Source organism: Talpa occidentalis, unplaced genomic scaffold (genome assembly GCF_014898055.3).
Source record: "Talpa occidentalis isolate TD23 unplaced genomic scaffold, MPIMG_talOcc4v2.1 talOcc4.14, whole genome shotgun sequence".
NCBI lineage: Eukaryota > Metazoa > Chordata > Mammalia > Eulipotyphla > Talpidae > Talpa > Talpa occidentalis.
Genome location: NW_023601433.1, coordinates 36,922,310 through 37,066,488, shown reverse-complemented (window position 1 = coordinate 37,066,488; position 144,179 = coordinate 36,922,310). Strand labels below are relative to the sequence as shown.

The following is a 144,179-nucleotide window of genomic DNA, read 5'->3' as shown; positions in this document are numbered from 1 at the left end:
TCTGGGGTCCCTACAGTCAGCTCCCTTCCTTTTTTCTGAAGAACAATGTCAACCTGCTTACTTTTTGCATTTTACTTTTCGTAAAATCAAGCTAATTCTATCTAGCTCCTTTCTTTCTTTGACTCTTGCAACTGCTTTAAGACACATATACTAGTACTTTGAACAACACGGAAGGAAACACTATTGTTAATACAATATATTACTGGTGTAACAAAACAGTTAATCTTGGATATTTTCCTAACTGGAATCTCCTTTTTCAGATTCATTTCTTCCCTCCAGTGCTTATCAGGCCATTTTTCCTGGCTCACAATTTACTTTTTTTTTTTGCTTTTTAAGTACTTTTTCCTAAGTGCTCATATTGGCCCAAAAAGAAGTCTCCTCATAGATGAAAACCTGGCCTCTGATTCTGCTGCAGAAGTGGGCCTGTGTTCATACCAAAGTGTGAAAGCATGTCTGACCTTCAGTCTGAAGACACTACTGGTGTAGCAGAGGTAAATATGAGTTCCAGGAGGAATCTGTAAAAGCTATTCACCTACTTCCCTTCTTTATCTTGTTTTTAGGACTCCTGAGCCACACACACCCTCCCTTTTTTTTTTTTTTTGCTTATTTCAAATTAATACTAATTTTACTAGTTATTATCCTCTTTCTCTTCTGCAGACAGCACTGTGCTTAAATGAGTCCATGCTCCAATGTCTTTTCTCCCTCTACTTTTTAGTTAATAATTTACTGTATTGTCTTTACTGAAAATCTCCGTAACAAATAGTTTGGTTTATTAGCTCTCAGCAGCCTGCTCCTGACCTCTGAGGAAGTGTGCCTTCTTCTAAGCTACCTGATCTTTTTTTTCTGGGCAAGAGATATTTTTGAACGGGTCCACCTCTTCTTGTTAACTTTTTTTCTCAGGCTTCTTTTCACAGACTGGATTCTCTCCTATAGCAGTCTGAGCTTTCTTAGACATCTCCTCCATCATGTCTGGAGTTTAATACCGTTCTTTACATATTGAGAGAATGTGTTTCTTTAAGCATCTTCATCTTCTTCCATTAAGTAACACATGTAATCTGCAGCATTCTGGCCCATAATGAGCTCCCAACACATTTTTCCATTGAATTCCTTACTTTCTGAATCCTAACTAGGGACTCATTTGGTACTGTGAGGAACAGACAAGTCTCTGTTCACAGCTCTTTTCAGGGAACTTTATTTCCAGTAGAAGTTCTGCAAGTCCAGCATTGAAATACCAAGTAAAGGCATCTGGTTCACCATTGATGCTTTCCACATTGTATCCACGCCAAATCTATTGGGAAACCTGAGGGCTGGCAGCAGGCCACGACAACATGCTGCAGTATAAACTGACAGGCCAACCTTCACACCAAACTGGGAGTTGATGAGCATAAGCTGCACAAACTATCACATCTCCTTCTATACAGGTATAAGCAATCTGACAAATGGTATCTCTGTTGGTTACATGAACTACCATTCTGTATTTGGGTGTGTTGTGCTCATTTTTATCCCCAATTAGCAGATACCCAAGCATAGTAATTAGTTTCACATCTCACCTTCTTCTAAATTTCACTTGCTATCTCTTGAAGTAGGCCTTATTCTTGACCATGTTCACAAACCCCATCCTGTGGAAAGATAACGGTGACCACAGCTTGCAATTGACCTGCAGGCTCAGCAGCACTTCGGCTCTACTGTCTTTTTGATGTTTGTGCCTCCAATCATGTCAAAGATTATGAACATGTGATCTGGAAATACCATCTACTTTCTCTTGGTTGGTTGCTTGGAGAAAGATTTCAAAGTATATTATGTCTAAAAATAAGCTGGTACCTGTAACTAAGCAATACCAGCTTTTCGCTCTAAAGGTTCAGCTCTGTGCCTTTACGGTCACATTTACTTCAAATACTATGCCTCTGTCTAAACTACAGGGCAAGTGAGATGGTCTCACTTCAGAGAAAGTGGCATGTTTTGGCCATTTTTGATTAGCCAGTCTAGGAGCACAGAGAGGCGGACAATACTTTAAAATATCTGAAGAATGTGTACATGAACCAGATCTGGGAGAAAGCTGAGCAAGACTTCATATGCCATTCCCACCAGTCTACTAGAAAAAGGATAGGTAAACAAGTATTTTATTTTCCACTCAAGACATTTAAGGATGTTTGCATATTTTAGGGTTAACCACAGAAATGATATCTAGCACTATTTAGGTTATGTAACAGCCACTACTACTATTCAACAGCGGTTTCCTTCATTCTCCTCCCTGTGTCCTGATTTTATTGAGTAATCTACCATCTTCCATATATTCACATGCTCCATAGAAGTTGACATCATCGTAACCCCTGGGAGTATGGCCTGATTAGCCAAAAACAAATTTCTATAAACTACAGTCACCTACTTTTGTAGATAAAATTTCATTGGAACACAGCCATAACCATCTGTTTATTTATTACTCATGGTTCTTGGACTACAGTGGTAGAGTCAGAGTAAAGTTCATGAATAGTTTACGACACTGAAACATGTATTATATGTCCCCTTCACAAAAAGCATACACCCTTCAGATAAGCCAATGTCTTTTAAACTTTGGGTCAAGATCCATTAGTAGGTCATTTAACATTCTGTGACATGATTTAGTAGTAGGGTAGCTGGGACACTTGTTTTAGTTATGTATATATGTGTATATATAGGTGTCATGATGCAAAATATCTTTTTTACTCTAGGTAGTGTGGTCAAAGTTACATGGCAAAGTTACTTTGCATTTAAGTTTCAATCCAGCAATCCCTTTTTTAGAAATCTATCCCAGAAACAATGTGGAAAAAGTATGGACAGAGGTATGCACTGGACTATTCATGATATTTTAACAGCAAAAAATGTTTTAAAAACAACCCAAAATGTCACTAATAGGAAAATGGATCAAAATTTTAGTATATCCACATGAGGAAGACTATTCAGCTGTGAAAAGAAATGAGGAAACTCTCTATAAACTGCTACAGAAAGAACTCCAGGATATGTTAAATGAAAAAGGCAAAGAGAAGAAAAGTATGTAGGCTGCTCCCCAAGTAATGGTGGAAAGGCAAAGAATGAGTTATAGACATTCCTATTCTAAAAGGGAGAACATAAAGGAAGAAACACTAGTTCCAAGCAATTTTGTTTCAAGGCCTGGGGATAATCTGTGTCCTCAGCGCTGCCCTTGGTGTCCTTAAGTCATCTTTTTTCTCCAGCCTGTCATCAGCTGGTGGAATTCTGAGAAGCCAAGAACTTTCTTTGATTTGTTCTCCATGCTAACAGTGTTTCTGCTAATATAATATCCTCCAAACATGAAGAGTCTCACTATAAGTCACAAGATTCACTCTTCTCTTAGACAAGAGATTGCTTCACAAATCTCTGGGTACAATCATCCCGTGCTAGTTTCTGGTTGAGAGGATCCATGACTCACATGTTTTATCTCTTCAGCAGCAGTGGCAAAAGGTTATCCAGTTGGCCTTCTCTCCACAGTATGCTTACCTAATAGTAAAGTTCCTAATTTGAGCATCTTCTGTGATCTGAATAGGCTGAGAGATTGCAAGATTATCAAGTTTATTAAAAAAATTCCTTTTTTGCTTAACAATTCTTCCCTCGATTTATCTTTCTTCTCACTTTTCACTATATGTAGGAAGAAACCAGGCTATATCTTCAACACTTTGCTTGGAAATCTTCTCAACCAAATATCCACATTTACTGCTGACAGCTCTGTTTTCCACATAACTATAGGATTACGTTAACTATGCTTTCTGCCACAAAGACTCCCTCTCCTCCAGTTTCCAATAACATGCTCCTCATTTCCTTCTGAGCCCTCGTGAGCAGGGCTTTAGTACCCATGTTTCTACAGTTTGTTCAAACTGTTTGTTCTATCAAACTGCCAAAACTGCTCTAGCTTTGATTTATCACCTAATTCCAAAGTCATTTCAACATTTTGAAGTATTTGTTACAACAAACATTTATTTTAATGTGTGTGTTATGAATTCACCCTCCTTTCCAAAATTAAAAAATACAAGGTATATTTCAGTTCTGTGCAGTTACTATCTTTGTCCCATGTTTGATCAACGGGATCCTCTCCAAGTCAGCTTGGAGAGGAAACAACAAATATTTGTTGGTCCCATTTCCAGACCAACATTTATACTGGTTTCCTATGGCTACTTTAGCAAATGATCAGAAGTGAAATGATTTTAAACAATTTGAATTTTTTATCTTAAAGTCTTAAGAGGCCAAGGAAGAAGGTTAAAGGAGAGTGGGACAGAAGCATTCTGTACATGAGTAATTTTGTTTTCTTAGATTAGACTGACATGGGGAAATTTTATATAACACAAAATTAAATTAACCAGCAACCTCTCCCTTCTTCTCCCTGCGCCACCAAAAATGATAAATAAAACAAAGGACCCTAATTGTGTATGACCTAGTGTAGCAGCATAACCCACACAGAAAGAAATTATTCTAACTTAAAACATTGATGGCTACCTCTATTGAGTCATTTTCCAAAGACAAACTACAAAGAACCTTCAATATTTCATTATCACGTTGTTGACAGTAGTGGAGACACTATTATCCCAAGACTGTTTTAGGTATAGAGGGATAAAGCAAATTAGTAATCTTATTATTGTTCAGGCTGGATTTTCTACTTGGAATTTTGGTTCAGTAAAAACCTTATAGCTTGAATTTAAAGTAGAAATGTAATGGCAAGCTTATAAAAGATTTGTATCTCTATCCACTGGGGGGAAAATACAGAAAATATCACAACTTTGCTATCAATTCAGCAGCAATGAACAAATATTTCTTATTGAAGAAAACAGTTCTGGGATTGGAAATATATACCTGAGTCTAGAATATTTTGCCTAACCAGAAAACAAAAAGGCAAATTAGGGGCAAATCAAAAGACTCAGGAGCTAACTTGGAGAGGCTCCTGTTGATCAAAGATGGGACAAAGATAGTAACTGCACAGAACTGAAATATACCATGTATTTTTTAATTTTGGAAAGGAGGGTGAATTCATAACACACACATTAAAAAAAAAATAAAAGGGAAAATGCCAGGGACCTCTGCTAAGGACCCTAAGACTACTACCTCCAGTTGATTTGCTAACAAGACTCACAGGACTTAGCACATAGTTCCATTCAGTTATAATTTGTTACAGTAAAAAGATTCAAAACAAAATTAGCAGGCACATACTGTTAAAGTCCAGAGTAAGCCAAGTTTTCAAAGGTTTTCCCCCAGTGGCCTCATATAGGATACATTTAGTTACCTCAGAATGGAATTGTGACAATACCTATGAAACATCTACTAGGGAACTCCCTAGAAACCCAGCATTTGAGGCTTTCATATGGGCCTTGTCATGCAGGCAACTTCCTAGTTATCTACCAAAATTTTAGATTCCCAGAACTAACAGTTTAGCCACAGTGAACTAACCTTATCAGTTCTGGAATGATGAGAGAACCTTTCCCAAAATCAAGTTCTCAGATGCCATCTTCTGTACACAGGACTTTTTAAGGATAGCTGCCTCAGGCCTATGACAAATTATCAGCAACTAATGTGGGTGTCTATGAATACACTGTTTTTTCAGATTAGACTGGGCACGGAAAAATATCTTATAGACATGGAAAAATGTTAAATCTTGACCATCTCCTCGGCCAAGTTGTCATTATGTTATCAGAACCCAGGGAAGCCAGCCATCTCAGTGGTGGGAGCCAGCAGGACAGTGATCCAATCAGACTTGTGGGTGAAAGAAGATATAAGTCAGGGTTAGAGGGAGCTGAGAGAGCCCCCTAAAGGAAAGGAGACGATGACCCCAGCCCTGAGAAAAGAGGACAAGGTAGCCCCCAAAGGAGAGACGCCGCCAGCCCTGGAAGAAAAGAAGATGGTTCTAGCCTCCAAAGAAAGAAGAAAAGAAGCATCCAGCAGCCACCCTACGGGGAGGGAAGAGAAGCCGAAGGCCTCTCTCACAGACTGGGCCTCGGTCCTGCCTCTGACGTGGCCTGAGAGGAGCACCAAAGGCCCTAGGCCTGGTGTCTCAAAGAGCTGTTTGTTGTTGGTGTAACCCAACAACTCTCAAAGAGCTGTTAACCCTGGGTGTCTCTGCAGGACCAGTAGTGGCCATCACTACTCCTAGTGTTGTCCAGCCCTTCTGGTGACCAGTGGCGACCATCACTGATGCTACCTGGGTGAGACAGCCAGCCCCTTGTGCATACAGTAAGCTCTTTGTTTCCCCTGTTTGTAAATAAACCCCACGGTTGTTGTTCCTGGAGTCTAATGTCTGTTGCAATTGTGCGTGTGCAGGTGAGAACCCATACACAGTGACCTGTCCTGTTATCAGGCACTGTCATTTGTTAGCCTATAGCTTTTGGTTTTGGTTTTTGGCCTTCTGGGGCTTTTTGGTGGCTCTCTGGTCTCAGAGCCTGGGCAGGTGGGTGGCCGTTCCATCCAGTCGGCCTCTTGCCCGCATGGCCTCTTTTGTGGCCTTCTCCGCTCCTGTTTCAATAAGCCAGAGGAAAAAGAAAAATATTGGATGGTTTCACTTTTAACAGGAATATAGGGGAACCAAATAGGACATCAATGTAAAAAAATAATAATTACAGTACAAACCACAACAAAGCAAAAACAGACAATTGTAAATCAGAGACATCCTGCAGGGGAGGAGGAGGGAGAGGGGTGAGAGGGAGGGAGGGAGGGAGGAGCACAGGGGACTGTGGTGATGGTGCACAGATGCCTTGGGGAAGGAAATTCTATGGGGACTTAATCTGAGGGGGTGGGGGGAAGCAAATATTGTCTAAAAAACTGTAAAAAAATTGATAAATGTTAAAATAAAAAAAAATTTTTTAAAATTATCAAAGAACTCCATGTAGTAGTGAGACCAAACTAAAATACTGATTTCAGGCTTGGATGGCTATGCTTTCCTTAGCGTGACCACTGTGGGGCCTGCTAAGACTGAATATTTGTGTCCTTACAAAATTCTTATGCTGAAATCCTAACCCCAGTGTTATGGTATGTGGTGGTGTGTGGCCTTTGGGAGGTGATTAGGTCATGTGTGGGATTAGTACCCTTATAAGGGGATCTTGTAAGGGATAACCTCATCCCTTCCACCATGAGAGAACACAGCAAGAAGATGGTCCACAAAACCTCACCACACACTGAAAAGCGTGTCTTGATCCTGGACTTCCCAGACTCCAGAACTATGAGAAATAAATTGTTGTTGTTTATAAGCCAGCCTGTCATCAGCTAGTGGTCTATGGTATTTTGTTACAATAGTCCAAATAGACTAAGACAGGATTTCTGCCTTAGCATTTCTAAATTAGTCTAAAAAATTAGTTGAATTTTAGTTTCAGAGGCACTGCCTGAAGGCAGTCAGTTCCAACAGTGCTGTCCATAGGACCAGGATATCAGACTCTCAAGATGTGGAAGATATCGACAGATCCTATAGAAAGAGCAGTTAACTGGGGCCATCCTCTACTCTGTATGGCTCTGTCACTGTGATAGAGGCTCAGCAGCCTGCTTGTACTTGCAGCAGCTTGCAAAGGCAGAATGTGAAGTTTTCTTCAGGAAGAGGAAAAAGGCAGTACTGTAAAACAGAATTAATGTCTTTTTTCCTTTCTCTGCTCCTGAGGTACCAGGGTTTTCTTGTGATCATAAAATCAGTGTGTCCCATTTAGTAATCACACCTTTACACTAAAAAAATTCCCTGCTCTCATCCAGATCTTTTGTCTTGAAGGGATAAACACAAGACGGATAAGCATTTTCACAGAAAAATATTTGATGTAACTTAATCAGACCCTTCATGTCACAAATTGGTCAAGATTAAATCTTGAATTTTGAGACAATTTCATCTATCCCTTTCAAATCCTGATCATTTATCTACTGAAAAGTCTTGAAAAGAATGTACCATTTCTGAGACAATTGCACTTAATAATCAAACTGCCATATGAGGGTAGGTACATCAGGAGAAAAGTGGGAGAAGTAGAATTAGGTTGTCAATCCATTGCTGTAAACTGTGACTAGTCCAAAATTAAGTGCAACATCAAGGAAACATCACTGAGAAGTGAAGAGTATCATATGTGTCCGGAGTAGAGGGAAGCGGTCACTGTCTTGGTGATGTGTTTCTCTCCATCTTGGTTAGGAATGAAACAGTTTCTATATAAGGAACACAGAGCTGATGTTCAATGTCAGATGGTTCCATCAGGCAAGAGGCCCGTGCCTGGGGACACTTGCAAGCAAACCAGATGCTTTAGTCAACAGCCATGATGTCTTTACAGTCAGGGCCTCACTGATAGGTGTTCTACATCGGCAGTGGTCCCCATGTAGGCGTCCAGTTCCCTGAGCCTATACCTGCTTTTCATTTAGCCCAGTGTGCAACAGACAATGTCAGGTTTTAGTCTGAAAGTCAAGTTGAGGAAACTGTTAACTGGCTCTTGAATTCAGGAGTTAAAAAACAGTCAGGGGTTTTTCTTTTGAAGCAGTAAAGGTGAGATGCCGAAAGGCTGGGGCGGGGGTTGGGGGGTGGGGGGGTAATCCTTCTGAGTTCAAGTGTCAAGTGAGGCTTTCCTAAAGCTCTAGAAAGATCTACTTAAAAATATTTACATAAGTCTGGAAAATCATCAGTCTCTATAGATCAGATATCCAATTTTATGAAAACTCATCAGCAACTAAACACTGTTTTCAAAAACCTTAAAAATCACCAGTTATGGAGACTGACTTTTGGTAATTTAATTTTTATCCACCCCTATGGCAGCAAAGAACAAGGAAGCTGAGTCACACTAGCATTTTTCTTTGCAATGTTCTCTGATTAAGATGATCCCTGTATCACTTGTGAGGTTACAAGCATAAAACATTTTATATTGATTTCTAGCATATATCCTAGGAATAACCACCACAAAATACAAAACTATTAAAAACCGACCTATTTCTTTCCTCATTGCAGATTTTCTCAAGCTCCAAGCAGTAAATCTATGATTTACAGGTTTCACATTACAGCTCTTGGAAGATCATAGCTGGAATGGGGGTGGGGTGGAGGGGTGGTGGTGGTGGTGGTGGTGGTGGTGGTAGTGTCCTCTAAATAGCAAGAACTAGGCTAAAGGAAGGCTGATGTGATTTCCTACAAGATGCCCCTCTTATTTCTTTGCTCCAGCTCTGGGAACTGACTTAATCATTTTTCCTCCTACTTAGAGGAGAGAGTAATAGAAATGCTTTATTTTATCCCAAGCTCAGCTCTGGGAATTTTTGGGCCCTTCCTCTTCCCACCTCGAGGAGAGCAAAAACCAAAGGTATCACTTTAGCTGCACTTTTTCTCCTTCACCAAAATAACAAGGGGAACCATTAAGTCAGTCCCCTGGAATTCAACTGAACATTTTCTAATTCCATAGGGAACTTTAACCTCTCACAAAAGATAACAAATAAACTCTCCTCATATCATAGATGACTCCACAGTCACCTGAGGCACCAAAGGTTTGCCCACCCCTTCATTCTTTTTTTTTTTGTGAAAACAGTTGACTGTCATATTTTAGTCAACAAATCCCATTTCTAGCAAATCCCACTTCTCACAAGTATACCAGAGGTCTATGAAACCCAGGTTTGATGATTTGCTAGGACTCACAGGATTCAACACAGGTACAGCTGTGACTATGACTTATAGCAAAAGGTAACAAAATCTGCAAAGGGAAAAGACACATAGGCAAAGACCAGAGGAAACCAGAAACAAACTTTCAAGGGTCCTCTTCTAGTGGATTCAGAGCACTTGCTTGACTTTCCCCAGTAATGAGTGTGACAATGCTTGTGTGAAATGCTGTCAAGCAGGGAAGCTCACTATAGACTCAGTGCCCAAGGGTTTTGTTGGGGGTTGGTCATGCAGGCACCCTGTGCCTAGGGTGCACCAAAATTCAGATTCTCAGAAGGAAAACAGATGTTTAGCACAAACAGAATTACTTTAACAAAGGTCAGGCACAGTGAGCCACTCTATCAAATCTAGGAATACTGGGAACACTCCTGAAACCCAGGTTCCCAGATGTCAGCCAAGGACCAACCTTCTACACAGGCCTTTAAAAGGACAGCTTTCTGAGGCCTGATATGTTAACTTTTTTCTGCATAGCAGTGGAACCAATTCTTTTTCTTTGAAGATTGTTAAGTAAAAGAAAAGAATCAAGCATCTATCATTTCACTCCTATGAGGAATGTACCTCAGGGTAAACTAAGCTTATGGTCTTTATTGAGATTCTAATTCAAACAGTTACAAAATTACGGCAACCAGAGAAATTTCAACATTGTATATTTGGATAATATAAGGAAACGAATGGTATTTTTTTCAGGTGAGATAACATACAGTATTTATGTAAAAAAATTCTGATCTTAAGAGTTACAGAGTAAAACAGTTACAGGTTGAAATGAAATATTTGAGATTTGTTTGAAGATAATCTAGGAGTGGTATTTTGGAGTAATTTCATAGTAAACAAGATTAGCCATGAACTGAGAATTTTTGAAGCTAAATGATAGTGACTCATTATTTCTTCTATTTTTATGTATGTTTTTAATTTTAAAATATTAATTGAAATGGGACTAACTGAAAAGATTACTTTATAAAAGATATTAAGACCACTGGCATTTACTAGTGGTAATACCATTCCTCTTGCTAGTGACTAGTTTAGAAATGGGCATTTGACTTAATTCTGGTCATAAAACATGACCTGTTTTTGGGGAAGGTGGAAAGTTCTAGAATAAGTCTCATTATTCCTGAGTAAACCTAGAGGACAGTTTTCTTCTTCCTCTGGATGTTGCTGAATCTAGATATGGTGACTAAAATGGTTGTAGTCATCTAAAAATTATAAAGGGAGCTAGTCTGAGGGTAGAGTTAACCTAAGGTTGTCAGTTCAGAGAGATGAGAAGGCCAGGGGCAGCTGATGACACACACTGTTGAGACACTGACCCAAATGTGCCTGCCTTATTCTCACTTCTTCTTCCATGAGATATGATGTTTCCTTATTGTTTAAGTCAATCTGAATCACAGTTGACTGTATCTAGTGCATAGAGGAGGAGAAAGTATGAAGTTGGCAAACTTCATCTGTAGGTGTGAAACAGTAAAATATTTTAAGTTTTGCAGGGTATATAGTTTCTGTCTACTCTACCTCTGTAGCCTAAAAGCAGTCAAGATGTTAGGGGTACAAATAAGTATGGCTGTGTTCCAATCAAACTTTATGAATATTGCAATCTAAATTTAACAAAATTTATACATGTCACTGTATAGTCCCCTTTTGACTTTTCCCCAACTATTTAAAAGAAGCATCTTCAGCTTGCAGGCTGTACAATAACAGGTGGAAGGCTGGTGTTGGCACATAGGTCGCAGTGGTCTGTTAACCCTTTTTGTAAAGGAAGAATTGAACTGAAAACACTATGATGTTCAGTAATGATAGTTTTTAGAATTTTTGGAACAATGTTGAACATATATTGAAGAGTTCAATGTTGAACAGAGTACATATATAATCAACTATAATCTGCTATGATATTGTCTATCTGCAACTGGTTGTATAACACACATTTCTAAGTTTTGTTGTCAAAAGTTTTTTTTTTTTTTTTAAATAGAGGCATGTTTATTTATTTATTTGTTTGTTTGTTTGTTTGTTTATACATGCACTGGGTACAGTCAGAAGTGCGGGAGGGTGAGAGAATTCACCAGAGCCAGAGCAGGGAGCAGAACAGGCAGAAGGACCGAAGTACACTGCTGAGGGGAGCAGCGGGCGGCAGGAGAGGTCTGCGCGCCATGTGGGACCCTCCTCCTGTGGCCGGGGAGCAGCCGGGGATCGAACCAGCGCCATAGAGGCCGCGGGCAGCTTCGCAACCCAGCGCTCAACCGCTGCGCCACCGGGGAGGCCCATGTTGTCAAAAGTTTAATGAGCTTTTTTTAAAATTTTATTTGAAATATTTTTACATCATTTTGAGTGCCCAAAATTAAATTTATCTGCTTTGATTACCTGGGGTTTACTACAATAGCTCTTTATAGCCTTTGCTACCGTAGTGTTAAGTTATGCTCAGGCTTTTGAGCTGCTGGCCTCTGTGGCTACCACTTGTGGCCTTGAATGCAGGAGGCGCTTGGGAGCATGGCCTTGGAGTACACATGCCTGATGGTGGATACAGAGTATGTTGTGGGCATGCATGAGTGTGCACACCTGAGCCTAGAGGCTGAGGCTATAAGGGTGGCGTCACACAGAGATGGCTGTAGCAGAATGACTATGAGAGGAAGAGACCAGTGAGAGCCCAAAGAAAGTAAAGATTTGCCAGGGACTGGGAGGCCTACCAGCTTCCTGCCCTGACCCACCCTTCCCCTTAGCCCCCCTGCCTTGCCAGCCTATGGGCTTGCTCCACTACAACTGGTATAGAAAGATCATTAAAGCCTGAAAAAACTACTGAGGAATCCAGGACTCTCCTTTACCTGTCTGTCCCAATGGATAGAGAACCTGCCCTGCTGTTGGCACTACAGCTACCCAGAATTCTAGTGTTAATCCTGTCACTAACAATCTAGGTTGCCTTGGCTACCAAGTTAAGTACCAAGGCACTTATCTTGTGAATCTGACTTTCTTTAACAACAGCACTTATACCAGGAAAACTGTGACCTAAAAGATGGCTCCAGAGACATCTACAATTGTACTTCAGGCCCCCAAATGTAACATGGTTTCAGGATTAGACCAGGCTGAGGTAGTGTGACTGATGAATGCATTCCCTACATATGTAATATCCAGGGTCAAGAAAGCTCAGAACCACCTACCCTCTTTCTTGAAAATTGATGAGATCATCTCTATGGCATCAATGCACCTACCACACTGGGGGTGTTTCATCAATTTTGATGTTCACCTGAATTATCTGGGGATCATGTTAAATTACATATTCTGATTCCGTGCATCTGTAGTGGGGGGAATACGATGAGTATCTCACAAATTCTTATGTAATACTGATGCGGCTGGTCCTCAAAACATGCTTTGAGAAGTTCAGCAGTAGTCCACTACAGTCCTGTTTTAAAGCTATTTTGTGGGAGCCATGAGGCAAATTAAAAGGTCCAGATAGCTAGCATCACTGCAGAAGAAGTCCTGAAATAGTGTCTCATGTTTTCCTTTGCATCTTTCACACTTTCTGTGGCACTTGAGGCTACTGGTACAACCATCTGCTAAGAGTCAGAAAGTTGGGAAGCTGTTTAAAGTGCTATTTAATTCTCTAGATCTCATTTTACAAAATCTTTTGATTTCTTCTCTCCATTTCCTTTTTTTTTAAAGATTTATTTATTTATACATACAAGAACCAGGGCACAGGCCAGATGTGGGGGAGGGTGAGAAGATTTACCAGAGACAGAGCGGGGAACAGAACAGGCAGGCTGACTGAAATACACTGCTGAGGGGAGCAGCAGGCAAGACAGGAGAGGTCTGCTATGCCATGTGGGTATCTCCTGGGCTGGCTGGGATTGAACCCGCACTACAGAGGCTGCGGAGAGCTTCCCAGCACTGTGCTCAACCACCTGTGCCACCAGGGAGGCCCTCTCTCCATTACCTTTTTAAAAGTCCTTAACAATTTCTATCTAGCATTGTCTTCTGCTTGGGATTCAAGAACTGGGAATGTAGGCTGTGAAGCTACCTGCAGCCTCTGCAGTGCCGGTTCGTTCCACGGCCACTGGCGAGGGTCCCACAAAAAAAAAAAAAAAGAACTGGGAATGCAAATTAGTGATTAGTGCCTATGTTATAAACTGGCAGAATAAAATTTCAAGATAGAAGAAATAAATTACTTATTAATAATTAAGAGTCAGGATAAAATTCAAATTGGCAACTGAATTTTAGGAAAAGAGAAATGTTAGGGGCAAGAAGCAGAAGTCACTGAGGCATTACATATTTTTTTTTTAAGTACAAGTTTCAGGCTTTTATAAATGATTTAGAATAAAAAAAAAGACAATTATTTGTACTCACTCTACCTACTGCAGTCATGAATAGAATTATAATTTTAAAATGTGCTAAGTTTACAGTTACCCACTTTAGAAAGTTCATTCATACAAGATATAGAAATATAATAACAGTATTGTAAACATGAAAAATCAGAAGAAAAACGAATCAATTAAATATAATTGGACAGCAATTATACTGGTAAATGTCATTTATTTCAAGAATTATTAGGATAAAAATGTAACTTACCTCTGATAAAGCTGAAGAAAAGTGATTGCAGTTTTTATGCATCAAATGATAGGCATTGCCTTTGTATTCTTTTCCCAATTCTTCCACAATTTTTTCTACGTCATCTTCCAGGAAGTCAGTGCTCCCTAAAACAACAGCTTCTCTTAAAGAACAAAAGGAAAAAAGAGGTAAAAAAGAAGAAAGCTGTGTGAGTTGAAGGTATTTAAGAAAGCATGCTTAAAGACTTATTTCCAGTGATATTATAAGTAAATCTAGTGAAATAAAACTAAAAGGTAAATGAGATACTTTCAACTTTTCTGTACACTATTTATAAAATAATACAACCAAGTTATTTTCTTAATAAAATAATATGTTAAAAATTATATTAAGGGCCTCTCTGGTGGCGCAAGGGGTTAAGATGCAACCTATGAAGTTGTCTGCGGCATCTGCAGCATGAGTTCGATCCCCAGGCGGCCAGGGAGCAACCCATATGGCGCAGCAGACCTCTCCTGACTCACCCACTGCTCCCCTCAGCAGTGTACTTCGGTCAATCTGCCTGTATTGTTCCCCACTCTGTCTCTGGTGAATCCTCTCACTCCCTACACCTCTGGCCTATACCTCAGCTCTTGTATGCATAAATAAATAAATCTTTTTAAAAAACTGTATTAAAATGTAGCATCAGTTATTTTTTTTTACAACTATTGCATCAGCAGTTACTTCAAATGGCTGGCCAATTTCTTAGGAATAATCTTTTAAGTTATCTGCTACTGTGCTACAGTGAGGTGAACTTCGAATAACTAAGTTAAAAAAAAAAATAAAACAAACAAAAACCCAGTTAATGAAACAAACAAAAATGACCCCAATCCAGTAAAAAACAAAACAACAACCAAGAAAAATAACTCCCATTCTGGACAGGCAACCGACATTATTCAATAGAAATGTAATTTTTGTCAGACACATAATGAGGTATCCAAGAAAGTGGAAAATACTTGAATAACTCTTATCTAGTAATAGACCTAAGAACTAGATTCAATACTCTAGTGTATAAATGTTTCATATCATTGATAGGCTAAAAGAATCATGAACTCAGTAGTGATAAAAATGTGTAGCCATATACTGAATTTCAATGTTATAACCTCATTTCACTAGTTTTCAGTTTGCAAGTTAATTATTATAGGTGCATACATTTCTTTATTTTTTATGAGTATTCTTAAAATTTTTTTAATTTTTTTAAAATTTTTTACATCATTGTTTATTTTTAAACAATATTTGCTTCCCCCAGCACCCTCAGGTGTAGTTCCCATAGAGTTTCCTTCACCAATGCACCCATGCACCATCACCTCAGTCCCCTATGCTCCTCCCTCCCTCCCTCTGATCCCTCTCTCTCCTCCTCCCCTGCAGGATGTCTCTGATTTATAATTGTCTGTTTTTGCTTTGTTGTGTTTTGTACTGTTATTATTTTTTTACACTGATGTCTTATTTGGTTCCTCTATATTCCTGCTATAAGTGAAACCATCCATTATTTTTCTTTTTCCTTCTGGCTTATTTCACTGAGCATAATTCCTTCTAGTTCCATCCACGTTGCTGCGAATGGCATGAGTTTATCTTTTTTTTTGATTGCTGAATAATATTCCACTGTGTATATATACCACATCTTCTTGATCCAGTCATCTATTTTTGGGCATCTGGGTTATTTCCAGGTTTTGCCTATTGTAAATAGTGCTTCAATAAACACAGGGGTACAGGGTGTCTTTTGAATCAATGTATTTGTGTCCTTTGGGTAGATCCCATGGAGTGGAATTGCTGGGTCATACGGTAGCTCCATTTTTAGTAGACTGAGGAACCTCCAGACAGCTTTCCATAGTGATTGGACCAGTTTGCACTCCCACCAACAATGCAGGAGAGTTCCTTTTTCACCACATCCTCACCAACATTTGTTGTTGCTTCTTTTTTGATATGTGCCATTCTTACTGGTGTAAGGTGGTATCTCAATATGGTTTTGATTAATGTTCTTGAAACCAAGATTGTATATATCACTTAAAACACAAACATTAATTAAGGAATAGATTTGAGTATTAGTATTCAGATTTTCAGTGCTGTTTACTACTCATAAGGCTCCAGATACACTCATATTCATACATTTTAAGTTTATTAATACATAAATATATGTACCTTAACAACTGCTTCCTGGCTAATAACTATTTAGTTATTTCACATTTATAAATAATGTCTATTTCAACGGAAAATGAAGAGATTTTAAAATAAGTAGGTCACATAAAAGTTCACCTCCCCCAAATAGGGAAGCAATATCAGTAGATATTAATATTTTCTAAAGCAGTCTTTTAGTTATATAAATAAAAACATTTTTATTTTTTTAAAGATTTATTTATTTATGCATACAAGAACTGGGGTACAGGCTAGAGGTGTGTGTGTGTGTTTGTGGGGTAGTGAGAGGATTCACCAGAGACGGAGTGGTGAGCAGAACAGACAGAGCGACTGAAATACATTGCTGAGGGGAGCAGCGGGCAAGTCAGGAAAGGTCTGCTGTGCCATATGGGTAGCTTCCTGGCTGGGGATTGAACTCATGCTGCAGTAGCTACGGATAGCTTCATAGGCTGTGTCTTAACCCCTTTCGCCATTAGGTAGGCCCAGTAAAAACATTTTTAAAGAAGAAAGAATAACTTAGATGGATCCCAAATAAAAGTAATAGACTAGGTTATTTCAGGTACCTTATCTGGAATATCTCTATCTTTCTATTTCATTTTAAAATAAAAAGTCAGCAACTAAAATAATGTTAAAGAAATATTTTAACATTCTAAGCTTTAATCTACAGAATGAATCTAAAAATAAGTTTTGGCACTTAAGATAGTGAAATAAAAATTTTCTCTGTACTTACTTAAATTTAAATGTTTCTCCTAGTTCAGAAGCATTTCCTGGAGAAATTTCAAATATTCCAGAAAAGGGATAAGGATGGCCACCATAAGCAAATTCTGAAAGAGAAAACTAATAAATTTTAGTATTTATCACATAAAATTTAACTAGAATGCTTAGTTTTAACAAATGAGGATAATAATGATTTAATCCAAAGATTTTGCAATTTATTAGTACTTTCACAAACATCTCATTTAGCTATTGTATAGAACGGTTAACACAAAAGACCTAACTCTTATAATGAAGGACCTTCAAAGGCAACCCTGACTTATATATTTACTTTGCTTATATTGGCAAGAAGAGAATCACTAATGACTCAAAGGTGAATAAAGTTCCTCTGCCTATCTATTACGTCAGAATAAGCAGGGTCAGTTCACAGCTTTGCTACTTTCTAAATTAAAGTGATCAAATTTCCAACTTGAATTTTATGGAAAAAATTGCCTAACAGTAAGTTTACAGGGCTCCTAGAATGAGGACTCTTGATTTATCTTAAGTAAAAGGAAAACATTAGCAAATGTGAAAAACTGAATTCAATTCCCCTCATTCAAGAAAAAGATACCAAATTAACACATACAACCCACTCACAGGCAGACAGACAGACAGACACACACACACACACACTCTCTCTCTCTCTCTCTCTCTCTCTCTCTCTCTCTCTCTGTCTCTTTCTCTCTGTGTGTCTCTCTCTCTCTCCACAACAAACCTTCTCGCTAGGAGGGAACCACTTGTACTACAGTGAACACATATTCAGGCTCATCAGATACAAACGCTCATTCAGAACAAAAATGAAGAAAGGTTCAAATCAGTAAAGAACAGAAATTTCTGCTTATAATTCTGACATGAGATACTTAGATATTTAAGTGACAAATCTTAGTATAAAGAATTCCAAACAAATGTTCAAATTAATCTCATCACATAACAGCTAATAAATATAAACTTAAAAGGTCTCAGAACAAACTATGTTTATTTTACTTTTGATACAGAGCTTCAGGGAAAAAGCAATGATGTGGATAAGTGTTTAGCACTCTATTTTGAGATATGCATTTGAATTTTTTTAAATGATAGAATCTTGTAAAACATTGTAGATAATCAGGTTGGACAGGGAAAGATTACATGTGGAATTTAGCTGTCTCCATTAGAGTAAGGAAAGTTATAGACCCATTTATTCTGCTAGTCAAGAAATGTTCACTTTTCAGGAATATATTTGGCCTCAATTTTACTGAACTTGGATATGTTTTGATCTATGTTTCTAATTATCCCTAAATCATTTTATGAAGGGAAGCAATGGCTAGGCAGATAAAAGAGCAAGGGACTAGGTACACAAGAATACTTGGGTTCAAATCCCAGTTCTGTTCATTTAGAGCTGTATGACTTTCAGCAGGTTTGAACTTCAGTTCTGCATCTTAAAAATGGAGAAAATGCCACATGCCCTTATCTACCTCATGAGGGCACGGACATGTGGTTCAAAACGTGATGGCACTTTAAAAACTGATTTTGCGTGGCACTACACACACAACTATGACAAACACCATATCAAATAAGGGAACCAACCCACAGACTATGATTCCACCCAGAGCAATATTCCAACCACTGAAATTTTCAGCAGGAGCCTCCTATTTTGGGGGTGGGGATTATTTGGTATATGCATTCTTTCAAGTGAAATGCAGCTAAACAAATCTTTATAGCTAACATTTAATATCCTACACTGCATCTACAAGCAGCTACTACAGAATATAAAAAAGGGAGATTATAAACCATCATACACATTTAAGTAAACAAGCCTTTTCTTTGTATGGGCTAAAGCTGGGATGCAGTCTTTAGGGGTAACCAGGTAAACTGCAGTAACATGTTCTAAGAGGTCACAAAGACTGCCAAGGTAAAGCAAATAAAGGCATTTCTGCTAGATTGAGTTTATGATTCAGAATCACTTATCACAACCCTGGTAAAAAACTGGCAACATGATCTGTTCTACAAAGACTATTAGAGATTACAGCTTGATCATGAGTAGACTATCTTGCATCAGGAGTGGGAATTAGAAGGAAGGAAAAAGCTATTGAAAAACAGCTGACTGATTTGACTGCCATGTAATGTTAATCATAATAAAGGGTAGTAAAAAACAAAGAGGTCCAAGTTGATGACAAAGGTAATCATTCTTGAGCAAAATTCTAGATGTAATCAAAGGCAGGATTTGGTCAGAGATATTTTTTGACTTTATAACTACAGTTGCAGTCTACACAAACGAATTTAGTACCAAAATTCCCTTAGAAGCCTACAGGATTCTATTCAACACTCCAACGCTTTCCCAACCAAATTGGTTGTTTTATCAAACTACATTGCAAGGTGAGAAGTTTCTTAGGAATGTCAACAATATTAGAGTAAAACTGTGATAGTACAACAACCTCAAAAGGAAAATATTTTTTAAGACATAGTATTAGAATAAAAGATAACTAAATGAACATTCACTTGTCTATTTTCCCTTCTATTCACTTCTTCTATTTTCTGCAATAAAAGTACAGAAGTTGTGAAAAAGGGAAGAATTATAGTTTTGATTTTGCAACTCCTTTGCGAGGCAAAAATCTACAGAAAGTATACTTAAACTGTGTGTACACATACCTCTGCCATATACTTCAATTCCTGAATGGAAAACTCCAATTCCAATGGATGAGGTGTATTCATTCATCCAGTACTAAGAAAAAAAAAAAAAAAGAAAATTTCAGAATATCTGTTCATTTAAGACTCAATAATAGTATAGGAAGTTACTCCCCAAATCCTTTACTGGATATTTAGGTCTTTCCAACACATTACTTAGTACTTTTCCTTATAGCTTCCATTAACAATACTAATTTGGGGGCCTCCCCTGGTGGCGCAAGTGGTTGAGCGCAGCGGTTTGAAGCTGTTCGTTCGCAGCCTTTGCAGCACGAGTTCGATCCCGTCTGGCCGGCGAGGGTCCCACATGGCACTGCAGACCTCTCCGGTCTTGCCCGCTGCTCCCCTCAGCAGTATATTTCATCAGTCTGTCTGTTCTGTTCCCCACTGTGTCTCTGGTGGATCCTCTCATCCTCCCGTGCATCTGACCTGTACCCCGGTTCTTGTATAAATAAATAAATAAATCTTAAAAAAAAACAAAACCAAAAACCAATCAATACTCATTTGGTCTGATCTTTGGGTCCTTGAGTATGCCATGTCTCAAGTGTAATGCATTCCTGGGTCAAAACAAATGTCTCCATTTGTCAACTAGCACATTATCAAAACTTCAGAGCAAAGCCCTTAAAATATAAACCTGGTCAGAGCAGAGAAATAACTGACATAAAAGTTCTCCTGTTGGTGATTTAAAATAAGATATCACATATGATGATGGTATCATTGTCATAAAATTAATGATAAAGGGTAATAAATTATTAAAAATTGTTGACAAAATTATGTATAAAAATACATTTCATGAATCTAGTACTACATACAAGAATCATGTACTACAAAAAAAGGACAGATATCAAAAGATTCTACAATGGGAAAATCAACCTAAGAAAAAGCAAAACCTAGAACTCAGAGGAAAATAAGAGATGTTCAACATAAACATTTGTAACTTTTCCTTGTGTAAAACGACATCAAGATCAAAAGATAAATGACATACAGGGAATAAAAATGTGTAACACTTTTATACTGTATGAGGATACAAGTCACCTCTCTATCTGAATCTATCTAGTCTCTGATTTTGGACAGCCACGCTTTGAATGGCAAGTAAGGAAATTGAGAGGCATCTTTTCTATCTGAGTCAATTTGATTTCTTTTTTAAAGTTTTTTTTTTTTTTAAAGATTTATTTATCTATCTATACAAGCACTGGGTACAGTCAGAAGCATGGGAGAGTGAGAGAATTCACCAGAGCCAGAGCGGGGAGCACAACAGTCTGACTGACGAAATACACTGCTGAGGGGAGCAGCGGGCAAGACAGGAGAGGTCTGCGCGCCATGTGGGACCCTCACCAGCCGGCCGGGGATCGAACTGGCGCTGCAGAGGCTGTGGGCAGCTTCGAAGCCCAGCGCTCAACTGCTGCACCACTGGGGAGGTACTGAGTCAATTTGATTTTGGAAGGAGAGAACTGATGGCACATATAGCAAGGGATTCCTCAAAACCTTTTCCAAATCTATTTAATTTCAGAATTTGGAAAGGGAAGGTTCAGACAATGAAGGATACTGTACAAAAAGCTCCATTAAAAAAAAATTTTATAGACAAGTGAGCAATCAGAATTAGTAGCTAACAAACATGAACTAACAATCTCACTAATGAACAGAAAAAATATTAATTAAAATAATAAGCTACTTTTCCTTTTCTTATTCATCAGATTGGTAAATAAATTTAAAAAAAAGCCAGTACTTGGTGTTGATAAGGTGTGAGGAAGACAGTTTTGAAGCATAAGTCAGTGACAATTAACTATCCCACTTCTTGCAATCTACTCTATAGAAATATTTAACCATTTATAAAGACAAGTTCCAGGATATTAATTGAAGTCTATAAACTAAAAACAACCGAAATATCAGTAGGGGAATAGTTAAATAAATAAAGGTAAATCCATATTATGAGCTACTAAAAATAATGAGTAAACAATACACATGGACATTAAAAGATAGCTAAGACACTTAAAGTAAAAAGACCAAGCCATGATACATTATCTGTAGCATAATAGATATTTGTAAAAATAAATAAATTTGTCCTGTATGCTTACATGATAATATGAAAAAATAAAAACAAACCCACCATTAAATACAACAAAAGAAGGAAGACTTAAATCACATAGATCAAACTGTTAAGAGTTTGAGAGAAGGGAATAGACATGGCTGGGATGGGAGTAAAAGAATATAAAGAAATACTTTAATGTGTATCACTACTTTTATAATTAGAAAAATCTCATTTTAAAATAAAATGCTATTTTCTTTTCACTGAGCAAGTTTTAGTTATTTGAATCTTTACATTACCATAAAAGAATAGACTGCATATATACAAAACATCCTTAAGTACAACATCATTAATTTGTGTTAACAAAATACTAGTAAGAACCAGTTTACTTACAGGTTAATATTTGGAAGGCTATGTACTCAGAAAGGGGATACTCTTGAGCAACTGACAGGGACGGATTTGAGTATACATTTGTTAGGGAAACAAAAGCAAGGTACCAAATAATATCTACCTAGGACATTATGATATATTTTTGTATGGCAGTGTATTTATCTAAATCTACCCCTTAAACTGGAGCCAAAAACTATGTCTGCAGGCCAATCTGGCCATCTTCTCTCTTTGCAAATAAAGTTTTATTAGAACATAGCAATGGGCCTCCCTGGTGGTGCAGGCGGTTAAGCGCAGTGTTGTGAAGCAGTCTGCAGCCTCTGCAGTGCAGGTTTGATCCCAGCCGGCCACAGAGATATCCACATGGTGCGGCAGACCTCTCCTGTCTCACCCACTGCTCCCCACAGCACTGTATTTCAGTCTGTCTGCCTGTTCTGTTCCCTGCTCTGTCTCTGGTGAATCCTCTCACCCTCCCGCACATCTGGCCTATACCCCAGTTCTTGTATGTATAAATAAATTTTAAAAAAAAGAACATAGTAATACCTATTAACTTACAAATAATCTGTGGCTGCTTCCATGTTATAATGACAGTGTTGTTGTATCTGGACTTTTTCAGAAAAAGTTTGTGTCTTATGAAAATGTCAGTGTGTATATTTTTGCAAAAAAGAAATAGATGGAAAATAAAACAGCAACTCCCAAAGCAAATGGTTACCTATCGAAGATGGGTGAAATGGAAAAGAAGGGATATTTCCTGAAATTATCTTGTATGCACAGTTTTTTTTTTTTTTTTTTTTTTTGGTGGGACCCTCGCCAGTGGCTGGGTATCGAACCGGCGCTGCACAGGCTGCGGGCAGCCCTGCAACCCAGTGCTCAACCGCTGCGCCACCAGGGGAGGCCCTGTATCTACAGTTTTGATATTTGAGCTATGTAAATGTTTTATATATTCAAAGTTAAATTTATAAGATGAAAAAAATACAACTTAAAACTGAATTCAAACAAAATGAATGAATGCAGTTGTTTACCAAATTAAGAACATACCCACAATAAAAAATTTAAGTTAACTTCTGAATATAGTACTTTGACTATATGCCCTTATAGGATATCTTCCAAGGACAAAAAGAAGTGCAAAGAAATTCTAAACTTAGAAGATTTATTGTTCATAGTGGTACAAGTATAGTAATTCTAAAATTATTTTGTATGTACTATAGATAGAATAAATGAGTAAACATACTGGGGGTGAGGTTGGGTGGTGTGGGGTGGAAAACCAGAGCTGTTAAATGTGGGTGAAGGGAGATATAAATATGAAAGGACGAAAGCTAAGGATTTTCACGGCGGTAATATGTATGAATTTATGATTTTAAAAAGTGTATTTTACCTAAGCAATAAGCCAGGCTACTCAATCTTGGTTTCTCCACTAAAAGGAACAGACTTCTTGGAGAAAAGGTTGATTCCATGTTGGGGCAGAAAAAGTACAAGGTAAGAAGTGTGCAAAGAATGATGGAGAGATAAAAATGTGATTTAGAAGTTGGCTGAAAAGCAACTTTGGGAAAATGCAAATATCAAAAAGAATAACCACAATATGTTATAACATATAACATGTTAACTGAACATGTAACATATAACACATGTTAACATATAACTAAAAAAATCCCAAGTTCACAGTAATTTAAAAATAAGTGAAAGAAGGGAAAGCTCTTCTTTACAGAAAAAGACGAGTCAATAAAAATAGAGGCAAGGTCATCAATAACCCCCCACTGGACAAGGAGCATGGATGCTAAAACCACTGAAAGAAGGTTACAGGGAACTATGTTCACATGTCCTCAAAGTATCAATCTCTCATTTTTCTAAATTGTAAGGTGAAAAGATATCTTTACAATGGACAAATATGGTGAATATTGTCTTATCCAATAGTCTTATCCACGATTAAACTAAGTCTTATTAATAATAATTAAAATATATAGATTGTTATGTGCCCCCTGGTATGATGAAATAGAAAAACCACACATTCCTTTCCTTTGTTAGTTTTCTTATCAAATACGCTAAACAGACTTGCAACTACAAGGGAACACTTGGTAAATCTGGATTTTGGGACAGTCTAGAAGGAAAGTGGCCTTGTCTTTTAAAAAATAATGGACACGAAAGTCTTAAATCTTCTTTAAAGATTCAAAAGACATGACAACTAAATGTAATGATGGAGTTTTGGGTTCTAGATTTTAAAAAAGGAAAAGCAGACACTTAGGGGTAATATTAATAAATGGATTATTCATGAGATACTGTATCAGTTGAAAAATTTCAGTTGCATGGTTAGGTAGAGAACGTCTTCTTAGGAAATAGATGTTAAAGTACTTAAAGAAGAGTTGTAATTGTGATTTACTTTTTATGTGTATTTGAGTGCATGTGTAGGAGGATAAGAGAAAGCAAAAATGCTCAAAAACTGGTGAATTTAGGTGAAAGTAGGCAGATTATACTTTCAGCTTTTTTTTTTTTTTCCCCCTTCAAAAAAGGCTTAAACCATTTTCAAAATAAAAAGGTAGGGAAAACTAAAGAGAATGATCCGGACCTCCCCCTGGTGGTGCAGGCGGTTGAGTGCAGCACTATAAAGCTGTCCGCAGCCTGCAGTGCCGGTTCAATCCAGGCTGACCGGTGAGGGCTCCACATGGTTCCACATGGTGAGAGAGTTCCTCTCACCCTCCCGAGCATCTGGCCTGTACCCCGGTTCTTATATAAAATAAATATTTTTTTTTAAAAAGATGTATTTATTTATTTATACAAGCACTGGGTAGAGTCAGAAGCGTAGGAGGGTGAGAGGATTCACTAGAGACAGAGCGGGGAACAGAACAGGCAGACTGACGAAATACACTGCTGAGGGGAGCAGTGGGCGAGACAGGAGAGGTCTGCGCGCCATGTGGGATCCTCGCTGGCGGCCGGGGATCGAACCGGCACTGCAGAGGCTGCCGGCAGCTTCGCAGCCCAGCGCTCAACCACTGCGCCACCAGGGGAGGCCCAATAAATACATTTAAAAAAAAAAAAAAAGAGAATGATCCACTTCCTGTCTCCATGCAACAGAAGTGATGTGTTTCCAAGTTACTTACTTTTTCATCCTTTTCATAGAGAGTAGAAAATGCCACAAAGCAATCATGCTTAGTCTGCACAAAACTCTGCTAGTCTTTTTGCAGTCAGTAGTTTCCTTGGCAGCCAACTTCCAGAACTTAAATTGCTTTTTACAATTGAGGAAGTCTACTGCTTGTACTGTTTGCAACCAAATGATCTGGCTTTTGTTCTGGCTGCGAATAACTTTTTTAAAGTGACCTTTTTTTCTTATTACAGTGTGAGTTTCTCTTTTAAATACAGAATATTTTCCAGAGAGAGATATGTACATAACGGGTTGTCTGCAATAACCAAATGGGTTTTAAACTCTTAGTAAATTGAATATTTACTTCCATTTAATGTCTAATATCACTTAATTTACCTTTGAGTAATAAACAGCCTCATGAAAGTAATTTTATAATGGAATTTGTAATAGAATCCAAATGCTTTATTATAAGAGATAAGAAAGGTTTTCATGAAAAAGAAAAAATATATAACCAAAGAGTGAACTTTTGGTCAAACAGTTAAGATAGAGTTAGGATGGGAATGAACTTGTCAAGGTAGGGAACCTAAACTCAGAAATCATATTCTCTGTGCTTTTACAAATGAAACAATCTCTTAAACATGCTTAGAATTTTTCTGTTGCCTGAGTACATATTATACTACTTTGGCCTAAAATTCCCTTGCATTCAAGACTTTACTTTTTTTTTTTTAAGTATTTATTTGTTTATACAAGAACTGAGGTACAAGCCAGATGTGCGGGAGAGTGAGAGGATTCACCAGAGACAGAGCGGGGAGCAGAACAGGCAGACTGACGAAATACAGTGCTGAGCGAAGCAGTGGGCAATACAGGAGAGGTCCAACGCACCATGTGGGACCCTTGCCGGCTGGCCTGGATTGAACCGGCACTGCGGAGGCTGCAGACACTTCCCAGTGCTGCGCTCAACCGCCTGCACTACCAGGAGCCCTCAAGATTTTACATTCTAAAAACCAAAAATGTATTTTTTGACACATTTTATAGATCCATAAAATGAGAGAGAAATGTATCATCAAAAATTTGGTCATTCTGGGCCTCCCCTGGTGGCGCAGCGACTGAGTGCTGGGCTGCGAGGCTGCAGCGCCGGTTTGTTCCCTGGCCACCGGCGAGGGTCCCACCAAAAAAAAAAAAAAAAAAAAAAAAAAAAAAAAAATTTGGTCATTCCTTTGGAGTTAACTGTAATGAGATCTGGCCAAATAAAGTTTCTAAAGAATCGCTGAGACAATACAATGAAAAGTAAATATCCAGTAGCTCTGCAGGTGGTCGTGCTACCCTCACTTTCAGATGGAAAGTTGGACAATCAGATCACCACAAGTTGCTAAGGAAGCAATTTCTTAACCTGGAGATACCCTTTGAACAGTATTGAATAGCAAAAGCCTTCCCTTACTACTAACGTATTTATCTTTTTCCCTGTATGTGCCAAAGAGGAATTAATGTTGATGTGTATTTGCTATTAGCAATTAACAATGAGGACTCAGTAATTTTTTGTTTTTAATGTCTCTTCATATTTACTATCCCTAGAAAGTTTCCCAAATTTAAGAGTAAATGTCTTTGTAAGATTAAGTATCTATTTCCTGGTTAGAAATCTATGAAGATTTCTGACCTTGAGAAATACAAAGGTTTATAAAGAATTCTACAAACAACTAAGCACATACTAACAAATTATAGAACTGAGATCAATTGGAGAGATTCCTGGAAGATACAAACTGCTGAGAAGACACAAACTACCAAAACTGATTTAAGAAGAAACAGAAAATCTGAATAGATCTGTAATGAATGAGTATAAACAACAAGGAAATGCATTAGCACTTTAAAAACTACCCACAAAGAAAAGCCTAAAACCAGATGATTTTGGTGAATTTTACCAAATATTTGAATAAGAATACCAATTCGTCACAAACTGCTCCAAAAGACAGAAGTAAATACTTCCCAACTCATTCTATAAAGTCAACATTAACTTGATTCCAAAACAAGACATCAGAAGAAAACTATAACTTATTATATTTTATAAATATAGACTCAAAAATTCTCAACAAAAATATTGGCAAATTGAATCCAGCAAAATATAAAAAGAATTATACACCAGTACCAAATGGGATTTACTCTAGGAACGGAAGATAAGTTTAATATCTGAAAAAATCAACTAATGTAATATAATATAATTTCACAGAATAAAGAACAAAACCCACAGCCATCTCATTATGTATAGAAAAGCATCTGACAAAATTCAACAACCTTTCATGATAAAAACACTGAACAAGCTGGGAATAGAAGAAATTAATTGGCATCTATGAAAGACAGAAGAATTTAAAATAGGAGAATTTAATTGGCATCTATGAAAAACCCTAACATCATACTTACGAGTGAAAGGCTTAATACTTTCCTTCTAAGACCAAGATTAAGACAAGGATGTCTACTCTTGCCACATCTATGAAACACTGTACTGGAGATTCTAGGCAGGGCAGCCAGAGAAGAAAAAGGCACCCAGATGGAAAAAGAGGACGAGAAGTTGTCTCTGCTAGAAGTTGATATCTTTTATATAGAAAACCATACAAATCTATTAAAACACTACTAAAACTTCTAAGTCCAGCATAACTATAGGATACTAGATTAATAAACAAAAATCAATTTTATTTCTGTAAACAATGAACAAGACAAAAATAAAATTAAGAAAATTATTTCATTTATAGTTATATAAAAAATATTTAGGGATACATTTAACAACAGTACTACATAGCATGTATCTGAAAACTATAAAACATTATTGAAAGAAATTAGAGAAAGTCTAATAAAGGGATAGACATTCCATGTTCACAGATTAGACTTACTGTTAATACTGTAATACTTCCAAAGTGACTAGATTCACTGCAATCCTTATCAAAATCCCAGATACCTCTCTTGCAGAAACCAAAAAGGTAATGACAGAAATTCAAGAGGCCCATAATTCCCAAACTATACTGAAAACAATAGTGAAAAAGATGGAAGACTCTTGATTTCAAACTTAATATAGAGCTACAGTAATCAAGACAAAGTGTCCCTGGCGAGAAGATAAATGTAGAAATCAGTGGAAAAGAATCCAGTACATCCTTACATTTGTTGTCAATTGATCTTCAACAAGGGTACCAAGACAATTCAATGGAAGAAACATATACAGTCTTTACAAGAAATAGAACTGGGACAACTGGACATCTACATGCTAAAGAATGAAAGTGGACTGCTACCTCATATCATATATAAAATTACCTCAAAATGAATCACAGACTCATGCAAGCACTAAAACTATAAATCTCTTAGAAGAAAACATAAGTATATCGTATATATAATACATCTTAGATATTCATGGTTGTAGATTAGGCAATGGTTTCTTAGATGTGACACCAGATATAGAAGCAACAGCAACAATAAAAGCAGACAGAAGTGGACTTAACAAGCATGAAAACCATTTATCTTTGAAAGGACACATTAAGAAAATGAAAAAGCAACCTATAAGCTGGGAGAAAATACTGGCAAACCATACATTTGATAAAGCACTTATATATAGAATACATAACAAACTCTTCAAAAAAAGAACAGGGGCCTCCCTGGTGGAGCAGCAGTTGAGCGCCATGCTGCGAAGCTGTCCGCAGGCTCTGCAGACCTCTCCTGCCTCACCCACTGCCCCCCTCTGCAGTGTCTTTGCTCCGTCTGCTTGTTCTGCTCCCCGCTCAGGCTCTGGTGAATTCTCTCACCCTCTCGCACTTCTGACCTGTACCCCAGTTTTTGCATAAAATAAATAAATAAATCTTTAGGGGAAAAAAAACAAAAACCAAAATCAAGAACAAGGCTATTACCTACTTAAAAAAAAGGTCAAAGGATCTAAACAGGATTTCTCAAGAAGATATACAAATCAAAACCACCATTAGATACCACTTCATACCTATTCAGATATACTCAGAAAGACATAATAAGTGTTCACAAGGATGTGAAAAATTTGAATTCTCATATTCTGCTAATGGGAATTTAAATAATGAAACAATGAAAAAAAAGTGGTGGCAGGGTTAGAAAAGTCTGGCTGTTCTTCAAAATATGAAGCCCGGAATTAATATGACCCAACAACTTCACTACTAGGTATATAGCCACAGACAATGGTGGAATCCATGTTCATAGTAGCATTACTTACAATAGCCACAAAATTATAACAACCGAAATCTATCAGCCATGGAGTGGATAAAGCGATAGTGTAGTGTATCTGTACAATGTAATTTCTCAGTAAAAACAATTAAGTACTCACATAAGCTGCAACATGAATCAACCTTAAAATAATTATGCTAGGTGAAAAAAACACAATAATAAAAGATCATAAATAAGTATACATAAAAGATCCATAAAAGATAAAAGATCACAAAAATAAAAGATCACAAATAAGTGATTTTATATGAATTACATAGAAAAGGTAACTACACTGTTACAAAGCAGATTAGTGATAACCTATGACTGGGAAGTTTGCAGGGAATGATTACTAATGGGCATGGAGTTTATTTTGGGGTTGATTAAAAACTAATACTGATTGTGATGAGGGTTGTATAAGTCTGTGAATATACTAAAATCCATTGAAGAGTAAAACTGTTCTTAAAATGTTGATGTAAAGAATGCTCTAACTTGTATCAGTGACAGAAAAGGATCACTTTACAGTTGACAAACCTAAGCAAAAATTATTCTATGAATACCATCAGTCCTCCATGGATAAAATTTTCTTAAAATACAATACATTTTTAACATTTAGCATTACATCAAAGTTTTCTCTCTGTAAGCAAAACAAGAACCAAGAAATTCATGAAAAGTTTCCATTTCTCTGTTCTTATTTCAAGAAATGGTACAATATAAAATTTACTATGAGTAAAATAAAATATATATATTAGTAATGTGGGACTCTTGGCAAAAAAAAAATCAGGTATCCTAAAGTATTTTACAACACAAAAGATGTTCTAATTAGTGCTTGGACTCTTATCCTCAGTCAGAAACCTTTTTTTTTTTTTAAAGATTTATTTATTTATTTATACAAGCACTGGGCACAGTCAGAAGTGCGGGAGGGTGAGAGAATTCACCAGAGCCAGAGCGGGGAGCAGAGCAGGCAGAAGGACCGAAGCACACTGCTGGGGGGAGCAGCGGGCGGCAGGAGAGGTCTGCGCGCCATGTGGGACCCTCCCCAGTGGCCGGGGATCGAACCGGCGCTGCGGAGGCTGCAGGCAGCTTCGCAGCCCAGCGCTCAACCGCTGCACCAGTGGGGAGGCCCCTCAGTCAGAAACCTTTAAGTGGGTTAATTCTCAAATTATACACTGCATTCCTAATTCCAGACAGCGGTCTTCAAAAACATGTGGAAAACAAACAAGTAACACATCAGGACAGAAAAAAACAACTCTAAATAGATGTATTCTGGTTAGCCACCTCTTACATAATATCAGCAGCACATTGTTGAAGAAATGCTTAGAATTTACATTATAATGTTTTTCTTTGGTGTAATTTTTTAAAATAGATTTAGAAGAGGGTAAATCTTCCATGGAGAGTTGGTCAGAGAGAGAGAGAATGCCTCCAAATGTTTCTACTTTTGTAAGGGCTTCCTAACTCTGTTATTAGAGAATACGTCTGGAGGGCCCAAGCTTTAAAAACTGGGCCAGCTGCCTAAGGAAGACAAGAGTTTAACTCAAGGTCAGCAAGCCTTGAGTCTTTCTGCCTCAAGGTCTTGCCCAGGCTATGCAGGCAATATGAATGATGCCTATTTTAAGTATATATTTAATGAGATAAGTGAAAGCAAACAAAACAAAAAGTATGAGGACCAAGTCTTTAATTGAATGATTTCAGTTGTGAAATTCCTCTAAATGATTTGCAGTTGTTAGTTATTCATGCTGTAATTGCTACTATCTCGTAAATTAACATTTTTGAAATTAAGAGTAGTGTTTCTCAGTGTTTCTCTAAGTTGGTCTCCATTCTTAACACGTGGAAATTTATGTTTTTGTAGAACACCATAAGATACTGTTTTTTCCCCAACATAAATATGCAAAATGAAAACATAGCCAAGAATATGTATCCATGAAAAAGAAACAAACAAGCTGCTGAATTAGATATGACTGAATGTCAGCAAGATTTGTTAATTTTTGTTGGCTATGTCTTCACTTATTTTGTTGTCTAAACAGTAGCACATGCCAAAAGTTTAAAATTATATTCTTAGGCAAGAAAGATAATCCAGGATAATTTTATTCAAAAGCATAGTCCAAGTGTTAAGAGTACAGTTAGTATTCAGGAGACTGATCAAAGAACTACAGATCTGGAACAACTATAGAAACAGGAATGAAGTTATATGTAATGACTCTGGGATCAGCCTTGCAGAGAAGTTATCACACAAAGGTTATGCTATTTGAGGGAGGAATGACCCAGAACATCAGGGGCTGATGCATAAAGGCTGTCTAGTCAGTGCTGATAACTACATAATCCCTCAGGAACTACATGAGAAATCAGGTTTTGAAAGTTACTTTACAGTTTGATTCTTCTCAAACCCATCCTAACATATCCAAGGAAAACAGTAAACCAATCAGGTGCTATCATAAAATAGTCTCTCACAAACCATGAAATAACAGAGTTAACACATCTCCATGTCAACCAAGTATGTAAATTATCTATAATGAGGACATCATTTGGTCAGCTTAATCTATTTCCCATAGGGTCTAATGAGAGAGTCCATAATGTTCCACTATTTCAGTTTACATCACACAGGCATTTCTTCCATTATATCTGAATTAATTTAAAAGACTATTGTTAGATAAAAGAACAGTAACAATGGTGAAGCCTTTGAATTTTTCGATGAAGACACTGGGCTAAGCGTCAGAAACTTGGGGCCCTTTGCCTTAGTTTCTTCTAATATATTTGATAACCCAGTTTGGTACCCAATCTCTCTCAAAGGTCCGCAGCTGGAATGACATGGATCAGATTCTGGCCTCTTCATTAATTGTGTGACCTGGGGAAAGATATTTCTCATCTCTGTCATTATTTATTAAATAGGGATAATAGTATCCATCACAGAGGAATAGTATGAGAATAAATGGAAAGTTCTTGACCCACAGTAAATATTATTATTATTACCAAACACATATTTACTGATGATATAATCCTTCCCTAATATTTATGTTGTACATAATTACTGGGAAAGCTTGTGTCATGTGTAAATAATCAGATCAATTCTCTTAATTCTCAGAATTTTCAAGAACCTTTGGTGGTTAATGTCAAATTACCAAGAGCAATGCCTCACTAAATCGAGTAGTAAACAACAGCAGAATTAATATATTTCTGAGAAATACAGATTTATATTCTTGAGAAGTACAGATTTGAGGACAAGGTCTCTAGAAGTAGACATATCTAGGATGCCTATGTACTGGATGAAGGACATGAGCAGAGAGCTGGAGAACTACCTCTGATTTTGATGCTTCCTAATAAGTTCATGGCTATGGTAAGTATAGAGAAGAGGGATAAGGAATGACAATTAACCACAACCTCTATCTCCTCTGATACCAACCAGTGTCAATAAAGTTGTATAAAGCAATTGTTTTAGAGCAGCCTAAAGTATGAATAGAGTAACAGATAAAAGGAAACAATTCACAGAAAAACTGTCATCTTAAAACATGTGGTCAGGCAATAAACAGATAGGTAAAATTATTTTTGAGCCCTATCTTGTTTCAATGTCAAAAAATTGGCCTAAATATTTACATTTATTATTTTAAAGCACTGTTTACATAAGTGACTATGCTATTATATAATACATTAAATAACCAATAAGTTAAAATGTTAAGTTATTCTTCCAATAGAGAATTTTCATTAAATTTCATTTTAGTTAGTGGTTTTCCTTATCAAGTTAATAAACTTTTATGCTTCCTGTTTGAAAGTATCAAGAGGATAAATGTTATTTCCCCAGTCTGGAACTGAAAACACTAGATATAACCATTTAGGGGCTGGGCTTGACTTCCTAAAGAGATATTATTAAATGATCTGAATATGAATGGATTATGATTATTTACCCCCAAAAGTAGAACCAGTGTTCATGTGAATTAATGCAAATATTTTACTTATTTCCCATAAAAGGGTACTTAGGGAATAGAGAAGGCATTTCAATTACTTCGATTAAAAAACCAAAAGAAACTGTGAATAGGGGGTTTTGGGAGATTGTGCCATTTCATATAAAAGGGTCCCCGATATTCACAAGGCTAAACTGCCATTTAATTGGTAGTTTGGACTGAGTCCAACATAACCTTACAGCAATTACTATTTAACAGCAAATCATGTTAAAGTCTGTCTATGCTGCTTTACCAACAGGGTTGTCACAGAGAGTCAATAGTAACTCACTGAATAAATTTACTGAGATATTCTACTATCTATTTTATATGAAATCATCAACTTTCAGGGTTAAGTCTATTAACCTACTTTAATGACAACTGCATATAGATTATATTCCATTATTGCTATTTCTAAGAAAATGTCCAAACTTTTCTAAACAGCCGGGATTACATCAAAACTAAAAAGCTCTGTGCAGCAAAAGAGACATTAATCAAAACAAAGAGACACCCTACTGCTTGGGAGAAAATTTTTGTACTCCATACAACTGATAAGGGATTGATCACAAAGATATATAAAGAACTCACATGACTCAATTAAAACAAAGTAAACAATCCAGTCAAAAAATAGGCAGAAGAACTTAAAAGACACTTCTCCAAAGAGGAAATGCAAATGACCAACAGACATATGTAAAAATGTTCAACATTTCCCTCATAATCAGGGAAATGCAAATCAAAATCACAATGAGATATCACCTTACACCAGTGAGAATGGCACATATTAAAAAAAACTAGCAAGAAGAAATGTTGGCGAGGGTGTGGAGAAAAAGGAACTCTCCTATACTGCTGGTGGGAATGTAAACTAGTCCAACCACTATGGAAAGCTGTGTGGAGGTTCCTCAAACTACTAAAAATGGGGCTTCCATATGACCCAGCAATTCCACTTCTAGGAAACTACCCAAAGGACATAAAAACATTACTTCAAAAGGATACCTGCACCCCTATGTTTATTGCAGCACTATTTATAATTGGTAAGATAGGGAAACAACCCATATACCCAAAAATAGATGACTGGATCAAGAGGATGTGGTATATATACACAATGGAATCCTTTTCAGCAATCAAAAAAAAAATCAACGAATGCCATTCACAGCAACATGGAAGGAGTCAGAAAGGATTTTGCTCAGTGAAATAAGTCAGAAAGAAAAAGAAAAATATAGGATGGTTTCACTTATAGGAGGAATATGAGGGAATCAAATAAGGCATCAGGGAAAAAATATTAAGAATAAATAAAAAACACAAAATTAACACCCCACTATAAATCAGAGACATTCTTCAGAGGAGGGAGAGGAACCAAAACAGGAGGGAAGAGCACAAAGGACTATGGCAATGGTGCACAGGTGAATTGGTGGTGGGAATTCTATGGGGACTACACCTGAGAGGAGAAGGCAAACATTGTACAAAAATATGAACAATGATGTAAAATATATATAAATTATATAAAAATTTAAAAAAGTTTGCATGACAATGTTATTTACACATTATTTATAATGTTAGGCATTAAAAAAAGCCTCAATCTTAGAGATCAATCTCTTTTGATTATGTAAATTTTGTCACTAATGTTTTAATTCACAGTTTCAGGTTTTGTAAATGTTCTATGAAGTCTCTTTTTCTTTTTGAAACAGTATATATCCAAACAAAAATACCAACACTAAAATTGGGGTAGCCATACTTCTAGTTTGCTGGGATAGGCCCAATTTACATGTACCCTCTTTTTTTTCCTCAAATCCCCGTTTTGATGATAAACTTCAAGATTAGTTTAAGACTAGCCTCCTCAAGGATTATACTTGGAATCTTAAAAGCTCCTAAGCCCTGTCCTGAACTCGTGTTAGTGTGTATAACTATGCCAAAAGGACAGCCTAAGCCAAGGGGCATGTGGCACTATGTATTTCATATAAAGCCAAAGTTTCCTCCTCTATCTACTAACCAAACTAATTTGAAAACAAACTATAGTTTGCCAAAATTTCTAATTTTTAGGAGCCACAACAAGCTAGACACAGTATCACCGTAAAGTGTTATTTAAAAGAGAATACACTTTTAAGTCAAATAATAGTGAATCAAATGCCCCTTAAATTTTTAAAAACTAAACCTATTATATGTAGCCCATACTTTGGCTCTACTAGGGATGAGAAATAGATAGAGCAAGGTACTGTCAATTTTTTGGTTCTGACACCCTATCTTTATCAGGAAACCACATTCTCGACAAGTCTCTCCCATCGGATACTTATATTAGTTGGTTTTATGGCTAGTAGCAAATATTTTGGCAAAATGTTGAACCATCTTTTAATTTCTACTGTACATGACTATTCCCTTGGATTTGGCTCTAAACAGCATGAAGATTGAGAGTAAGCCTTAATTTATTCTGTATCCTGAATATTTAGTGGAATGTATTATACCCGGTAAACTACTCAAATATTTGAGGTGAAATATAGCAAGGAGGTTATAATATTTTCCCTTTGTCTTGTTCTTAAATGTGTCTGATGGAAAAGAGCATGTCCATTCTTTCAGTCATTCAACAGCTATGTATTGAACTATGTGCCAAGTACTAGCAACAGAGAAGGGGACAAATCCTAGTAAAACCCCTGTTCTGATAGAGCCTGTTTTCTTGAGGTATTCTTTTAAACTGCAGCCTGCAACCCACAAGAGAATACTGAAATCATTTCAGTGAGTTGCAACAGCATTATTTTAAATGAATGAAACATAACGGAATAGAACTTATCAGAGGATGTTACATAGAAAAGTATTTCCTGAATATTCCGTTTCAGTTATGTGTGTATAATGGATATGATGTAAAATACATTTTTTAGTTAGTCCAGGACTGCACACTGTGGAAGTTGCATCTCAGTTTAAATCTCATTTTAAATGTTTACTTACCAGCAAGAGCTATAAGTAGGGCACGTTAGACAACTCAGATTGAATGAAATACATACACGCCTCCATGTGTAGGGGATTCTGCTATACACTGGGGATACATGGATGATGAAGTCACAGTCCTGTCCATAAGGTACTCATGAAGAACGTAAGCAATCAATCACAATTTGATGTGTTAAAACAGAAAGATGTTCACATTTAATTAATTAAAAATTAACAATTCATTTTTGGATATAACTCTTACTGTTTCATTTTGGATGTAACTCTTACTGTTTCTCATAATGATACTAGTCAATACAAAATGTGTATATCTAGTGCTTTTCCCAAGGTCACTTAATGAGTGGCTTAGGTATAGAGTCCAGGTTCCTCAGCCTTAACCTACTTCTTTTTCTTTGTATAGTTATCCTAGTGTGATTTTATTTACATTTTCTTAAACAGCATCTCAGTTTAAATCTCTTTTAAATTTCTTACTGTGAACAACTTCAGATTAAGATAGGGGTCATTACTGTTAATTCATCATTTTTCCTAAAAAGTGTGAAATTACCATGATCCCTCATATAACTTAACAAGTGAAAACAGCCATCGTTTACTATTTGCTTAAAATCCTTGTAATATACACCCCTCATTTTAAGAATATCTCACTTTTTTGTGCTTAGAAGATACTGTATTTTTGCTTGAAGCTGTGCAGCAAATAGACCATAAATTGCTGAAGGTTCAGATGATGCTTAACATTTTTAAGCAACAAAATTACTTTTTAATTATGTTTACTTGTTTTTAAAAAAAATGATGCTTTTGCACACTCAATAGGTTATAGTATGAACATTACTTTCATATACAGTGGAAAACCAAAAAATGCTTGTGATTTGCTTTATCATGATATTCCCGGTATTGCAGTGATCTGGAACCCCACCCACCACCTCGCCAAGGTTTATGGTACTGGGAACAATAACTCAGATCTGAAGCAGGAAAATCTAGTTTTTCAACTGTACTTCAACCAGACAACTCTTTCTATATAATATTCAATGAGTTAGAATATACACGATAGATTATACTGAGATCTGCTGAACACAATTAATGTTAAATTATTTATCTGGTGATCAACTTATTGCTGAAAATAAACTACAAATTACAGTTACATTACAGCATACACTGCTATCCCTTATATATACTGTATATAGTTTACAGTGCTTAGTTCAGGTTAAGATATTTATTTTTATAGTTTCCACAAATAGTTGAAAAACTAGTAAATTTGCTCCATAAGTTTTTCTGGCTGAAAGGCTGAAAACAAACTGTCAACTCTAGCACACAAAAGAGTAAAAAAGGCTATACAATTAACACCCAATTTTATACATATATTATGATGGATATATACAACAGTGTGCTTTTAATGCTTTAATTTGGCATTCCTTTGTTCTCTGCAGTATTACACTCCTTTAGATAAAGGGAGGAAATTACAAAAATTAAGTGTTGCAACTGATAAAAGCATACAAATGGAGCTCATTTAGCTACTAATCATGTGTTGGGTACCATTCTATGCATTTTAGTTAAACTGACTTTCATGATCCTTTTAATAACCTTATTAGTTAGCTATGGTATTATTCTCATTTTAGAAAAGACCAGAAGCAAAGAAAAGTTAAGTAACTTTCCCAAGGTCAAACTAAAGGGTAAGATGCAAATCCACACACTCTAATTCCAGGTTATCCCACAAAGACAAAGAACCACGTCACACAATTTCTTATTATACCAGAATGCAGACAGCTTGACTAAGAAGGCGGCAGAGTACAGCTTCCTGCTATTCCTGCCTCAACCCTGATTCTTTCTCACACTTATACTCTTGTTTGGAATCAGTGTGAATAGTCTGAACTCCTATTTGCCATCTAGGAAGGACTGGCTAGGAAGGCTTATTAGCACAGCAGAGTAGCAGGCACCCAGAGGTAACCAGCTAGGTGACTGAAACACAGAAACCATTGCTGGTGTCCAGCAGTATACTTCTATATTCTCCAGCAAGAAGCAGCTATGAACAAAATGGTAAAGCAGAGAAAGGGTGACAGGTCCTAGTGAGGGAACTTCAGGTGAGTTCAACATATCATGTAAAAGTAATTAGTATGTACCAAGCTCTGGGAATAAAAAGAGTAAGACTGTCTGCCACAAGCTCACTGCAGAGTGAGGAACTTCAAAATCTACACTGCACCATTATTGTTTGATGTCTACAGATAAAACAGCAACAGGCCAGAGTGAATACCGATTGAACTGTCACAGTTCTTGCTTCTTTTTTTGTTAACCTTTTAAAAGTAACACATTAATGAAGTTGATATGTTTTAAATCTCCAGCTTGAGAATATGACACAAAATAGTTGATAAACTGAATTAACCCACTAATTCTCTTTAATTCAAATGAACAAAGACTGGAAAATCTTACAGAATATTTATAGGCTGATTTGACTGACAGCAGAGGGGGGAAATTGATGAGCAGAAGAGTGGTGAGAATTCTGAGAAAGAAGTCCTTGCATAGAACAGTATGGAACCTAATACACAATCTAAAGTTTGACTTCAGATAGACCACAGGCGATTCATTCCCATATGCATGTACCAGTAAGGAACTGGAAGTGGTAGCGAAATTCCCATTGCACGTAACAGGAAGGAACTGGACGTGGTAGTGAAAGGTAGTGAAACTTCTCTTCAATTGTTCCTTTTGCTTATAAAGCAAAATAAGAGTAAGGCACGGAAAGAGAATATGAAATACTGTGGTGTGATGAAGAGTGGGAAACTCAGTTGGTTAGATATAAGGAGGCATTGCCAGATGGCAGTTAGGGTCCTCTTGGGGTTTGAGGTGACAGTTTTCAAGTGAGATTAGTCAGTATGGCTGTTTGTTTTTCTCTAGCTATATGCAGCTGCTGAGGTATAGGCTCGATGGAGAGTTTAGTTCAACTAGGTTTGCCAGACAAGGAACACAGAGGTAATGATTATAATGGTAGAAAACAGAACCTAATTTAGATGAGGGGGTGAGTAAGGGATTATTTTAAGGAATTAAGCTGGGTGGCAGCTGTGAAATTTGTAGGCCAGGCTGATAGGCTGAAGACCCAGGCTAGAGGTGATGTTGTAGTTTGTCTGGAGGCTGAATTCCTTTTTCCTTAAGGAACCTCAGTCTCATTTTCTTAAGGCCTCCAATTTGACTGGATGACATCCATGCACACTATGGAGAACAGGTGGCTTCACTCAATGTCTACTGTTTTAAGAGTCAATCCATACCTCAAAAGTACCTTCATGGCAACATCTAGACTGGTGTTTGAAAATTAGCTACCACAGCCTAGCCATACTGACAAACAAAAACAAAAATAAAAACTAACCATCACAGAAATAACCACAGTAAAGGTTCAGGATGTAGGGGTACTTTTTTCTTTCCTGTCACTGTCCATTCATGAGTTCCAGAGAGTAAAGTGGAAGCTGGTTCAGGAAGGATGTGAAATTAGGACAAATAGAGAAATGTGGCACTTTCTAGGAATGGGAGGGCAAATATAATACAGTAGTTAAGAGTATAGAGTTTAGTGTCAGAGCTTTTGGTATAAGGCTATGTTCTATCTGCCACTTATGGAGTGATTCTGAGCAAGTTTTTCAAATAAACCTGCTTCAATATTTTAAAAAGGGAAACTAGAATCAACAATTCTGTATCAGCAAAAGACTATTATGAAAAATATTACACTACAATTCAGTAAAGTAAAATCTTCAAATAATATGAAGTCGATTAATTGCTATTATTTGGGGCCATCATAGTCACATATAAAAATACCTCCCAATTAAACTGAAACTTAAACTTATTTTCATGTATTTCTTTTGTTACTTTTCTTCCTATAATTTAAGATGATTTTGGCAGCCTTCCCTTTACATTCCAAGTGGGTGACACTTGAATAATAACATTACTTTGGAATTGAAATAATCTTGCAGAAAATTTGACAGTCAACAAATGGGAAGTAGACCATGTTAAGAAAAATCCACTGAACAAAAAAATTCACTAAAAAGTAGGATCTCTTTGGTTTTAGAAAGTATTTAATTTATAAGTTTCAGTAAATTCGACTTAGTTAACTTCATGCATCATCATAAGTGTGACCTTGAAACTGATACACATTATAGTAGTTCCAAGAATAACATGGTTTTGTTCAATGTCATTTCACCATAATGTGGATGAGAGACAATTGTCTCCCAGGGCTACTACCTGTGCGGAGTTTGCACGTTCTACCACAATCACAGAACTTTTCCTGGCACTCTGGTTTCCTCCCACACCCCAAAGGTGTGCACAATAGGTACACTGGTGTGTTTTAACTGTTTTGGTCTGCGTGAGTGTGGGTACGGTGTGCATGCACCTAGGAAGAGAATGACATTCTGTTCAGGGTTGGTTCCCACCTTCAGCCCTGAAATGCTGATAGGCTCTGGACACCCTTGACACTGAACTGGAACAAGGGGGTTGGAAAATGAATGAATACAAATAATGCTTTAATGTTATAAGTGATTTGGGTCTTTATTTAGAAGTTTGGTAAGTTTTCGTGACCAGAAACATGAGAAGGAACTTATCTCTTTTTTATCAATTAGACTATGGTAAAACTAGCTTCATTTTACATTGTTTCATTTAATGTTAGTTTCCCAAGTACCTATTGATGACTTGAAGTGAGGAATTACTGTAAAACAAAGGACTGGTAGTCACTAAGATGCCTGGACCTAAACTCCTGAGTATTTGCCAATCATAGAAAGTTTTCTTCAGTTTTTGAATATTTCAAATTTTCCATTTTAAGTATAATTAGACTACTATCCCATGTCCAGTCAAGGGATTGCTAAAAGAAAACACTAAACATTTTTGGGTTTACAAAATACTTTCTACAGATCATATGGTAGGCAGAATAAATCCCTGAGGTATCCACACACTAATCTCTGGAACCTGTGAATATGTTAATATAGGGACTTTTGCAGCTTTAATTTCAGTTAAAGACCTTAAAATAGAAAGATTATTTTGGTACTCCTTATGGGTCCCATCTAATTACATAAGCAATTAAAAGCAAAGAATCTTCTCTGGATGCAGGTAGAACAGATGCAGCAGAAGAGGTAGTCAGAGATATCTGAAGTCTGAGATGGGTTCAATGCACTACTGATGATTTGAAGATGAAGATGTTTTAAGTACCAATGAGGCCTCTAGCTGACAGCAAAGGATGGGACTTCAGCCCTATGACCACAAGCAACTAAATTTTGCTAGCAATCTAATAAGTTTGGAAACAGATTTGCCCCCAGAGCCTAGCGTGGCTAACATCTTGATTTCAGCCTTGTGAGATCTGCAACAGAGAAAGCAGCCTAGTCCACCTGGACTGCTGATGAACAGAAGTGTGAGATAATAACTATACAGTGTTTGAAACTGCTAACTTTGGGGAAATTTATTACTGCAGCAATAGAAAACAAATACAGAAATTGAATTCTTTTCTCATATATATCAAACAAACAACAAAACAAGATACTGCATATAAGAGGGCAAATTTATGATTGTCCTTTTTATCAGCTAGCCTCATGGGTACTTTTTTTTGGCCAAGTGGTAGAAGCAGGACTGCCTAGGAAGCACATTTGGTACTGAAAATTGAGACTAGATAATACTAATTACTTACTCTGTAAGAATTCAGAAAGTGGCAATGTTTTCAAAAAGATTATCTTCCAAGTAGTGACTAAGATCCAACTTCACACACAAAAAAACATTAAAAATATTTCCCCAATCTAGTCCCAGGGTTTAAAAAAAGAGTAAAAAGAGAATATTTGATATTTTTCCTATTCCACTTCTATCCTATTACAACAATCAAGGATAAAATCCAGAAATGTAAAGTTCAAGGGAAAAAGAACAGAAACATATTTGACATAAAGAAAAGGGGGATTAGATGACATTTCATGCAATTAAATACAAAATTACACCTAATACTACTGCCTAGTAAAAATACCATTCACTAGATAAGTATTTATTTACAGAACCGGTCCCTTTAGTGACAGGTCTTATTCAAGACACAGGTGATACTACGATGTTATCAAGGAACATAGTCCAGTGGGATGCACACAATTATAATATGTGCAGCTGGAGACATCCAAGCTATTAAGTTCTGGTGTAGTCTAAAGTTATACTAAGGTTTATTTAGGCAGGAGTAAGGCTTGGTGACTGTAAGCCCCACATTGTTCAAGGCTGAAGTGCATAACCAGGACACAGAAATTCACCTAACTGTGATGAATAAAGGTTAAGCTACAGTCTGAAGGAGCAGGGGGGTTATAGCTAATTAGTGCTGGATTAGGACATTCCAGACAGAAGAGCATGTATAAAGATATTGGAATAAGAACTAGAAGTAGCCGGCTCAGCTAACTAAAAAATTTCATTGTGTGAGCATAAAGTAAAAGTATGTATGTTGTGAAGGGGTGGGAAGCAGAGGGAAAATGGTAAAGACAGGCCTTTAACAGTTATATAAGGGTCATATCATAAAGGGTATTTTACTTTATCCGGTAGGTGAATTTCAAGCAGAGAACTGACACATTTATTTATGTTTCTTAAAGATAAGTTTGGAAACAGAAGGGAAAATGAAATGAATTAATACAGGAGTCTGAAAATAGAAAAAAGCTATTATATTATACAGAGAGAATGATGGACTGAACTTGAGAAGCAAGAGTGAAAATGGGGATGAGGTAATCAATGTACAGAATATTCAGACAATAAAATATGTTTTATAGGTTCTCAGCTGTCATTTCCAACTTCTTGGCAGCCTTATCCACAACTCACCATAAACAATGAAAAAGCCAGATATCCCCTACCCAGCTTCGATGGTCACATGTGAGCCAATTCTGGACAATCTCTTGGGATAAAAGGATGACTCTGGCAAAGCCTTTACTTTCTATTGAAAGAAGAGCGGTGCCTATAGAGAAAAGCCTTACCTCTATCTTCCTTCATACTTTGCTGAATGAACATACTATGTTTGTTGCTATGACAATCATTTTACAACTGTGAGGAGACAAGCCAAGAACAAAAGCCAACACTTTGAGGACAGCAGAGTAGAGAGGTGGAAAGCCTTGGTCCTTGGTGATCTGGCTGAGCTGCTGAAATAACCCAGGAACTATTTATCTCTGGACTTAAGTATCCTTCCTTCCAGTTAAGTCACTGGATGTCAATGTCTGTTACTTTCAGACAGAATCAACCAAACTAAAGCAAAGTGACAGGACCTGGTGTCTTGACAGTGAGAGGTTTGTAACAAAGAGGAGTTGCGTTTTCCTCCCAGGATCCTCGCTTGGGAAGCTGAGTAGAAGAAAGTGCTGGTTATCAAGATAAAACAAAAATTCAGGAGGTATGAGGGATGGGGCCAGTTTCAGGTGAATTAAGGGGGAAGGATCTGAGGGAATCTGAGGATGGAAGGAGAAAAGTTTGTTTCTGAATAATCTGATTTGATATATATAATCATTTAGGTGAAGAGTATATTTAGACTTTCTGGGACTTGGTCAAAAAGTTTGAATTAGATCTACAGATGTATGGGAGATCAGGTCCTGTCACACCTGTGTGACTTCACACTCTCCTGGAGTAGTCTAACAGAGATAGGAAGGTGGAAAAAATGTAATCCAGACAAAAACTTCCCTATTTGAGGAGTCCTAAAAAGGGTTTCTTTTTCTGTTCTTTTAAGACACTGAAGATGTAAACAGACTATTTAAAAATAGGAAATTGTTTATAGAATGATTTTTAAACATCATCAGAAAAATGCATATCTTTATTTAAAAAAACAGTAGCCAAGATAATCTGAAAAACACAAAATCTGGATCTGACAAATGAAGACCTTGTGTTAAACTGACTACACTAGAGATTGTGCTAGCAATTGAAACTAGTTTGAATCACCTGCTAGTAAATTAGAAACATGTGAATAACCTCATCCCAAATTCTGGAAATAATTCCAGTATATGTTTTACTGATGGCAGACTGCCCCAAAGTATACAGAAAAATATAATCAATGAGAAGGCAGGAAACAATAATTTAGCTGCGCTACGTAAAATTAAATAACCATTTGAGGATAATACTACTCTTCCATGAAAAGGAAGTTAATACAAGTGACCCTGATAAAATTATTTTCAAAAATATGGGATTTAGGGTAGAAAAGAAATGATCAGCAGCCTCCCAATTTAGTAAACAGGAAAAATACAATAAGAGCTGGAGCAGAGTCTGACAGGGACCCAGAATACAAGGCATGAAGACCCTATAAACAGTGATTATAAGTGCAAATCAAAGTTTGAGTTCCATGTACACATAATTTAGACTAGACAACTGACGTACGTGACCTGTACAAACAACAGCAATCTTCATAAAAGGTTATCTATGAGGTGTTACGAAAGATAAAAAAAGGAACTTGCCCTTGACATAAAGCAAAAATGTTTTAAGAACCAAGACTGAGAAAAATAAGTGTAACAGATACAAATTTGTACCTTACCCACCGGAACTACTGCTCCCAACCACATTTAAATGGGTCTCTCTGGTCCACAGACCCGTTCAGTCCTTCATTCAAGCCCCGAACTAACAAAAGAGCTAACGAAACTTTCAGTTTTGTTTATGTGCCCTACACTCTAGTTCTACTGGACCAGCTGATAATTCCAAAATCCAATGATGCTTCCCTACTCCTGCCATTCTGCTCATGGTGATTGTTCTTGCCTGCGCAGTTCCTACCAATCCTTCAAGTTCCTTTTGTCTTTGAGCATTCCGTGATCCTACAACCATAGCAGTCTCCTCTTTTACATCTTTTTCTTCTCTTATCAAAATCACGCTATTCTGTTTTGAATTCTTACTATTGTACCTCATCTATGATATTCTAAATTACTGAACAGACAATTCATTTATGTGGCTTCTGAAGAGTCAAAATTAAAGAACTGTAGATTGCTGAATTAGACAGAAGTCCAGCTGAAAGTCCTCAAACGAACATGAAAGGATAATTACAAATCTAATAATTCAACTATTTACAATTCTGATAAATGTTCATAGACTCCTCTTGATAGGAAAAAAGCAATACATGAGAAACATATGTGGATATTACTCAGTAAAGAATAAATCAGACTATGGTCTAGAAATCCAGATCTTAATTTTAGTTACCTAGTTTAGCTCTTAGCTACCAGGTTTAAATTATCTCTTTTCCTATCTGTTTCCTCTTTAACTACTTAACATAATACCATATAAGGAATCAGACTGTTAATATTTTTAACCTCTTTGAGAACACTTTCTTTAAAGCACTGGTTTGAATATCATCTCTAGCATTTCCTACATTTACCACAATCAGCAAAGATTTTTGAGTCACAGAATATCTAAAATGTTAAGAAGTCCATTATATGCCAACGAGAGTATTTTCAGTTTTATTAAAAAAGCAAAACTTCTCTCTTCCTCTACTTTTCACAGATAACCTTTAGGCTATAAAACTATGGCCTGGTAGCGCAGGCGGTTGAGTGCAGCGCTGGGAAGCTGTCCGCAGCCTCTGCAGTGCAGGTTCAATCCCTGCCCGCAGTGGAGATGACCTCATGGTGGCGCAGACCTCTCCTGTCTCGCCCGCTCTTCCCCTCAGAGTATTTCATCAGTCTGCCTGTTCTGATCCCCCCTCCTCCACATCTGACCTGTACCCTGGTTCTTCTATAAATAAATAAATCTTAAAAATAAATTATGGCCCTCTAGCCATTGTGTAATCCTAATTTATAAAGGGTTTTTAATAATCTAGCAGGGCATCCAGTGTTCCCCAGAGAATCCTGATGGATGGTTTGTAATGAATAAGAAACCAAATTTAGATGGGGGAGGTGGGGGAGAAGACAGAAATAGTAAAAGGGCAATAAACAGTCATGAGAAATAAAGGTATCTAACTGAATACAAAAACCTTAAATCTAGAGAATTATTTCTTCACCAGTGACACAGGTGAAAGACTTTTTACAAAGTACTGTCTTTTCTTAGGATCTCTAGTTCTGATTATTCTTCTTTGTAACTTTTTGTATACTGTTTCACTCTTCTCACACATCAATCTATCTCCTTTCCCTCCAAATTCACATCAGAAATCAACTCAGAGCAACTCATATCCCAGGCAACTCTACACCCTCCTGACATAACTCCCATATTATGGGATGGGGGCATTCCTTTCTATGCAAGATTTACGCTGTAAATTTATAAACTTTTAAACAATGCAAGGAAACATAAAGTTTAGATCTGTGAATGAGAATCAAGACTTCTCACCTTTAGTATTTCTACTCTTCTAAATCGCTAATCCAGAAAACGTCAGGAACTTCTCCATTGGTCAATTCACTTAAAAATTTTAAACATTTTAAACAAAAAACCACAAATTTTTCCGAAACAAACAAACAAACAAAAAAAATTAACCCTACATCTAACTGCAACGATAATTCTCTCTGGATATTTCAATTGCAATTACAAGGCAAGACCAATCCTTGGCCTCGATTAAGTGTGCTTGCAGTACTCCAAAGTTAATGACATAATAAACAAACCCTTCCATTCCCTCTCCTGTGGTCACGTCAGATACCTGTTGCATCACCTGCAAAGTGGTCTCCAGAACGTAGGAAAGCACTACCGTGATCTCTAAATAATTCCTGTTGGACTAATTTTCTTGATAAATTTTAACCTCATTCATTTTAACGAGGCCGCCTTGGAGGCAAAGACTATTGCCGGCTCCGTTCACCTTTGAGAGATTCTAACACAGGCAGGGCAGCTGCGACTTTCTGGACTTAAGAGGGCTTGGGAGTTCCGAAGACTTGGGCATGAAGAGATGTATGGCTGGGCAGCAGCAGAGCAGCAGGGAGGGCGCCCGGGAAGTGGGCAGCACCTGAGTGCAGGTGGTGGGCGCAGGGGTCGGATGCGCGACGGAAGCTCTGCGGGAAGGACACTGCCAGTCGGTCAAGGGGTCGGGCCCAGCGCCGGGGTCCGAGCCAAGCTGGGGGACGCGGGTGAGATTCAGCCGACCTGAGCCGAGGCTGAAGCCCCCGGGCTGACTGGGCAGCACTACCCCGCGCGTGGACGTGTGAGAGGACTGAAAAATAATATCCCCTCCCCCCACTCCCAGGAACTAAGCTGGAGGCGGAGACGCGCGGCAGGAAGCGCGTGGGGCCGGGGTCCGAGCCCGACCCGCGGGGCCTGGGCCGGGGCTCGGGCCGCCAGGGGCCGCACTCACCATGTCGTACACGTTGAGCACCACTAACTGATTAGCCCCCATCCTCCTCCCCGCGGCCACCGCCTCGTCCTCCAGCCGCTCCGTCTCCGCGGGGCCGAGGCCGCTTCTACCCCCGGGGGCGCCTTAGGGGGCCAGAGCCAGGTTCGAAGCGCTCAGCCCGGCCGCGGTGGCCAGGGCGGGAGCATCGGGGAGCCGGGCCGCTCGGGGGCGCCGCCGACAGGACACTAAGCGCGAACGCGGCCGGACCGGTGGCGAGCCCGCTCCGGCTCAGGCGCCACCCCTAGGCAGCAGACACGTGGGGGAAGGCGGGGCCTGAGCGAGGGGTGGGCCCAGACACCCCGAAGGCGGGGCCAGCCCGGCCCGCGCAGAGCCTGCGCTCTGACTTTCTCCTGCCGCACCTCGGGACCTAAAATGGCGCAGCCTACGCGCCTCTCCACGCTGAAGGAGCCGGGTCCCAGAAAGACTACAGTTCCCAGCATGCACTGCAGCGATGGTGCCGCTACTCCCAGTTTAAAGTGCACGGGCTGAGTCTCAACCACCGGGCGTGTTTTCAGCGGCGGACTACAGCTCCCAGCATGCTCGGAGGTCCCGATCCCTGCAAGACTAAGCGTCCCCAGGAGACTAAGCTCCCCAGCATGCAGTGCATTAGATCTACCCCTGATATTATGCGGGTCGCCCTTGGGCTGCTGTGAAGTCTTGTGCCTTTGACCCCGCTTCGCTGTTGCTGCTACTGTTAGTTTATGTCGTAGTGAGCCCGCTGAAGCCAAAGAAATGTGGCGAAAGATCAGAGTGACCCTGTTTTCCCAAACCTTCCTCCCTGTTTTTTTTTGGGGGGGTTGCAGGGGGCAAAGGGATGGATGGAGAAATGGGGGGGGGGCGCAGCTGTAACATGTATCTGGTTAATCCTCAATATAGAAATTTACATTTTATGAGACTGTCCTGCTGAGATGAGAAGAGAGTACAGTTTTCATAGATTAGCACAACGCTGGTGAAAGGTTTGGCGCGGTAAAGAAAGGAGAGCCAGGCTAAATTTCTCAAAGGGAGGGAAAGTTTATTGCGCCCGGGGCGGACCTCACAGACCCAAGGCGGGGGTCAGTGGAGTCGCGCACAGTTGTTAGGGGGAAGCAGGGTTTTATAGGGTGAGGAGAGGTCAGGTGGGTAGTTGGGCTCGTACAGCAGGAAAAGTTTGTAGGGCAGGTAGAGGTTCTTTGTTTGAGAAGAGACTCGAGGGGGGGAGGGGGGAGGCTCATTGTCTGAGTCCTCCAGGCAGGTATCCTCATTCCTGCCCCCCAGGTGGGCTTCCTGGTTGGCTTCTGCATTGCGGCCTCCTGCGTGGACCTTTCATACCAGCCTTTTGTTGATAGGAAAAGGGGCAACGGTTCTTTCTTTGGCTACTTCCTGCTGAAAAGGGGCGAAGATCAAGGGGGTGGCTCAGGCCTGGTTATGAAGGTCTTCTGCAGGGATGCGAGAATATGGGTGAAGGAGTTGGTTAAAGGTGGTAGTGTTATAGGACAGGGAGAGGGGCAGCCCAAAAACCCTGCAAACCTGCCTATTCTAAATGGGTTCTGCCATCCGCCGCATCAACACAAAACATAGGAGACTTTAATGGGAAGGAACTTTAATTAAACTAGGAAACAATACAGGTAAGGCAAAGAGTCTAGTTTCTAAATGAAGCACCCAAAGTTACCCATCCCCTCGTGGGTAAAAGTCCATCCATATGGGATCGGCCCAGAACAAGGCCCCAAAGCCTGCTACAAGTCTAAAGCATCTTCCAGTGGGGACCCACAGCAAAGGGTCACAAACAACCGGACAAGCCCGGAAGGAAAAGAGCAAAATCAACATCAAGATAAAAGCTGCCATTGTCACCTCCCCACGGGTCTCACCCACATCTGTGTCACCCAGTCCACGACCAAAAGACAAGCGCAGTTTCTTTACGTGTCTCTAGGCTCCATGCGCCTCCTCCAGGTCTCCTGGCTCCATCCTGCTTCCTTCCTCAGTCTCTTCTGCTTCTCCCCTTCCTGCTCAGCTCCACCCTCCCTTGGGTGGGGCAGGGAACCTCCCCCTTTCCTGGGGACCACCCTGTTACAGTAGGAGACATTTCCCGAATGCGAGCCTGTATGAATTTTAGGAGGCAAGGAGCGAAAAGAAAAAAAATAAGGTTATCATTAGTATTGGCCCCAAGAGTGGGAGGAGCCATGACACTATAGGATTTTGAAACCATGTCAGCGGAGAGTTGGACTCCCCGGTTTTACTAGTAATAACATTCTTCCCTGAGGAACAGGCAGGTACCCCCTTTATTTGCTGTTAACAAGTCCAGAGCCCGCTGGTTTTGGAGAGTGACCTGTGCCAGGGAGGTGAGCTGTCTTTTTAATGATGTTGAAGACACACAGGTTTTTTCTAAGGAGGTATTTTTTTATAAAATTTCTGGGCAGAAATCAGGCTGTGTTCCAGGGCCCCACCTTCCATACTTGCAGCTGCTATCGATGATGCCAGGCTGATTACAACCATGATTGGAAGAAAGGCTGTCCGCTTAGTCCAATGTGGTGAGAATAACTAACCTAGCTCAGACCGTCTGTACAGAGCTAACTGTGGGACCACGAGGACTTGGATACGTGGGCCTGGAGTAGCAGAATTAATACACTGAGAGAGAGAGCCATTGCACCAGAAAAAGTTTCCCTTTGCTGTTGTTCGGAGCACAGAAGTAACCGAAATGTTAGAAGTACAGGAATGAAAGCTGACAAGGGCATCAGTTTGATAGCAGGGGTAGTTATGATTGGAGTCCCATAGGGGGACTGAGAGTTGGGGAGTCTGGCAAGCAGCATCCGTTATCTTGGTGGTAGTGGTTTTGAGACTGATTGGAACTGCTGCCAGTAGAGGTCTCTGCAGGGAAGCGCAGAGGAAACAAGAGGAGGTGTTAGCCCCAAAAGAGTCATTTAGGAAGGTTATAGCGTTTTGGATTATATGAATTTAGGTTGAGGGTGGTCTTTTCTGATGTTAGCTAATTTTATAGGATTTGTTCTGAATGGAGGATGTCCTGGGAGACTTGGACTTTGTGTTGGGACATATTCCCTTGAGATGGACAGTGTTGCCACTGGGTAGGAATGATCAATGGTATGATCAATGGCAACAGTGGCCTAGGCAGCCCTCCGCTGACCTCGTGCACCTTTTCAAGAGCTGCCAGTCTACAAACACAGGAGGCATCTGACAAAGGAGAGTCAGTCTGGAGGTTTGCATTTCTTCCAGGATTTTAGGACATGTATGAATGGCAGAAGGTGGCCAGAGACAGGCAGGAGAGTGGCTGGGTTGAGAGAATTAGACTGAGTGAGACTCACCAGGGGATTTTCAATAAAGAGCACATGGAAATCCTGTAAATGGGAAGGAGTGAGAGTGGAGAGCGAGCAGGGAGACAGGAGGGCCTGAAGGCGGTGAGGGGAATGTACTTGGGTGGGTCTTTTTAGAGTAAGTTTGAGGGATTCCCGGGTGAGTAGAGCTGTCGCCGCCAGGGCTCTAAGGCAGGGTTGCCAGCTCCTAACGGTGGGATCCATCTGCTTGGAGAGATAAGGGATAGGAAGCAGGGCTTGTCCGAGAGGCTGGGAAAGGCCGCCTGCCGCAGTGCCCCGACGTTCGTCTGTGAACAGGAGCAAAGGCTTTTCTGGATCAGGAAGGGTAAGGACAGGTGCCTGAAGAAGGATATGTGTGACCCTGCGGACTCTCCGGGGGATTGGAGAGGTCCTTCAGGGAGGCTTTTGCTGCATTGTGCAGTGGCGTGGCTGGGAAAGCAAAATTAGGGATCCAATGACGGAAAAGTCCAACCAAACCTAAGAAAGAAAGGATTTGTTTTGTCGATTTAGGGGAGGGAAGGTCCCAGATGGCCTGTTTGTGGTCCACTGTCAGCTGTTTGGAGGAAGGAGTTAGTTGAAGACCCAGATAGACAACTGAGAGTTGCGCTTTGGATGGGGAGACAGTATTCTTTGGAGCACAGGAAGCTGAGGAGTTGTGCAGTGTGTTGCTGAGACAGCAGCAGAGCAGGACAGCAGAGGAGGAGGTCAGCAACACACTGGAGGAGAGTGCTGGGTGGAGTATGACATGTCGAGAGATCACTGGCTAATGCCTGACCAAACAGTTGAGAGCTGTCTCGGGAACCCTAAGGCAGGACTGTCCAGGCCAGTTGCTGGGAGGTGTGTGTCCAGGTTTTCCCAAGTAAAAGCGAATAGTAAGTAACATTGAGGATTTAGAGGGATGGTAAAAAAGGCATTTTTGAGGTTAAGCACAGAGAAGTGTGGGGTAGAAGACGGTATATGAGACAGAAGGGTGTAGGGGTTGGCACTACAGGATGGATAGGCATCACCACTTCGTTAATGAGGCGAAGGTCTTGAACTAAAGGATAAGAACCATCAGGCTTTTTAATGGAGAGAATGGGAGTATTACAGGGCGAGTGGATAGGAGTAAGGAGTCCCTTTCCCAGGAGTCGTTGGCTGATGGGTTTGAGACCCTGACGGTGAGTGAGGGAAATTGGAAACTGGGGGTGAGAGGGAAAAGAAGAGGGATCCTTAAGGCGAATGAGGACTGGGGTACGATGGGTGGCAACAATCAGGATAGAGATATTCCAGAACATGGGGTTGACAGTGGAAGGAGACAGCGGGTAGTCCTGAGAAGAATTAGGAAATGTTTGGAGTTGTGGGAGGATGAGAGCAGCGCTAGGGTGTTGGAACCATGAGAGAGTAGCCCTGAGTTTGGTCAGAAGATCGTGACCCAGGAGTGGTGTGGGGCAAGAAGGCATGACTAGGAAAGAGCGGACCGGTGGTCCCTGAGCTGAGAAGGAAGGCCGTCAACTCCCGTAACTGAGGCCTGAGAAGGATAAACTTGACCGGAATAGGAGGGGAGGACAGAGAAGGTAGACCCCGTGTCAACCAGAAAGGAGATGTACTTACCTGCTACCTTGACCGTTACCCTGGGCTCCTCAAAGGTTATCGGAGTTGATGAGTCTGGGCCTTTTCAGTCCTCAGCCGCCAAACCCAAGACCGCCGGTGGCAAGAGTTGCAGGGACTGGAAGGACTGGCCCACCACAGCCAGGTGTGGAGGGACAGTCACTTTTCCAGTGACCCTGGACGTTGCAGATGAGGCACGGTCCTGGCGGAGGGCGGGGGTGGGGCATTGTCTGGACCAGTGGCCTTTTTGGCCACATTTGAAGCAGGCTTCGGCGGTGGTCGGTTGGTTGGGGCCCATGGGGCCCATTGTCGTCCTCTGTCGGGCAGCAGGCGCTGCGGTCGTTGGAGGAGCAGGGCCTGGCGGTCTCAAGTCAGCTACTAGGGCCTGAGCTTGAAGCTCAGCCTTCTGGCGACTGCGGAGTTCCCTCTCTGCCCTGTCCCGTTCCTCCCGGTTGTTAAATACTGTAAAGGCCATGTTCAGCAGATCCCGGATAGGGGTTTGAGGACTGTCTTCAGCCTTTGGAAGTCAGGAGGGTTTTTTGAGGAAGACAGGGTAATCTTTCTGAGCTTATGAAAGTTTATAGGTTTTGGCGCTGCCGTTTGGAGACCAGCTAGGGGACAGGTCAGAGGTCAGGATGGAAGAGAAGATAACATGTAATTATGACATGTAAGGTCATAGGCTTGGATAAGATAATGAAAATTTAGGTGTAGGTAGTGGGATAGTTTGTGAAAGAGCCAAGACTTTTAAGTTGGGAGAGATCAGACAGAGAAAGGAACATGGACTCTAACTCCTCCTTCAGTCCCCACCCACTTCCCTGAGGGGAGGGAGAAGAGGATAAGCAGGACAGAGGGTGTGGCGGCTGGGAGGTGAAAAGAAAGGGGGGAGGGGCTGGATTGGGGAGCTGGAGGAGGTGAAGACTGAGAATTTAGAGGATTAGAGAATGCAGAAGAGGGGCCTGGAGAGGGCGAAGAGTGAAAGGAGTCTCGAGACTTAGAAAGTACAGCAGGTTTTCAGGAGGGAGGGAAGGGGCGGAGCGCAAGAGAAAGACAGCCTGGCCCTAAGGATCTCTGACCATTTTCCATTGCCGTGACAGAATTGTTTAGGTCTGTAAGGACCGAGAAGTCAAAAGTGCCATGTTTGGGCCAGTGGGAGCCATTGTCCAATTGATACTGAGGCCGTGCAGTGTTGTAGTGAAAGACCAGATGGTTAGGGCGTTAGACAAGACGCTTAGGGCGTTATGTGGCCTTAGTCCCAACGGACCGAGGTTTGAGAGAAGGCATCCCAGTGGAGTGGCCAGAATTTGGCTTGGAATTTGCAGACCCCATGACTAAGTCGGCTCCTTTCCCAACTAACGGGGGCACAGAGTCAGGACGCAGCGTCCCACGAACCTGAACTGGCCGTCGGGTGTGCAGGCCCCGAATCGCGGTGTCCCCCGATTCGGTCCTGGCCTTTGGAACGGAGGCAGACAAGCGAGGGGGATGTCTCCACCACTCGGTTGCGCCTAGGATTCGGGCACCTAGTCTGGAAGGGCGTCCCCAGATCCAGGGTCTAGGTGTACGGGAGTTGGCTGATGTGGGCCCACGGTTTACGGAACAGCCAACCACGGTACGGTACGGGAGTCAGGAGAGGAGCCGAATAGCCAGAGGCGAGGGCCTCCCAGGAAGGAGGGTCAGGCAGTGACTTACCCCAAGGATTAAGGCCGGTGGTGGGTGTGAGGTGTCTGCAATGGAGAGGAGAGGTCCCAGGGACGAGAAGGCGGCCCCGGCGCCAGGGGACACGGCCTTCCCGGGTTTCGGCACCAAGATGAAAGGTTCGCGTGGTAAAGAAAGGAGAGCCAGGCTAAATTTCTCAAAGGGAGGGAAAGTTTATTGCGCCCCAGGCGGACCTCACAGACCCAAGGCGGGGGTCAGTGGAGTCGCGCACGTTGTTAGGGGGAAGCAGGGTTTTATAGGGTGAGGAGAGGTCGGGTGGGTAGTTGGGCTCGTATGGCGGGAAAAGTTTGTAGGGCAGGTAGAGGTTCTTTGTTTGAGAAGAGACTCGTGGGGGGAGGGGGGAGGCTCATTGTCTGAGTCCTCCAGGCAGGTATCCTCATTCCTGCCCCCCAGGTGGGCTTCCTGGTTGGCTTCTGCATTGCGGCCTCCTGCATGGACCTTTCAGCTGGGATGCAGTAGGTTTTCGTATTCATTCAACAAATGTTTGTTACTTGCCTACCATATTCCAGGCACTGTTAGGTCTTGGAGAATACAGTAACAAACAAGAGAGAGGACAAACAGACTATGGTCATTGTTGCGCCCAACGTCAACCAGTGTAGCCCCCAAGGACACACAGACAGCTGATGCAAGAACACAAAGGAGTTGATTACAGGCTCACTACACGCACGGACCGATGCAACGGCAGAGGGCGAGAGCGCAGAGCAGAGGAAGCAGGGGTCTTTTATAGGGTCACAAGCAGGTGTGAATTCTGAAACAAGCTGGCAATTACTCATTGGCTACTACAAAGGCATTTTGGTGCACACGGTTATAGTGTCAAACTGATTGGACGGTTAAAGATGCTGTCCATTTATGGATAAGACTGCCCTCATTGGCGGCCGGGGTGGTCTGCTTTTTCGTCACCAAGAGGAGTGAGGGTTGTGACTGTTGAAACTATCTCCAGAATGCGGCTGTACAAGGACTAACATATCAAGATGGAGGATATACAAAATGGCGAAATTTCGGCTAAGCTTGGTTCCACAGTCATTTGTGTTTTACAAAGAATTAAAATGGGATGAAGTGATTGATAGTAATCTCAGGTTGACTGCAGGAGACCTGTCTGTGTAGGTATTATTGTTATAGGACAGCCCTGATACAAAACGGGTTGCTTGACTGTGGGTCCTCACCCACGCGCTTAGAAGACTTATCAATACTCTGCTGCAGGCACACATGAAAGGTTAATAAAAGGTTTATTTACAAGGAAAGGGCAAATGAGGAAATGTACAACTCAGGGAGAAAAGTGGGAGACAAAGTTTTAAATGCGTCCTACCCGATCCGCTGATTTGGAATCCCAAATGGCTCTCTGAGAGCTGGCCGCAAGCCAGGAGGCGAGCGAGAGAGCGAGCCCCCCGCCAAGGCCCATGTGTTTGGTTTTTTATACCAATCCTGGGTGCTTAACTCCACCCTCAGTTCACTGCCACCTTCCCTTTGGTGGTGACAGGATTTGTCTTTCCCAATGTCTTGGTAGCTTTGGTCTGGAGTGGGGGTGGGGTCCACAAAGCCTGCATGGAATTAGCTCAGGACATCCTTTCCCTCTAACAATTCCCCCCTTTCACTTTTGCCACCATTTCCATGGTGCTGAAGATCAAATATATGGATGCTGGGATATAGTCTCAGATGAAAATTTTCCAGGGTTCCAGCGTGAAAGAAAACCAGTCCCTCCAGATATTGTCCATTGTGGAAAGCAAAAGTCCTCCATTCTTGAAAAAAACAGTTCATCAGTCCAAGGCAAAAAAAAAAAAAAAAAAAAAAAAATCTGGAGGCATTAGCCAGAACAAGACAGCCAATGTGTCAAAATCGCAGGAAAAAGAAATCTTAAAATGGTTCGACTTATGTAAAAACAAATTCTCTCATCCCTGATCCCAAATTTTTGAACAGGATAGCAAAAGTTTGCAAACTAATGGTACTTTTAAACCATATTGCCTATTTTTGCATAAAATCACAGGGCAGAATAACTAAGCAGCAATTTTAGCTGGCTTTGTTGGAATACTCCGTATAGGATCAGAGCGAACTGTGGACATCTGGTCCATGTAGGCTTCTGGAACAAAGTTGGTTTCATCAGACTCCACCTGGGCTTTCCTCTTCTCGAGGGTACCAGGGACTTTTTGTTGGCTGGGTTATCCAGTCCTGCCAATGGAGGCAAGCTTCCACACCTTCTTTGGAAGTCTCTGGAACCCTATGAACAAAGCAAACAGGTTCTCCTCTTCTTGGTTCAGCTCTGTTTCAACTTTCTGGAAGAACTCCACTCAAAGCCACACAATGAAACTTATGTCCAATTTTTTTAGTTTAAGCAAACAAAATCCCTATGGAAGTTATGCAAAAACAGATTCTGAGATAAGTAGTAAAATATTACTGCCACTATTTTTATGCTGTGTTGGTATCAAGGGGAGAGAAAATGCACACACAAGTTAGCTTTGCTGGAAAAAAAAATTGCAACCTTGCTGCAGATCCTGGTCACCAAAACAAGAAAACTTTGTGGATTCAGAACAAAATGCAAAAAAAATCACCAGTATTATGTCAAAGAAAACTTAGTAAATATCAGGTGTATTTCCAGGTCTATTCAGTCCTTAATAAGAAAGTTTTACTGTCAACCCTTCCATCAATAGGAATTTGTTGAGACCTTTTCTCCCTATATTTCCAGAAACAATTTCTGTAGATATTAAACAATTGAAGTATACAATATTTCCAGGTGACGATCACCATTGACAATTTACATTCATATCAGGTCAAGGTGTTACCTATTTTGCTAAGTGACAATGCTTCCCTTCTAGTTTTACCCCACTAGGTGAGCCAAATAGAACAAATTCATCTAATGCCTTGCCCAGGAGGAAAGGGAGAAACTTTGTGGAGTGTCTCAGGAGCTCTACTGAGGTTCCACAAAATTTCCTTGCATCAGCCAAATGACAGGCTACCAAATTTGTACTTGAATTTAGATTTCTGGGAAGCTTTGCCATAAATATCAGAAAAAATAACAGAAACAACAATATTCAATCTCTATGAAGGCACTGGCTTACTTCAGTAGTACAATGTTGACAGGAAACCATAACCTTTGTGTTTCCTCATAACTGGAGACTCTCTTTTTTTTTTTTCTTCAATGTCTATGGGCACCATGTATACCAATTTGTCAGTCACTGGAGGCCAAGACAAGGACACAAGGAACGGACATACAGACAACATATAGACACAAAGAGCTCTTTAGTTACCATTTATCACGTGTGGGATATCTCATACAACTGCAGTTTCACTCATAGGCCAAAGTAACAAAAACAAGCAGAGAAAAGAAAAAAAAATCTCAAAGTTAAAAACAAAAAGTTAAAAGGAAATACCAAAATCAAGATTGAATGCCTTTCTGTGTAAAAAAAAAAAAAAAATACTGGCAACATATGCATGATCCTAGATGTTATTTCACGTCTCCTAAACTTTGAAAGGAAGAAGATTGGTTAGAACATGTTGCCGTGGACCAGCACAGCAGTGGAGGTGCAGCAGCATGTTAGTTTTCTCAGGGTTTCTTCAGAAAAAGTGAGTCCTTGGGTATCCTGCAACAATAACTGGAAAAGAAGTCAGTAACATTCAAGTTTTTGTCTGTTTCTTAAACATCTCAAGTCCTCAATGGGTTCACAAGACCAATGGGACTTCGTCTCTGGGTCAGTTCTTCCTGGGGCTTTCTTAACTCTGGAATGATGTACCTAGGGTTTTATGCCTGCAAGTTTCAGAGAAGTATGTGTGCTCAACAAAACATCATAGGGACCAGTCCATTTTTCTGACAGCTGGTTTTGGGCATCCCCACTCTGCCAAGTCTACAGTAAGACCTGATCTCCAGGTCTGAAGGGATGCAATGGTTGATCAGGAGGCATAGAGATCCTTGAGGTTGCAAAGTTATGAATTACTGCCAGAACCTCCAGGATGTGTTTCAGATGTTGCGTGATCCGGCAATCTTGTGCTATTTCCGGACTGGGTTTCAGAACTGAGGCCTGGAAAGGTCTTCCAAACACAATCTCAAAGGGGCTAATTGTAGCTCACTTCTAGGTGCCACTCTTATGCGGAGGAGGGCAAGGGATAGTACCTGGTCCCAATGAAGTTGTGTTTCTTGGCACAGTTTTGCCAAGGTTTTCTTCAAGGTGTGGTTCATCTTTTCTGTTTGCCCGGAAGACTGCGGTCTCCATGCAGCATGCAATTTCCAGTTTATCTGTAACGCACTGCTTACTGCATGAGTAACGTCAGAGACGAATGCTGGCCCATTATCACTCTGGATGGAGTTGGACAACCCAAAGCGAGGGATTATCTCTTTCAGCAGCTGTTTTGCAACCTCGGAAACTGTTTCCGTCTTTGTGGGAAATGCTTGCACCCATCCCGAGACGTGTCCACAAAAACCAAGAGGTATTTGAAATTGCCTTTTGTTCTAGGCATTTGTGTAAAGTCCACCTGCCAGTCCTCAAAAGGGCACTTGCCCCGATATTGAACCCCAATGGCTTTAGGGTGGGAGTCAATCTTGGGGTTATTCCTGGCACATAATTCACAATCTCGGGTGATCTGTTGTGCTATTTTGTGTAAATACAGGCCCTTCAAATATGGGCGCACTGTTTCTAAGGCATCTCTCCCATAGTGAGATCCTTCGTGAAGATGTTTTAGCACCGGGTATACCAGGGCCTCCGGGAGGAGTATCATCCCATGGGAGTTTACTCTCCAAGTGGAGCTGGAGAGCTCCCCATGCACGAGCTCTCTCCTCATCCTGCACGGTGTATTCAGGAGCATACTGAGTCAGGTCCACAAGAGGGATGAGTGCACCCTGGAGGGCAGAACTGGCAGCGGCCTTAGCCACCCGATCAGCTTCCTTGTTGCCCTTTGCCATGTCAGACCCACCCTTTTGGTGGCCAGGACAATGCATCATGGCAACAGCTGATGGTAAAGCTACTGACTTTAACAGGGCCAGGATTTCTAATGGGTGTTTGATGTCCTTGTTACTGGCAGTAAGGAGTCCCCTCTCCTTCCAAATGGCCCCATGTATGTGGAGAATCATAAAAGAGTACTTGGAGTCAGTAAATATATTGACTCTTTTACCTTTTGAGAGTTCCAATGCATGGGTCAGGCCTATTAATTTGGCTTTTTGCGCTGATGTACTTGCCGGAAGAGCCTTGGCCTCCACAGTGTTCTGGAGCGTCACCACTGTATATCCCGCACATCGACAGTCTTGGTCCATGAAGCTGCTGCCATCTGTAAATAGCTCCTACTCTGGATCTGGCAGAGGCTGGTCAGTCAGATCTGGTAGGCTGGCATACACTGTGTCTATGGTTTCTAAACAGTTATGGATTAAAGTGTCATCCTCAGGTCCATCTGCATTGCTTGGAAGCAGTGTGGCGGGGTTCAGGGAGTTAGAAACCTGCAGCTTCACATTAGGATTGTCCAACAGAGTTACTTGATATTTTCCCATTCTCCCAGCAGTCAATCAAAATCCACCCTTCTGCTCTAGCAATGTCAAGACCTGATGTGGCACACACACAGTGATGGGCTGACCCAATGTAAACTTCTCTGCCTCGTGTAAGAGGTCACAAGTGGCAGCTACAGCACACAAACATGGAGGCCATCCCTTAGTGGTGTGGTCCAATTGTTTGGACAGATAAGCAATGGGCTGCATTTCTGGCCCCAACAATTGGATTAGCACTCCTAGGCCAACCCCCTGTCTCTCATGTACATAAAGTCTGAATGGCTTCCTAAGATCTGGAAGCCCTAATGCTGGTGCTGAAATCAACTTTACTTTTATTTCATCAAAGGCGTTTTGACATTCTGGGGTCCAAGACAAAGGTTCAGAGCCCAGGCCTTTGAGAGCATCATATAAGGGTTTTGCTATTAATCCAAAGTTAGGAATCCAAATCCTGCAAAACCCAGCCATACCCAAAAATCCGCTCAACTGTAGCCGGTTGCTGGGGACTTTAAGGGCTGAAATTACCTGTTTCCTTTCTGTCATCAGGCTCCGTCTGCCTTTCTTAATTTCAAACTCCAAATACGTCACCATTTGTTTACAGATTTATACGTCACCTTATAGCCACATTCTCAGGTGGTTCAGTACCACTATGGTATTTTCCAGACAAGATTTGTAGTCTGGACTTGCAATCAATAAATCATCTACGTATTGCAACAAGATGCCCTGGTTTAATTGAACCTTCCTGAGATCCCTGGTCAGTATTTCCCCAAAAACAGTTGGGGAGTTCTTAAACCCCTGTGGAAGCACAGTCCAGCAATACTGGAGAGTGCTCTTGGACTTAGGGTCTTGCCACTCAAAGGCAAAAAGCAGTTGATCCTGGACATCTATTGGGATACAGAAAAAGGCATCCTTCAGGTCTAATACTGAAAACCACCCGAAGTCATCAGGTATGGCAGTTAATAAGGTATAGGGATTAGGCACGGTGGGATGTAAATCCTGAGCAATGTCATTAATGGCCCTTAAATCTTGGACAAAATGGTACTCGCCTGTATGGGGTTTCTTCACTGGCAGAATCGTAGTGTTGTACGGTGAGTGGCAGGGCCAAATGAGTCCAGATTGAAGGAACCTTTTCAATACTGGCTCAATTTCCCTCAAGGCCTCCTCCTTTAAGGGGTATTGCTTCCTCCTCGGGGTTCTGCTCCCCTCTATCACTTCTATCTTTATAGGCTCTGCATTTTTCGCATGTCCTGGGGTTCCATCAGTCTATACCCATTTACTTATTCTTTCAACAATTTTTGGAGGTAAAATTTCACCTTTCGGTGGAACATCTTGAGTAAGTAACATCTGGAACCGCAGAGCATGCTCTGGAGGCACCTGTAGGTGAAGCCTCTGATGTTTTGGTGAGAATATAATTCATGTGTTGAGCTTACTTAAAAGGTCAAGACCAAGTAGAGAGATTGGACACTCTTCCATGTATAGGAAGCTATGCTGGAGCTGTGTGGTGCCCAGCTGGCACTCCAAAGGTTGTAAGAAGGCTTTCTGTTGTGGCCTTCCCATAATCCCAGTGACTGCTACAGTCTCTTTGCTCATTTTAGTTAATTTTGAATTCAAAACTGAGTATGTCGCTCCAGTGTCCACCAAGAAATCAATCACCCCCACAGTGAGTGTTACCCTGGGCTCTGAGGGGTTATTGTAATGGGCTTCTTTAGATCTAGTGGAGCCCCTGGGCACCCCTATTCTGCATCTGAACTTTCTCCATGAACTATCATTTGTCTCCTTTCCTCTGCACTTGGCTCTAGATTCCTTCTACTCTGTCTATATTCCCTCCTATCTTCACCGGAGGCTCTACCCTGTGCTGTCACTTGTCTCCTGTCCTCTGTACTGGGCTCTCAATTCCTTCCGTCTGTATTCCCTGTCATCATCTGAGCCTCTACTCTGTGCTAACATTTGTCTTCTTCCCTCTCTCCTTGGTTCCTGGTTCTGTGTACTCCTTCTATCTTCCCTCCTGTAACCCCTGCGTGAATCATCATATTGTGATGTTCTCAGCCTTCTATCCTGCCTTCTGTAATTATTGCGTCTGCTGCTTCCTTGTAATCTGGGACAACTGTACTTCCAATGTCCCTCTTCCCTACAGAAAGCACACTTATTTCTTCCTAGGGGTTCACGTCTCTATCCATTACTATTTCCCTGAACCCCTGTTCTGTGCTCTCTTTGTAGGAAAAGTCGTAGGTTTCGGTCTCCTGTCCTCTCTATTATTATAAACCCTAAATGCTAAGTCCACTACCTGGGTTAGACTCATCTCTGTGACGCCATCCACCTTAGCTAACTTTTTCTTTATGTCTGGGGCACTATGGGTAATGAACGTCATAGTGATCAGACGAGCATTTTCTGGGGCATCTGGGTTTATATCCATGTGGTTAGTGTACGTTGAATAATTCCCTCAAGGAACTCTGATGGATCCTCATTAGCTCCTTGTTAAAGTTGTAATATTTTGTTAAAGTTTTTGTTTGGGGATTCCCTGCTGCAGTCCTACCAATAAACATTTTTTATACAGATCCAACATTGCCATTCCTCCATTGTTAGGGTGCCATCCAGGATCTATCTCTGGGACAACAACCTCTGGCTCTGGGGATTGTCTATCCTGTTGGTGTGTTATAGGGCAAATGAGGAAATGTACAACTAAGGCAGAAAAGTGGGAGACAAAGTTTTAAATGTGTCCTACCCGATCCACTGATTTGGAATCCCAAATGGCGCTCTGAGAGCTGGCCATGAGCCAGGAGCCGTGAAGCCAGGAGGCAAGCAAGAGAGTGAGTCCCCCCAAGGCCCACGTGTTTGGTTTTTTATACCAATCCTGGCTGCTTAACTCCACCCTCAGGTCCCTGCCACCTTCCCTTCGATGGTGACAGGATTTGTCTTTCCCAAAGTCCTGATGGCTTTGGTCTGGAGTGGGGGTGGAGTCCACAAAGCTTGTATGGGATTAGCTCAGAACATCCTTTCCCCCTAACATTATTACTTAACATAACTCTTTCAAGGAACTCACATTCTCATTGACCTTTTATTGATGCTATGGTGTCTTTCTAAAACTGTTTCGCTTGGGAATTCCCTGACTCACTCCTGCTAACAAGTACTTCTGACAGTGCTCTAACCTTTTCATATCCTCATCATTGAGGTCCCAGTTAGGGTCTACCATTGGGACAGCTTCTAGGGTTTCTATTGATAGATCCTACTGGTGGAGATAAGCCTCTTCACCAGCCTTCCCTAAAGTCACACTCTGTTCACTGGATGTTAATAATGTATTTAATATGAATTCTATGTCTGCCCAAGTAGCTGAATGGGAGGCAAAAATAGATGTAAACAAATTGGTTATCTTTTTATGATCTTGCTGGTATGGAAGGACAGGGTTTTCCCAGTTCAGGAGGTACCCAGTGGAAAGGGTTGTATGACCAATAATATCCAACAGGCTGACTTCGTTCAATTCACTCAGACCTCTCATTTGGTGAAGAGGGAACTGTCCTGCCACAGGGAAGCTCTTTTTTTTTTTCCATATTGGGTGCCCTGACTAGTATGAGAAGAAGAAACTGTTCTAGAGGCATCAATGAAGTCTGTAGACACACCATAGCTGCCCCCAAAGTGGCCCTTTCTACATGGTGTGTCCAAGGGTGCCAATAAGTGTGAGGGGAAGGTGGTTCTCCTTTTTTTTTTTTTTTTATAGAGGCATGTTTTATTTGTTTATTTATTTATTTGTTTGTTCGTTTTTTGTTTATACAAGCACTGGGTACAGTCAGAAGCGTGGGAGGGTGAGAGAATTCACCAGAGCCAGAGCAGGGAGCAGAGCAGGCAGTAGGACCGAAGTACACTGCTGAGGGGAGCAGCGGGCGGCAGGAGAGGTCTGCGCGCCATGTGGGACCCTCCTCCGGTGGCCGGGGAACAGCCAGGGATCGAACCGGCGCCGCAGAGGCAGCGGGCAGCTTCTCAACCCAGCGCTTAACTGCTGCGCCACTGGGGAGGCCCACGTTCTCCTTTCCTTTGTACCATCAAGTGGGCCTCTGGCTTTTCCAAAACTAATTTACAGAGTTCAAACAGTTCTTGTTGAATCTCAACTGAAAGGAACTATAGAAAATATACACACATATACCCAAGAAGCCCTGAGAAGAAAACATCCTAAATTAGAGGTTGTAAATAAGCCCCAAATGTGCACCTGCAGCATCTCCAAGAAAACAAAAATCAACCTTATTAGATTTGCCAAACCAAAACCTAGGCTGTAAGAAGTAGAAGGAGCAGGGGCAGGGGAGAAGAAGAAGGAAGGGAAGAAGGAGAGGAAGCAGTGCCATCCAAATTGAAAGTGAATACTTGTCTGTTCAATATTACTGTAAATCAAATTCTGTCATCTGTCTTGCAAGTGCAGTGCACTATGGTGACCGATGCAATGAAAAGACTCTTGGGCTCGTCAACCAAGGTGTCCAGTCCCACCTGGGTCACCAAATTGAAACTGTGCAAACCTGGGGAACATCACAGTTTGTGGGTCTTCATCCATGCACTTACAATTACAAGACACAACTCAGAGTGCAGCAACAAGGTTTATTTACAAGGGGGAAATTGGGAGAGAGATTTAAAAAAGGAAAGAGTTTTGAAGGCCACAAATAGCTGTCTGTCCTCTTCCAGATAGTGTGTACAGTGTCTAATAGTCCAAACCAAAAGTTGCTCATGAATGATGGAGTTGTCCCTTCTATGAGAGCCTAAAGCTGCGGGAACACCAATAAGTGTTGGGCCAGGACCCACTTATAGTGGTAGCTGGAGGTAATCACAGGTGATGCTGCTGAGGTGGTGCCACAGCAGTCAGCAACAGCAGTCCAGGGGCTGGCTGGGCAGTTCTGGACACAACAATAACAGGAAACAGCACTAGAGATGGTACAAGGCACAAGTTGGTGGTACTAGTCAGCAAGGGAGGTGGCCCGATGGTTCCAAGTGGATCTCAGTAGCAAAGGTCTTCCCAGGTAAGAGTCTTCATTAAGTCAGAGATCTGAGGCAAAAGTGTTCCCAGGAAAGAGTCGTGACAAGTATGTGTGAATATGTCTGCTACCCTGTCTTATATAGATTTCAGGGTGTGTAGGCTTCAAACCTAATTGGTGTGTTTTCAGAACTGGTGCTGTTTTCAAAACTTGGTTGGCACTAGCCTGGGTTCAAGCCTGATGTTTTTTCAAAAATGCAGGATTCAAAAAAGCCGATTCCCACTGGCATGCCAATACCTGCCCTGAGCCAAGTTGGCCATCAAATCTGGTTTGTGCTGGGTGTGGTGGTGGGCTCAGAGGGTGCAGCGGAGCAAGGCACTTTCTGCTGCATCCAGTTGCTGAAGGGGGCTCTCTGGTGGGGCTGGGTATGCACTGCTGCAGCCTGGAAGAAGATGTTTCTCGTACAGTATTACCAGAGAGCAATGGGCCAGTTTTGCATGCTTAGAACCTGGGTGTGGTGTGGAGCAAGTGTGCAGAGTCAATATATTCAGAAACATCCATCCAGAGGACTCTAGCCCAGTCTTTATGATATCTGACAAAGCATAACAGACCTGCTTTGATTGAGTGTTGAAACCTATCCTCAGCCCTGCGACTCCTGGTCTCATTCAGCCCATAGAATGAAAGGATCTTCTTTCACCCTTTGTTACTTGTGATGATAAGCTCTTTATGAACTACCACTGAGGCACCCTAGTTCTCACACTTAACTTTTAATTGCTGTGGTTTTCTCACTAATCTTCTACAGGTTGTCAAGAGAGATGTGTTGGGGAGATTCTGAGCTAAGAAAACACTTACAAGCTGTTGGTGGGGTTGTAAATTGCTGTAGCCTCTATGGAAAATCCTATCAAGTTTCCTCAAATAATTAAAAAAAATAGAATTACTACATACCATTTTCACCTCTGCGTATACCATTTTCACCTCTGGGTATATCTCCAAAAGAAATGAAATTTCGAGGAGCTATCTGCACTCCCATGTTTGTTGCAGCATTGTTCACGGCAGCCAACATATGGAAACAATCTAAGTTCTGTCAACAGATGTAGCATATGGGTAAAATGGATGAGTATTCAGCTGGGAAGAAGAAGAAGATCAAGCTATTTGCAACAGCATAGATCCAATTTGAGGACACCATGCTAAGTGAAATAAACCAGAAAGAGAAACAAATACCATAAAATCTCACTTAAATGTGAAATCTAAAAAAGATAAACTTATAAAATAGAAACTAGAATGGTGGATACAGAGGCTGGAGGTGGGGGAATTGGGATGTTACTTAAGGGTAAAAACTTGGAACAAGTAGACAAATAAGTCCTGCAGAGCTACTACACAGCATATCGATTTTAGTCAACAATACTGTATCATAAATATCAAAGGTGTTAAGAGACGAGATTTTAATTTTCCCTACCACCAAAGAGATAAATATGCTATTTGCTAGGTGTTAATGCCCCGATGGCAATTATATTATGATATATAAACATGTCAAATAAACATGTTGTATACTTTATACTTATATAACATTGCATACTTTATACTTATACAATATATATTAATATTTTTATCTATCATCTATCTCTACCTTAATTAGCAATAACCCATCAACTTTGCTGTGTTTTAGAATTCTTGCACAATTGCACCTTCCATGACACTTCTCTCCACCAGGATTTCCCCAGGTCACTACCGATGAAAACTTTAGTAACTGAAACACCACCTTGATCCAGGAACTCTTTGTGCCCCAAATACATGTCAGAATGCTGCCCTTTCTGCCTGCTGAGTACTGGGTGAGCAAATTTTGAATCACCTCTGTCTGTCTTCTCAGACTACTCATATTACCACTAGTGCTAGCCCAGGTTCTCCAAGAAATAGCCACCAACATGGAATTAAATGTGCAAGGGTTTATTTTACTAGGGCAAGTGCTTACATGAAAGGAAGTAGGAGGTTGTGGAAGATTGAGATGGTCATTAGGCCATGTAGACATGTGATATGTGATATTGGGTGGAGGTGTCCTTAGCTGTCATGCATCTAAGGTTTGGTAAAGCCTTCGTGAGCCTGGGGAATTCTATGTCTACCCAGAATTCACTCTCCTTAGGTACTCCATCCACATTCTGCCATTAGAAGGTGAGGGGGGCACTTGGCTTTGGAGCAAATGTGGCAGTAGATTGCAGAGGGTAGAAACTGATACAGTGAGACATCTACACTCTTTCACTAGGAGGCCTGCAAGAAGCATTCTATGGCTGCCACAAGCCACTACTCTTCCTGCCACCCAAACTGCCTAACCCTTTGTAACAGTGGGTGAAACATTCAATTCATAGTTTCAGGATCTCATCCTGTCTGTCCTGCATAAGGATATTGATCCAGTGACCAGCTTCCATCTCTTTTGGGTCATCAATTTCCTCTAACTACTGGATTGTTCCTATCAGTATTCATAATTTCTTGCTCACTTCACTTCTGCCTCCTGTTGCCTGCCATTTGTTTGCTTCCCATTACTGAGAAAAAAGGGACTCCTTAGAAGAGTTCTCTGTACTTGCAGTATGCACTCTGTTTCTCATTCTTTTGTTCACAATGAAAAAAGTTTTATTTTTTATGATTTATTAAATAGTATCAATTCAATATGGTGGGAAACAATAACAATAAAATAAATATCAACAGGAATTGCATCATTTTAAATTTGGTTATTATCATATTTTCTTTCTTTGTGCACTTTGTTTTACATTAGGAGAAAATTTTGCAACCTGCTTTTCTGATATTTCCTTCTTTCCCAGGTTTGAGGATTTTATGACTTTCCCACTCTGTTTAATTTTTTTATTCAGGTAAAATTGATTTACAACGATGTATATGATTCAGAGATACAGGATCACACCTCTTCCCACCCACCACCAATCACCCACAGACCTTTGGGCCCCCTCCACACCTGTTTTCCACCTTCTCTTTCCCTAGTAGCCTCATTTCTACAGCCAAACTTCTAGCGTTTCTTATGGGTTTGGTTCTTTCTCACCCATCATTTCTCTATTCCACATGTAAGTGGTACCATCCAGTACTTGTCTTTCTCCTTTTGACCTATTTTGTTTAGCATCATCCACTCCACTTCCACTTATCCATGTTGTCATTAATGGCAGAAGTTCATCTTTTTAAAAGTGACTGAGTTTTATTGTGCATATATATCACATCTTCCTAACTGACACATCTGTACTTGAATAGTTAGGTTGGTTACATAACTTGGCTATTGTCAATAGTGTATACATCCTTTCAAATTAGTGTTTCTGCATTCTTTGGCTAAATGCATAGGAAAGGAATTGCTGTATCATATGGCAGATCTATCTTTAATATTTTGATATATTTAATATAAATATTAATTTATATTTATTAACTATAATTAATGTATATTTATTAAATATAAATATAATTTAATATTATGATTTAATATTTATACTATTATATAATATAATTATAATAATATAATGTTTAATATTATAATTTAATATTAATTTATATTAAATATAAATATAATTTAGTATAAATATTAATTATTTTAATATTTAATTTAAAACTCCATACTATTTTCCATGAGGACTGGGTCAGTCTGTATTCCCATCCACAGTGTACAATGCATTCTTTTTCTCCATATTCTTTTTTTTTTTTTTTTAAGATTTATTTATTTATTTTTTATACAAGCATTGGGTACAGTCAGAAGTGCAGGAGGGTGAGAGCATTCACCAGAGCCAGAACAGGGAGCAGAGCAGGCAGAAGGACCGAAGTACACTGCTGAGGGGAGCAGCGGGCGGCAGGAGAGGTCTGCGCGCCATGCGGGACCTTCCTCCGGTGGCCGGGGAGCAGCCGGGGATCGAACCGGCGCTGCAGAGGCTGCGGGCAGCTTCGCAACCCAGCGCTCAACCGCTGCGCCACCTGGGAGGCCCGCTTTTCTCCATATTCTTGTTGATTTAATGTACCATTTCCACAGGTATGAGGTAATATCACATTGTAGTTTTTATTTCCATTTCCCTGATGATAAATTGACAATGAGAATTTTTGATAAGGCTGTTGGCCATCTGAATATCTTCTTTAGAGAATGTCTATTTAGTTCTGCCCTTTTTTGATTGGGTTATTTGTTTTCTTTTTGTCGAGCTGTTTGAGTTCCTTATAGATCTTGAATATCAGCCCCTTGTCAAATGTATTATGTGCAAATATTTTCTCTCCTTAAGTAGGGTGCCTTTCATTATAATGATAGCTGCTTTCCCTCTGCAGAAACCTTTTATTTGATGTTTATATTATCTTTTTTTCTACTTGCCATTGGAGAGTGTTCCATAAAGACATCGTTGAAGCCAATGTCATGGAATGTTTTGCCTGTTTTCTTTTATGAATTTTATGGTTTCAGGTTTACATTCAAGCCTTTAATTCATTTTGAGGTAATTTTTGTATATGGTATGAGATAGTGATCTAGCTTCATTCTCTTGCATATGGCTACTCAGTTTTCCAAATAAATTTTGTTGGAGATTTCCCTTTCTCCAACATATGCTATGTCTCCTTTGTCATAGATAATCTTTCCATATAAGTGTGAATTTATTTCTGGGGTCTCAATTCTATTTTGTTGTTCTGTGTGTCTATTTTTAATTTAAATGCCACACTGTTTTGATTACTATTGCTTTGTAGAATAGTCTGAAGTGTGAATGTGTAATGCCATCATCCTTTTTTTGGGGGGGAGTCAGAATTGCTATGGCTATTTAGGGTCTTTTGTGGTTCCATGTGAATTTCAGCAGTGCATAATTATTTTTTTTGAAGAATGTCATTGAAATTTTGGGATTGCATTGAATATGTGTATTGCTTTGGATAAAGGAGCCATTTTAATGTTAATTTTTCTTATCTATGATTAGGGAATATTTTTCCATTGTTGTGTATCTTCTACCTCTCTTAACAATGTCTTATCGTCTTATCGTTTTTCTTGTATAAGTTCTTCAAATCCTTTTAAATTCTCTCCTAGGTATTTTACTCATAATGTGATTCTAAATGTGATTGTTTTCTTGATTCCTTTCTCTCCTGGATTGTCTGCATATAGGAATGCAATGGAAATTTGTAAATTGACTTTGTTATCTCATGCTTTACTGTACTAGATTTTTATTTCAATTAGTTTTTTAGTGGAGCCTTTAGGGTTTTTAGTATATATTATTATGTCTTATGAAATAGTGATAGTTTTACTTCTTCTTTCCAAATTTGTATTCCTTTTGTATCTCTCTTGCCTAATTCCTCTAGCTAGTACTTCTAGTACTATGTTGGATAGTAGTGTGAAAGTTGATATTATTGTCTTGTATCAGACCTTACAGGGAAAGTTTTCAGTCTTTCATCAAGTACGATATTAACTGTGGGTTTGTCATATATGATTTTTATTATATTAAGTTCCTCCCATTTCCATGCTTTGAGTTTTTAATCATAAATAGATGTTGAATATTGTGAAAGAATTTCTATGCATCTATTAATATGATCATATGATTTTTATTTTTATTTTTGTTGATATAGTGAATTGCATCAAATCAATTTTTTGGTTGTTTACCATCCTTGAATTACTGAAATAAATACCACTTGTTCATGGTCCTTTTAATGCATTATTGAATTTGGCTTGCTGACATTTTGTTGAGGATTTTTGCGTCTATGTTAATCAGGGATATTTGTCTCTAGTTTTCTTTTTTGTGATGTCTTTGTCTGCTTTTGGTAGCAGTAATGTTAGCCTTCTAAGTTGTGTTTGGGAGCTTGCCTTTTAAACTTAAAAATTTGGGAAAGTTTGATGATAAGTAGTAGTTCATCTTTGAAAGTTTGGTAAAACTCACCAGTGATATCATCTCATCTTGACATTTTTTTTTTTAGACTTTTGATTACTGTGTCAATTTCCTTGCTTGTAACTGGTCTGTTCAGGATTTCTTCCTGATTAAGTCTCAGAAGCTTGTATGTTTCTATGAATTTGTGCATTTCTTCTAGGTTATTCAACTGAATGTTATACAGATTTTCATAGTACTCTCTTATGATCCTCTGTATTTCTGAGATATCTGTAGGAACTTTTTTTTCATTTATGATTTTATTTATGAGAGTTTTCTCCATTTTTATCTTTGTGAGCCTAGCTAGTGGTTTATCTAATTTGTTATTTTTTTCAAAGAACCAGCTTTTGATTTTAATGATCATTTGGACTGTCCTTTTTATTTCTGTTTCATTTATTCTGCTCTAGTTTTTAATTGTTGCTTTCCTTATAACATTTTCTGTTTGTTTATTCTTCTTTTTCTAGTTCCTTAAGTGAGAGGTGTGATTATTTTTTTTAAATATTTTATTTTATATGATTCTTATATCATTTTTCATTTTTGCACAATGTATGCATTTTCATTTTGGTTATATTCCCCATACAATTGCATCCCCCCTTATTTTGACCCTAGTGCTTCCTCTACCCCCTCTCCCCCTCCCCGTAGTATGTCTTGAAATAAGTCAGAAAGAAAAAGAAAAAATACCAGATGGTCTCACTCATAGCAGGAATTTAGAAAACCTAAATAAGGGACCAGAAAAAAGACTAAGCAACTATAAAATGAGGGGTGTGATAGTTCTTTCTTGTTTCTTAATGTGGGCTCCATTGCTATATATGTTCTGCTTAGTACAGTTTCTGCATGTCCCCTAGGTTCTGGTAGCATGTGTTTTCATTTGTTTGTTTTGAGATATTTTTTAATTTCCTCCTTGATGTTCTTATTAATCCAGTGGTCAGTAGTGTGTTGTTTTGTCTCCCCATACTAAAGGGATTTCCCTTTGTGATTGCTTTCTGGTTTGATACTTTCATGATCAGAGAAGATACCTGATATGATTTTAGTCTTCATGAATTTATTGCCACTTGTTTTGTGACCAAACATGTGGTCTACTGTGGAATAGCTCCATGTGCAGTTAAGAAGAATGTTCATTCAGCTTTTTGGTGTAGTACCCTATAAATATTAAGCCTATGTGATCTAATTTCTCATTTATGATTATTGTTTTCTTGTTTATTTTCCATCTGGTTGATCTGTCTGTTGAGGAAAGTGAAGGTGTTGATTTTTCCTAATACTATTGTGTTGTTGTCAATGTCTGTTTTCATATTTGATAAAAGTTGTCTTGTATATATATATGTACAAGTTGATGTCTTCCTGATGTATTGATCCCTTAACCATTTTATCAATCTTTGTCTCTTGTAACCTTTTTAGCTGGAAATCTATTTTATCTAAGTATGGTTGCCACTGTTTTTTATGGGGGCAGGGGTTCTGTTTACTTGTAGGATTGTTTTCCAACCATTTACTTTGATCCAGTTTATTTGGAGCACAGATAGATTTCTTGGAAAGAGAAAAAAATTGGGTTTTGTTTCCTGATCAAACCAGTTACTCTGTGCTTTTTGACTGGTGATTTTAGTCCACTTACATATAGGGTGACTATTGATACATGAGGATTTGCTACTGCCATTTTGTCTTTAATTTTCTGGTTATATTTCCTTGTTCAGATTTTTGTGGATTTTCTTCTCTTTGAATTAGATAGGAGAGCTCTTTTCAACTTTTTGGGAATGAGTGCTCTTGTGTTGGCAAACTGCCAACTTCTGCTTGTCAGGAAAGCCTTTATTGCACATATCTGAAAGAGAGTCTTTCCGGATAGAACATTAAGTATTTTGAAAACATCATTCCATTCTCTCCGTGTCTATTGGGTTTCCTCAGAAAAGTCTGATGTAAGTATGGAGTCCCTTAATAGATTACTTGCCTCTTTTCCCTAGCCACTGAATATTCTTTGTTTTGAACTCTTGGTAGTTTCACTACTATGGATCTTGGTGTAGTTCTTGTTGCGTTTAAGTAACCAGGTATTCTTTCAGTTTCAAGGACTTACATATTTAGCTCATTCCTTTTATTTCTTTGAATACACCCTGTTCCTTTCTCTCTTTCTTTCCATTCTTGCATACCCATTACCCTCTATTGTCTTTCCTAATGGAGTCAGATAATCATCGAAGTGTTTCTTCATTTTTTCCTTTTGTATTTCTCCTTCCATGTGGTCCTTTGTGCATCATTATCTTCAAGATCATTGATACAATTCTCCACTGGTCCATCCTACTTCCACAATGTTCTGCGGAATTTTAAATAATTTCCTCTGTTGTTCTTGTTACATTGTGCAACTCCCCATTTTCCTGTTTAAATCTTCAGTTGGGCCTCCCCAGTGGTGCAGCGGTTGAGTGCTGGGCTGCGAAGCTGCCTGCAGCCTCTGCAGCACCGGTTAGATACCTGGCCATAGGTTAGGGTCCCACATGGCGTGCAGACCTCTCTTGAAATCATCTACCAGATGATTTCTTTCATGTAGAATTTAAAGAAACAAAACAAAGTAACAGACAAAGCTAAACCAAAACTAAAACCCTGGAAATTTGACTACAGAACTGAGGCTATGTAGAGGGAGGGGGAAGTTTTGGAACAAAGGTGAGGGGGTCCAATGGACTATAGTGGAGGATTATGAGTGCTTTGATAATGGGTGTGGTGTGGTAACATACATCTGAAGTGCTTTGAAATTATTCTACTAAATCATACAGAATGTTGTAAACCAACATTACATATAAATATTTAAGAAAAGTTAACAAGCATAAAAATCTTTAAGAAAAAAATAAAAGTAAGAAAAAAGATTTTAAAGTGTATTTCATGTATGCCATACACATCACATTAAAATAAATTCTATTAAATTTGTCACAATGAAAAGATTATTTTTATTGTTTCTATTGCTGTTATGTAATTATTGTGGTGAAACAATACTTATTTTTAAATATCTGTCTCATGGAGCCATCAAATTATCTTATTCTAGTCGTTCTTGATAGTGATCTTGGTTTTTAGGCATATCATTTTATTATTGAAAGATGATTTTACCTCCTTTCTTTCAGTATTTATGATGACTGTTTTGCAATGTCAGAACTTCTCGGTCTTGTTCCTGATCAAGAAATTCTTTTTGTGTTGCTGTGATCATCTCTATGATCATTCCTCATGATTATGCTATGGATATTATTCTTGTTTAGCATCCTCTACTGTTAAAAAGCCAATTTCTTCAAAAAATGTCTTTCTCTCTGTCTCTGTCTCTCTCTGTTTCTCTCTGTCTCTCTCTCTCTTTCTCTCACACACACAAACACAGGTTCTACTTCTCTGGTTGAATTCTGTTAGAAATATTAGTTATTTAGAAGGCTGTGATGACATTAGATAAATCAAGAAGCTTATTTTGGGAATCCAAATCAAATTTTAAAACATGAAGCATCCGCATTTTTTCATTAAAATAAGAATTTCACATATGACTCAACCATTAGAAAAACTTCTGATATATGTTCAAGACATTATTTAAAATTGACACATTGTTTGTATACATTTATTTAAAAAACTTTCATATGAAAATTTTTGTGCAAAATAATACTTGACACATTATAATTATACATTTTCCAAAAATTTATTTTCATTTTTAGGAAAGATTTTATCAACCATATTTTTGGTAAGAATTTTATTTAAAAATTCATATAAGAGTATAAAGAGTAGCTCAAGACAAATGTAAATACATTAAGGATTAATTTTATAACATACAATATAAGTGAAAATAAAAATATTTCTACTTGGAGAAAACATAGGAACAATTTTTTGAGGGGACTTTTTTAGATATTGAATAATATGATAATATTTAGTATTCTATTTAGTATTTCTTGGTCATAAAACACTCTCAAAATAAATATATCATCACACATCTTCTGCATACATATATCCATAATAAATTTTCTTAATTATCTTTTCGTTTTCCTTGATGTGTGTCAGTTGGTTCATAAACGTATTTTTTATAAATCTTCATATAATGAAAGTAGCTCAAAACTAGAATACTGAATACTATGAGCATCAGAAGAAAGAGTATAGCACCAACCACGTAGCCACTTGGTCTAAAATAAGAAAGGAAAAACACCTCATTGTTCACTTTGGTTATTACTTTGTCAAACAATATTTGAGTCACTAAGTCATGCCACTGACAGGAGAACAGAGATCATTAAGACATTTTATCTACTCTCAAGATTCTTACCTCTTAGTTTTTGAGGCTGATCGGGTAGGAAAATAAACACTGTGGGTCAAAATAGTAAGGGAAAGAAGTATACAGTTCTAGGGGAACAAGGTATTATAAAGGCTTTTCAGTGGAGGTGAATTCTGAGCTTAGTATAGGTGGAATTAGCTAGATGTGTGTAGGGTTAGGAGGGTATCAGTTAGTTTGACCAAAAGAAAAAAAAAAAAAGCCTGAGAGTAGAGGAAGAGACTAAGGTGAGGACAAGGTTTTAGGCTAAGAGAGATGCATGGGCAAGAGCATGGAGACATGAGGACACCTTAAGTTCACTCCCAAACATTCTGGAACTAAAACTAGTTCAGTGTGACCAGAGGCCAGGAAGGAGGTGGAGTGGTTTGTGATGAGGAATTTTAGGTGGTTAGAGATGAAAAAGACAGCTTTTATCAAGCAACAGAGTACAGAGTATAGACTAGAATGTAGAGGGAGTTTCAGAAATATGGTATAGAATTATCATTTTAGAAGGATGTTATGATTGTAGTGTGGAGAATGAATGAATGGGAAGCAGAGAATGGAGGCAGAAAAAAACAGTTATGAAGTTTTTAAAAAAATGAGTATGATGAGGGTCTTAAGTTAGTAGCTAAAGAAATACAGAAATGTTTGGTAGATCTAAGATATATTCAGAAGTTAGATTAGATTGATTTTGTGATTGTTAAGATGTGAGATTTGAGAAATGTGAAGGAATCAAGGACATCTCCCATGTTTCAGAATTCAGGAATGTGAAGATGGTGTCATTAGTCACAGATAGGAAATTTCCTTTGAGGAAGAGATTGTCACAGAAGGTTTATCTGTATTTCCCAGTTACTTAGAAACAATGTAAGATTTGTCTCATTTATAGGTTATTTGCATCCATTAATCTTCCATTGGCACCAAAAATAGGATCTAGGGTGTAAAGTAACTTAATTATTTGTCTTCCATGTTTGTTTTACACTATACAAAAAACAAGAAATATCAGACCCAGGACAAAGAAGCAAAGTCACCGTGGCCCCAACTTTTGTACTGTTTTTTTTACTCTGCTCTCCAAAGAACAGTCACCAAGTCGAGAGAGAGACTTGTTTTCCTGGATGCATTAAAGCAATGGCTGGTGGTAGGGGGCTGACCTGGAGATTGGGTCCCAGCCACCAACTCTCCCCCTGTTCCCATACTAAGAGTGTCTACCTCTGTCCCTTGGGTGGAATTGAAAGACACATTTGATGGGAAGACAGAGGCAATAAGGGGAATGAATAAAAGGGGCCTGATTTGCAGTAACAGTGCTCTGGAATTTCTTCCTGCCATATCCCTGATAGAACAGACACATGCAATTTTTAGAACATCACATATAGGGCAGCATATTAAGGTTCCAGGAAAATAGCAAGTTTCTATCATGTAGGAAAAGAGATTTCATAGCTACCCCTTTATCTAAATAAAAGATTTATAAATGCCTCTGACTTGGAAATGCACATTTCATCCAAGATTTTTTTTCTTTTTAGAATTCATTTCTGTTATACTCCATACAATAATAATTTGCATAATAAGATATATTCTGGGGACTCTGAAGATTGGCTGCACAGACTCTACTTTTGGGAGACAAAGGGAGAGCTGTTTTTCCTTTTTAGCTACCATCCTTGTCTTTGAAAACTTCCTCCATTAGAGCCTGATGAGGCGTTGGTCATTACCTGGGAATCACGCCCGGGGTCTCTATCGCAAATGTAGCCGTTAGGTTACAGAAACTGCAAATTAGAAAAATAAGATTATAGATGAAATTAAGTACCATCTATTTAAAACTTCTATATAATCTTAGTTAAAATGTTATTATCTTGACAGCTGCTAGAATAGGCACATTTACATAATGGTGATAATATTTCCCTGTATGTAATTTAGGCTACCTCAAGATTCCTTATAACTTGTCAGTGGAACCTCACTGTCTTCCTAACAGCTTATATTATTGAGGTAACACTGGTTTACAACACAGTATCTAACTTAGAGGCATAGATATTGTCATTTAACAGTGGTTCCCAGGCACAGGAAATAAAGATGTTACTATTAATCAACAATAATGTGGACAAAAATAATAAATGGTTAATACTTATTGAGCATTAATACTTTGTGAAAATATTGAGAATTTACTGTGTACCAAGTGTGTAACATGCATTATCTTGGTTAATCCTCAGAGCAACCCTTCTTTTTAGATGAGGAATCTGAGGCTCAGATAGGTTAAGCTACTTGAGCAAAAGTTGGAGTAGAGAGCTGCAATTTGAATTCAGATTTTTCTGACCCCAGAGTCTGTGATGTCAGCTGACTCCTACAGCAAGCTGAGAGTTAGCGACTTGATATATGGAACTATATTATCATTTCTAAAGTTGCTGGTATCCTCATAATTTAGAATATTGCTTGGAATGATAGAGGATATAACTCAATATCAGTGACATGATTCTACCCACTTGTCATGTGGGAGAATAAAGAAGAAAGGAACTTACTTTTATTGACAGTTATGTGCCCAGCAAAGTTAGAGATTTTTTTACCCAAAATTACTTCATTTAACCATCAGAATGCTATAACATAGGTATTATTGACCCACTTCACAAATAAGACTCAAAGAGACCGAATGATTTGCTCAAGATTGTGTAGCTACTAGTGGCAAAAGTAGGATTCCAGGGCTTCCCCGGTGGTGCAGCGGTTGAGCGCTGGGTTGCGAAGCTGCCCGCGGCCTCTGTGACGTCGGTTCGATCCCCGGCTGCTCCCCGGCCACCAGAGGAGGGTCCCACATGGCGCGCAGACCTCTCCTGCTGCCTGCTGCTCCCCTCAGCAGTGTACTTCGGTCCTTCTGCCTGTTCTGCTCCCTGCTCTGGCTCTGGTGAATTCTCTCACCCTCCGACGCTTCTGACTGTACCCAGTGCATGTATAAACAAACAAACGAACAAATAAATAAATAAAAATACATGCCTCTTTAAAAAAAAAAAAAAGTAGGATTCCAACCAAAGTAGATTCCCTACCATCATACCAATTTGTGGAATTTACATGTAAACACAAGCCACAAGTGACAACACAAGGCACTGTGTTGTAAATTCTGAATGGTGGAGACACAGGAATTTTCACAGCAAAGCAGTTACAGGGATCTACTAACTTTGGAAAGTTTGCATTTCTCCTCTTTTGGTTTTATGAAAGACCTGTATTAATCCCTCTTTTCACTAAATGAAAGAAATCCAATGAGAATTTTTGCTTTTACAACAAAAAGTGAAAGTAAAAGTAGAGATCAGCATCTGTTCTGCAGCAACCCTTCGGAGGCAGCACATTCCGAGAACCGTGAGAGCAGAGACCACCCAGCTCTTTCCCTGAACCTACCTTTATATTGGTGCATATTTATCATGTTATTCTTGATTTTTACTGTGTTAGTGATATTTTAGACTTTATTATGTACTATTTGGTATGTTTTGGTAGGATATTTTTTGGTAACCATGTCTTTCCTTTATGCCATTTCCATTTAAAATTTTTATTAAGCATAGTCTGTTTTCAGATAGCAGGGGAAACTTGTATCATTGACCAAGGCTAATCGAAAACTCACATGGTAGGCCCTAATATTCCTGGAGTTTATTTTTATTTATTTTTTTGAAGATTTATTTACTTATTTATATAAGCACTGGGTACAGTCAGAAGCGTGGGAGGGTGAGAGAATTCACCCAGCCAGAGCGAGGAGCAGAGCAGGCAGAAGGACCGAAGTGCATTGCTGAAGGGAGCAGCAGGCAGCAGGAGAGGTCTGCGCGCCATGTGGGACCCTCCTCTGGTGGCCGGGGAGCAGCCGGGGATTGAACCGGCGCTGCAGAGGCCGCGGGCACCTTCGCAACCCAGCGCTCAACCGCTGCGCCACCGGGGAGGCCCCTATTCCTGGAGTTTAAATAAACAGAGAAGAAGGGTTAGAGTTTACCAGGCCTGGTTACTTCAGGCATAAGAATGTATGAGCATCTTCTTAATCCAGTCATCTATTTTTGGGCATTTGGGGACCAGGAAAAAACCTAATTATAATAAAGTAAAAATCGAAATCAACAGGCAACTATAAACCAGAGGCACACTACAAGTGGGGAGAAGGGAGTAGGATCAAAACAAGGGGGCTGGGAATTGTATGGGGACTATAACCAAGATGAAAATGCATGCATGTGCAAAAAAAATTAAATTTAAAAAATGAAAAATGATGTAAAATGTATAAAATAAAAAAAATAAATAAACATTCCTTCGAATGGGAAAAAAAAGAATGTATGAGCAAAGGTAATGACGTGTCTTGGTACACACAGAGGAAAGCAGTAGGAGGTTGTGTTTGTGTCTGCTGCATGGGGGCTTAATGGAAGGCTTAAGAATTTAGATTTTATCCTCTTTGCATCAGGGAGTCATTATTGCTTTTCAATTTACTATAACAGTAGTTTGTACTCCTATGTTCGCTGAAGCGCTGTTAACAATAGGCAAGATATGGAAACAGCCTAAAGCCCCAAAAGAGATGAATGGATTACGAAGATTTGGTACTTATATATAATGGACTTTGCAGCAATCAGAAAAGATAAATTCGTGCCATTTGCAGCAACATGGATGGAGTTGGAGGAGGTGATGCTAAGGGAAAAAAGTCAGAGGAGAAAGATAAATACTGGGTGGTGTCACTAATAAATGGAATATAAAGAAACCAAACTAACAACCAGAGAATGACAAACCGGAAAGCTAACCCTTGAAAACAGACTATGAAACTGAAGCACCCAAAGTGGAAGATTGATGGTGCACTGTGGGTGATTTGGTGGCAGGTACCCTACATTGGAGAGAATCCTACTGTTATCACAATGAAAAGAATAAAATATTATTTTTAAAATGTATTTGGAGGCTTTTAAGTATGGTGTTCTTCTCTTGTCAATTGTATTGAGTTAGTTGATAGTACAATTTTAAGTGTTTTATATCCTTATGTATTTTCTGTCTTCTCTGAGAAATGTTGACGTCTCTGTTTGTAATTACAGGTAGGTCTAGTTTTCCTTTTAGTTCTATCAGTTTTTATGTATTTTGATGCTTTGTTAAGGGGCACACACATTTAAGATTATTTTGTCATCTTTATCCCTTCCTTGTTCTGAATTCTACTTTATCTGATATTAGTACAGTCACTCTTTTAACTTCATGTTAGCATGGTATATCTTTTTTCTAACTTTTACTTTTAACCTGTCTGTGTCTTTATATTTATTTATTTATTTATTTATTTTATAGAGGCATGTTTTATTTATTTATTTGTTTGTTTGTTTTGTTTATACATGCACTGGGTACAGTCAGAAGCGCGGGAGGGTGAGAGAATTCACCAGAGCCAGAGCGGGGAGCAGAGCAGGCAGAAGGACCAAAGTACAATGCTGAGGGGAGCAGCGGGCGGCAGGAGAGGTCTGCGTGCCATGTGGGACCCTCCTCCTGGTGGCCGGGGAGCAGCCGGGGATCGAACCGGCGCCTCCGAGGCCGCAGGCAGCTTCACAACCCAGCGCTCAACCGCTGCGCCACCGGGGAGGCCCTGTGTCTTTATATTTAATATGGATTATGGTATGTATAATACTTCATTCTTGATTTTTTCATCCAATCTGACAATCTCTGTTTTTTTGATTGGGGGGTATTCAGTACATAGGTATTTAATGTAATTGCTGGTATATTTGAAGTTATATCGGCAATCTTGCTATTTGTTTTCTTTTTGTCATTCATTTCTCCCTCTTTCTGTACTTTTTGTATTATTAAAGCCTTTTTAATGATTTCATTTTATCTCCTCTATTGGTTTTTTATGGTAATGATTCTTTTTCTGATCTGATGTGCATGTAACATACATCATTAGTTTATAACATTTTACTGGCAAATATTATATCCCTTTATATATAAGACTTATGACACTATTAATTACTCTCTCCTATTCTTTGCATTATTTTATTTTTAAATATGTTGCAAACTTCATAGTAATTTATTACTATTTTGCTTTACATAGTCAATTATATTTTAGAGTAATTACAAATAAGAAAATAAAAATATTTCTTTTAAAAATCATTTCTAGAGCTCTTCCTATCTATGTATAGATCAAGTTTTTGTTTTGATATTATATTCCCCTATGTGAGGAATTTTCTTTAACATTTCTCATGATACAGACCTGCTAGCAATACAAGTCTCTTTTTGTATAGGTTTGAAAATTTTCATAATAAAAATTGTTTAAAATTCTGTACTTTTATTTGGCTGCAAATAAAAGACAATGTTATAATCTCCCCCTAACTTCCTGCTTTGGTAGCCATTGAAAATAGTCTCAGGCACCTTTCCTCAACACACCCTCCCCCATCTATATACTAACATATGCATATGTTTAAAATGCAAATTAAGGGCCTCCCCTGGTGGTGCAGTGGTTGACCACTGGGAAGCAAAGCTGCCTGCAGCCTCTGGAGCACCGGTTCCACATGGCTTGCAGACCTCTCCTGCCACCCACTGCTCCCCTCAGCAGTGTACTTCATCAGTCTGCCTGTTCTGTTCCCTGCTCTGGCTCTGGTGAATTCTCTCACCCTCCCGTGCTTCTGACAAGCACTGTACCCAGTGCTTGTATAAATAAATAAATAAATCTAAAAAAATGCAAATTAAGTTTTGATTTGGGGTCACATAAGAGCTATCTGTTCCAGTGCCAGTGGAAATACTGACTCTATTGGACTTAGTGACAAATGCTACTTTAGTTTCTAGCATGACACCATCTTGTAGTTGTGAAAGGCTTACATCTTAGGTAAGTTGAAATCCCCCTTTATGTATTTCTTGAATTTGGTCAAGTTAATTAAAAATATTACCAGTTTCTAAATGCTTATTTATATTATGACTACTTGATCTGTCAAAACCTGAGCTACATACAGTAAAGTGTCCCCATAAAATCATACTTTTGTCATATTTTTACCATGGTTCTAATAGTTTTTGTCTTATGTTTTCTGACTTTTTGTTGGGTACATAAAATCCATGAATATTATATGCTCCTTGTGGGTTCTATCTTGTTTCTTTATGAAAGATCTGTTTAGTTCAGTTTGGAGTATCTACACCTTGAATTCTAGTTTTTGTGTTGTTATTATCACTTGTATTGTCTATTTACTTTCATTTACATCCTAATATCTCTGCCAAGTCCCTTGCTAGTTCATAGATGGCTTTGTTCTTACATGGTGGAAGGGACAAGGGAGCGCTCCAGGGTGTTTTTTATGAGGGCACTAATCCTATTCATGAAAATTCTACCTTCATCTCCCAAAAGTCCTATCCCAAAATGCTATCACATTAGAGATTAGGATTTCAACATATGAATTTGGCTGCAGGATACAAACACATTCTATAGCATTGGTGCTAAACTCCAAATATATTTTGCTCTTAAGAATTATACCTTTGTCTTTTTACCCTCTTTCCTGGGAGAATTCCATTACTTGATTTTATAAATTAAAAAATCTTGCTTTAACATGGGTATATTGTGCTGTTCACTGACTAAATGGAGTTTAAAATGTTAAAGTACTTCATATTTTAATATTACTCCTTTTAAAAATAACATGTCCTTATTTTATTATTAAATAATATCTTACTAAGGATATGAATTTTATACCATTTTATGTTTATTTCACTCCTTGCTAATCAGACACATTTTCCTTGATGTCTCAATATGGTAACACTTCAGTTGCTGATTCATTTATTGAAACAAATATTTTTCATTGTTTCCTAATTGAGTTAGATAGATTTGTATTTTTAGCTAATGAATTTCTTAGTGTGGGCCTGAATTAAGAGTTTCACCCCTGGATTCTGACTCTGAAGAAAGGTAGGTTGATCTTTTCCCTCAAAATACCACTCAAAATTGCAACGAAGGACAAAAATAAATGACAAAGTAGGCCATTCCAGCTGAGGCAGGTAGCTATTTGCTAGTGAAAAACCACTGCTGGAATGATAGTTATCGTCTTTCTATGAGAACCAGTTGTAGGAGGTTTGTGTAATATTTGGCAAGCTGCTTTTACCAGGAAAAGTTAATTGGCCACCCATGTTTTTCTGATGCAGGTTGGTGATAATCAGTTGAGGATTCCTCATACAAGCAGAGTTGAAGTGTTGTTCAAGCAAACTGAAAGAATTAGCTCGTGTAATCTGTTTCTTGGCAGGTATGTCTGATATAGTTTCCCACTGCCATCAGTGTGTAGATAATGTCCACAGGACCATGGCAATAGTAATTTTGGCAGGACTAGTGACTTACGGTGGCTGAAGCAGTAGCTATACCAGGTAAGCCAGCAGGTCCCTACCACTCGGGTTATTCTGGAGGTTGCAGCAGAGTGAAGTCCCCTGTACTGACTTTCAATATAGGTTTAGTTCATTCCCAATAGGTCTTCTAAAAGTGCAAATTGTGTTTTCAGTTGGAATTTATCTTTGTGCACTTAGCAGTTTCCCTCAGAGAGAGAGGTTTTCTGCTGTGATGGAGATTGGGATGATCCCAGGAGACATAGTCATAAGTGTAGGTGAGTGGTTTAGGGTGTAGAAAACAGATAAGCTAGTGAAGGTGACTCCTGCAAGGTCAGAGCATAACCTGCTGTACACTAGTACACCTTCTCCTAGTAAGCAAATTGATAATGACTGGTCAGAAGATCTTTGGTTCTCATCTGTAAAAATTTCCTATCACAAAACTTTAAGTCTGCATTTAAGAACTTTCCAAATTTTCCAGATGATGTAATATGAGAAATACTTTTTCTTTTACTTTAATTAAGTGTCTTCACTTAGGGGATTAAGAAGGGAAGGGAAAGTAAAACATGGGATCATTTCACCATCTTCTCATAACTCCTTTGGGTAACCCCTTCTTAACTTTCTTTTTTCTTTTTTACTTTTTTAAAATTTTTATTATCTTTTCTTTTTTACATCATTGTTCTACAAACTTATGCTAGCTCTTAATACATAACTGACACTCGTCTCTTAATGGAGACCCCAAGTTCTATGACACTTCATTCTTTCAATTAATAATATTCTTCCTTCTTGAATTATGTGATGCTGCCACATTTTAACATAACTTATTTTTTGGACTTTTCAGAGTAAAATTGAAATTTTATACTATCTTACCATTATCTCTTTAAACAAATTCTCTGTGGAAATGTTCCTCCCTACCCTTGGATAAGATACTGGGCAAGAAATTTCCAGGTAATAAAATACCTAATCCAGTCTACTTATAAAGCTTTGTGACTTTCAAACACTACATACTTTCTCCTTCCCCAAGCTTGGGCCTGAATTATGCTTAAGTGGTAGCACTGAAGACTAGGTAGGTCATTTGTCATCTTTTAACCACTAAATTTCCTCTTCCAATTTTTAGGTGCTATTTCAGAACCTTCCAGAACTGAACACATATAAAAGGGGTAGATAAAAATTGTATGTGACTGAAAGCCTTTGCGAATTGGAAGTCAGACTTTTTCTCTTAAGGGGAGAAAGCTAGCATTCCAACATCTGGCACATAGAATAGGCTTTTCATACTCTTTTTTTGTAATTTGGAAATTTCACTTGATGTCCTAGGACTCAGGTGATGCTTTCTCTGTCTGGCATTTACTAATTACTCCTCAGCTCTCAACTTCCTATATTTTTCTCCATACAATCTCGCTCGCTCTCTCTCTTTTTTTTTGGGGGGGGGGTTGGGGAGGAAGATCACTTTACTCTTGATAGGGGCAGGAATGGTCCCTTTTTTGATGAACTAAATGCAGTTTCTTTTCATGGCATCCATATATGGACCCATCTGAAAGCTCACATTATTCCCCAAGATTGGCATAAGGCCATTTCTGCTCACCATATTATTCTTTAAAAAATTTAACAATATAGTGTTATTAAAACATTATAAACTTTCTGCCTTCTTTGAAACAGCTAATAGAAAGGAACCAAGTCCTATATTGATGATCAGTTTTAAAGTATGGCAGACACTAATTTTGGGGCTTCTGGTTAAACTGCAAGATGAGAAGAATCACATACATCCAGAAAAACAAACTTTTTTACTGAATTTTCCTATTGCCTTTCTACTTTCCTCTTAAAATTTTGTTTGAAAAACTTCCCCCAGAACAGATGAGTGGATCAAGAAGATGTAGCACATATTGTATCTACAAAGAAATACTAACCAGTGATGCCAAAAGATAGATTCATGCCATTTGTGGCAACATGGATGGAATTGGAAGGAATTACTCTAAGTGAAGTGAGACAGAAGGAGAAAGATAAATACTGATGGTTTCACTCATATGTGCAATATAGAGAAACCCAACAGGATCAGACAAAGACAAACTTTAAGACCAACCTTTGAAAGAGGACCATAGACCTGAGGCATTCAAAAGGGAGGGGAGGGTGAGGGAGAGATGGAAGGCAGAAAATAGGCGAGAGCAGAGCACAGTGGACTATGGTGGGGGACTGTGGGTGCTTTGGTGGTGGGAAAACTATGGTGACCACACCTGAGGGGAGACATCCTATATTGTGAAAAAATAATCAAGGATGTAAAATTAAAAAAAAAAACATTCTTTCTCATCCTTCCTTCCCTCCCTCTCCTGCTCCTCCTTCTCCTCCTTTACTCTCTCTCTCTTTCTCTCCTTATTTAGTTTCAATATATATTAATCTTTTTTTTCACTCTTCTTGAATAAACAGTGCTTGTTGTATAATGTAAAAAAAAAAATAATGAAGAACTTTCTTTTACTCAATTCTTTTTTCCCATGACCTTCAATTCCTTAACTGTTGATATCTCTTACATCTTTTTTCTTCTCTTTTTATATTTTAATTATGTGTGCTCATAGAATCATTATAGTATACCCATATTTATATTTTCAACTCTTTATCCTCAGCTAGCTATTTCCCTTCAACTCAAGGCCCAAATTATAGTTTTTAGTTATTTATAGGAGAGCTTCATTCAGAGGTTCATTGTCCCCTAAAAAGCAAAGTCAAGATTCTTATCTCAATACTTCCAGTGAAAAACTCTGACATTATCTATTTTGGTTAAAGAAAAATACCATAATTTGTAATCACTGAGCCTAGAAAACTTGGTCATAGTGATCCCTTTTAACCTTCATTTGCCACATTAGTTCATGATAATCTATTATTTCCTGACACCAATTTATCAAGACTTTCCCCTTTCTATTTATTCTTTCTACTACTAGGCCTTCTGCTGTCCTGTTGCCTTAACTTTGCTCTTTATATTTATGTGTAGTTTATTTATATTGTCATTGTATAACATTCTTTATTCTTAGGCTGATTTTCCCAGAACAGTACTTTTACCCTATACCTCCCTAGTAAACATACTAAAGAAACTCTCCAGGACATGGTGTGAACTTGACTTTAACACTCTAAATTGCCTTGAATTCATCTGCTTCCTTGTTTTCCACCTTTCTCACTCAGGGTGTCTTCCATTCTTCTTCATGATTCCATGAGTTGTACATAATGTGCTAGCGTTCAGCTCTATTCTATTATTTGTATGTTATCTTTCATCTGAAGGGTCTATCCTAGAACTCTGGTAATATAAATTCTACTAATGTACCATAGTCTTCAGGAAGTTTTTGTCAGATGCTCAAAATGGTATTGTTCCTGCCCAGTTTTGACTTAGTGTGCCCATTAAAATTACAAATGATTACTTTTGAAATCTATCTAATGTAATGTAGCCTCTCTGATGTAACCTCCTTTGGTTTGCATTTGTATCCTCACTCTTTCTTCTCCAACCAGTTTACTTATAGGTACTTTGAAGGCGGATTGTGCTTGTTATATTTGCCTCATCTCAGCAATAAAACATAATAAGTCATTCAGACTCTAATTGTTTTTTTTTTTTAAAAGATTTATTTATCTATGCATACAAGAGCTGGGGTACAGGCCAGAGATTCAGAGGGGGTGAAAGCATTCACCAGAGACAGAGTGGGGAACAGAACAGGCAGACTGACTCAAATACACTGCCGAGGGGAACAGCAGGTAAGACAGGGGAGGTCTGCTTCGCCATGTGGGTTTCTCTCTCTGGCTGGCTGGGGATCGAACTCGTGCTGCAGAGACTGCGGATTGCTTCATGGTGCAGTGCTTAACCCCTTGTGCCACCAGGGAGGCCCCAGATTCTAATTGTGATTGATGCATGTTTAACATGAACCTTATTTCCTATCCCTAAAGAATGTTTTTGAATGCTATAAAATTAAAAGGAAAATATGTGCTTTTGCATAAAATAAAATATATAGTAATAATAGTAAATAAAAATAACAGTAATTGCATATTTGGGTGACAGCAAATGAAATCAAAGAAATGCCAATTTAATTTTGAAACACCAATACTGACAGTAGTGTAATAAAATATTTATCTTCACCTGTAGTTTGGATCCAGGATCTTCACACGGAACACATACATTCCAGCATGATCCATAGGCCACACTAAATGGTTATGGTTAGACTTGTTGATAATCTCATATGGTTGATTTAAGTCTCCTGGTTTTCCAATAGCATAAGAAAAACAGTGCTTATAGTTCTGAACAGGAAACAGGAAACAAAAACGTTAAGGTCATTTTCACACTTTAATAAAAAAAAAATCATACTGTGATATATTTATCTTGGAAAATTATTTAGAGATGTAGTTGTTATTCTCATCTAACATTTTTTAGTGCTGCACAGCATTTTAGAGGCTATCTTGGGTTAAATTTTGCTTAAAAATGAAACTTTGTGAAAGTAAAAGCTATATTTATTTGCAACAATAAGTTAGTATGTTGAGAGTATATAAGCATGTTACTTCTCTAAATCAAAAAAGCACAAAAATCACAATATGAAAAAAACACACATCCAAAAATGCTTAGCTTGGGTCAGATACTATTTTGATCAGAAGGTCTGATACAATAGTCAAGGTGGTATATATTTGGGTTTTAATCTTCCCCTAGTACTTTTATTTATTCCATTACCACTGCAGTGACTCTGAGTGGGTCTCAAGATACCAACTAGGAAGGGTACTTGTTCATCCTCTATATCTTAATTCCCAGTTGAAATGAGCCTTTATTTTAAGAAGTCATTTTACTAAAGCTAAGAGAAGAAAATAAAAAGGTTGTTACAATTTGTAGATTTCTGATCCTAAAATACTACATGGCATTGCTTCTGAGTTCTTGCAGGTCTGGTATGCTTTCCTGTTCTGCTTCACCCACTCTTCACTTTTTCTGTAGATAAATTCTTGCTTTTTTTTTTTTTGGCAATATAGATGGTACTGGAGGGGAGAATGCTAAGCCAAATAAGTCAGAAGGAGGAAGACAAATACCACAAAATTTCACTTATATGTAGCATACAGAGAAATTTAAAAAAGGAGAAGACAAAACCAAAACAATAATTCTTAGAAATCTGACTGTAGAATTGAGGCTGCCAGAGGAGGAGGAGAAGAGGGGAGAGCAAAGTGGGGTAGGGGACAACAATGGACTATGGAGGACGACTATGGGTGCATAGGTGGGGGGTAATATACCCCTGAAGAGTGTAATCCTATGTCTTTAAATCATATACAACACTATAAACCAATGTTACCTCAATGCAAATATAAATAAGTTTTCTAAAACTATGTTTAAAAAAATGCATAGGTCAGTGTTGACCTGGCAGAAGGCTCCAAAAAATATGTAAAATGTAACAAGTTTTAAAAACTACAATTGAAACCCTACTACTATTGTGTTGCTGCCAATGTCTGCTTTGAGATTTGTTAACAGTTACCTCATATATTTCCATGCTCCTTGGTTTGGTGCACATATGAGTTATTGTATCTTTCTGATGTATTATTATGGCTGTCCCTGCTTTTTTTGAGGGGGGAGGGTTCCATTCACATGTAGGCTTGTTTTCCAACCATTTACTTTCATCCTATGTTTATCTTTGGAGCGTAGATAAATGTCCTCAAGAAAGCAGAACGTTTTGTTTTCTAATCCAACCAGTTGTTCTGTGCCTTTTGATTGGTGGCTCTGGCCGTTTACATTTTCGGTGAATACTGATATATGAATATTTGCTACTGCCATTTTGTATTTAGTTTTCTGGTTCCATTTTTTGTTCATTTTTTGGGTTGATTTTTCTCCCTTTTGTTTAGATAGGTGAGCTACTTTCACCATTTCATGCAGAGAGGTGTAGTTTGCAAACTCCTTCAGTTTCTGTTTTTCTGTGAAAACCTTTATTTCTCCTTCATATTTGAGAGTTTTGCAATATATAATATTTTTTAGCTAACATTTTTCTCTTTGGGTATTTTGAATACATCATTCTATTCCCTCCTTCCCTGCAGGATCTGATGGGAGTAGCTTTATAAACTATTTGCTTTCCCCCCTAATCACCTTCAATATCTTGCACTGTTGGTAGTTTTAACCACAATGGGTCTTGGTGTAGGTCTTGTTGCATTTGGATAGTCAGTTGGTTTTTTAGCTTCATAGATTGTATATTCAGTTCTTTTTCCAGGGTTGGTACATTTCCCTCTTTTATTTATTTGAATATGCTTTCAACCCCCTACCCCCTTCCCTTTCTGGAGTACTCATTATCATTATGTTGCCTTTCCTAATGGAGTCAACTAGTTCTTGATGTGTCTGTTCAGTTTTCTTCTTTCTTCTTCCAGATGTGTTCTTTGTGTATTATTATCTTCAAGGTCACTGATCCAATCCTCCATTAGTCTATTCTGCTCATTTTTCTGTTTTAGAGTCCCTATTTTTAAAACAAGTATCTGAAGCAATAACTTGGAGATTGGGTTGCTTCTACTTTTCTACTGGGTAGAGACTTTGTTTAATGTGATTTTACTTTTGTGGCCTTTGCTGGTTTCTGTAGATTAGAGATCTGATCTCGTAGCTGCTGAGTTAGGTTGTGGGGAAGATTCCTGGGGGCATCCAGTCACTGGAATGAATTTGCTATGGAAGGGCTGGCTCATGTTTGTGGCATTGCCAATATCCCTCCTCTCCTGGGTTCCAGATCTAAGACTCTGCAGTCTGTGCACTGTCAATACACTTAATGAAGTCAGTGCTAGTCCTGACCTCATTGTCCTATGCATTGTCCTTGTTCTTTGCAGTGGGGACCCAGGCTACGGGAAGTGCCCTAGCTCCTCCACTTATGTTTCCCCTCAGTATGTGCCTCCTCCATGCCATCCATCTTTTCCTTCCTGAGGCTTACTGACTGAGCTGCCGACTACAACTTGTAATGTAGCTTCCCACTCAGGATACCCACCTCTTATTCAGTGAAGCATGAATTTCTCCTTCCTGTCCCTTCTGGTACAGTCTGTGCTGGGTCTCAAGCCACAGGGCTCTGTGTGTACTGTCCACCTAGTTAACTTTTAAATGATCTGCTTGGGAGTGAACCAAGGAATCTCCTCTAGTGCCATCTTGGTCCAAATCCTAATTCACTGATTTTTTAGTAAAGGAATAATGCTCTTTATAATAAATGGATGACATATTATTAATTAGTCCCACAAATACATATTGATCATCTGTAATGGATTAGTTGCTAGGGATACAGCAATGAACAAACAAATCAAATTCCCTTTGCTCATGAAGCTTGCACTCTAGCTAGGGAGCCAGACAATAAAGAAGATAGTAACTAGACTGTATAATGTTCCACACAAGTATAAATGTTAATGACATTAAAGAAAATAAGGATGGGCGATAAGAACTGTCATTGGATAATGCTTAATTCTTGTATAGAAGCCAGGGAAGTCTTCATTTAATACTTGATAATGTTTGAAGAAAAATTCTGAAGATAGGAGAGAGCTAGTCATGAGGGACCAGCAAATTACATTGGTTTTGTTTTAATTTTAAGTGAATATGGATTTAACATAGTTGATCCTTCCCTACTTCTTGTTAAACTTGTTTGACATGACTTCCAGGAAGCATATTTCCTTGGTTTTCCTTCTGCTTTGTAGATTATTCCTTTGTCCCTCCTCATTTCCGTAATCGCTAAACATTGGGATAGACCATGTTTTAGTTCTCTTTTCATATTTATATAATGGGTTCCTAACCTCATACATGCACACACTTATGTACTTATATACACAGATACACACACGTGCACATGCACATGCACACACAAAAAGTTTTACCTTATTTTTATATGCCCCTCCACCCCCTTTAGTAATCTGATGAAACCTTAAATATTTTCTCAGAATAGTGTTTATAAAATAGGTTGCATTTAAGAGAAGCTACTTAAAAATAATTAGAGTTGTCAAAATATTAGCAATATTTGTTGCTAATTTTAATATATTTGCTTCTGTTAATGACAATGATTAACATGATATAACACCAGGCTTAATAACTACCATATTTTTTTTTTGTGACATAGGAAGCAAGATCATTAGATAAAAGAACAGAAAGTTTTCAACAGATATTTATGAAAGAGAATGGACTAGAAAAATACAGCAATGCTCACTGGGCAGTATTCTAGAGCCATTTTAACCTTGCAATTAAAGTGGAACAATTCAGTTTGGTATGTTTTTCCCTGATCACAGTCAACTGCTAAGGTGGCTAGTTGTATTTCACCAAGGTTGTGCTTTAGACATAAATATGAAGAAGTAAGTGAGGCCAAAATATGAAATAATAAGTGGGGCCAAAAAAATGGAGGGTACATATTAACAAAGTGATATATTATTGACCATGGAATTTAATCTGAATAAAGAAGGAAAAGAGAACTTGGAGGTGGGCTAAGGGTGTTGCATCAGTGGATTGACTGTTTTGTTGGAGTTGAAGTATCATTCAGAGGATTGTTCATGTCCAGCTCCTAGGAGCAAGTTGAGGGAAAGATAGGGAGTGATGGATAGAAAGTGGGATATTTGGGATTGGGGATACAAAGGATAACACACATTATACATATCTGTCTCTGCTTGACATGAATGATTCTGACATGGAAGCAAAATAAGATTCTTATTACAGAAAGTATTTTCTATATCACTTTTTATTCATAATATATAATCTGATTCTCTAAATAATGTAAATTAATTTCAATTCAAGAAAATTCTACTGAAAAAATCACAAGAACATTAGAGGATTAATAATTGGCATTAGGAAGTGATCTTTCAGTTAAACAATAATTCTTTAAGAAAACTCACTTGCAACACATTAACTTGTTCGTCAGATATTTAATAATGTTGAAAAACAAGAGAAGATGAAAGCAAAATTGTTATAACATAGGAACAACAGGAGTTCAAACAAATAATATACAGTATTTTGAAATTATAATTTGATCTGATTTATCAAAAAAACCCCAAATTTAAGTGCAAAGTGTTTTCATCAAGCTTTTGTTAATACTGAAATCCAAGTTAGTTATTTTAAGAAATAACTTGCAAGGTAATGCTTTTCTTACCTGAGGTCCCCAGGCATCTTCTAATGGGAGATCCTTGTTAAGTTCAGTCATTGATTTCCATGTCTGGGCTTCATGTAAACAACCACTCTGTCAAAATATTTTGTACACTAATATTTTCCTTTGTATTTGATATATTTTGATGCTATTGAAAATTACATATTAAAAACTCATTATTTAAATATTTGCTGGTCTACAAACAATTGACTTTTATGTATTAAACTTGTAGAGAACTTCTTAATCTCACTAATTTTAATTGTTTCACAATCATGTCACTTACATGTCATGTCATTTACACAGTCATGTCATTGACAAATATAGCAACTTACTAATTACCAAGCCTTTTACCTGTTACTCACTTTAATTATTTATTGTTTACCTTGTTCAGAGAGCTCTGGGAATATTACATAAAAGTGGTAATGCCAGGCATCCTTGTTTTATTCCTGATTTTAGAGGGAAGACTTTCAAATTTAAACCATGAAATATGATGTTTTCCATGGTTTTTGTATAGCCATTTTATGTTATTTTTTATTTTTAAAGATTTTTTTATTTATACAAGAACTGGGGTACAGTCAGAGGCGTGGGAGGGTGAGAGAATTCACCAGAGACAGAGCAGGGAGCAGAACAGGCAGACGTACCGAAGACATTGCTGAGGGGAGCAGTGGGGAGGCAGGAGAGATCTGTGTGCCATGTGGGAATCTCCCTGGCCAGCTGGGAATCGAACCCGCGGAGGCTGAGGACAGCTTCACAGCATGGCGCTCAACCCACTGTGCCACCGGGAAGCCTCTAGCTATTTTATTATACATACAAAATTTATAATTTTCTAAGACTCATTTTAAAAATAACATTATATATAGGTGATAATTTTTAAATCAAGTGACTTCATCAACTATTACAAAATCTTATGCTGTTTTTTCTCCTGTTAACATAATGTATTACCAATGGAACATTATAAAGCAATAAAAAAGACGAAATCTTGCTTGGATGTATTTTGAGGGAATCGTGTTAAGTGAAATAAGTCAAAAGGATAAAGACAAATACTTTTGATTTTACTCACTTGTGGACTACAAAAGGAAAAAAGCACTCAACAAACAAAACAAAAATCCCCTTAGACTTAGTTTTATTTTTTTAAACTTTTATTTTCTTACATGTTAATCTTTTTTTTTTTTTAAAGATTTATTTATTTATTCATACAAGCATTGGGTACAGTCAGAAGCGTGGGAGGGTGAGAGAATTCACCAGAGCCAGAGGAGAGAGCAGAATAGGCAGAGTGAGGAAGTACACTGCTGAGGGGAGCAGCAGGCAGCAGGAGAGGTCTGTGAGCCATGCGCCATGTGGGACCCTTGCCTGGTGGCCGGGGATCGAATCAGCGTTGCTGAGGCTGTGCTGCAGCTTGGCAGCCCAGCACTCAAAGGCTGCGCCAGCAGGGGAGGCCCGAATCCCCTTAGACTTTGACAACAGAATGGTGGTTACCAGAGAGGAAAGAGAGTGCAAGAGGATAGATAGAGGGGGCCAACTGTTTGGTGCTGAATGGTGACTGGACATTTGGGAGTGTATGTGAGTTATTAAATATAGTTGCTGAGGTGAGAAACTGTATACCTGAAACCTATACAGTGTTGTAAATTAACGTTACCACAATAAAAAGAATAAAATATTCAGTGATTTCTAAATGATACAGAGTTTCAAATTATGTTTTGAAATGATACCCCAAATTCTTTATTTAATAAACAAAACTTGGTTTGGGTATATTATTTCTAATATATTGCTGAGTTTGATTTACTAATATTGTTTAGGTGTTTTATATCTAATGACATGAGTGAGATAAACTCATAATGCTCTTTTAAGGTCTTATCAAGTCTTCACAGATTCACAAAATGAAGTAGCAAGTGCTCTCCTCTCCCCAATATTCTGGAAGAGGTTTTGTAAGGCTGAAGTAAAATTTTTCTTAAATGTCGGCAGACTTCATTAGGAAAGCCATTTGGAATTACAGCTTTCTATATTTTATATTGGAACACAAGAAATTTTAGTAAGTTGTTTTACAAGACATTTGCCCTGTTGTTCATTGTCAAATTTGTTGACATAAATTCACTTATAATAATCTCTATAAAATGATACTGCAGTTCTAGCTTATTTTAATTTGTCAGCTAGAATATTTTATTTGGTTACCCGCTGGTATAGTTGCTTTGAGGAAAGTAGGATAAATATTTCTCTTTTATTTGCCAGTTTTCAAGTAAGGAACCCATTCCCTATCATTCTCCAAAGATGATCTTTGAAAAAAAAAAATATAAGCTCATTGATATAAAATAGCCAATGGGTTTTTACCCATCACAAAACAAAATTCAGATGGTCTCATCTTTCACCAGTAAGAAATTCTTCATACTGACTTCTGATTAGTTTTGACATGACTCTAGCAGCCTGTGATACTTTTTTGCTATTTCATATGTCAAACTTTTCCAGGTTCATTTTGTAGTTTCCTACTCTAGACTTGGAATCAGCCTTTTACATAAGAATCCCTAGTTACTTATAGTGGGAAATGTTATTTCAAGATAAGAGTCTGGGTACTTAGGATATTTATTGCTATTGATTAGTTATGTCTCTAGGGAATTTTATGGGTGGGAAAACTTTATATATATATGCTATATCTCTTCATATTAACAATATATCTATATGCTTATATTGGATAAGTATCCAATATCTGATGAGTTTATTGAGTGCTATTCAAATTCAGAATTCATTTTTTTAAAGATTTATTTTTATTTATTTATGCATACAAGAACTGGGGAGTAGGCCAGAGGTAGGGGGCTGGTGAGAGGATTCACCGGAGACAGTAGGGAGCAGAACAGGCAGATCTACTGAAATGCACTGCTGAGGGGAGCAGTGGATGAGACAAGAGAGGTCTGCTGTACCATATGGGTTAACCCCCTGGCCAGGGATCAATTCATGTCACAGTGGCTGGCAATAGCTTCATGGCACTGAGATTTAACCCCTGTGCTAACAGGGAGGCCCTTATATTCAGAATTCTTGTCTGACTTTTGTATTTGTACCAAAACATTTGATAAGGAATGATAATCTTAGAGTATCCTCTAATTACACATTTGCTTTTTTCTTATGTTATATATTGATTCTTCATGGCTTTAACAATACAAATATTAATACAACTATCATGATTACTGGAAATAATTTTATTTTTCACCTTGCTGTACTCATCACATTCTCTACCATATTTAATAATTTTATTACATCTACATTTTCAGAAAATGCATCTATTATATACTATATTCTATTCCCTTTAGCCCTTATTGTGTTTTAAGTCATTCTGCACTGAATAGTTCTTCTTTTCTTTTTTAAAGATTTATTTATACAAGCACTGGGTGCAGTCAGAAGCGAGGGAGGGTGAGAGAATTCACCAGAGCCAGAGCAGGGAACAGAACAGGCAGACTGACGAAGTACACTGCTGAGGGGAGCAGCAGGTGTGGCAGGAGAGGTCTGTGTACCATGTGGGACCCTCGGTAGCGGCTGGGGATCCAACTGGCGCTGCAGAGGCTGTGGGCAGCTTTGCATCCCAGTACTCAAATGCCTGTGCCACCAGGGGAGGTCCTACACTGAATAGTTCTTATGTTGATATCTTTTTAGTGTTTTGGGCTGTCTGAAGATCATTACTTAGTAAGTAACTCAGGAAAGGCTCATAAGAACAATATTCTGAGTTTTTTTTTTTTTTAACATGTTGATAGAGTTTGCACCCTTATATCCACCACTAAGCATAAACAATTTTGGTGGATATAAAATCCTTGGCTCGTGCTTACTTTCCTTTATTTTTTAAACATTTTACTTCATTTAATATCTTAATGCCAGCATGAAGCATGGCAATAAAAATGTCTGGTGATAATTTTATTTCCCTTATAAACTGCTTAGTGTTTTGCTTAGATACCCACTTGGGTTGGTTGTTCTGATTTGATATTCTCCAGTAAATTGTATGCTCTTTCAATATGATATTTCAAATTTGTTTTGGAGGGTGGGAGGTATTTTGTTAAATTATTTGTACTGTATTTATTCCTTTTTTTTAAGATTTATTTATTTATTTATACAAGCACTGGGTACAGTCAGAAGCACAGGAGGGTGAGAGAATTCACCAGAGACAGAGTGGAGAGCAGAGCAGGCAGACTGAGGAAGTACACTGCTGAGGGGAGCAGCGGGCAGCAGGAGAGGTCTGCGCGCCATGTGGGGCCCTCACTCGGTGGCCGGGATCAAACCGGCACTGCAGAGGCTGCGGGCAGCTTCGCAACCCAGCGAAGGGAAGAAAAATGGGAATGGTAAAGAGGGAGAGAGAAGATGGTTTAACACAGTGGATGCCTAGATTGTGTCAGATAAACTAAGAGGCAGAAGAGTAATGGGAGAAAATGAGAGAGTTAAAGAATTGAGTGGTGAGGTTGGAAGCTGAGAACTTTGAGTTTTAATATAATTTTAATAAAGGGAGCTCTATTCATCAAGGTAGTCTGCTGGACAATAGTAATAAACCTCAACTTTCAGATGCTTTACACATTAAAAGATTAATTATTGACCAAACATATTCCAATGCATACGTGTCTGGTTAACTGGTTCTTATGGATGATTCTCCTCAAGGTAGTGAATTAGGAACACAGGATATTTCTGTTTGGTGGTTGAAATCTCCTCACAGAACCCTCCTCATTGTTGCTGTAATATACTGTCATGTGAAGGGAAGTGGGAAGCAATGTAGATGCATGTGATCCCTTCTTAAGCACTTCATCCTGGAGATGAAACATATAGCTTCTGCTCATCCTTCAGTAGTGACAATAAGCCACATGATCCTACCTAGTTGCAAATGGAGCTGGGGATTATAGTTTCTGATTAGACACCTTCTTCTCAGCAATAGCTCTACTTGATGGCTGGCAGAATTAAAAAGTCAATTGGAACATTTTTCAGGAGATGAGGAGAAATCACTACATTCTGAATATATGATAGCAACAAGTAGAAAGGGGTAGATGACAACTAGGTGACAAGAGCCTCACCTTAAGGGGAAGAGACTGATCTAGAAATGATACTGTGGATTAGGGAAATGATAAATTCCACAGCTTATTCTTAAGGAAATGGGTGAAAGAACATCTTTGCTTTGATATAAAAATAGAGAAATGACATTCTCTTAAGAATATATAGCAAAGAAGGACCTAGGGACATTTAATCCTAAGGTACATTAGAAAGATTTGAGAAGATGGCAAATATTGGAAATCTGGACAAAGGTAAAAGGAACATAGAATCCTTTAGGGAATGGGGCTATGGGAAGAATTAGACCAGAAGGACTTAACAAGAATAGAAAAAGAATAGAAAAAATGTGTGATGGGATGGATGCGTTCAGCCATATAATTGAAAGTTAATTAGTTCTTGTAGTACTGTAGAGGGGGATAGCAGTGTAACCCATGTCTCTTGGCTGCCCTCTGGGTGGGTGAGACTTTTTGGAGACTTAAGGCCTCTAATAGATGAAAAAGTCACTTTGGAAGAAGTCATGTTCAATACACAGAATCAATACTGGTAACTTCTAGAAAGGCTCCATCAAGATGGGAAGATCTCAAGGGTAGAATATCCTATATGAAGGGAGGTGAAATGTGGTGATTGGCAGTGGTAAGTCTTTTCTTCTGTGGTCTAAAAGTTAAAGGGCAGAATAAAGATAATTCATAAGGAGGTTGAGATTGATCAGTCCTTGAGGATGGAGGAAAACGATGAGCTTATGGGGACAGTGAAGTCAAGGTCAACAGGTCAAATTATACAAAGAAGTGAAGTGAGACAAAGTCTAGAGCATGTTTGTTTGATTTAGTACAAATGTAATGAATGTTCAAAAGTCAAAGGAAGACCCATAAATAATCAAACAATGAATACAGCATGGAGAGGTAGTAAAATACTCACCGATAACTGTATCACCCTACTAGAAACATTATTTCTCTGATTTCTTTGTTTTATATAACAATGACTTTTTCATAAATGAATTTCAGTATAATATCATTTAATACAGAGGTTTTTTTTTTTTTTTCCCTCACACAGTTGATTAGGTCTATTTTCCTTAGATAAATTACATACTGATTTAAAATAGAAAGGTAAGTCAAATTGCATACTAAATTATATTTAAAATAAAAGATATCATACCTTCTTCATAGTATTGCTAAAGCTATAGTCATTCCTGCCATGTATTTCCCACACAATGAAATTTACAGTAATATCTTCGACATAGCCACTGTCATTGTATCTGAAAGAACCAGCAGACATAAAAATAATATAGGGATTATATTAGATGTTGAATATAGGGATTCAGAGCTACAACTTTTAAGTCAGATGAGCTTAGGTTTAAATTGTGTCTTTTTTTTTTTAAGATTTATTTATTTATTTATTTATTTATACAAGCACTGGGTACAGTCAGAAGCGCGGGAGGGTGAGAGAATTCACCAGAGCCAGAGCGGGGAGCAGAGCAGGCAGAAGGACCGAAGTACACTGCTGAGGGGAGCAGCAGGCAGCAGGAGAGGTCTGCGCGCCATGTGGGACCCTCCTCCGGTGGCCAGGGAACAGCCGGTCGAACCGGCGCTGCAGAGGCTGCCAGCAGTCTGGCAGCCTCGCAACCCAGCGCTCAACCGTTGCGCCACCGGAGAGGCCCTTAAATTGTGTCTCTGGGGCCTCCCTGGTGGTGCAGGCAGTTGAATGCAGTGCTGTGAACCTGTTCGCACCCTCTGCAGTGCCGGTTTGATCCCTGCCGGCTGTGGAGATACCCACATGGCAAGCAGACCTCTCCTGTCTCGCCCGCTGCTCCCCTCAGCAGTGTATTTCAGTCAGTCTGCCTGTTCTGTTTCCCACTCTGTCTTTGGTGAATCCTCTCACCCTCCCACACATCTGGCCTGTACCCCGGTTCTTGTATAAATAAATAAATCTTAAAAAAAAAATTGTGTCTTTATCACTTAGCAGTTTTGTGACTTAGGGGAAGTTACTGAAACCCTTGAACCCTTAATTTTCTTGTCTGGAAAAGTAAATAGTACCTATTGTATAATTTTTCTTCAGCTCTGAAAATAAGCCTTACAGTAATGAAATAGAAAATTTCACTTCTTTAATAGTTGTAGCTGTAAGTTCTCTTCACATTGATATGAATCATATGGGTAAGCGGAGGGTAAAGGGAGGTTATCAATGACTGGCAGAAGAGAGAAAGGCAGAAAGAACGGCTAAGTCAGGATCCTTGGCTGTCATTTAATTAACATTCATGAGATGCCAATTATGTATCTGAGAATTAAAACACAGAATTACTATGATGATAACCAAGATGCAGTAGATATCCTAGAAAGAACCATCTGGAAGATATGGCTGAGTGTCAAATGATGAGTAACATCACAAGAATTGAGGTAGGGTCAAGAAGCTGAAGTAGTTATAAGCTCCCTGGAATGATAGGCATGCACAGCCCAATCTCAGAGAACACATGATGACTTCTACCAAGAGCAGACATCAGTAGTCTAATCTGGACAGGGTGCCCTCTCCCTGATCCTGCGGCTAGAGACATAAGCCACATTGAGTTTAGAGAGTTTATCTCAAACTCAATGAATTTTTTTTTACGATTGATTTATTTATGCATACAAGAGCCAGGGTGCAGGCCAGAGTTGCGGGGGGTGTGAGGATTCACCAGAGACAGACTGGAGAGCAGAACAGGTGGATCTACTGAGATACACTGCTGAGGGGAGCTGCAGGGGAGTCAGGAGAGGTCTGCTGTGCCATGTGGGTAGCTTCCTGGCTGGGGATCGAACTCATGCTGTAGTGGCTGCAGGTAGCTTCATAGTGCTGAAACTTAACTCCTTGCGCCACCAGGGAGGACTGAATTTTGTTTTTAATACAAGTAATGTTAGTTTATATTATTGTGATTTAAGGGTATAGGACCCCACTCTTCAGGTGTCACCATAGTCCACCGCCATAGTCCATTGTACTCCCTTTTCCATTTTGTTCTCAGCCTTTCCCTCTCCCACACGATCCTTCAGTTCTATAGTCTGCTTTCAAGAGTTGTTTTTTATAATTTTTTAACATTTATCTTATTTTTATTGATATATTTTACATCATTCGTCCTTTTTGTACAATGCATGCTTTCTCCTCTCAGGAGTAGTCCCCATAAAATTCCCACCACTAATTTACCCATGCGCCATCACAGTCCCTGTGTTCTTCCCTCCCCTGTTTTAATACCTCTCCCTCCCCCTCCCCTGCAGAGTGTCTCTGTTAATTTTTTTTTATTTTAATTATGTTTTTTCCTGATCCCTTTTTTGGTTCCCTTACATTCCTCCTATAAGCGAAACCATCTGATATTTTTTTTTTCTTTTTCCTTCTGCCTTGTTTACTGAGTGTAATCCCTTCCAGCGTCAACCACGTTGCTGTGAATGGCATGAGTCAATCTTTTTTGATTGCTGAATAGTAGTCCATTGTGTGTGTGTATCTATATCTATATCTATCTATCTATCTATCTATCTATCTATCTATCTATCTATCTATACATCACATCTTCTTTGGTATCAAGAGTTGGTTTTTAAGTTTGCCATATTTGTCCCTTTTTTTTTTTGGTTTCTTTATATTCCACATATTAGTGTCACCACTTGGTATTTGTCTTTCTCCTTCTGACTTATTTTGCTTAGCATAATCAAGCTCAGTGAGTTTAAAACAGTGTTTTCTCCAAATTTTTAGATAAATTTTTCCTTCTGCTACCATATGAAAACAGGGGTTTGAGACTAAAGTTAAAGTACAGTCACTGATAAAGTCATACCTCTGCGTACCACAGATTGTGAGTATAAAAAGGTTTACATGTCTTCCTTCTTCATCAGTTTGCCTGCATTTTAATGGAATTATGCTCCACACCCCTGGACAGACATTTTAGTCAAGACCTTGGACTCAGGCAAACTCAGTATTTGAAATATCTTCCTGTTTATACTCATATCTCTATATTAAAAACACTAATCCCTGACAATGTCTTTTTATTCACTGCCTAGATATCTGCTTGGTTTTTCAGTCATTTTATCTGCCTTTCCAGGTTTGCTTCAACTTATTACCATCAACCCTGATTATAAAAGCAGTTATTATCCTGTTTCCATAGGCTGGACAGAAATTTTAAGTGTCAGGGACTGGTATCTGAGAAGCTATTTTATTTCCATCTTAATCCTTTTTTTAGAAATCATAAAGAGACGAACTCAGAAGGTCAACTCTTCTGTAGGGATGACTAGCCAGGCATTGTAGTAGTGATGCTTGACTTCTTTATTAGAGCAGGTGGAGGGTCATAGAGAACCCTCAAACTCTGGCCCCTTATCATGGGAAAATGCCCACATGTGTATGAGTACACAACATTTTGTATGTAAGTTTCAGGAATTATGGTCAGGCTTTAATAATGCTCTAATTTATGGCTCTTCAGAAGGTGCAATATGTTTGATTGTATCTTCTGAAAGTGATTAGATTCTTTAATTAAGAAATAATTGCAAAGGCATGTGTTTTATTTACATAAAAAGATCTTAATTGAACTCTATAAACTAGCAGCTTTTGCAGTCACAAAAGCAATAAGCTACAGTGTCATCTAGTGGCATAAGGATAAATTTCTTATCTATATGATCTGTACTTTCTGGGCTTACAATGGTCTTTCATAGTTTTACTTATTCAATTGAGAATATGTTACAAAAATGCTTGCTTGTTTAAGCATGAACTATTTTCATTAATATAACATATAATACTATCAACCCTGAGAAATTCAGAAAAGTCACTAGCAGGCAATAAATTTTCCTATAATTTGTAACTTCTCCACTATGGCAGTTCTACTTTTCGAATTGGGAAGGAGAGACCTTTCTGTTGATCCATAAGACATGTATGTTTTCAATCCTGTGTAACCACTCTTGATGGCCTATTTTATTAACCATGTCTTTTATTTTCTACATTGTGATGTTTTACTATCTGGGGCCTTGCTGACCCTGAAGAGACCGCTGCTCCTAGGTTAATTATCTCTAACTCCTAGAGATAGTAAACAACTCTCCCAGGAGTGCCTTTCATATACAAACCAACCAGTCCAGAGCCCATACCCTAACTACCTACTTTATTAACACTCAGGCCACTATCTAACTGCCTTAATAGCCCCAGGGCCAGCCACAAAACTGTTAGGAAGAGCACCTATGCCCCAGTGTCCACTGAAATTATTCAAATTAGCCAATTCTAAGCCTGCTTTACCTGTCTTATTAATTCCTTCTTGCAAAAATCACAATAAAGGTTCTTGCCCACATTTTACCTATTCCCTCTCCCTCCTAACTAACCTTGATACTCAGTGTAGGGTAAAGAAAATATCAGGCTTTTCTGCCCTTCCGCCATCAGGATAGATGATGGATCCTTGTCCTGAATGCATGCCTGATGGTGGGCACCTGGAATAGGGTGTGGGCATAGGTAGATGGGATTCAGCTGAGCTAAGACTGTGCTTTTAAGGGCGGCATCACGGGGGGACGCCAGCAGCACCAGCACCAGCAGCAGCCGCAGCCGAAGCCGAGAAGCAGCAGAACGAACGCTAGAGAGCCCAGATAGAGTGAGGACTTGCTGGGGGCTGGGAGGCCTGCCAGCCTCCCAGCCCCCCAGCCAGCACCCCTGCCTGCCATATGCCTGGTGAACCCCAAATAAAAAACCTGCAAAACTACTGAGGACTCTGACTCCTCCTTTACCCGATCTGCATGGCATCAGAAAACCTGCACTGTATCCAGTCCTGCCCTTACAATTGGCGTATGTCGGCAAGATCCATGCAGACGGGTATTGGAGCCCTCCGAAGACCTGGAGGGACTAAGGAGAGCAGACTTTGCCTGTGACGACGCTGGAGGCACCATGGCGGTATAGAAGATGGATACGTCCACGAGCTACAGGATGAGACCTGGCGTGAAGGAGACGCCCGAAAGGACCAGCCAACGACACCGGAAAGGACCAGCCAACGACACCGGATAGGACCAGCCAACGACACCGGAAAGGACCAGCCAATGACCCCTGAGGCAGCAGGCCATTGCTGAAGCAGGGAGAGGCCAATGGACTGATAGACTGATGAACTGATGATTTTGGACTGACAATCCCGCCAGAAGGCGGAGGACCTTAGCAGGTTATGTTTATTTTTTGAGAATCTGGGGGTGGCCAGTGGGCCTAGATGGCCAAAAGCAGCCTGTGTATGCCCAGTGGCCAGGTGGAGGAGAAAAGCCAACTAAGGTGGCAAAAGCTGGTACTGATGCTAAGTTGAGAAGCCCTAAAGCGGCTGTTAAGCAGCCTGGGTATGCTGAAGCCCTGTGAGTCTCGTAAAATCACCTATGGGTGATGCCCTGCTCATTCTTGAGTGAGGGTGAGGAGCTGAGGAGCCCGTCCTTGGGGGATGGGTGGGGAATGTGGCTTGGGGTGGAGCCCAAGCCAAATGCAAAGTTTGGATCCCCAACCCATGTGCTTGTGCAGTGGGTTGGCTTGAGAGCAGGGGTCTGTGAGTCGCATGGGTGGCCATGAAGGCCGAGTGTTGGAGCGACTGCAGACAGAAACCCTGAGGGTTGGCGATTACCCCCAACAGAATAAAATTGCCAATCCCAGAGCTAGTGCATCCTGGGGGTGGATGCTGTGTGTGCCTTGTAGCCGAGACTACAGCCAGAGAAGGCCAGGAAGCCTGACGGCTCCTGGTGTGTTATAGCAGATGCCGTGTGTGATTTCCCCTCCCTCGTATGAGCAGTGCCTTCGGCAGCAGATTTGGTGGCTCATCTGCTGGTACCAATAATTGTCTTTTGCACTTGGTTGGTGCCCTGCCTGGACTTATTTGTGTTCTGTTGTATTTTGTTATGTTGTATTTTGTTATTTGATGTATTTGCTTTTGTGGGCCATGGCTGCATTGTTTGTTTGCTTAGAAAATTGTGTATATATGTATAGACTGTATGGCAGAAAACCCTGAGGGGGTGGACTGTAGGGTAAAGAAAATATCAGGCTTTTCTGCCCTTCCGCCATCAGGATAGATGATGGATCCTTGTCCTGAATGCATGCCTGATGGTGGGCACCTGGAATAGGGTGTGGGCATAGGTAGATGGGATTCAGCTGAGCTAAGACTGTGCTTTTAAGGGCGGCATCACGGGGGGACGCCAGCAGCACCAGCACCAGCAGCAGCCGCAGCCGAAGCCGAGAAGCAGCAGAACGAACGCTAGAGAGCCCAGATAGAGTGAGGACTTGCCTGCCAGCCTCCCAGCCCCCCAGCCAGCACCCCTGCCTGCCATATGCCTGGTGAACCCCAAATAAAAAACCTGCAAAACTACTGAGGACTCTGACTCCTCCTTTACCCGATCTGCATGGCATCAGAAAACCTGCACTGTATCCAGTCCTGCCCTTACACTCAGGAATGGACACAGTGCAGGTTTTCTGATCCAGTAGACCGGGTAAAGGAGGAGTCAGAGTCCTCAGTGGCTTTTGCAGGTCTTTTCTTGGGATTTACCTGGTACACAGCAGGCAGGGGTACTGGGGGGCCGGGAGGCTGGCAGTCCTCCCAGCCCCCAGCAAATCCTCACTCTATCTGGGCTCTCTGGTGATCTCTGCTTCCCCTTCTCTGCTTCTGTCTCGGCTTCTTGCTTCTTTGCTTCTCTGTTGGTGTCTCTTTCAGCTTCTGTTCGTTCTTGGCTTCTGCTGGTGTCCCCGTGACGCACCCTTAAAAGCCCAGTCTTAGCCCAGGTGAATCCCATCTATCTATGCCCACACCCTACTCCAGGTGCCCGCCATCAGGCATGCATTCAGAGCCGCAAGGATCCTTCATCTATCCTTCATCATCTTCTGCGGGAGGTCAGAAAAGCCTGACATTTTTCCTTACCCTACACTCCTGTATGAATTCTATGGGGTGTGCTATACTTCTTGTTTCCAGAGACCAGTATCAGTATGTATAAATTTTTTTTTCCATGATGACAGTCATCTCCATGTGTGTCTTATCATACCTGATTAAAACAAACTTTGAGTAGAGCAATTATATCCCATTGTCTCCTCTGGGGTTGCTTCTGTGGCACCAAATTTTTGTTGAGGATTTGTTGTCAAAGGAGTTGAGAAAATAAAGAGGCAGATGGGAGGATTTATATTCCCAACTAGATCATACTCCCAGGACTTGCTTCATGTTTACTCACACTTGATTGTGAATCTATCATCCTTTTATTCTGTAAAATTCTGCCCAAACTTGTTCCTGAGCCACTTATAAAGGTAAGACATTTATTATAATCTAGACTCTTGACTAATTCCCTAGTTACTACCCCATCTGATTTATTCTCAAAGTGCAATTAACCAGCACCAAAATTTGCCTCTGTTAAATACCTAATTGAATGCCCAGTTATCAACTATGTATCTATATAATTAAATTAACCTGGACACTAAGCCTTCCTAGTAATGACTTACTTGGTAGTTTTTGCCTCTAATATTATAGAAAAATCAAGTGATTCCTGGTACTAGAGATATAAGTAAGTTTCCTCCAGAAAAATGTGTTGTCACAACAGTCCAAAATAGTGCAATTGTTCTTTCCTTTGCATCTAACATTTAACCCAATCATTGGATATTACAATATGTATTCTTAATTCACGCACACATTATTTCAGAAATACAATGACTATGGGTTTTTCTTTTTTAAGGTTGTCAAATATTTTAATTTTTCTAGAACATAACATAAATTATTGAGATGTATCCTAGAGCAAAACTGTTAGTGAGATACAGGTGGAAGAGCCCTAGAAATGGTCATATTGTTTTCAAGTTTTATTTATTTATTTATCATCTTTTTCATCTTTATTATTATAAAAAGACTTGGCTGCATTGTTATTTAAAAATTCTTTTTTTTAAATTTAAATTTTAATTTTATATTCCCCATACAGTTACAACCCCCTTATTTTTACCCCAATCTCTCCTTTCCCCACCCCCCACCCCCATAGAGTGTCTCTTGTTCACAGTTGTTTGTTGATTTTGATATTTTCTTTCATACAGTTATTCTTTTTCCTGGTCTGTTATTTAAGTTTTCTAGATTCCTGCTATGAGTGAGACCATCCGGTATTTTTCTTTTTCTTTCTGGCTTATTTCGCTGAGCATTATCCCTTCCAGTGCCATCCATGTTGCTGCAAATTGCATGTGTTTATCTTTTTTGAATGCTGAGTAATATTCCATGGTGTATATGTACCACATCTTCTTGATCCAGTCATCTATTTTTGGGCATTTGGGCTGTTTCCAAAGCTTAGCTATTGTAAACAGTGCTGCTATAAACGTAGGGGTGCAGGTGCTCTTTGGAATTGATGTTTCTGTGTCCTTTGGGTAAATACCTAGGAGTGGAATTGCTGGATCATATGGAAGCTCTATGTTTAGTAGGTCCAGAAATCTCCACATAGCTCTCCATAGTGGTTGGACCAGTTTGCACTCCCACCAACAGTGCAGGAGAGTTCCTTTTTCTCCACAACCTCGCCAACATTTGTTGTTATTAGTTTGTTTAATATGTGCCATTCTCACTGGTGTGAGATGGTATCTCATTGTAGTTTTGATTTGCATTTCCCTGATTACAAGTGATGTTGAACATTTTTTCATATGCCTGTTGGCCATTTGGATTTCCTCTTCAGAGAAATTTCTTTTAAGCTCTTCTGCCCATTTTTTGACTGGATTATTTTCTTTGTTTTTGTTGAATCTCATCAGCTCTTTGTAGATTTTTGTGATCAGTCCTTTATCATTACTGTTGGGTGCAAAAATGTTCTCCCAGTTGGTGGGGTTTCTCTTTGTTTTTGTTATTGTCTCTTTTGCTGTGCAGAAGCTCTTTAATTTGATGTAGTCCCAGCTGTTTATCTTTGCCTTCACTATCACTGCTTTGGGTGATGTGTCTGTAAAGATGTCTTTGATGTGCATATCATGGAGTGTTTCGCTTATATTTCCTTCTATGTATTTTATGGTTTCAGGTCTTATGTCTAGTTCTTTAATCCATATGAGTAGGTTTTAGTGCATGGTGTTATATATATATATATATATATATATATATATATATATATATATATAGCAACCCAGTTTTCCCAGCACCATTTATTGAACAAACTTTCTTTGCTCCAATGCATATTCTTTGTTCCTTTGTCAAAGATTAGTTGACCATAAATCTGTGGGTGTATTTCTGGATTTTCTATTCGATACCATTGGTCTGTGTGTCTGTTCTTGTTCCAATACCATGCAGTTTTGATGATTATGGCTTTGTAGTAAAGTTTGAAGTCTGGGAGTGTGATGCTTCTATTCCCTTCTTTTTTTTTCAGGAGAGCTTTGGCTATTCGGGGTTTTTTGTGGTTCCATATGAATTTCATCAATAATTGTTCTATTTCTTTGAAGAATGCCATTGAAATTTTTATTGGAATAGCATTGATTCTATATATTGCTTTTGGTAGGATGGCCATTTTAATAATGTTTATTCTTCCAATCCATGAGCAGGGGATGTCTTTCCATTTCTTTGTGTCTTCTTCTATTTCTTTTAACAGTGTTTTATAGTTTTCTTTGTATAGGTCCTTTACCTCTTTTGTTAGATTTATTCCCAAGTATTTGATTTTTTTTGTTTTAATAGTAAAAGGGATGGGTTTTTTATTTCTTCTTTTTCAGATTTATTGTTGGTGTATAGGAAGGCTACTGATATTTGCGTATTGATTTTGTATCCTGCCACTTTACTGAACTGATTGATTAGTTGAATTAGTTTTTCTGTGGAGTTTTTGGGGTTCTCTATGTATATTATCATATCATCTGCAAATAGTGATAGTTTGACTTCTTCTTTTCCTATTTGGATTCCTTGTATGTCTTTCTCTTGTCTTATTGCTCTGGCTAGGACTTCCAGTATTACATTGAAAAGCAGTGGTGAGAGTGTACCTCCTTGTCTTGTTCCAGATCTTAATGGGAATGCTTTCAGCTTTTTGCCATTGAGAATGATACTGGCTGTTGGCTTGTCATTTATGGCCTTTATGATGTTGAGGTATGATCCTTGTATCCCAAAAATTTCAAGGGCTTTTATCATGAATGGGTGTTGCACTTTGTCGAAAGCTTTCTCAGCATCTATTGATATTATCATATGGTTTTTATATTTTTTTTTGTTGATGTGTTGGATAACACTGATTGATTTTCGGATGTTGAACCATTCTTGTGTTCCTAGAATGAATCCTACTTGGTCATGGTGAATTATCTTATGGATACATTGTTGGATTCTGACAGCTAAAATTTTATTAAGGATTTTTGCATCAGTGTCCATTAGGGAGATTGGCCTGTAGTTTTCTTTTTTGTGTTGTCCTTGTTTGGTTTTGGTATTAGTGTAATGTTGGCTTCATAGAATGTGTTTGGTATTATCCCTTCCTTCTCAATTTTTTGGAAGAGTTTGTGAAGGATAGGCACTAATTCGTGACTGTGGGTTTTGAACTAATTCATAATATTTTACCTCAGTGATGAATTAGGTATATTCAGTAATCATTTCACTGGTCCTTTTCCAGCCTTTCTCACCTAATTAATTACCATACATTTACCTAACCTGTGATATTTCAGAAGTTATTTTCAGGCTAAGAGAGCCCCACAAGCTGACTAAAATTTTGATGTTTTGCACTGTGTAACCCACCTAACCAGATATACATTCTTTCTCATGTGTACATGGGACATTCTCAAAAATTGACAATATATAGGATCACAAGAAAATATCAACAAATCATGAAGACTGAAATCATATACCAAGTGTCTCCTTGGAGCATAAAAGTATAAAACTAGAAATCAACTAAGAAACAAAAAGAGAAACCTTCTAATACTCTATAAATCATATGCAGTGTTGTAAACCTCAAGAAAGAAAAAATAAATGTTAAAAATAACCCACAAAATCGGTAGAAGGAAGAAACAATTAAAATTAGACCAGCAATAAGTGAAATAGTAGTAAAAAGACAACACAAAAGATCAATGAAACCCAAACCTGTTTTTTTGAAAAAAATAAACAAAATAGACAAACCTCTACCTAGGACCACTATAAAAAGAAGAAAGAAAACAAATAAATAGAATTAATAATGAAAGAGGAGAAATTACAACAGACACTGCAGAAATTCAGAGGATAGTGAGAGATTACTATGCATATTTATATGCATAGTATAGAAACATAGACAAGTTTAGCAACCTAGACAAGATGGGCAAGTTCTGTAGTCCTGAATAAATATTAGCAAACGGAATCCAAAAATACATTAAAAGGATTCTACATCATGAACAAGTGAGATTTATTCCAGAGATACAAGGATGATTCCACATCTGAAAACCAATAAAAATAATTCACCATATCAACAAAAAAAAGATATCATCATATCAACATAAACATATCATCATATCAACATATCATCATAGCAACATAAATAGATGCCAATAAAATATCTAATAAGATTCAACATCCATTTATGAAGAAAATCCTCAAAAAACGGGGATAATGGACATATCTTAACATAATAAAAGCCATATATGGCAGACTCATGGCTAACATTATTCTCAATGATGAAAGCTGAAACTTTCCACTAAGTTCCAGTTCAAGACAAGGATATCCACTCTCACCACTATTATTCAACACAGAATTAGAAGTCTTAGCTAGAGCAATCAGGCAAGAGAAAGCTATAAAAAGAATCCAAATTGGGAAAAAAGAACTTAAGCTATTATTATTTACAGATGAACACAATAACTTAAATAGAGAACCTGAGAGTCCATTGAAAAACTAATTAAAACAATAAACCCATTCAGCAAAGTGACAGGCTACCAAATCAATGCACAAAAATCAGTCACCTCTCTATATGCAAACAGTGAGCTAGAAGACATTTTAAAAAATTCCCATTTATAATCACACACACATGCAAAAATACAAAACTATCTAGGAATAAACCTAACAAAGGAGGTGAAGGACCTATATAAAGAAAATTTAAAAATATTGTTAAAATAAACAGAAGACAAAAAGAAATGGATGGATATTCCATGCTTATGGATAAGAAGAAACAACTTTGTCAGAATGGCCATCCTACCCGAAGCAATTTACACGTTAAATACCAATAAAAATCTCAAGTGTATTCTTCAAAAAAAAAAAAAAAATGGAACATTAATGAAATTCATATGGAACCACAAAAGACCCTGAATAGTCAAAGCTTTCCTGACCAAAAAAAGGGGGGGAATTGTGGTATTACACTTCCAGACTTCAAACTACACTGTAAAGCCATGGCAATTAAAACAGCATGATATTGGAACAAAAAACAGACACACAAACCAATGCAATTGAATTGAGAGCCCAGAAATAAACCCACAAATATAGGGACAGCTAATATGTGACCAGTGGCAAATATACACTGAAACAAGGGAGGCCTCTTCAATAAATGGTGTTGGGAAAGATGGACTGCCACATGCAAAGGCATGAAACTAGACCACTTTCTCACGCCATATACAAAAGTCAACTCAAAATGGATAAGACCTGAAACAATACCACACATAGGGAAAAAACCACAGGCAAAACATTCGGTGATATAAATTTCAGAGATAGCTTTGCAGATTTATCCTGAGCAGCAAGGAAAACAAGAGCACTTAAACAATTGCGACTACATCAAACTAAAAAGCTTCAGCACAACAAAAGGGACAATAACTAAAACAGTCACCCTATTGAATGGGAGAAAATATTTGCACACAAAACATCTGACAAGGTCTAATATCAAAATCTACCAGGAACTCATATGACTCCACAAAAATAAATGAAATAATCCAATCAAGAGAAGGGTGGAAGAGCTAAAGAGGCACCTCTCCAAAGAAGACAACCAGATGCCCAAAAGGCACATGAAAAAAAAAGTTCACAATCACTTATCATTAGAAAAATGCAAATCAAAATCACAATCAAATATGATTGTACATCAGTAAGAATAACCCATATAAGTGCAGTGAGACTTAAATGATAAGTGCACTAAGGCTGTGGAGAAAAAGGAACTCTCCTACACTGTTGATAGGAATGTAGATTGGCCCAGCCCCTATGGAAAACAATGTGGAGTTTTCTCTAAAGACTAACAGTGGCTCTGCCTTACAAACCAGCAATTCCACTCTTAGCTATCTACCCCAAAACTGCAAAAGCACTAACTCAAGAAGAAACCTGCACCCCAGCACTGTATACAATAGCCAAGATATGGAAACAATCTAAGTGCCCCCAAAACAGGTGAGTAGATAAAGAAGTGGTGTAAATATATACAATGGAATGCTGCTCAGTATCAAAAAGATAGACACGTGCCCTTTGCAGAAACATGGATGGACCTGGAAGGAATTCTGCTAAGTATAATAAGTCAAAAGGAGAAAGCTAAATATCAGATGGTGTTACATATATGAGGAATATGGAGAAACCAAACAAAGCATCAGACAAAAACAAGCTTTAAAACCACCCCTTGGATGCTGACTATAGATCTGTGGCCTTCAGAGGGGTAGGGGCAGGGATGGGTATGGGGAGAAAGACCATGGACTATGGTGGAGTATTATGAGCACTTTGGGGGTTAGGAGTGCTATGGTCACAATATTTGAGGGGGAAATCTATACTTTTGAAACACTAGACAGTATGTAAAACAATGGTATTTCAATAACAATAAATATATTATAAAATAAAAGTTTTTACTGAACCTGGGGGAAAAACAAATAACAAAAAATAAACCAACCCTTGAAAGCTGACCATAGATCTGTGATACCCAGCAGGGGAGGAGAGGGAGAGATGTGAGAATGGTGACGGTGGGGAGGGGAGTACTATGGACTCTGGTGGAAGACTATGGTGCTTTGGTGGGGAGAATGCTTAGTGTTTATACCTGAAGGGGAAGGGGAACTCTATGCTGTCAAAACACTAAGAAGGATGTAAAACATGGTAAAACATTTAAAAATAAAAAAATTCAGTGAGAATGTACTTACAATTGAAGCAAAGGATGAAATGATTTTTTTCTGAAATCAAGTTTCAATGGGCAGCCATATTTATTCCAGTCATATTTCACTCTCTAGAAAAGGAAAAACTGCTTTGGTTATTTTTTGTATTTGGCCCATCGACAAAATTATAGTTCTCTTACCAAGTTTTTTTGTGGTTGATGCCTCAGATATGACCTAAAAAAAAGAAATTTTTCATTATTCATCTTCTTATTTTTAAATCTAATATTAAAAGCATTATTTTGCTTAGGTATGGAGGTATCACAAAAGTCAAGTAGATACCATAATTACAAAATGCCCCAAATATATGTGGAGATTAAACAATGTACTTGAAAATAACAAATGGGTCAAAGAAGGAATCTTAATTTTTAAAAGTAATTTTAATTAAATGGAAATAAAAATAAAACTCATCAAAACTTGCAAGAGGTAAAAAACAGTGCTTAGAGGTAAATTTATAGCAATGAATTCATATTTTATAAAAGATTAATATGAAAAGAGTAAATACTAATTCTGAATTACTGGCAATATAAAACTCAATACTTATGTTTAAAACTATTTCTTACTTTTCAATAATATAAAACAGATCATGTTGAAGACATCCTTCATTTTTAAATCTATGAAAAGCAAGATAAAATGAAGTTATAATATCAATCCTTATATAGTTTCACAAACATTTAATCATTTAATCCAGTGATTCTCAAACCTGAGAGTATCACAGAATAATGACATACTGAATTAGAATCTCTGGGGTTGGTACATTACCAAAACATTTATGTTTTTAAAAATCATTTTCTCAAATGTTTCTGAAAAGAAGTCTACTGATTTACCTATACTTTTTGATAGATTTGAGAAGTATAAGAAAATCTATCAAAATGAATATAAATTTCTTTGGGTTGTTTCATTCCCCATATATATTTTAAAGCAATGATTTCTTTTTTTTTTTTTTTTAAAGATTCATTTATTTATTTATGTATACAAGCACTGGGTACAGTCAGAAGCATGGGAGGGTGAGAGAATTCACCAGAGCCAGAGCGGGGAGCAGAGCAGGCAGACTGATGAAGTACACTGCTGAGGGGAGCAGCAGGCGGCAGGAGAGGTCTGCACGCCATGCGGGACCCTCCTCCGGTGGCCTGGGAGCAGCTGGGGTTCGAAACTGGCGCTGCAGAGGCTGCGGGCAGCTTCGCAACCCAGCGCTCAACCGCTGCGCCACCGGGGAGGCCCTTAAAGCAATGATTTCTAATTGCCATAGTTGTGCAGGTAAGAAGATATCTTTAACAATTACATAGCTACTAATTAAAGTTTATGCATAATTAAGGCAATCATTGTCTACGTGATTATAGAGGTTTTTTTTTTGAAGTTATATGCTTAATGTTACCATTTTTACTTGTTGCTTCTGCTGCAACTCAGAAGTAACCTTAATTACCACTGTGTTTAGATTGATTATTAGAAGTCTAGGCCACCTCCCATCCAAAACACAAATTAGATCCCAACAAAAGTCCTCCTTCATGGGCAACTCTGATGTTAGAATTACCTGACACACTATAGGTCTCCTTTAGTGCCTGTAACAAATTCAGTCTACCACATCCTGAACTCTTCAAGATATTAATCATTTTAAGGGTTTCAGAGCAGTGGAATAAGATCTCGACATACGTTTTAAAATAATCTCTCCAGGTAAATCTTATGGGAAACCTAATTTGACAATCCTGATCTATATCCTTCCAGAAACAGATACATTCCAGCTGCTTTGTGTCTCACTAAAGAAGGAAATCTGGGAAGTGGTTTGAGATAGCAGGATAGGAAGATCTTGAATTCAACTCCTATCATGAAACAACAAATCTATAGTTACATATGGAAAACTTTTCTCTGAGACAGAATTGAAAGATAACAGGGCCTCCCTGGTGGCACAAGGGGTTAAGCACAGCACTATGAAGCTCTCCGCAGCCTCTGCAGCATGAGTTCGATCCCCGGCTGGCCAGGGAGCAACCTACATGGTGCAGCAGATCTCCCCTGTCTTGCCCATTGCTCCCCTCAGCAGTGCATGTATTTGAGTCAATCTGCCTGTTCTGCTCCCCACTCTGTCTCTGGTGAATCCTCTCACCCCCTGCACCTCTGGCCTATACCTCAGTTCTTGTATGCATAAATAAATAAATCTTAAAAAAAAAAAAGAACTGAAAAATAACAAAGCAGTACCTTCACAATGAAGAGTGTGGGGTTGCCATTGAGGTGGCCAGGGTATTCGAAACATGGAGCTTTTCCCTGGTAAGTGAAGGTTTTATTTTCCACACTAGAAGACAACTTGAACAAAGAGCCATAACTTCAATGAAGAGAGAGAAAATATGAGAAAGTTCCAAATAGAAGTTATAGTTCTAAAGAACACAGAAACTAAATTAAGAATTAGAGTAGAGAAACTCATAGCAAACAGATGAAACAACATATATAATCAGCAATCTGGAAAACAGAGTAGTAAAAATCACCAAACAGCAGTAAAAAGAATAAAGGATTACAAAAAATGTAGATGTTTAAGGGATCTGTGGGATAACATCAAGTGGATAATATATGTACAATCCCAGAGGAAGAGCTAAAGAGGCAGAAAACTCATTTAAGAAATAATGGTTGAAAACCTTTTTAACCTAGAGAAGTAAACTGACATCTGGACCCAGGAAGTTTAAAGAATTAAAATAAGATACACCCTAAGAGATCCAAAGAGAGACTCTTAAAAGCAGCAAGAGAAAAACAACTTGTTACATACAATAGAATCTCCATAAAACTATCAGCAGTTTTCTCAACAGAATTTTTCTAGGCCAGAAAGTAATGATGGCATGATATAGATATAGTCAAAACGTAGAAAGGAAAAAAAAAAACCTTCCAATTAAGAATATTCTATATGTAAAGTTATTATTCAGAATTAAGGGAGACATAAACACTCTTCAGGCAAACAGAAACTATAGGAATCTATCACCCTTAACCATGTCTTACTATAAATATTAAAAGGGCTTCTATAAAATGAAATGATGCCAAGAAGTAACAAGAAAATATAGGAAACAAAAAGTCTCACTAATAAAAAAGTAAACATATAATAAAGGTAGTGACTCAATCACTTAAAAAGCTAGCATGAAGGTTAAAAGATAAAAAGATAAATATAAATTAAAAAACCACACTAATCTAGCAAGAATTTAGAAAACCTAAATAAGGAACCAGGAAAAAGACTAATTATAATAAAGAAAGAATCAAAATCAACAAGCAACTATAAACCAGAGACACACTATGGGGGGTGGGGGGAGGAAGAGAAGAGGGATTAGGGTCAAAATAAGGTGTGTGGAATTGCATGGGGAATGTAACCAAAATGAAAATGCATGCATTGTGCAAAATGAAAAATGATGTAAGAATTATACAAACTAAAATATATTTAATAAAAAAAAAGAAACACACACACACAAAAACACACTAATCACATAAGGGTTACATCAAATAAAAAGGGAAAATGACATTTAAGCATAAAACATGGTTTGGAGGGAAGAATAAAAATATAGACCATTAGAATGAGCTCCAAGTTAACTTGCCATCAATTTAAAATGAAATGCTGTATATATAGGTTGTTATATATGAACCTCATGGTAACCTGAAAACAAAAATCTGTATTAGAAATAAGGAAAATACTAATGAAGTCTAGACATAACACTAAAAAAAGCTATCACAGTGCAAAGGAACAAGAGAACAAAAGAATATGAAGTGTACAAAACAACCAGAAAATAAATAATAAAACATCCACAACATATAAAAACTCATAGAACTCAACAATGAAAACAACAACCTGATTAAAAAAATAAGTGGAGGGTCTGAATAAACATTTCACCAAAGAAGACATACAAATGGTCAACAGGCACATGAAAAGACGTTCATCATCACCTATCAGGTAAATTAAAATCAAAACCATGAGACATAACCTTATTTATACCCACTAGAACAGCTATTATTGAAAAGACAAGAAACAAATATAGATGAAAATGAGAAAAAAGCAGAATCCTCCTTCTGGTGAAAAAGGAATGCTCTTACACTACTGGTGGGAATGTAAACTGGTCTGACCACTAAGGAAAGCTGTGTGGAGGATTCTCAAAACACTAAAAGTAGGTCTACCATATGATCCAGTGATTCTACTCCTAGGAATCTACCCAAAGAACACAAAAACACTAAATTGAAAGGGAGCCTGCACTCTTATTTTATTGCAGCACTATGTACAATAGCTAAGATACGGAAACAACATAAGTGTCCCAAAATGGTTGAAAGGATCAAGAAGATGTGGTATATATACACAATTGTATACTACTAAGCAATCACAAACATAAACTCATGCTATTTGCAGAAACACTGGTGAGGCTGGAAGGGATTATGCTAAGAAAAGTAAGTCATAAGGAAAAAGAAAAACATTGGATGATTTCACGTCTATGTGGAATATACAAAAACCAAACAAGGGTCAGGAAAAAGATAAAACTTGCAAGCTGATCATCAATCTGAGGCATACAGCAGGGGAATGGGAGGGAGAGGGTCCAAATAGGGGAGGGAAGAACACAAAGGACTATGGTAATGGATCATGGGTGCCATGGCATGGGAGAACTACCAGGACTATACCTGAGGGGAGAAGTCAAATACTGTTCAAAAATTAAGATATAAGAAAATTAATTAATTAATTAAAAACAAAGCAGAATATTCCTACAATGTTGGTGGTGATGTAAGTTGGAGCAGCCACTGTAGAAAGTAATATTCTAATTCCTAAAGAAATTAAGAATAGAAATATTATATGCCAGCTAATCCACTTCTGTGTATTTATCCAAAGACTGAGAACATTTACTCAATAAGACACATCTTACATTCATTACAGTGTTATTACAATAGCTAAAATATAGAAACAACCTTAATGTCCATCAACTGATGATGGCTAAAGATGTGAGATTACACACACACACACACACACACACACACACACACACATACACACACAGAGCAATACTATTTGACTATAAAAAGATAAAATCTTACTATTTGTGACATGAATGGATCTAGCAGATATTATGCTAAGTGAAATAAGTCAGACAGAACAATATAAATACCATGTTATCCTCTTTATGTAGAATATAAAAAAAAAGCAAACACAAACAAAACAAACTCTTAGGTAGAGAGAACATACTGGTGGTTACCAGAGGCATAGGGGGCAGGAGAAAGGGTGAAATGAGTAAAGGGAATCAGCTGTTTGGCAATGGAAAGAAAGGAGACTTTTGGTGATGATCATGGAATAGAATACACAGATGTTGAAATATAATGATGTACACCTGATACTTCTATGTTATAAACTGCTGTTACCTCAACAAAAACTTACTTTAAAAAACACATTCACAATATCATGCAAGAAAGTCAAACGAAAAAATAATTCAACTTCATTCTTCATCAGGAAAATACAAATTACATCATAATAAGATAGCACTTTACACATATTAAAAGGGTTAAAATGAAAAAGACACATGATGTCAAATGATGGACATATGCAAAAGAAGAAGTTTCCAGCACTGTATTAGGATTATAAATTGGTAAATAAAACTGTGAGGCAGTAGCTACTAAAATTAATCCTATGCATTCCTGATGACACATCAGTTCTACTCCTAGGTTTATATCTGATAGACACAAATCCAAGTGTGTATCCAAAAGAAATGCATTTAATAAACATAGGTTTGCCTAAGAAAATTCCATGTATATGACTTGCATATGTACAAATTTTAATATCTTTACTAAATGCTGGAAATTTTGTTAAAACGGAGATTTTGACTCAGCAGGTGTGGGATGAGATATGAGATTCTGCATTTCTAATACGTTTCCAGGTGATGCCAGTGCTGGTCCATAGAATGTACTCAAGGGAACAAAAATAAATGGTCTGGGTTTCGGGATTCCAACATGGCGTTGGGGAAACGCTGCGAGTAAGTCCTCCCATAAAAAAAAGTTAATAGGGAGGAAAAGCGGCAAGTCCCTGCGAGAACTAGGAAGATAAACGTGCGACTCTGGCAAACTGCCTGAAGAAGAAAGTTGCCATAAAAGAGGACTAGAAGGGAGGAAAGCACAGAACCCTGCTCCCCTCCCCCACCCACAAAGTCGGCACTCTCTGACCAACAGGAAGGAGGAAAAAACAAAAAACAACTAAAACAACCAACAAGAACAAACTACGCATCAAGCGGGACTGGGAGTGGAAAGGAACTATTTCAAGACACCGCACCCTGTGAACTGGAGCTGTGGAGAACCAGGCAGGAATCGCTGTGAAGGTGAGCGAAAAGCTCAGGGCGCCATTAGAGGAAGATAAGGACTACATGGAGACCCACAAATAGCCCAAGGTCAGCAGGAAAGCTTGTGCAGAAAAATGGCGCCCTGGAAAAGCATACAGGGATTGCAGATCCAGGCTGTCCAGGCCCCTGCACCTGCGACCTAAGCTTGTGGGGAGATGCGTAGGAGCCCTCATTGAGGTGAATGTCCCTCACTGAGTAATCAGAAACTAGGCACCGGGACATGGGAGCAGGGTGCATTTCTGTGGACACTGAAAGGGGCTACAGCCCGCACCCTGGATCTAAGGGCTTTGGAATTGAGAACCGGGGCATGAAATTCAGGGTGCGCGATCCCCATGACAGTGGGCCACAGGGCAGACACAGCACCCCCATGCCACTGAGGCGCTACACGCCACTCCCACTCTGTTCCCCCCGACCCACAGGATGCGCCATAGCAGCGGGCACTGCCCGGGGTGACGGCCAGCGTTTTGGATTTGGTGACCCTGGAACTGAGACCTAGAGTGCAGAATTCAGGGCACTGGGTCCATGCAGCTGCAGGCACAGAACCAGGTGAACACAGGGCAGACACAACACCCAGCTGGAAAAGAGCCCCTGTGTTGAGGTGCTCCCCTCAATCCCCCCTCCATTTCTCAGAGAACCACTGGGAAAAAGCACAGGTCAGCAAGTTCGGATCTCTGGCGCCACCATGTGACCAGAACAAAATCACCAACTAGCTGATTCCCTGTTGGAACTGAGTAAATACAGAGAGAGGAAACTGTAAGGGACAGCGCCCAGCAACACAGCATCCACACCCTGGTGGAGTTTTGGCCTACCAGTGCTGGTCTCAGTCTGGTAAACAGTTTCTGGCACCCCTAGAGGAGCACTCCAGAGAGATGCTTGCCAACACCAGTGGCACAATATCCCAACGTATAGAACTAATTAGACAGCAAACAACAGGGAAAAGAAAAAAAAAAAAATAACCAAGCAAGCCTGCAGGAGAACACACCACAAAAAGAAATATGGTCACCAGAGCTCAATAATGACATGGAAGACCTTCTCTGTTCATCAGGTAGAGAATTAATGATCATCATGATTAAAAAGCAGAAAGAAAACGAAAAGGAAAAAAATGATTTGAGACAAATAATCACTGAACTGAAGAATGAAATTGAGACCTTAAGAAAGGAAAGAAAAGAAGAAATTAATTAGATCACTAGAAGAAATTAAAAGATCACTAGAAGAGATAAAGAACTCTGGGAAAACCAATGAAAACAGAATTGATGTAATGGAAGAATGGATCAGTACTATCGAAGTTACAGAAATAAAAAGAGCCAAAAGAGAAAAGGAGAGAGAAGTGCAAATGAAGCAGTATGAGGAGACTCTTAGACAATCATCAGACTCTATCAAGAGAGGAAATGTAAGAGTTATAGGCATTCCAGAAGGTGAGGAGAAAGACAAATTAACTGAGAAATTATTCAAGGAGATAATTGAAGAAAACTTCCCAAGCAAGAAAAAGTAGATGAATATAGACATACAAGAAGCGAGAAGAACTCCCAATTACCCCAATGAAAAGAAAACTCCAGCAAGACACATAATAGGAAAGCTTGCAACGGTCCAAGACAAGGAAAAAATAATGAAACTGGCAAGGGGGAAGAAACATAACTTATAAGGGAAAACCAATTAGGTAAACTTCAGACTTCTCTGAAGAAACATTATGGGCAAGAAGAGAACGGAGTAACATATTCAGCAAACTTCAAGACAGAAAATGCAAACCAAGAGTACTTTATCCTGCAAAGCTCTCCTTCATCTACAAAGGAAAAATATGGACCTTCTCAGACAAACAGAAACTCCAGAAATTCATTACAACTAAACTCCCACTCCAAAAAATTCTACAAGAAGTCCTAAAGCCAAAACCAACAGAGGAATGAACAAGAAGAACAGAATAAAGCAAGGAATAAAATCACAAAAAAGACAAACAAAATGGCAAACACAGATGCCAACATATCAATATTAACTCTAAATGTAAATGGATTAAAGTCATCAATAAAAAGACATAGAGAAGCAGGCTGGATTAAAACACAAAATCCAACCTTCTGTTGTCTCTAGGAAACACAATTAACCAAAAAAGATAAACATAGATTGAAAGTGAAGGGCTGGAAAACAGTCCTAGAAGCAAATGGACCAAAAAAGAAGGCAGGAACAGCCATACTTATATCAGATGAAATAGACTTCAAATTAAAAAAGGTAAAAAGAGACACAGACGGATACTACATTATGATCAAGGGGACAACACATCAGGAAGATATAACACACATCAACATATACTTACCAAAGGAAGGGGCACCAAAATATATTAGACAATTATTATCAGCTCTGAAAACAGACATTAAAGAAAATACATATATAGTGGGAGACTTCAACACCCCACTCTCACCAATGGACAGATCAATGAGACAAAAAAAAAAAAACAAACAAAGACTGGAGCCCTAAATAAAGACATAGAACTCATGGACTTAACAGACATCTATAGGACACTGCACCCAAAAAAATCCTAGTACACACTTTTCTCAAGTGCACATGGATCATTCTCCAGAATTGATCACATACTGGGCCACAAGACAAACATCAACAGACACATGAAGATCAAAATCATTCCAACTATCTTCTCCGATCATAAAGGCATCAAGCTAGAAATAGATCATGAAAAGAAAACAAGGAACCCTCCCACTCCATGGAGATTGAAATCCACACTACTGGAAGACCATTGGACCAATGAGGGGATCAAAGAAGAAATTAAAAAATACTTTGGGTTGAATGACAAGAACACCACTTTCCAGAATGTATGGGATGCAGCAAAAACAGTAATAAGAGGAAAATATATAGTAATACAGGCTCACATCAACAAACAAGAAAGAATTCAAAGAAACAATCTAATCTCACATCTCAAAGAGCTAGAAAAAGAACAACAACAAAAAAACCCCTAAAGCCAGTAGAAGAAAGGAAACAATAAAAATCAAAGCAGAAATAAATGAATTGGAAATTTAAAAAGCAATCCAAAAGATCAAAGAAATCAAAAGTTGGTTCTTTGAAAAAATAAACAAAATAGACAAACCTCTAGTGAGGCTCACAAAGAAAAATCAGGAGAAAACACATATAAATAGAATTACAAATGAAAAAGGAGAAATCACAACAGACTCAGTAGAAATCAAAAGAATAATCAGAGATTACTACGAACACTTATATGCAAACAAATTCAACGACCTAGAAGAGATGGACAAATTCCTAGAACGATATAATCATCCAAAGCTGGACAAAGAAGAAATAGAAGAACTAAACAGACCAATTACAAGCAGCAAAATTGAGGCAGTAATCAAAGCACTCCCCAAAAACAAAAGCCCAGGCCCAGACGGCTTCACAAATGAATTCTATCAAATGTTCAGCAGTGAATTAGTGCCTATCTTTCACAAACTCTTTCAAAAAATTGAAAAAGAAGGAGTACTACCAAATATGTTCTACAAAGCCAACATTATACTAATACCAAAACCAAATAAAGACAGCACAAAAAAAGAAAATTACAGGCCAATCTCCCTAATGAACACTGATGCAAAAATCCTCAACAAAATCCTTGCCAACAGAATCCAACAATGCATCAAAGGGATAGTACACCATGATCAAGTGGGATTCATTCCAGGGGCACAAGTATGGTTCAACATACAAAAATTGATAAGGGTAATCCAACACATCCACAAAAAGAAAAATAAAAGCCATAATATCATATCAATAGATGCTGAGAAAGCATTCAACAAAGTCCAACATCCATTTATGATGACGTTCCTTGAAATTCGTGGGGTAGAAGGAACATACCTTAACATGATAAAAGTCATATACTACAAACCCACTGCCAACATTATTTTCAATGGCAAAAAGTTAAAGGCCTTTCCTTTAAGATCAGGAACAAGACAAAGATGTCCTCTCTCACCACTGCTCTTCAATATAATACTGGAGGTCCTAGCCAGGGCAATAAGACAAGATAAAGACATACAAGGAAAAGGGAAAGAAGAAGTAAAACTATCACTATTTGCAGATGATATGATAATATACATAGAGAACCCTAACAACTCCACAGAAAAACTACTCAAAATAATCAACCAGTTCAGTAAAGTAGCAGGATACAAAATCAACACACAAAAATCAGTAGCCTTCCTATACACAAACAATAAATCAGAAGAAGAAGAAATGAAGAAAATCATCCCTTTTATAACTGAAACCAAAAAACATGAAATACTTGGGAATAAACCAAGCAAAAGAGGTGAAAGACCTATACAAGAAAATTATAAAACACTGTTAAAAGAAATTGAAGAAGACACAAAGAAATGGAAAGACATCCCCTGCTCATGGATTGGAAGAATCAACATTATTAAAATGGCCATCCTCCCAAAAGCAATATACAGATTCAATGCTATTCCAATAAAAATCCCAATGACATTCTTCAAAGAAATAGAACAAATACTGATGAAATTAATATGGAACCACAAAAAACCATGAATAGCCAAAGCCCTACTGAAGAAAGCAAAGGAGAAAAGAGACATCACACTTCCAAACTTCAAGTTATACTGCAAAGCCATAATAATTAAAACAGTTTGGTATTGGAACAAAAACAGACACACAGACGAATGAAACTGAATAGAGAGCCCAGAAATAAAGCCACACTTATATGAACAACTAATCTTTGAGAAAGAGCAAAGAATATGCAATGGAACACGGACAGTTTGTTTAATAAATGGTGCTGGGAAAGCTGGACCTCCACATGCAAGAAAACAGAACTAGACCACTACCTCTCACCATGCACAAAAATCAATTCAAAATGGATAAAAGAACTGGACATAAGACCTGAAACCATAAAATACATAGAAGAAAATATAGGTAAAACACTACAAGACATACATCTCAGAAACATCTTTAAAGACTCATCACCCAAAGCAGTGATAGTGAAGGCAAAGATAAACAGCTGGGACTACATCAAATTAAAGAGCTTCTGTACAGCCAAAGAGACATTAACCAAAACAGAGAGACACCCCCACTGACTGGGAAAAAATTTGCACTCCATTCAATTGATAAGGGATTGATCACAAAGATATACAAAGAACTCACACGGGCTCAACAAAAACAAAATAAACAATCCAGTCAAGAAATGGGAAGAAGAACTCAAAAGACATTTCTCCAAAGAGAAAATGCAAATGGCCAACAGTCATATGAAAAAATGTTCAACATCCCTTATCACCAGGGAAATGCAAATCAAAACCACACTGAGATACCACCTTACACCAGTAAGAATGGCTCATATCAAAAAAACAAGCAACAACAAATGTTGGTGAGGATGTGGTGAAAAAGGAATTCTCTCCTACATTGCTGGTGGGAATGCAAACTGGTCCAACCACTGTGGAAAGCTGTCTGGAGGTTCCTCAGTCTACTAAAAATGGAGCTACCATATGATCCAGCAATTCCACCACTAGGTATCTACCCAAAGGACACAAAAACATTGATTCAAAAGAGCACCTGTACACCCATGTTTATTGCAGCACTATTTACAATAGGTAAAACCTGGAAACAACCCAAATGTCCAAAAACAGATGACTGGATCAAGAAGATGTGGTATATATACACAATGGAATATTATTCAGCAATCAAAAAAGATAAACTCATGCCATTCGCAGCAATGTGGATGGAACTAGAAGGAATTATGCTCAGTGAAATAAGACAGAAGGAAAAAGAAAAATATCAGAAGGTTTCACTTATAACAGGAATATAGGGGAACCAAATAAGACATCAGTGTAAAAAATAATAATAACAGTACAAACCGCAACAAAGCAAAAACAGACAATTATAACCAGAGACATACTGCAGGGGAGGAGGAGGGAGAGGGGTGAAAGGGGGGGAGGGAGGAACACAGGGGACTGTGGTGATGGTGCACGGGTGCCTTGGGGAAGGAAATTCTATGGGGATTCAATCTGAGGGGGTGTGGGGAAGCAAATATTGTCTAAAAAATGTAAAAAATGATAAATGTTAAAATTAAAAAAAATTTAAAAATAAAATAAAAAATAAAATATATATAAAAAGAATATTACAGGTTCATTTAGAAAAAAAGAATAAATAAATGGTCTGGGGAGAAACCATTCCTGAAATAGGATGCCATAGTCTGTATGAATCAGTTAGTCTTTGTCTTTCCTGGAAAAGGATGAATAAGATGAGAATGTTTAATTATCAAATCAACAATGATCACAATTAAAGTACTCAAAAGATTATTAGATTGACAGGGAATGGATATTGTTTTGGATGAGAGCAAGTCATTTCAGAACTAGACTCAAGTAGGGTCAATATTTACCATTCTCGCCCCCGCTCCTAAGCACAGGATAGGAGTCACGATTCATGGGTATGTCCGTGTACTTTTAACCTCAGTTACGAAAGACTGGTATATGCTGACATGGATTCTCTCCCAAGCAGAAGAATGAGAGCTGTAGCAGGTGAGTGACACCTTGGGGTTCTCTGGAGGAAACACTGATAGTTTTTTAGGGCTGCCCCCAAAAAACCTTCCAAAGAAAATGGTGGAGTAAACTAATGCTTCTTTGATGTGCATTGTGAACAATTATCTGATGGAAATGAAATCATAACTGGTTTGAGTAGAATGGAAAACAAAGGTGTTTCTACTCTCATTTTGCTGGGAATGAACTTAGACTGAACTGAGAGAGGTAATGGTGAAAGATGCAAGTTGGTTATTAAAAAGGAAGGTGGAGAAAAATCATGGTAATGGAGAAAAAGTTTAATTCTTTCCTTTTATATTATGATTTAAATGTAATATTTGACTTGGCACGAAGGTCAAACAAATTTGGCTTGGACAATTTTTGAAAATTTGTATTTGGACACCAATGTAAATTCAATTTTGGATTTATTATGGGCATGTCAGTCATTACACTAACAGTATCACTAGTAATTAGCATACAGTTCACTATTTGTTTTAAAACTTAAAAAGACAGGTCCAATTCCAACAGGATGTAGAAAAGTGATGCTGCATAGCCTTCAAGGCCAGGTGAATAGAAACTTCACAGCTTTTTTCTTTTAAGAATCATTTTTAGGGCCTCCCTGGTGGCGCAGCAGTTGAGTGCTGGGGTGCAAAGCTGCCCGCAGGCAGCCTCTGCAGCTCTGGCTCGATCCCCGGCCACTGGCGAGGGTCCCGCATGGCGCGCAGACCTCTCCTGCCACGCCTGCTGCTCCCCTCAGCAGTGTATTTCGTCAGTCTGTCTGTTCTGCTCCCTGCTCTGGCTCTGGTGAATTCTCTCACCCTCCTGCGCTTCTGACTGTACCCAGTGCTTGTGTAAATAAATAAATAAATCTTAAAAAAAATCATTTTTATTCATTTATGCATACAAGAACTGGGAGTGCATACAAGAACCCAGAGGTGTGAGGAGGGGAGTGAGAGGATTCACCAGAGACAGAGCGGGGAGAACAGGTGGGTCTGCTGTACTATGTGGGTTAGCTCCTTGGCTGGGGATCAAACTCATGCAGAGTGGCTGGCGATAGTTTGATAGCACGAGACTTAGCCCCTGTGGCATGAGGGGGACCTGAAACTTTACAGCTCCTTGAGTCTTTGGTTTACACAGAGGGAAGGCAGCTGCTACGTAAGCTGAAATCCAGTGATTTCACAAGCTCATGATCCTGAGCCTGTGACGCTGTGAGGATGCTGAGCTACCCACACTGAGAGTCTGTGTGGAGACAGAGAAGAGAGGGCAGGGAGCCCCTAGAGGACAGGCAGTAGGGATACTCTAGCCATCCCTACTGAGGTGCCAAAATCAGGGGGTGGGGGAAGCTATTTTATATGTCCAGTTGATTCTGTCACAATTGGACTGTCACAATCTGATCACAGCTACTTGAGAGCCCAGTTACCTCACACACCTTGAGAAACAATAATAAATTGTTGGTTTGGAGCATTAAGTTTTGAGGATGGCAATAGATAACAAAAGCACAACACAGACTCAAGAGCCCGTGGCTGGGGCTCAGTCCTCCCTCTGGCTGCTTGCTAGCTTTGTGATCTCAGGCAGGTGACATTACACGGGCCTTTGTCATTGTGAACTAGTGTCCTAATAGCACCTACTTCAAAGCTTCACCGCAGGGGTTAATTTAACTTACTATATTAAAAGCAGGGCTTGGCAATAGAAAATGTTCAATAAATGTTACTTGTTATTAACATTTAAAATAAGAGACAGGTCAAATGGAAATATACTTGCCCTTTAATAGCAATGTATTTAGAAGTGTCACAGCCAACAGCGATTTGGAATACCTAAAATGAAGTAATTTAGGTTGTAAGTTCAGTGGTTCTGAGTCTATAAAGTAATTACTAAGGCTAATAGCAATTTACATTTGAAATCTTTTTTTTTTTTAATGTAGAATTTTGTGCTTTGTGCTCTTTTCCTCTTTGTTTGATCACCTTCCTCCGTCTCTCTGCTTCCTTTCATTCTTACTGCTCATGAGACCCACAGATTGTTTTTTTTTTTTTTTGCTTTCTTACATGAGTACCTCTGAGAGCAGATCCAATCTCACTTTCTTCCCAGCACCTCTACAATGAAGCCTATCAACTCTGTACACACCTGACTCAGCTGTCAAGTTTCTGTAACAGCTCCAGCTATTAACTTCTTTTTAGCCAAAGTCCTGGATCTTCCTATACTGACATGACTACTCTTTCTACCTGAGGTCACGACACCTTGCTGACTTTGTCTACGCCTCCCCATTCTGGATTTCTCTGTGGAATTTGAATATTTTCATTCTGTCCGAAACACGTCATGTGTGTTACATATTCTATAAAGTAAATCTGGGAAAACAGAATACTCCTTACCTAAAGAGGGGCTTGGAGATCAAAAGGATAGATAATTCTCAGCCAAGCTTAATGTATTTAAACTGTTGTCCCTGTTAAACCAAGACCTTCCGGGTTCCATTTGGAAGGCATCCTCCACAGCAAGACTTCATGAACTTTATTTCCTGCTCTCGCCCATAAGACTGACTTGTTCTCTCAACAGCCCTACCCACTGGGGCTTCCTTGCAGTCCACTATCATTACATCTCTGTTTTCCCAACAAAAGTACTCAGAAAGACGGACCTGCCCTTTATCTTTACTAAATTATCCATACAAGGCTAACTGAGCTTCTCAAATGTCTCAGTCAGGAACTTTTGTCAATCTTATTTGTAATATCCCTTGTCTTCCAGTTTAAGATTACCCTTAGACTCAGAATCAACAACCATGTCTAGAACTAAAAATATGAATTGACCTGCAGATAGATGTTGACAGGAGATGTGGGTACAGTGTGTGAGAAGCAGGAATAAGCTGTTTTCTAGGGTACCTGCTGCTGTAGACCTGAACCCTTTTCCCCCAGGACTTGCTTAATGGTAGGTGTAGAGCCTATTTTTTATTTATATACAGGTTTGGTTTTGTGGAACAGCTAGAGGCGCTATCTCAACAAAGCCACATTTTCCTGTTACCTAAAAAAGCTATTGCATATGTCTTTATTACATTTCAGTGGGTGGGTCAATACAAAATACCTGCAATGGGCACAGTAGGTGTCTGGACTTTAACTGTCTGTCTTTGGGTGTTCCAGGAAGAAATAGAAGGAAGAAAACAATAGTAACAATGATTACTCTATGACAGGCTCTGTTTTGGGCACATTATATAAAATTTATCAATTTATACTTTCAATGGAATAGATAAATACAGTGAGATAGAGGTTATAATTCACTTGTGTGAATGAGGCAGCTGAGACTTAAAAGTGTTTAATAACTTGCCCAACTCAGTAAATGGTAGAACTTTTTGTTCCCATACCCACCAGTAAACCTATCAGATAAATATTGTAGAGACACAGGGCCTGGGGCTTGGTACACATATACAGAATCATGTTCCACAGACATGTCCAGTTAGGCTCTAGCTAAAGCTGCTGGCCCAAGTGGGCCGTGGACTAAGCCATTTGAATCTGAACTCAGGTTAGATTAACCTACTTTACAATGGCTGGACTGGGAAGGGAAGGGTTAATAGGGATCCCTAATTAATGTATTGACTAGTCAGAGAAAGGAATGGAGGATAACTGTGATGTTCAGGAAGGCATCCTATATGAATAAGGTTGAGCGGCATAGCAACTGAAGATAGGAAATACAGACCTAGGTTGGGGAGGAACTTGTTAGGTTCTATTTCTTGCTTTCTCTACAGATTAAGCTGTGTAGCTGGCATGGTAGGCAGGCAGGGCAGTGATGGGTTTGCACTTGCAGGCAGTTTCCTGGGGAAGCAGAATGTGTTCAACAGTGCTCAGGGGTGGGTCACTTCTGCATCAGTTCAGGGCTCCCTCTGAATTCATGAAACTTGCCCTGATGGAACAGGTTCCTTGTGCCGAGGTCCTGAAGTGTAGGGCACATGTCTTGTTTAATGCTGAATTCTTCATGTGGCTATTCATTGTGTTATGCCTGGGGCTGGGCATAGGCATTCAATATATGCTCATTGAATATAGTTAGGCTGAGAAGGAATGAAGAGAGGAGGTGTCTCACAGGGTGGAGCAAAGATTCAAAGCAGATGGTGATGCTTAAGAATTTGCGTTAAATTTCCTAACACTTGTGCTTACCCCACTGCGATTTCATGTTGCTGTGATTTTGTATCTGCCTTTTCCTCAATTTTCATTTGCATCTGCCTGTTCAACTTGTATTCTTTTTTTTTTTTTTAAGATTTATTTATTCATGCACACAAGAACAGGAGTAGAGGCCAGAGGTGCAGGAGGTTGAGAGGATTCACCAGAGACAGAGCGGGGAGCAGAACAGGCAGACTGACGAAATACACTGCCAAGAGGAGAAGCAGGTGAGACAGGAGAGGTCTGCGGCGCCATGTGGGACCCTCGCTGGCCGACTGGGAATCAAACCTGCACTGCAGAGGCTGTGGACAGCTCCACAGCACTGCGCTCAACCGCCTGCACCCCCAGGGGGGCCCTCAACTTGTATCCTTAAACAGCCATTGTATGAATTATCTTTTCACCTTTCTCTCCCAGTCAAGATTGTTCACTCTTTCCTTGGGGATTCTTTGATAACTGTGTATCTTACGTTCTCTTAAAGTAGCTTATGTTTACCCTTAGGGAAGGGACTCTCTCTTATCATCTCTGTAACTCTCATTACTTAGCAAAGAGACTAAAATATAATCATGCAAATTTTTGGTTTTGAATGAGAAAGTCATGATTTTTTTTTTAAATAAAAGAAGACAAATATAGACTTGACTGGCAGTCTTCTCTGACAAACCATATCTAATGTCAGTTCTCATTACTTTCGGTTTTCTTTTATGCAGTTTTATCTTCAAATAGTAATAATTTTACTTTTTTTAATTTTATTTTTATATTCCCCATAAAATTACAACCCTCTTATTTTGACCCCAAGCCTTCCTTTCCCCGCCCCCCAACCCCCATAGAATGTCTCTGGTTCATAGTTGTTTCTTGATTTTGATATTTTCTTTCATATAGTTATTCTTTTTCCTGGTCCCTTATTTAAGTTTTCTAGATTCCTGCTACGAGTGAGACCATCCGGTATTTTTCTTTTTCTTTCTGGTTTATTTCCCTGAACATGATCCCTTCCAGCGCCATCCATGTTGCTGCAAATTGCACGTGTTTATCTTTTTGAATGCTGAGTAATATTCCATGGTGTATATGTACCACATCTTCTTGATCCAGTCATCTATTTTTGGGAACTTGGGTTGTTTCCAAAGCTTAGCTATTGTAAATAGTGCTGCTATAAACACAGGGGTGCAGGGGCTCTTTGGAATTGATGTTTCTGTGTCCTTTGGGTAAATACCTAGGAGTGGAATTGCTGGATCATATGGAAGCTCTATGTTTAGTAGGTCCAGAAATCTCCACACAGCTCTCCATAGTGGTTGGACCAGTTTGCACTCCCAACAACAGTGCAGGAGAGTTCCTTTTTCTCCACAACCTCGCCAACAATTGTTATTGCTAGTTTTTTTTAATATGTGCCATTCTCACTGGTGTGAGATGGTATCTCATTATAGTTTTGATTTGCATTTCCCTGATTACAAGTGATGTTGAACATTTTTTCATATGCCTGTTGTCCATTTGCATTTCCTTTTCAGAGAAGTTTCTTTTTAGCTCTTCTGCCCATTTTTTGACTGGATTATTTTCTTTGTTTTTGTTGAGTCTCATCGGCTCTTTGTAGATTTTTGTGATCAGTCCTTTATCATTAGTATTGGGTGCAAAAATGTTCTCCCAGTCAGTGGGGTTTATCTTTGTTTTGGTTACTGTCTGTGCAGAAGGTCTTTAATTTGATGCAGTCCCAGCTGTTTATCTTTGCCTTCACTATCACTGCTTTGGGTGATGTGTCTGTAAAGATGTCTTTGATGTGCATATCATGGAGTGTTTAACCTATATTTCCTTCTATGTATTTTATGATTTCAGGTCTTATGTCTAGTTCTTTAATCCATTTTGAGTTGTTTTTTGTGCATGGGGTTAGGTAGTAGTCAAGCTTCATTCTTTTGCATGTAGTGACCCAGTTTTCCCAGCACCATTTATTGAACAAACTTTCTTTGCTCCAATGCATATTCTTTGCTCCTTTGTCAAAGATTTGTTGACCATAAATCTGTGGGTTTATTTCTGGATTTTCTATTCGATTCCATTGGTCTGTGTGTCTGTTCTTGTTCCAATACCAGACAGTTTTGATGATTATGGCTTTGTAGTAAAGTTTGAAGTCTGGGAGTGTGATTCCTCCATTCCCTTTTTTTTTTTTCAGGAGAGCTTTGGCTATTTGGGTTTTTGGTGATTGCATATGAATTTCATCAATAATTCTTCTATTTCTTTGAAGAATGTCATTGAGATTTTTATTGGAATAGCATTGAATCTGTATATTGCTTTTGGTAGGATGGCCATTTTGATGATGTTAATTCTTCCAATCCATGAGCAGAGGATGTCTTTCCATTTCTTTGTGTCTTCTTCTATGTCTTTTAACAGTGTTTTATAGTTTTCTTTGTATAGGTCCTTTACCTCTTTCATTAGATTTATTTCCAAGAATTTGATTTATTTTGTTTCAATTATAAAAGGGATGGTTTTTTTGATTTCTTCTTCTTCAGATTTGTTGTTTGTGTATAGGAAGGCTACTGACTTTTGCGTGTTGATTTTGTATCCTGCCACTTTACTGAACTGATTAGTTGAATTAGCTTTTCTGTGGAGTTTTTGGGGTTTTGGGTCTATTATCATATCATCTGCAAACAGTGATAGGTTGACTTCTTCTTTTCCTATTTGGATTCCTTGTATGTCTTTCTCTTGTCTTATTGCTCTGGCTAGGACTTCCAGTATTATATTGAAAAGCAGTGGTGAGAGTAAACATCCTTGTCTTGTTCCAGATCTTAATGGGAATGCTTTCAGCTTTTCACCATTGAGAATGATACTGGCGGTTGGCTTGTCATAGATGGCCTTTATGATGTTGAGGTATGTTCCTCGTATCCCAAGAATTTCAAGGGTTTTTATCATGAATGGGTGTTGCACTTTGTCGAAAGCTTTCTCAGCATCTATTGATATTATCATATGGTTTTTATATTTCTTTTTGTTGATGTGTTGGATAACGTTGATTGATTTTGAGATGTTGAACCATCCTTGTGTCCCTGGAACGAATCCTACTTGGTCGTGGTGAATTATCTTATGGCTACATTGTTGGATTCTGATAGCTAAAATTTTATTGAGGATTTTTGCATCAGTGTTCATTAGGGAGATTGGCCTGTAGTTTTCTTTTTTTGTGTTTTCCTTGTTTGGTTTTGGTATTAGTGTAATGTTGGCTTCATAGAACGTGTTTGGTATTATCCCTTCCTTCTCATTTTTTGGAAGAGTTTGTGAAGGATTGGCACTAATTCATTTCTGAATGTTTGGTGGAATTCATTTGTGAATCCATCAGGTCCTGGGCTTTTGTTTTTGGGGAGGTTTTTGATTACCATTTCAATTTTGCTGCTTGTAATTGGTCTGTTTAGGTGTTCTATTTCTTCTTTATCTAGCTTTGGGTGATTGTAGAGTTGTAGGAATTTGTCCATCTCCTCTAGATTGTTGAGCTTGTTTCCATATAACTGTTCATAGTAGTTTCTGATTATTCTTTTGATTTCTGCTGTGTCCGTTGTGATTTCTCCTCTTTCATTTATGATCCTGTTTATTTGTGCTTTCTCCCTTTTTTCCTTTGTGAGCCTGACTAGGGGTTTGTCTATTTTATTTATTTATTTCGAAGAACCAGCTCTTGGTTTCATTGATCTTTTGGATTGTTCTTTTAGTTTCAATTTCATTTATTTCTGCTTTGGTTTTTATTATTTCTTTTCTTCTACTTGTTTTGGGGTTTTTTGTTGTTCTTTTTCTATATCTTTGAGCTTTGAGATTAGGTTGTTTCTTTGAGTTCTTTCTTGTTTCTTGATGTGAACCTCTATTGCTATATATTTTCCTCTTTTACTGCTTTTGCTGCATCCCATACATTTAGGAAATTGGTATCCTCCTTGTCATTCAATTCAAAGAATTTTTTAATTTTTCTTTGATCTCCTCATTAGTCCAGTGGTCTTTCAGTAGTGTGGTTTTCAATCTCCATGAGGTAGGAGATTTCCTTGCCTTCTTTTTATGGTTTATTTCTAGTTTGATGCCTTCATGGTCAGAAAAGATAGTTGATATTATTTCAATCTTGGTGTATCTGTTGATGTTTGTCTTGGGTCCCAGTATGTGATCAATCCTGGAGAATGATCCGTGTGTGCTTGAGAAAAATGTGTACTCAAATTTTTTTGGGTTTAGTGTTCTACAGATGTCTCTTAAGCCCAAGTGCTCTAGATCCTTATTTAGAGATTTAGTGCCTTTACTTGTTTTTTGTCTTGTTGATCTATCCATTGTTGATAGTAGTGTGTTGAAGTCTCCCACTACGATGTGTTTTCTCTGATATCTGTTTTCAAGATGATAATAGTTGTCTGATATATTTTGGTGCTCCTTCGGTTGGTGAATATATGTTAATGAGTGTTATTTCTTCTTGAAGTATTGTCCCCTTGATGATAATGTAATGACCATTGGGGTCTCTTTTTATCTTATTGAGTTTGAAATCTGTTTTATCTGATATAAGTATAGCTGTTCCTGCTTTCTTATTTGGTCCATTTGCTTGTAGGATTGTTTTCCATCCTTTAACTTTGAGTCTATTTTTATCTTTTGTAGCTAAATGTGTTTCCTGGAGACAGCAAAAGGTTGGGTTTTGTTTCTTAATCCAGCCTGCATCTCTGTGTCTTTTTATTGAAAAGCTTAGTCCATTTACATTTAGAGTTAATATTGATATGTTAGCATCTGTATTTGCCATTGTGTTTGTCTTTCCTTTGATTTTATTTATTTATTCTTTTAATACTTTTTTTTGGCCCTCTTTCACTGTTATTCGTCCCTCTGAGGTTCTGGCTTTAGGACTCCTTGTAATATTTTTTGGAGTGGGGGTTTAGTCGTAATGAAATTCCAGATTTCTGTTTGTCTGGGAAGGTCCTTATTCTTTTTTCATACAGGAAGGAAAGCTTTGTGGGATAGAGTATTCTTGGTTGGCATCTGTTTTCTTGGAGTCTGTTGACTATGTCCCTCCACTCTCTCCTTGCCGTAGTGTTTCTTCGGAGAAGTCTGATGTCAGTCTGATTGGTTTTCCTTTGAATGTTATCTGTTTCTTCCCTCTTGTCAGCTTCATTATTTTTTCCTTGTCTTGGATTCTTGGGAGCTTTACTCTTATGTGTCTTGCTGTATTTTTCCTTTTGTCATGGAAGTTTGGTGTTCTTCTTGCTTCTTGTATATCAATTTTCAACTCCTTCTTCACCTTTGGAAAGTTCTCTTCAATTATTTCCTTGAATATTTTCTCTGTTCCTACATCTCTCTCCTCTCCTTCTGGGATTCCTATAACTCTTATATTTCCTTTCCTCATGGAGTCAGATAGTTCCCGAAGTCTTTCTTCATTCTTTTTCCTTCGTACTTCACTTTCCTTTTCTGTTTTGGTTCTTTTTATTTCTGTGTCTTCAAGAGTACTTATTCGTTCTTCCATTTTATCTATTCTGCTTTCATTGCTTTTCCCAGAGTTCTTTAGTGCCTCCATTAATTTTTGATCTCCTGCATTTCTTTAGGGACTCAATTTCATTCTTCTGAGTGTTGTTTTCCTTAATGTCTTCCATCAGTTTTTTCATCACGGCAATTTTAACTTCTTTTTCTGGAAGTCTCAGAAGTTCTTACAAGTCACCGTAGTTGCAAACTGGTCGTTTTTTTTTTTGTTGTTGTTGTTTGTTTTTTTGTGGTGTGTCTTTTTTCTGAGGCATTGCTACTTTGCTTGTAGTTTTTCGTTTCCCTACTGCCTGTCTTCTAATTTGCCCTATGTGTTGGGACACTGTGCCGCTGGTTCTGGCTGGCATCTTTTTGGTGTGTTCTTTTGGGAGTTTCAGAAACTGGCAATCCAAACGAGTCAAAAACTGTTATGCCAGAAGTCTAGTGAGGCAGTGGTACTTTGAGTATGTTAATGGTCACTGTCACAGAATCTCTCCTCCTTCTGTGTTTAGTTACAAATGTGCGTCTTGAAGTCCCACAGACTTCCCTGGAGGTGGGGCAGCTAGATTGCACTCTGGGTTCCAAATCTCTGGATCCTCCTCTGGGATCCGACTTTGTGCCAGGTGGGGCCAGGCTTGAGGGGGCCTTCAGTTCACCTCTGACTGCGCAGGGAACTTTCTCCTTTTGGCTCCACGGGGAGTCTTCTGCCAGATTCAAGCAGTCTTTATTGAAGAAAGATCCCTGTTCTAAAATGGCGCTTTGGAGACAGGCACACTCTTCCACGTGCCCGGCCTGCCCCAGCCGTGGGTGCCCGCTCCCACTCTGGGTTCGGACTGCTGGCCTGAAGGGGCCTGGCATGGGCAAACTTCCCAGCTCACCTCTGGCTCCTCCAGGAGCCTTCTGCCGGTTTCAAGCAGTCTTTATTGAAGAAAGGTCCCTATTCTAAAATGGAGATTTGGAGACAGGCACACTCTCCTGCACGCTGGATCTGCCCCAGTCATGGGTGCCCTCTCCCCCTCTGGGCTCGGACTGCTGGTCAGAAGGGGTCTGGCTTGGGTGAATTTCCCAGCTCACTTCTGACTCCTCTAGGAGCGTTCTGCCGGTTTCAAGCAGTCTTTACTGAAGAAAGGTCCCTATTTTATGGGGTGTTGGTGATTTTTTTTTTTTGGGTTGCTAGGTGGTTCCAGAGATCTCTCCTAGTGTCCTTGGGGAGCTGTTTTTTTACCCCGTGGGACAGGGGAACATAGTGGGAGTGGTGGGGAAAGCCTCAACGGCTTTGGAGTTCTGTGTCTGTTTTGTGCCCCACCGTCGTGGGGAACCCACACCCCGAATTTCGTGCCCCGGGTCTCAGTTCCAAAGCCCTCATGTCCAGGACGCAGGCTGTAGCCCAGTTCAGTGTCCGCAGAAATGGTGCCTTTTGCACCCCGCTCCCGTGTCCGGGCACCTGGTTTCTGATTACTCAGTGAGGGACATTCACCTCAGTGAGGGCCCCCACGCGTCTCCCCCAAGCCTAGGTCGCAGGCGCGGGGACCTGGGCAGCCGCGATCTGCATATCCTTTTTGGTCTGTTTGTAGGGTCTCCAGGAGTCTTTGTTGTTCTCTAATGGCGCCTGGAGCCATTCGCTCACCTCCATAGCGAATCCTGCAGGGTTCTCCATAGCTCCAGTTCATGGAGTGTGGTGGCTGAAATAGTTCCTTTCCACTCACAGTCCTGCTTGATGCATAGTTTGTTCTTGTTGGCTGTTTTAGTTTTTTTGTTTTTTCCTCCTTTCTGTTGGTCGGAGAGTGCCGACTTTGTGGGTGGGGGAGGGTAGCAGGATTCTGAGTTTTCCTCCCTTCTAGTCCTCTTTTATGGCAACTTTCTTCTTCAGGTAGTTTGCTGGAGTCGCCCGTTTATCTTCCATGTCCCAGTTCTCACTGGAACCTACCGCTCTTCCTCCCTATTAACTTTTTTTTAATGGGAGATCTTACTCGCAGCGTTTCCTCGCCACCATGTTGATCCTCCGTTCAACCTCTAATTTTACATTTTTGTATGTATATATATATCTTACTTTATTTATTTTTTAAGTTTTATTTATTTATTTATACAAGCACTGGGTACAGTCAGAAGCACAGGAGAGTGAGAGAATTCACCAGAGCCAGAGCAGGGAACAAAACAGGCAGACTGATGAAATACACTGCTGAGGGGAGCAGTGGGCACGGCAGGAGAGGTCTGTTGCGCCATGTGGGACCCTCTCCCATTGCCAGGGGATCGAACTGGCACTGCAGAAACTGCAGGCAGTTTCGCAGCCCAGAGCTCAACTGCTGCGCCACCAGGGGAGGCCCTATACATCTTACTTTAGATGGCAAACTCATGGAAGGTAAAAATCTGATCTTCAGTTTCCAAATTAAAAGTAATATTTTTCTTTGTAGTGAAACATTTACAAAACATTACTAATTATTAGAGGAGTGGTATTGTATGAACATAATATATACCATTTAGGTTACTATCTGTGTATTACTGAAGTAAAAATTTTGACCCATGTCACTTACCTTTTGGGCTATTGGGCATGTTTTTCCATTTTCACTAGGTCTCATATGAACAAGCACAAGTCCCGTGTTCTCATCTCTAGGAGAAACAACACATACAGCTGATTACAGACTCACAAGGGGAAAGGCCTAAATCTACCTTCCTCTAGAGCACGTGATCTGACTGAATCCTCCATGAAGAATGCTAAGCTCCTGCAAAGTGGTGATGTGCATGGCTGCTTGCTGTTTCTGCCAGAGCAGCTGCATATTGTGGTCAGACCTTGAGGTCAGTCCCCCTGCATGCTGGTCCATATTTTGGCCAGTCTAGGGTTAACTGTGGGAATTGGAAATGAACATCCATCAGTATTTCAACCTCCCCATTTCCTTAACACCTTCAGGAGGGGGTTCTGCTGTGGATAACTTGTCTTCCTTCTTGATGGTATTACCAGGTCATAGCCACAACAGCCATTCCTTCTCTAGCTTCTACACAATTTTCCCTTCTATTGATAACACCTTTGGAAAATAGAAGAATAAGTTATGGAATTATTTTTCTGAAACAAATTATGCTGTCTAATATGATCTGAGTGGAATCAAAAGGGAGACAGATATAATTTCTAGTTTTTGAAGTACACACTAATCATTTTCTGCTCGGGTAAAATGCGAAGGCTCAAAATCAGAAAAGAAATTTTGAAAGTTTTACTCACACCTCTCCCCTGCTAAGTTTATTATTATTTGGAAAACAAATGCAGAAATACTAACAACAAACAAGTGTTCTCACTTTACTTCAAATATTAATTTCATTTTAATATAGACATATATTAGATATAAATATTATAAATATGAATGGAATGAGCACATTTTAATATTTTTAAAGATTTATTTATTTATGTACACAAGAATTGGGGTGTAGGCCAGAGGTGCGGGGGATGAGAGGATTCACCAGAGACAGAGTGGGGAGCAGAACAGGCAGATTGACTGAAATACATTGCTGAGGGGTGCAGTGGCTGAGCCAGGAGAGGTCTGCTGTGCCATGTGGGTTAGCTCCCTGGCCGGGGATCAAACTTGCTGCAGTGGGTGCTGATAGTTTCATACTGCTGAGACTTAACCTCTTGTGCCATCTGGGAGGCCCCACATTTTCATATTTTTAACTCATTGTACTATTTTCCATTAACTCTAAGATACTATTTTTTTCTCATTTAATAACTTTGAAGCCAAGAAGCATTTTATAATTATAACTACCAATAATGGACTTTCTCTCTCTTATATGATGGAATCTTTGATTTGGTAATTTCAGAAATATGGTATAAATATGTAAAAGATAACACTAAAGTTAATATTTCATCTTCAATTTTCTAAATAAATTTTCTTATCAGATTTTTTCCTCTTTATTGTGACCAATTCAGTGTTTTTGCTATTTTTCTCAAGTCTCAGACTGACCTGTGTATCCTGGACAATTTGGTATGTTTTCTATAGTAACTGGGCAAATGTCCACAATACCAAAAATATCTATAGGGACACACATTAGAAAAATCAAGAGAGGGGTCAATAGGGGCGGAGCAACATGGAGGCGAGGAGACGCTGCGAGTAAGATCTCCCATTAAAAAAAGTTAATAGGGAGGAAAAGCGGCAGGTCCCAGTGAGAACCGGGACACGGAAGATAAACGGACGACTCCAGCAAACTGCCCGAAGAAGAAAGTTGCCATAAAAGAGGACCAGAAGGGAGGGAAGCGCAGAACCCTGCTCCCCTCCCCCGCCCACAGAGGCGGCACTCTCCGACCAGCAGAGAGGAGGAAAACAACAAACTAAAACTGCCAACAAGAACAAAGGACGCAGCAAGCGGGACTGTGAGTGGAAAGGAACTATTGCAGCCACCACACCCTGTGAACGGGAGCTGTGGAGAACCCCCGCAGGATCCGCCGCGGAGGTGAGTTCCGGGCGCCATTGAAGAGAGCCCCGCCCAGGAGGAGACCAGCACCAGCACACAGCCCCCCCGGTAAGCCTGCGCGGAAAGTGGCGCGCTGGAAAAACAGACGCGGAGCGGGATTGCGCGGGGAAAGCAGCGCGGATTGCGCGGATCGGATCGCAGCTGCCCAGGTCCCCGCGCCTGCGACCTAGGCTTGCGGGGAGACGACCTAGGCTTGCGGGGAGACGCGCGGAGGCCCTCCCGGAGTGAGCAGGAACCAGGCGCCCAGGCAGGGGAGCAGGATTCAAAAGGCGCCATTCCCGCGCCACTGATCTGGGCTACAGCCCGCGTCCTGGAACTGAGGGCTTTGGAACTGAGACCCGGGGCACGAAATTAGGGGCGTGGGTTCCCCACGACGGTGGGGCACAAGGCAGACACAGCACCCCAAAGCTGTTGAGGTGTACCCTACCATCCCTGCTCTGCTCCCTGTCCCACTGGGTGGAAAATCAGCTCCCCAAGGGCTCTAGGAGAGATCTCTGGCGCCACCTAGCGTCTTGAAGCCAGCACAGGCTCCTGAAGGAGCTAGTGGCCAGCTGGGGAGTTAGCCCACGCCGGGCCCCTTCCGAACAAGTAGTCTGAGCCCACAGGGAGAGCGAGCACCCACAGCCGGGGCAGACCAAGCGCGCAGAAGAGTGTGCCTGAGACCGGACGCGCAGGGAGTGTGTCCCACATCACCATTATAGAATAGGGACATTTCTTCAGTAAAGACTACCTGCAGAAGGCTTCCTCAGGAGCCAGAGGTGAGCGGGGGAAGTTCGCCCACGCCAGACCCCCTCTGGCCTGCAGTCCAAGCCCAGAGGGGGAGCAGGAACCCACCGCCGGGGCAGACCAGGCGCACAGGGGAGTGTGTCCCCACATCGGCATTTTAGAACAGGGACCTTTCTCCAGTAAAGACTGCTTGAAACTGACAGATGACTCCTGGAGGAACCAGAGGGGAGCAGAGAAGCCCACCCAAGATGCCGGCCAGTCCCAACTACACAGTGTCCCAACGCATACGGCAAATTAGAAAACAGACAGTAGGGAGGAGAAGAACCACACGCAACCTAGCAACTCTCCAGAGAAAAGCACACCACAAAAAGAAAACCAGCCCCAGATGGCAACGACAGTAACTTGGAAGAACTTCTGAGCCTTCCAGAAAGAGAATTTAAAATTGCCGTGATTAAAAAACTGACAGAAGTCATAAAGGAAAACAATGATAAGGGAAAAATAATCAACGATCAGAAGAATGAAATTGAGTCCCTAAAGAGGGAAGTAAAAGAAATACAGGAGATCAAAGAATTAATGGAAGAACTAAAGAATTCTGGGAAAAGCAATGAAAGCAGAATTGATGAAATGGAACAATGAATAAGTACTCTTGAAGACACAGAAATAAAAAGAACCAAAACAGAAAAGGAAAGAGAAGTACGAAGGAAAAAGAATGAAGAAAGACTTCGGGAACTATCTGACTCCATGAGGAAAGGAAATATAAGAATTATAGGAATACCAGAAGGAGAAGAGAGAGAAGTAGGAACAGAGAAAATATTCAAAGAGATAATTGAAGAGAACTTCCCAAATGTGAAGGAGGAGCTGAAAATTGATATACAAGAAGCAAGAAGAACACCAAACTTCCACGACGAAAGGAAAAATACAGCAAGACACATAATAGTAAAGCTCCCAAGAATCCAGGACAAGGAAAATAATGAAACTGGCAAGAGGGAAGAAACAGATAACATTCAAAGGAAAGCCAATCAGGCTGACATCAGACTTCTCCGAAGAAACACTACGGGCAAGGAGAGAGTGGAGGGACATAGTCAACAGACTCCAAGAAAACAGATGCCAACCAAGAATACTCTATCCCGCAAAGCTCTCCTTCCTCTTTGAAGAAAGAATATGGACTTTCCCAAACAGAAACTCCGGAATTTCATTGCAACTAAACCCCCACTCCAAAAAATACTACAAGGAGTCCTAAAGCCAGAACCTCAGAGGGACGAATAACAATGAAAGAAGGCCAAAAAAAAAAAAAAGTTATTAAAAGAATAAATAAATAAAATCAAAGGAAAGACAAACACAATGGCAAATACAGATGTTAACATATCAATATTAACTCTAAATGTAAATGGACTAAACTCTTCAATAAAAAGACACAGAGTTGCAGGCTGGATTAAGAAACAAAACCCAACCTTTTGCTGTCTCCAGGAAACACATTTAGCTACAAAAGATAAAAATAGGCTCAAAGTTAAAGGATGGAAAACAATCCTACAAGCAAATGGACCAAAAAAGAAAGCAGGAACAGCTATACTTATATCAGATAAAACAGATTTCAACTCAAAAAGATAAAAAGAGACCCCAATGGTCACTACATTATGATCAAGGGGACAATACTTCAAGAAGAAATAACACTCATTAACATATACTCACCAAACGAAGGAGCACCAAAATATATCAGACAACTATTGGAATCTCTGAAAACAGACATCAGAGAAAACACATACGTAGTGGGAGACTTCAACACACCACTATCAAAATGGATAGATCAACAAGACAAAAAATAAGTAAAGAAACCAAAGCTCTAAATAAGGACCTAGAGCAATTGGGCTTAACAGACGTCTATAGAACACTAAACCCCCAAAAAACGGAGTACACATTTTCTTTTTTTTTTTTTTTTTTTTTTAGATATTAAATTTTATTTTTATATTCCCCCATACAATTGCAAACGCCCCATTCTGACCCCAATCCTTCCTCTCCCGCCCCCACCCCCAAAAAGTGTCTCTGGTTCATAGTTTTTTGTTGATTTTGATTTTCACTTCTTATATTCATTTTCCTGGTCCTTATTTAAGTTTTCTAGATTCCTGCTATGAGTGAGACCATCCGGTATTTTTCTTTTTCTTTTTGGCTTATTTCGCTGAGCATGATCCCTTCCAGTGCCATCCATGTTGCTGCAAATTGCATGTGTTTATCTTTTTTGAATGCTGAGTAATATTCCATGGTATATATGTACCACATCTTCTTGATCCAGTCATCTATTTTTGGGCATTTGGGTTGTTTCCAAAGCTTAGCTATTGTAAACAGTGCTGCTATAAACATAGGAGTGCAGGTGCTCTTTGGAATTGATGTTTCTGTGTCCTTTGGGTAAATACCTAGGAGTGGAATTGCTGGATCATATGGAAGCTCTATGTTTGTAGGTCCAGAATCTCCACACAGCTCTCCATAGTGGTTGGACCAGTTTGCACTCCCACCAACAGTGCAGAAGAGTTCCTTTTTCTCCACATCCTCGCCAACATTTGTTGTTGCTAGTTTTTTAATATGTGCCATTCTCACTGGTGTGAGATGGTATCTCATGGTAGTTTTGATTTGCATTTCCTGATTACAAGTGATGTTGAACATTTTTTCATATGTCTGTTGGCATTTGCATTTCCTCTTCAGAGAAGTTTCTTTTAGCTCTTCTGCCCATTTTTTGACTGGATTATTTTCTTTGTTGTTGCTGAGTCTCATCAGCTCTTTGCAGATTTTTGTGATCAGTCCTTTATCATTAGTTTTGGGTGCAAAAATGTTCTCCCAGTTGGTGGGGTTTCTCTTTGTCTTTGTTATTGTCTCTTTTGCTGTGCAGAAGCTCTTTAATTTGATGTAGTCCCAGCTGTTTATTTTCTCTTCACTATCACTGCTTTGGGTGATGTGTCTGTAAAGATGTCTTTGATGTGCAAATCCCGTAGTGTTTCGCCTATATTTCCTTCTATGTATTTTATGGTTTCAGGTCTTATGTCTAGTTCTTTAATCCATTTTGAGTTGATTTTTGTGTATGGTGTGAGGTAGTGGTCAAGCTTCATTCTTTTGCATGTAGCGACCCAGTTTTCCCAGCACCATTTATTGAACAAACTTTCTTTGCTCCAATGCAGTACACATTTTTCTTAAGTGCACACGGATCATTCTCCAGGATCGATCACATACTGGGGCACAAGACAAACATCAACAGATACACCAAGATTGGAAATCATATCAACCATCTTTTCTGACCATGAAGGCATCAAACTAGAAATAAACCATAAAAAGAAGGCAAGGAACATTCTACCTCATGGAGATTAAAAACCACACTACTGGAAGACCACTGGACTAATGAGGAAGATGAAAGAAGAAATAAAATTTTTTGAATTGAACGACAAGGAGGACACCAATATCCTAAATGTATGGGATGCAGCAAAAGCAGTAATAAGAGGAAATATATAGCATAGAAGCTCACATCAAGAAACAGAAAGAACTCAAAGAAACAACTAATCTCGAAGCTCAAAGATCTAGAAAAGAGCAACAAAAACCCAAAACCAGTAGAAGAAAAGAAATAATAAAACCAAAGCAGAAATAAATGAATTGAAATAAAAAAACAATCCAAAAGATCAATGAAACCAAGAGCTGGTTTTTGAAAAAATCAATAAAATAGACAACCCTAGCCAGGCTCACAAAGGAAAAAAGGGAGAAAGCACAAATAACAGGATCATCAATGAAAGAGGAGAAATCAACACGGACACAGCAGAAATCAAAGAATAATCAGTAACTACTATGAACAGTTATATGGAAACAAGTTAAACATCTAGAGGAGATGGACAATTCCTACAACTCTACAATCACCCAAAGCTAGATAAAGAAGAAATAGAACACCTAAACAGACCAATTACAATTAGCGAAATTGAAATGGTACAAAAACCTCTCCAAAAACAAAGCCCAGGACCTGATGGATTTACAATGAATTCTACCCAAACATTCAGAGACGAATGTGCCTATCCTTCACAAACTCTTCCAAAAAATGAGAAGGAAGGGACAATACACACATTCTATGAAGCCAACATTACACTAATACCAAAACCGAACAAGGACAACACAAAAAAGGAAAACTACAGGCCAATCTCCCTAATGAACACTGATGCAAAAAATCCTCAATAAATTTTAGCCATCAGAATCCAACAATGTATCCATAAGATAATTCACCACGACCAAGTAGGATTCATTCCAGGGACACAAGGATGGTTTAACATCCGAAAATCAATCAACGTTATCCAACACATCAACAAAAAGAAATATAAAACCTATGAATAATATCAATAGATGCTGAGAAAGCTTTCGACAAAGTGCAACACCCATTCATGATAAAAGCCCTTGAAATTCTTGGGATACAAGGAACATACCTTAACATCATAAAGGCCATCTATGACAAGCCAACAGCCAGTATCATTCTCATGGTGAAAAGCTGAAAGCAATTCCATTAAGATCTGCAACAAGACAAGGATGTCCACTCTCACCACTGCTTTTCAATATAATACTGGAAAGTCCTAGCCAGGGCAATAAGACAAGAGAAGACATCCAGGAATCCAAATAGGAAAAGAAGAAGTCAAACTATCACTATTTGCAGACGATATGATATTATACATAGAGAACCCAAAACTCCACAGAAAAGCTAATTCAACTCATCAATCAGTTCAGTAAAGTGGCAGGATACAAAATCAACACGCAAAAGTCAGTAGCCTTCCTATACACAAACAATAAATCTGAAGAAGAAGAA

The 144,179-nt window shown here is 39.1% G+C and overlaps 2 protein-coding genes and 1 pseudogene across 6 annotated transcripts in view; all 3 read right to left on the bottom strand.

Annotated features, from left to right (window-relative positions):
• Positions 1-1,618, bottom strand: part of LOC119244529 (60S ribosomal protein L5-like) — a 1,784-nt pseudogene extending 166 nt beyond the window's left edge.
• The window catches only part of DESI2 (desumoylating isopeptidase 2), a 51,343-nt gene extending 3,622 nt beyond the window's left edge, over positions 1-47,721 (bottom strand). Inside the window, exons 1-4 of one of the 5 annotated variants that reach the window (XM_037510311.2) lie at positions 47,446-47,721; positions 19,685-19,757; positions 17,037-17,130; positions 14,162-14,303 (exon numbers count right to left, since the gene is read on the bottom strand). In XM_037510311.2, coding sequence (XP_037366208.1) covers positions 14,162-14,303; positions 17,037-17,130; positions 19,685-19,757; positions 47,446-47,487 — 351 coding nt within the window. In that variant the 5' untranslated portion in view covers positions 47,488-47,721. Of the gene's footprint in view, positions 1-14,161; positions 14,304-17,036; positions 17,131-19,684; positions 19,758-43,043; positions 43,432-44,731; positions 45,210-46,496; positions 46,778-46,800; positions 47,129-47,445 lie in introns of those variants that run through there. The other 4 variants (XM_054694948.1, XM_037510313.2, XM_054694947.1 and 1 more) reach the window with 4 other exon arrangements.
• Positions 47,722-74,130: 26,409 nt separating this feature from the next.
• Positions 74,131-143,816, bottom strand: LOC119244527 (cation channel sperm-associated auxiliary subunit epsilon-like). Its single transcript, XM_037510309.2, has 11 exons — positions 143,806-143,816; positions 136,717-136,792; positions 126,390-126,442; positions 112,378-112,428; positions 111,958-111,991; positions 111,806-111,888; positions 98,030-98,129; positions 91,880-91,966; positions 86,914-87,071; positions 76,280-76,333; positions 74,131-74,454 (listed from the first exon to the last, which is right to left on the bottom strand). Exons 1-11 carry the CDS (start codon positions 143,814-143,816, stop codon positions 74,301-74,303), a joined length of 861 nt encoding a protein of 286 aa, XP_037366206.2. The 3' UTR covers positions 74,131-74,300.
• Between the last annotated feature and the right edge of the window lie 363 nt (positions 143,817-144,179).

Coding starts and splice junctions, on each gene's coding strand:
- LOC119244527 (XM_037510309.2), bottom strand. Junction 112,429..126,389: donor AAATACATTGCTATTAAAGG/GCAAGTATATTT, acceptor TGCTTTTCATAG/ATTTAAAAATGAAGGATGTC. Junction 98,130..111,805: donor TTTCATCCTTTGCTTCAATT/GTAAGTACATTC, acceptor TGGTTCTTTCAG/ATACAATGACAGTGGCTATG.